The 144,179-nt window shown below is 35.6% G+C and overlaps 2 protein-coding genes across 2 annotated transcripts; one reads left to right on the top strand and one right to left on the bottom strand.

The window, feature by feature from the left end:
- The first annotated feature begins 8,347 nt into the window (after positions 1-8,347).
- LOC149808249 (prolyl-tRNA synthetase associated domain-containing protein 1-like) lies at positions 8,348-11,690 on the top strand. The gene is made up of 2 exons (XM_089975446.1): positions 8,348-8,527; positions 10,608-11,690. Exons 1-2 carry the CDS (start codon positions 8,432-8,434, stop codon positions 11,037-11,039), a joined length of 528 nt encoding a protein of 175 aa, XP_089831572.1. The 5' UTR covers positions 8,348-8,431; the 3' UTR covers positions 11,040-11,690.
- An 18,697-nt stretch (positions 11,691-30,387) lies between these two features.
- On the bottom strand, positions 30,388-139,410 carry LOC149808248 (ribosomal protein S6 kinase alpha-5-like). Its single transcript, XM_089975435.1, has 16 exons — positions 139,273-139,410; positions 90,880-90,948; positions 79,674-79,892; positions 76,982-77,097; positions 71,431-71,541; positions 66,683-66,766; positions 62,901-63,004; positions 61,727-61,871; positions 57,732-57,893; positions 53,722-53,844; positions 48,882-48,958; positions 43,624-43,768; positions 40,361-40,531; positions 37,451-37,660; positions 36,301-36,451; positions 30,388-32,057 (listed from the first exon to the last, which is right to left on the bottom strand). The coding sequence occupies exons 1-16, from the start codon at positions 139,340-139,342 to the stop codon at positions 31,207-31,209; spliced, it is 2,808 nt and encodes a 935-aa protein (XP_089831561.1). The 5' UTR covers positions 139,343-139,410; the 3' UTR covers positions 30,388-31,206.
- Positions 139,411-144,179: the final 4,769 nt, after the last annotated feature.

Here is a 144,179-nt window from a genome sequence, read left to right as displayed (position 1 = left end):
TGCATTCTTTATAATTCACATTTATGAAAATGTAGTTTCACCGTGAATTTTCCTTTCAAGAATAGAATATTTTGTCCAAGATCTCCTTTTATACTAATACTGACAGCATCAGAATATTATTTGATAACATTTTTGCCAAACAGCTATTGTGTGTCCAGGATATCATCGATGAAAGTGCTTGGACCTTCGCTGATATTGAGGGCTTTCATAAGATGAATGATTTCTACCAAAACTACTTTCCAGTGAGCTTCCTGAACCAATCGTATGGCTTGAGGTAACTGGGTTATGAAACATCCAAAGAACTGCCACTCGGTAAGGTCAAATACAATTGGTTATTTAGTTCGATGGTTGTGCTTTCTGAGGAGTCACTCGATGTTAGAGAATAATGGTTTTCCACGATAATCAAAAAAGAGGGTTAAAGCTTTTGCAACTGGAGGAATTTTTGTTGTGGTAACTGGCGTCACCACCAGAAGGTGACAGGAAAAAAAAATACTCAAAAACTTGACTGGGACTATATTCGTGGGTACTGGACCGGAACTAATAATTGTGATCTGATTCCACAAGCATTTGTTAACATTGACCTTTCCCAAAACAAAATGGCCACCGACACTGTATCTGTTGTAAAATAAATGATGTGCTGATGATTTATGAATTTCTGTGTACTGATATAAGAATCATCGATCTAATAAATTTCATTGGGATAATAATAAGTGAAATGTTTAATCTAATGTTGTATCGATTCTTGTTTTAACTGTTTTACTGAGGGAATGCATTTTTTTTAAATGAGAAAAAGATCAACAACAACAAAAAAAAGATCGGTGCGGGAAGAACGTATAGAAGTATTGGCGTTTGGGACGAAAAAATCGGCCATCTGTTCTCTCTGTACGAGGAACTTACAGTATTATAAATTGAATCCAAAATAATCCTGAAAAAGTTCCAGCGAAGTCCAAAAGAATGAAAAGATCCGTATAAATTTCAAAACCGGAACTGCACTGGTCTGCCAACAATCGTGACGTTGTCAAAAAGGCGTCATCCAGAACTCCTTTGAATAATTTACAATAGTTCCAAACTAACATCATGGACCAATGAGCACTTTCTTTTTCCAATGAATAATCCAAACAAACATTTTTCCTCTCAAATAATATCTAAACACAGCATGAAACGACGTCTGCAGACTTGATGTTTCAACAGGAACACAAGAAATAGGAATGACTCCAAAGATAGGAATAAAAATCTGATTACTTAGTTCTCTCCTTTTATACATCTTCAACAGCCTATTACAAATATATGTCACAATATACCCCATGTGACAGATCTTACTTCTCAATCTAATGTTTCAAAATACCTATTCATGTGACCTAACTCGTCCAATTGGAATTAACTAAATTCTTCTAAGATAGTAACTGACCGATCAAACCAATGGGAAAAAAGGCTGAATCTCATAAACATATTTACTAGTGATTTTATTATTAATAACTGTCAACATATTTGTAGGCATCTATTTATAGATCCTATGCAATTTTATGTTCTCTAATATCTTAATATAGATCGTATGTACATTCCAAATCCAGCTATAAATAATCACTACAATTTAGAGTCATGAATAAAAATTACAAACGTTAGACAAAACCATGTACCAGAAGTTACAACAAATATAGATATACATTGCACTAAAGTCACCATAAAGTCCAATGCAGAAGAAACTGAAAAGGAATTAGCATTTTTAATGCCTCTGGCAAATAGGCAAAAACAAAATCATTTCTGTTTTCATTTTTATACATTAAGTTTCAATATAATTGTGCTGGTTGACAGAGATGTGAAAAGTAACACTGATAAAATGCTAGCAAATGGGAAAAATAGGTCACATTATCTTATTCTATACATCATGATGTGTGCAACTCTAGATACATCCACTCATCAAGTTTCCTTAATATGTAAACTTCAATAATTTAAAACAACTGTTTGAGTAGTGCAAATTATTAAAATTAATTTCCATGAATTATTGTGTGATGTTCATTTCAATATGATGGCTCAAAAAATTATATTTTAAACCAACAAAAACAAAGAGACTTTGAAACTGAACTAGTGAAAAATAATGGAAGCTTTAAATAATCACAATTTAGGACAAGCAGGTCCAAGTGATTAACTTGTCTTTATAGATGTATCATATTATAAGCAGATATTGGACTTCCTTGGTTAGGTGCAGTAACACCAAAATATAGACAAGCACATGGTACATGAAATATAGACTATAGTGATGGCTCATCCATATTACCTGTGAATGGGGGGAAGCATATTACAATGTAACAGCACCCTGTTCAAACTTTATAGTCACACGGGCAAAAGATGTCACTGCAAGTTTCATAGGCTCTGGTGATGGTACAGTTGTATTACATGGAAAAGGGGACCATATCACGATGCAGCTGTTTAAATTTTGTAGTCAACAGGGGTATTAAAGTCATGGAAAGCATACGTTTCGAAAATATAGCCATATAAAAGTCTCTTCCACAAAAAAATGTTAACATTGTCAAAGGTATAAGAACGTTTGGGTTAAAAGTTAACATTGTCAAAGGCATTAGAACTTTTGGGCTATTGCCACCTACTTTAGGTAAAGGAGAAACGTATTTCTTTGGGTGGATACATATCCATATTTGCAAAAGTAGTTACATGTACAGGCCACCTGGATTCCCAAAAATGTATATACATAAAATGAAGATTTTTAATTAAACCACATAAATCGAGCAGAACATTCATTGCATAGTATTTACAATCTGGTAAAGCCAAAACATATTTTTGCCCTCCCTGCCATGACAATGTTATTCTGTTATACCATACTTGATAAACGGCAAGGAAAAATTTACGAAGGTCAAAAAAAAAAAAAGGGTATGTTGTTAGTGAGATCATTCAATTATTTTGAAGGTAAAAATGCAACATTTTATGCCTTGAAGTGAGGTATGTGACAAATATTTCTGGTATCATGGGGCCAAACATGACCTAATAATGGTTTTAGTGACCTGAAACAGATTTCCAAGGTCAATACTTTTTTTTCATGCAAAGGAATGGATAATCACTTGTGTATAAGATATCTTGGGAACTATTTCTAATGACAAGCAGTGGTAACTTGAACAGTTAGCAACAGTATCAAGAGATGCCATACCAGTTAGTGTGAAACTGGTCTTCAAAGGACCTGGGACCAATTCAACCTTTACGCATTTGTAGCTTATACAGAGGCATACAAATAGCTACAAAACATGGTACTCAGAAACGTACTTTAAGAGCAGTTGTTTTATGAAGGTGTCTGCAAGAAGAAGGTTGGCAGTAAGTAGTAGATAAATCAAGAAACCTTGTTTACATGTTACTAGTCCTCCCTCAACAATGCATATATCCCTGTTGTATACAGTATATTGGACCAATGCTACTAGTCCTCCCTCAATAATGCATATATCCCTGTTGTACACAGTATTGTGGACCAATGCTACTAGTCCTCCCTCGACTGTGCATATATCCCTGTTGTACACAGTATTGTGGACCAATGCTACTAGTCCTCCCTCGACTGTGCATATATCACTGTTGTATACAGTATTGTGGACCAATGCTACTAGTCCTCCCTCAACAATACATATATCCCTGTTGTATATACTGTAGTATCCTTGACCAATGCTACTAGTCCTCCATCAACAATGCATATACCCCTGTTGTATACAGTATTGTGGACCAATGCTACTAGTCCTCCCTTTTATGTTAAAAATTTATAAGTCCCAAATGTTTACAAATGTGTAAATGATGAAGATAAAAATATGTGTACCAGTACTCACCAATAATATGACCAAGATGGTCTAATACTCCTGGTATCTTTTTCTTCTAAATGGTAAGTATGACTGTGCAATTAATATCATACATGTTAATAGTTCTTTAGTCATGTATGAATTACTTTTTATTGTCTAATTAGATAATTAAAGAAGATTTAGTAAGATTAAAAGTCATTCATAGACCAAATGGTCTCCACAAGAGTTAACTGTTAACATGATTTTAATGAAAAGACTTTTGTGGTATTTAGCTGATTTTAATTGGAATTATGTGTAGTGTTCATGGAAAATATGCCATTATTTTCAAAAAGTACATTACAATACCACAATAACAGTGTATAAAATGATGAAAAAATAGTTACCTCCCTTCATTTAAACAGGATACCTATTTTTTGGAGTGGAAGGGTGGTTATTGTAATGAATATATGTTAAAAGAACTTATCTATTTAGATTGGTGGAAACAGGACAAAAATTATACCAACTAGATCAAAAGAAAAAATGTAGCACCATGTATTAAAGTAGATTGCTCCTGTGATTGATTTGATTGTAGCGGTCAATGATATAGAACATGTTATATGGAACTGTAATGTATTTTTAGAACAGTATGGACTGTTCGGGGTGGGGGTGGGGTGTCTTTTAGAAGGTGCTCTTCTTTCCTGAAATTTGAGTAAATTTAGCATCATACAGTACATAAAATAAAATGACAGACACAGCTCCTTATATTTCCCTCACTGAGACAGAATTGGATTGAATACTGGTCCACAAAAAAAGATAAGTTGAAATTAGGGTACAGAATGGCCAAGATATTCTAAACCCATCTGAAATGCAACTCACCTGCAAATGCTGAAGGTAATTTGTCATGCTGTACGTAAAAGAAATAATGAGAATTGTTCTTAACTTAAAAACAATCAGACAAAATGAGCTTCAATTAATTTGTATTTTCTGACTGCAACATATGCAAGGAACTCAAATTCTAGAATGCAAGAATGGAGGTATTAATGTCATTTAAAGTATTACTGACACATACTTTTCTATCATAAGGAACTCAAATTGTAGAATGCAAGACTGGATGAATTAATGTCATTTAAAGTATTACTGACATACTTTCCTATCATAGTTTACCAGTGTGTGAAAATCAACAATATACAAGGAATAAACATTTGTATCTAATAACCATACAGATGGGTTGAATCTATATTTGAAAACCAAATGGTATTAAAAGAAAAAATGGATTAGTGGGACTTGCAATACCTATTGAAGGTGATGCACATTTGCAGACGCTGAATAAAGATGATTATGGCATGTACATATAGAATGACAGATAAATGACCAAAGGGATTTTAGTGTGGGGGAAAAGTTACAATGTACACTGCAGAATGGTCAGTAAGTAAAACAGTCAACAGTTATAGTATTAGGTTTCTTTTTAACAAGAAGTTGGAGTGGGTGGGAGAGAATTTGGAAAACAACAATACTGGTGCAAGTTTGTGGGCTTCAGGCAGTCATGACAAACCTGGGTAACTGGGTCATATTTGTCTGTGCTAACATCATGACATATATCGGTAACTGGGTCATATGTAATGCTGGTTCAGCACATACAGTTATGGTATGGTCTGTGGGAGAAGGGGGTCATCCTTCATTTAGTGATGGTTATCCAATCATATTCTGTATGAAAGGAAAGTGGGTGTTGATGAGTGATATAGTATTATATACAAATGGACTAAGAGAATACACAGATAGAGAAAGAGAGATAGAGAACAGATATAGCGTTATGTAGAGACAGAGAGATAGAGAATAGGTATAGAGTTATGCAGAGACAGAGAGATAAAGAACAGATATAGAGTTATGTAGAGACAGAGAGATAGAGAACAGATATAGAGTTATGTAGAGACAGAGAGATAGAGACCAGATATAGTTATGTAGAGACAGAGATAGAGTTATGTAGAGACAGAGAGATAGAGAACAGATATAGAGTAATATAGAAACAGAGAGACAGAAAACTGACATAGAGTTATGTAGAGACAGAGATAGAGAACAGATATAGAGTTATGTAGAGACAGAGAGATAGAGAACAGATATAGAGTTATGTAGCGACAGAGAGACAGAAAACTGACACAGAGTTATGTGGAGACAGAGAGAAAGAACAGATATAGAGTTATGAGATACAAGATACGAGATGGGAATTTAATATAGAAAATTCATAAAGGAACTAATTAGATGATGATACAGATAGAGACAATGATGGAGACAGATATTATCAGAGTGAACAACTCTATCTAGAAACCATATAGTTAAACTGTAGTGTAAAACATAGAGAGGTGGACAGAACTTTAGACTGTGAATTTTTAGATATAAACAGTAGTTTTCCAAAATGACTTAGTGTTTTAAATATTACACCACTGAGGCTTCCCCTTCTCCCAAATCTAGATGAAGAGACCATGTGTCAGAACACAAGAAGACACAGCGGGTCAGAGATAACAGTACTTTTACCAAGTACAACTGGGCATGCCTGGACTGAATACATGCATCCTAGACTCATCATGGCCTCAAAGCAATGAATGATCATAGAGGGTTTTTTTCTGTATAGTGCTATGTCTACTCACAAACATTAAATAAAAACTAATAGATATTGAAATAAGAGGTCAAAAGTTTGATATATTTACATACAATATGGCCTGAATTGTTCAACAAAGGCAACTGGAAAACATGGATTGAAATCACAGGACAGTTCAAGAAGGTGGGTGGGGTAATTGGTTGTAAAGGGCTAGCCATTCATGGGCATTTATTAATGCTTATAAATCTGCACACAAAATTAAACAAAAGTGAATAAACTATACATTCTCAGAAACAAAACTATAGAGAATTCACCGTACAATATTGTTAGGGAAATAAAAAGGCACCATTTAGCCACGTCTTGAAAAGTGTATTTATTTGAACATAAAATGTGGTTTGAAGGTATACTCATAGTTGTTCTCAGCCTTGTCACTAAATTGCTAGACATTGAATACATGTAAAAATGTCCAAAAGTTTTTAAGAACTGAACTCTTTCCACATAGTAAGCAAATAATCGATAAATAAAGCAATGTTGTCACATATGATGCTGCTCACTTCACACCGTTGGTCCAACATAGACATTTTATGTATTAAATAAACACTTAGATTTTACAAGTTGTTAGTTGAAAAATGGCCACTCTAAGTTTAACTTTTCTTGACACTGTATGAAGCATTCAAAATGTCTTTCATAGAGCACTCACATCATGATTACTCTACATTTGTTTCCGAATAATGAACTTTCCACCGTGTCCAAATCCTAATTGGGCATATTTGAATTTCTGTCAGAGTAAAAATCTCTCAAAGTCAGAATGAGGCTTTTATACAAAGCACATGAAAACATGTTTCTAGTTGATATTGTGCCTTGAGGTTTTTTACACTATTTATTATGGGTCCAAGCAATATATTTATATTCATGATAAGGTGATTATATGAGTATCACATATCTCCTCATATGGCTTTCAGTAATTGTTTATAAACACAGTTATATGGTTCTAAGTGAGGATGGATATGAAACTCTATAATAGAATCTAGAGCCATCGCATGTTGTTGACTAAGCCATTTTAAACTGTCAGGGAATGAAAAATATCAAAGAAATATAGGTCAATGAGATAAAATGTTCTTTCTCCAAGTCTGTTTACCTTGGATGTAAGAAAACAGCAGGGAATAAGTCTAACACAAAATGCTTTCCATTTTATTGTTCATTTTGGTTAATACACTGATTGACAAAGTGTGGCATTGTGACACAAGTTGATATCCCATTATTAATTACTAATAATAATTGTTAACTGTCTCTATTTGAATTGACTTTGTACAACTGATTTAATTATGCTTAAATTCATATCGGATCTCATTCTACCAATTGATGACCTCTTCGCACCTAATGGCTGTGTGCACTTAAAATGTCACAAAATATTACATCCATCATGAATTCGCTTATGTATAACAATATATTTTAATTTAGTACTTTGACAGATTGTGGTATTGTACCAATAGCATTACAATTAACCATTCTACTTACAAATTGTTAATCAACTCTGATATTACAATAGAATTTGCCTACATCATCACACACGCATAGTTGATTTAAGCATCTTAAATTGCATTTCACGACCAAAAAGATCCGACATGCCAAACCTTGTTTCATCTAAATAAATTTGCAAACACGTTTGCTTTTTGTGCAAAATACAAAACTAGAGTGGAACTTGATTCAACCATCTGAATTTCATTTATGAACATGAATATATCACGTGACTGGACTGTGAGCGGAACTAGAACGTCACAATGTATATAAAAATTTAAAGGCTACTTGCATTAACAATATATTGCTTAACTTAAATAAGTTTAATTGACCTGCTAGTTAGCGTACATGTATGTTTAGCAAACGGGCCGTTGATTACGTACTATTTTGTTGTGAAATTTTTTTTGCGTTTCGGTTACCCCAATTATTGTAATCCACAATATACACCCAAGGCGATTAAAACGGTAAGGCTTTGTGTTATCTTGCTAAGGGGAGGTAAACTACTGTGAGACGCGTGGCTTACACTGCCATTTGTTTTCAACAAAGAATACGAGCAATGGACGATAATATTATTAACCATATTGGTAGAGAAGGGTTGGAGACAAAATTCAGAGAATTGGGAATAGCTGTTAAAACAACTGAGCATCCAGAGGTAAAGTAGATCTCGAACTATGTCTTGCCAGCGACATCTATATACCGTTAAAGCTTTCTCGGGGTCACAGGTTAGCTACGATGTTGTACCCTGAACGTGATCCAGGAAGCAGTACTAGGCCTAATATTGGCACATGTACTAGTCACAGTTGTATCAGTATATAGGCATACTGTAAGTGCATTCAAAATGTACACTGCTACGTAGAATACTAGAAGGAATATTTCAGTCCCTCGCTCCATTGTGAACGATCCAATACTTAATTTAACCCGTGGTTTCCGCGAGCAGTTTAACAAACTGACGTACACCAAAGATAGACTACGGTATAACAACCAGATTCAACGTGCTCCGATCAATCGACCCCCGAACGTACATTGGTTTTGGGGACCAGTTTAACCGGTGTATAGGTATATTTGCGGCCGTGTACTTCGTTTACATTCCAGGATCAAAAGATGTCATTTAAAATTTGGAACAATGACAACGGGTACCCAGTCTGATTAAAATCAGATTGATGGGTACCTGGAGCCACTGCTGGCAAAAGAAAAAAGATGCGTCTGTTACTTTCGCAGCAATATGCTGTAAAACTACATTTGCAACTTATTTCCTTTAAAAATGCACTTTACCAAGTATTTTATAATTGCCCCCAAAATTATTGCATGTTCAACACTATTTCATTGTCTTTAAATCTACAAAGTGCTTTGCTGGTTAGGATGATGACACAAAGACCATATTAGGCTTTATAATTTTATCTACTACTGTTTTCAGTGTGTGTCGTGCGAACAGCCTTGTTTGATGACCGATTGCATTGTGTATGAATACCTTTGCTTCAGACATCGTGACTAGGCTTACTCATTTTCAAGGCTCCTTCACGTGACTTGAGTTCGTTAATCTGAAATTGTATGTACTTGAATATTTTACTTATTAAGAATTCAAATCTAGAACGTGGACAACAACCGTATAATATGGATGAGCACTGTGACAGTACTGGCTTTATTAAAGCAACAAGAACACTATTAAAAAGAAAAAGAGACTAAACAAGCTCGAGTTCATTCAGCAACGGGTCAGTAATGGTTTTTATTTTATTATGAGTTATGTCAGGTAGAAACAATGTTGAGTGAAACCATATTTGGTTCACGCACCTTACATTGACTATTGCATCTACAATGAACACCGAGAAAATGGGAATATCCTTTATACACGACATCTTCGCTGACCAAGGTTCCGATATGATAACCCTATCTACACCTTGGCTCATCGAACAGATATTTTAGTGCTTTGTCCTAGCGACATTTATTCGAGTTCATGAGTTGGGGGCCCCGAGTGGCCGAGTGGTCTAAAGCGCTCACCGTTCCGGATCACTACCATCTCACCTCTGTCTGCGTGGGTTCGAGTCCAAAGCTCGGCTAGCGTGGGTACGTGGGAAAGCCTGCCAGTAGCTTCTCGTGGGTCGGTGGTTCTTACCTGGGTTTTCCAGGGTTCTTCCTCCACCATTAATACTGGCCGCCATGTATAGCCTATCTTGTGCTGAAAAATGGCGTTAAACCCTAGAACAACAACAACAACAACAAAGTTCATGAGTTGCCTCCCTTAGTATGTAATGCCAACTGATAGCCTGTAACAGTGTATTCTACATCGGCCGAAAATGTTGGAGGCTATTGACATGAAAATGATACTTTGTAAGTTTAACATCGAAAGTGTAACTACGTACCAGAGGGAAGCCATTACAGGTGTATTTGAGTGTAAGGTATTTGTACATACACGGACCGGCAGTGCAAAACCGCTACTTTATCAGTCCATTCAAATTGTGTGCACCCGTTGTCTCGATCATGTAGGACATTGGATGCGGCGGCTTGCGTATCCAATGAAATTCACAGACCCGAAGCACAGAAATATCTGCTCGATACGCCAAGGTGTAGAGAGGGTTATCATATAGGAACCTTGGCTAGCGAAGATGCTATATACACAACAGTTTACTGGTAAACCAATCATATCAAGTAAAATATAAAAGCAAGTAAATGCTTGCGTGGAATAGGATTATAAAGTTTCAAAGAGAGCTGTCTTTTTTCTTCTTCTCTCATTGCAGGTTTTTACAGTGGAACAAGCTTTACCATACATATCTCACTTAGAAGGAGTGTTCGCTAAGAATCTATTCCTCAAGGACAAGAAGAAGAAACTGTATCTTTTCTGTGCTCCGCATCACGTGGACATAAAGCTAAACGATCTAGCCAAACTCGTTGGAGCTTCAGGGGGTCTTCGATTCGCAGATGAAAACATTCTTCAAGAAAAGCTTGGGATAAAACAAGGTTCTGTCACCGTGTTTGGGCTGATAAATGACACCAATCGCGATGTCAAGTTGATTATGGACAGGAGACTGACAGATGACACATACTCCGAATTGTACTTTCATCCCATGGTGAATTCTGCATCCTGCGGGATAACTCCAGCGGATCTAAAAAAATTCGTGGAACATACAGGACACGAACCTCTCCTAGTGGACATATCTTCTTTGAGATAATCTAATCAGCATCGTTTAGGTTACTTTACTGCAAATTCAGTGTTTAAAAAGATACATTTTCTGTCCCAATCCGAATATGCCAGAGGCATGTAGCGATACCGTCTAGTAAGTTTGCGCTTAGGTCAGTTTTCGGACACGGTGCTGCTGCATTTTTGTTTTATGAATATATTGCTAGTTTGTTTTAAACCTTGAACAACATCATGCAGTAGTTTATGAAGTACACTTCGAGGCCTGGTGGAGATGATAAGTGGCTGTTGGCATGAACAAAATTGCCTCCCAACCCTCACCCAACCTCCAAACGATATGCCTACTTTGAATGGATGACTAGCTGCCCTTGCATATGCTGGAAATAAAGGTCGTATCCACATTCACAGAGGTGCAAAGAAAGTGTGTTACCACCACTGCACAAAAATGAGTTGTTTATCATGATAACCTAAAAACGTTTATTTAAGATGCCAGATAGAGTATTTTTTTATTTATGAATTTGATATTATCCACTTAGCTTAGACTGGCATGCAGAAGGTTTCAGTAATAAATCGTTTATCAGTTTTTTTTCTTCCTATTTTGGTACCATTTTAATACGTGTGTTATGATCTAGTGTATATCTATCTGTGTAGCAGTGGCAATAATAAAATGTACATTTCTAAGTAACTTTTTGCTGTTGTTGTGGTTGATGAGAAATTAGTAATGGTTGAAAAGTACGAAAGCTATGACGCTTTTTTTTGTGTTGCGTGTTTTTCCGTTGCAGACTGCATTTAACTGAGGTTATTTATAGCATATTATGATTGCTCTTGACATAGATACGGGTTTTCTCTTTTACTCGGTTTTCTTACACGCAACTAGCAAAGATAGATTCAGTTATTGTGATCATACCCAGTTTTATTTCAAACTAAATTTGTTATTGTAAACCAACTCCCAAAAAGCTGAGCAAGTCTGTCTAAACAAATTAAATGTTTACAATTTTTTTTAAAAACATAACTTTAATATTCTGAAAATCTAATAAGGTAGATTAATCTGACCTGCTTACAGTACTATATTCTAAAAACTGAATAAGATCATTTACGCCTAGCTGCCTACAGAATTTCAGTCTACATTAAGTGCTTTTGCTCGATGGTGATAAGGTTTTAAAAAAGCGAGTTCAGCTTTTTTAAAATATAAATAAAGGTTTTAACCAGGTCACTAACATTTGAATGCAACATGTGCATTTAATTTAATGTGCCTCCCTTAGGTGAATTTTTTAACACTCGTACATTCCACTTTGGGCAGCAGTTTTAAACTCTAAAAATTCTTCTAAATTGTGGATTTTTTGTTAAGGCAGTGGGTTAGATGCATGCTTGAATTTGCTTTCTTGACACTATTCACTGCCTCCTCAGAAATTTCATTCTGTTAATTAAAAGTTTATTTGAAAATGAATTGAATCCAAATTTGTTGTGTTCTAGAACTTGCGTCAACTATTCTTCAAGACAAGCAAAGAACAACACCCATCTACCACCTAAAAGCCCACTTCTTATATTTGTCAACCTTTGTTGTCTGTTGCTTGTTTCTCATTTAAGTTTTTTTTAATGGCTAAATTATTTTTGGCACGTGCTGCACCAGATACAAGCAAGCAGATGGTCAGCATTCAGACATTGATGTTAAGGTCAAAGGCCTCTCAGACATTGATGTTACGGTCAGAGGCATCTACTCTGGTTTTTAAATGTAATGGCTTTTGAGCATAGTAATATAAACGAATATAAATCAGTATTTACACTGTGAGGATTTATTTGAAGAATACCTTGCATGATGCTATTTAATAAATTGTTTTTACCGAAATAATTATATATGCAACCATACTAAGCATCTTGACAAGGAGACAATGCAGTTCAATCATCAATCCATGGCATCAGGTTGAAGACCAAAGGCCATACAATAGAATTTTATAATGGATTTAGCCAGTATGTTGTGAACATACTGACTCAGACAGGTTGGAAAATATTGTTCGCTTATTTGGTATTTGGAGTTTCACAAGAATAACGGGCATGGCTTCAGCTGCTAAAAACGATGAGAGTACAAAGGAAGCAGGCAGTGGGTGACTTGAAATTGTCATTGACCAGTGGAGCTTCATTCCTTCGAGTGACTCTTGTAAACATTTGTACTGATCTTAAAATTTTAGATGCTGCTGTCATCTATGTTGGAATTGTGCTTGTCCGTACTGTATACATGTATGTATCGTTTGAAGCAAGTGATACAATAAGCAAATTAGGAAGGTAGTCTCAATTTACTATGACAATAGTTTTCCAATGCAAAGAGCAGAATCTTTCCACGCTGCTCAGCTGTGCCACCGCTTCACTATCGGCAGTACGTTGACGGATTTAGAACAGATTTGAAAAATGTGATCTCTAATTGGAGTTGTAAAAGTCCATTGAAATTTGGAAGTGTTGATCAAGTTATATCTCTTTTCAAAGACGAGATGCCCATATCCCTGGCTTACATAAGAACTTAACATTTCACTAATCTGGCTTATGTAGTATCACAATGTCTTTGGCTCATAAAGTCTTTTAATATATTTAAAAGTGACCTTCACACATAAAGTTTTAATTTGTGGCCTACTGAGTCATATGACTTTGATTTAAAAAATATAATTACAGTGGGCGCGTTTAAATATCATCAGGCCAGCGCTTCAAGAAAAAACAAACTAAAATCCATATATTTACGTGCAGAGCCCAAGTGCCAGCAAAACCGCTGCACTATGAAGCCATAGAGAAACCAAATTTTTCCATAATCAATAAAAGATATGTACATCCACCGATTAAGAAACGTTAGAGAGCAGCTAGACCTTATTCGTGCCAACTAGGAATTTTCCAGTTTATACTTTAACTGGATAACTTTTTCTTCTGGCAAAATATTGATAACACCCAGTCCTTGTATAGTCAAAAAAGAGTGCAAAGTTGGAAGGCCGGGCATCCGTGTTGACAGAAGCCTTTGTGGCCGCATCTTTTAGGCCCAGGAACTCGGCGTTAAATGTACGATTCTGTTTGAGATCTTGTCCAGAGAACCGACCATCCCATGTTGTCGCCGGCCTTGGAGACCCTTCCTGCGCTTTGGGTGTCAGCTTAATACTTGACGCGCCCGACGAGCATGTTTTTAAGGAACATCCTTGTCGTCTGCTTACTATTTTGCGACCGCGTGCTGGTCGTCAGTATACGTTTTTACCTCCGCATCAGCGTACTTTTTGCTATCGCCGGTATTGGAGACCATTCTCTCGTCTTGGCAGTTTATATATTCTCTTACGGTTACAACTGCGACATCGACGTGTTGGTTACTATTTGCGTCAGCGCCAATACATGACCGGACCTAGCCGGTTAACATATTCTTAGGTTGCGACCGTAGCGTTGATGTACTCTTTTCTCGCCATGTCGCCATGTCATAGTCGCAAGTTTGGGCTGCCAGACCCATTATCATGTTGCCCCCCATGTTGAAATCGCCGGCCATGGCGTCGCCGGCTTTGGCCACTCGGAGAGCAATTTATGCGTTAACGTATAATATCATAGCCTTTCCACCCAACCACGCGAACATGGCATCGATATATTGTTTTCGAGGCACATCCTGTCGTCTGCGTAATCTCTTCAGCGGCCGCGTTATGTTCGTAGGCATACTTTTTCATCTTCGCGTCTACGTACCTTTGCTTCCGTGTATCAGCGGTCAACGTTTCGCTCTGTAGTAACATTTTCGGGCAAAAGGGAATAGCCATGTTTCGTAGGCCCACCTGGCAACATAACTGGCCTCCAGTCTATGGCGCGCATAATGCCATTGGCCTGGAAAACGGCGAGTTGGCCTGGAGCCTCTATTCTAACCGGGCGACGCAATAGCCAGGAGAAGTCCACACCGGAGGCCTTCAGTTTTCAGCGTGAACACAACCAGGTCGTTCGGGTAGAAATCGTGGACGCTGTTGTTATAGGCTACTGCCAGCTCGGTCTTGGCGATATACTGGGCGAGTTACACCTCGCCTTTCTGGAAAATCCTCAAGATTTCTGAACGAACCGGCGGGTTGGCGACAACACTGCATGCAGAAGCGGGTTGGGTGTCGTACCGCGATTTAGTGTCTCCATCACCATGATGGAAAGCTCCCCCTGTTTGGGCCTACTTAAATCGTTATAATTTACAGTTTACTAATGCTTACCGGCTCGTGGAAATATGGCGTACATAAGTTAATTCTCATGATTGGATCAAATTTTAAATAGACAAGTATGCAAACTAACTTCCACCATAAAGATAGGAACGTAGTATATTAGTGATTTATATACAAGTTTAAGTGTATGTATGTACAGTTAGGTTTGATGTGTTATAGGGTATACCATTCCGTCTTGATATTCGTGCTAGGGTCCAGACCCTGAGGTAGAGGTATGGCCTAAATTCTCACGTGAACACGGCCTCAAATGTCGCAGGAAGTTGAAAAACGTTACGGGAGAACACTCCTTCGAAGTTTTCACACTAGCGACAGGGTGCAATGGGTAGCGATCTAAAACTACAATATTTAGCAGGGTTAGCACCCAATCCGAGATTGTGCTTTAACCAAACATGTTAAATATTCTTTAAAACATGGTTGCATTCATATCCGGCCTGGTCCTAAACTAATCGGCAGGTCAACGACAGCGCAGTATTCAGCAGTTCGTCGGATCGCAATTCAGTACCTTCATAAGTTTGACTAATGCGTTGCTACATATTGGCCCGTCACCTTTTCTTTTTTAATAGGGAGGGTTGAATAGGTATATGAAAGGGGTCAGTGGGTCACCTCCGCGGGATTGGCAGAGGTGCACAACGAGTACTAGCGGTGGCGTGAGGCCATAAGATTGTAAGTAGAGCAGACGCTTAGGCTTTGCCCGAACCCCACCCAATGAGGTTTGCGATCTTTCGAGGTGCTGAGGTTAGCGATGAAGGCATCGTTCACAATGCGCTTCAGCATTAGTTCCAGCTTGTCTCGCACTTAGACATCCGTTAAGTGTTTCAGGGGCCTGGTGAGCTGCATTAGGCCCAAGTTGGAAAGTGTCATCACCACCGCCGCCGCACAAGTCGTTGGCCTCGACCATTTTATGACTGGCGGCAGACAGTGCCTTCCATTGTCTCTTGAGCTGCCAGGTGACCAGCCGTGCTGACCACAATGATGGCACCGGCATGTCAGCGGCCGCTTTAACTGGAATTAATGCTGCCTTGGCAGTAATCGCAAGGGAAGAAAGGAGGGCTAACAGTGGACAGATGACTTTCTTTTTGCATGGCATTTATGGCTGAGACGTTAAGATTAAACTTGATGCCGCTGCTTGGCCTTGTGAGCCGTTCGTGGGTGCTTGATACGAGCTGGGGTAGGCTTAATAGGTATCTGCGTCGTCGACGCGGGTTATGGACTCGTTATCAGCGTTTTCACGGGTCAGCGACATAGTTGGCTTGACGCTGAAGATGACCTTGCCCACGTCCTGGAAGAAACCAAAGATGCGAATCAGCGGGATGACGCAGGAAAAGTTGCAGCGGGCATTCTGCTGCCCTTCCACTGCGCAAAATCCAGCTTAAAACTGATGTTGACAGAATCCAACATTGCGGTTGCGGACATCGGCGGCGGAATGTTGTACGAGTATTATATTGTATAGGATACCATCGGCATTCTGTGGTGTCCTTTACAAACATCAGCTTGTAGATTCGGACTTTTTTCATCTCATCAAACAGTGAGGATATTCTTTTTATAACACTTATATGCAGAATATTACACATCAATAGAAAGACAATGGTTCACATAATAACCGTTTTTCCTTTTCCTATTTACTCATATTTTATGCCAATTGCACAAAAAGTTCTCACAAGTTGTCTCAAATATTCTAAACAGCGTAGGTATCGAAATCATACGACCTTTTGTTCTCAAAACTTTTTTTTTAGCAAAAAACTCTATTTGTAGGTTAAAATGTTGCGATTCTGCAGTTTTAAATCGGAATAACCATCATGTCCAACTTTCATTACATGAATACAATCCAAGTATAAAAACATGCAACTAATTTTAGGGTTTGGAGATTGGACTTTACTTTCATGTTGTAGACACAGGGAAGTCTAAAAGGTGGAGAAAACCACAGAACTGAAAAAAACGATCAATCTTTGATGAGTGACAAAACAAATCAATGAAGACATCAAGGTGACTGAACTTGGCACTACTTAAGTGACGATCAAGTGTGTTAGAACTGTGAAGCAAAACCAGTTGTGAAAAGAGGCATATTTAATGGGAATAATGCACACCAATGCTCTGAAAAACCATCACATTCCCAATGATTGAGATAACTCAAATTCTAACTATATCCTCTCACACGGCATTAAATAAGAGTCCCTAGAAGGGACTGGCACTCTGGAGAAGAATTTCCAGGCATCCACAATAAGACAATTTCATCTTTTTAACTGCAGTGTCCTAAATCCATCTCAGACCATCTAGCGAGATATAGAAATAACAAGATTTTCAAGATGGCATCACCTCTTACATTTAGGACCAACAAGACATGATAAGTGTGTGCGTGTGTGTGATTTGGATTTTTAACATAGCTTTATCAATTTTTCAGTCATATCGCTACGATGTCTGCAATGTGGCAGTTTATAGTGATGTCTAGCACTGGGGCATCATGCCGCAGACATGTAGCATGATGACCCACCCAGTCACATTATCCTGACACCAAGCCACCAGTCCTAACACTAACCTCTTAATGCTGAGCGCCAAGCGAGGCAGCTGTTAGTACCATTTTTGTAAGTCTTTGGTATGACTCAAACGGGGATCGAACCCACAACCTCCCGCATCCGAGGCGGACGCTTTAACCACTAGGCCACAGGAGCGGTCTAGACATGATAAGAAGTCTTTTAGATGAAAACCCCATATTGAGAGGACTTTCCATTTAGGAGTACTAGTGATAAGATTTCATAATGGTCATATATGAGGTCAGACTGGCACCATTTTGTTTAGTATCAACCTGCAAAATTGACATTTTAGAGACGGCTTCCATTTTCTTTAGTACCAACTAGACATAACAATAAGTCTTCTGGTGAAAACCACGTGTTGATATGACATATTGTATAAATTGGCACCATTTTCACTTAACACCATTTGAATATAAGCAGTGGTAAAATACTAATGTTTTAAAGATGGCTGCTATAGCAGCTATTTTGGTTTTGGAGTGTCAGCATTTTCCTTTATGATTATCTAGACATGATAAGAAGTCTTTTGGCAAAAAACCATGACAATATGACATAAGGGACATCAGGTTGGCACCAGTTTCATACAGGACTATTTAAATAGAAGAAAGAGTAACAAGATTTTAAAGATCCAACAGTAGTTTAGGAAGATTAGCAATTACAAACTTGTGGTAATGGATGAATGGATGACAGACAACGGACAATCCTATGCAGCAGGCATGTGCAGCTTTCTTCAGGGCACGACCAGATAAGCGGTGTAAAACCACACCATATGATGTAAATAAGCAGATAAAACCAGGTTGTGCAGTGGAGCTGGCCCATGGATTTTTGGTTGTACATGCCTGTTATAAACTCTTTTAATCTATGACCAGTAGAGCTAAAAACATCTATTTTTTCCAGTCTGACAGTATGAGCCTCAAGGGTTGATGGTGCCAAACTTTGTAATGGATGTCCCCATTTCAAGATCCTCAAATTCTTGATCTCTGAGTGTTTCAAGTTTGGTCCGCAGTTTTTACATGCATGTACTAGACTGCAAATTGTTACAGAAAAAATAAACTATTGTTTAAAAATTCTGCAGAAATCAAGATGGTGTTCAAAATGATGGTAAAAAAAGAAAGACATGATTAACCTTATTTAGTGATTTTAATGTCAGTTTCATGCCTAACAAAGAATAATAAAGAGTGGAATATAACAATATTTAATGGAATATAGATATAGAGATATAAAGTATATGAAATAATATATACAGTAAATCATTTCTTTTAAAACATTAAAATTTATTATAAAACATTCTTTTTTTACAATCACAGAGAAAAATTCTTAAGGTAATAAAAAAGAAGGAAGGTAGTTTCAACCCATTCATTAACCTGTTCTATAGATAATATAAATTCAACAATCCTCCAGGCACAGTGTACATCGTATTCAACACTTATGAATTCTCTTCAGGGAAAATAAGCTTGAGGCATTATATAAAATATTTCATTATCTAATTAAGATAAATTCATAGTTTATGAGATTATCTAATATGTCATGCACTGTTAAAAATGCATCAGTGCATGGCAACAGTGAGGGTGCTGATATAGCTATAAATGACAAACTGATCCAGTGAGGTTAGTCTTGGATATGGATCGATGGATGGACTTGCAAATGGATACTAAAGTGATTGCTAAGTGAAACTCCCACCAAGATGGATCCGACAAGCACATCATAAAATTACCAAAAAATAAAAGACCAGGATATATTCTCTACAATAAAATTATACGTGAAAAATGCCATGCCATAATATTGCATGCTGTACCACTGTGTTCCAGATACACAGAAAAGCAACTTATATACTCACCTTTAAGTAAATTCTAACTGCATACAACATAGACCCTGATCTGCTATCGCATAATGTGCTGACAGATCAGGCCCTATGTTCTACTTATTACTCCTAACAAAGTGAACAGACCCAGATCTGCTAGCACATTATGTGACAGCATATCTGGGCCTTTGTACTTTACCACCGAACATGACCTATAAGTATACATGGTATTACTGTGGATTCTCTCAAGTTTTTTTTTTTTTTATATAAAGACGAACCCCGTAGTACATCTATAAATAAATGACTACCTTGTTTAGCTAGAATATAAAAAACTTCACCACTGAGCCTAATCACAAAGACATAACACTGACCACTCAAATGTTTACATGGGCCAGAATTGAGTCTGACTGGGCTAAAGTGGTCTGCATTGCAAACATTTTGGGTCTAATATAAAAGCATAAGTACACATGCATAAAGTAGGGGTATGGGCTGCACTCCACACAAAATGTAGCCGTGGGCCATATGTTGTGTACCCTAGAGTGTGGAGAGATATACAGACATGAACATGGAACCAAACTGATTGCCTTGCTGAGCTTCAGCAAAGATAGGCTCAACAATAACACAGCAGTCATGCAATTAAATTTAGTATCTTATTCTGCTTACAATGAAAATGTAAAGAAAAAAAGTTCTAAACACTGATAAAAATTTCATAGAAAGTCTCGTAAAAAGATTCATCAGATTTTTACAATGCAGTGGAGAAATGTTTCAAAATCACATAGCGTAATTCTTCCATAAGACATGCTTAATGCCAAGGCCACTCTCTTCCAGTAACTGGGCCAAAGCAAGTTTGAGAAAGATATCAGCATGTTATAAAAATGGGTCTCCTGGTTTTACAATAGGAGATATGTCCTATACTTCCTGAACTAAGTTCAGAATTCAAGTGTTTGTAAATTTCTATATAACCATAAAAATTTCATCATCATGTTCAAGATTAGGCAACTAAGACAAGGAAAATCCATTTCATGTCAAGAAATTTTGTAAACAAGGAGACATTTTCCGTACAAAATCACAAAAGTGATCAAACAAGTAACATGAATTTGAACACTGTCCATACTCACTTGTAAGTTGAGTCCAACTGCAAACTGCACAGACCCAGTACTAATACAAACAACACAGACCCAGTACTAATACAAACACAGACCCAGTACTAATACAAACAACACAGACCCAGTGCTAATACAAACAACACAGACCCAGTCCAATTGCAAATTGTACACAATCAATCTACAAAAAACAGACCCAGTCCAACTATAAACAACACTGATGGTCTGTATGGTTTGTTGGTAGTAATCAGGACAATCAACAACACAGCAGGTCTGTATAGTTTGTTGGTAGTAACACAGATCCTACTCTTTTTGTTAATAACATAATGGCAGATCAGGGTCTATGTTTTTTGCAGTTGGACTCAACTTATAAGCAAGTATATATAGGTAAAGCAAGAAAAATCTAAAGCGAACATAAATAACTGTACTTGGAAAGTAAAGAAAACTTTAGAAGTCAGGAAACAAATACAGTACTCCCTCATGTTAACACTGTCCATGAGAACCAAAGAATTTACCACCTTACAAAGAGACCACCTGTAATTAAATAAATGATACATATAGGATCCATCCTGGAACATAAAAGTTAGGTGAAGTGACTCATCTCTCAAGCCACTATATGGCAAAGTTGGAAAAGCTGAGAAGTACATTGAGAAAGTTTAAAATGTATACTGTTTCAAATAGTCACTTGTAACTTCCATTTTTGCATATTCTCATATCAGATGACGAAAATAATATTAAGACTTTGTAAAAGTTTAAAATCTCCTCTTATGTTGCGTAAAATACACTTGTATCATGGAATAAAACACTTACCTCAAAATTAGGTTACAATAAAATTTGACAAGAGTTTCCTGAGCATATGTTTAAAGAATGAAATATTCGATAAAAAGACCTCTTATTAGCAATGGGCTTTGCAATATTTGTTTTTAAATGAGCAAAATAAATTTAAGTTTTTTTCTTTTTATTCATGGATCATGTTCTGATTTGCACCAAAATTGATGACAAATTACAAAACTATTCTTTTATAATTGTCCACTCATCTTCTTGAAAGAAGATTTTCCACAAAATTTTCATGCCTACTTTGATTATCATTGAACCAAAAGAGGGGTGAAGGGAATGGTGTGAAATCAATGCAAAGTAATGTGTTCTTCTTGTTTGCATGTGTATCAGTGAAATGATTGGCTCGAGTGACAATATTTCACCCGCTAATGCGGAATCTGGCATAATGTTACTATCACTTAATGAAACTTGATCCACGTTTTATACCAAACTGTCTTATCATGAAGGGTCTTACAGTTAGGGAGCACTGTACATCACAGACATACAATTGGATGGGGGGTGGAGGGGTAAACTACATTACCATATTTGTATAAAAAATGCTTTTCAATACAGAACAACATGTATATCGATCTGTCATTTCATAATGTGCTAGCAGATCAGACTGCATGTCATTCACTTCAACATATACTTGTATGATGTTTCAAGTGAAATGTAAAGCCAAGATCCAGATCTGCCAGCACATAATCACACAGCAGATCTAAGTCTACACTGTTCAGTCTAGGAGCTAAATAGTGTACTCAGTATGTTTGCAAAGAAAATATCAACACAATCTTGTCCCCTAAGCATGTATACAACACTTTGTATTACATGCCTGGAAATTATAAAACTCTGAACTTTAGTTTGAGATTGAGTTTTTTCTACCAGCAAATCAGAAGTAACCTTCAAAAGTAACACCATCTGTGATAGGCAGGTGACCAATATATTTGCAAGATTAATGTCTGATGTAATGCTGTGATAACTGATGAGGTATTATCATATTTATCTATGCATTATGTGTACCCAACAGAAAAGAACACTGTACCACCATCCACTGAAGTAATAGCAGATCAGAATCTGTGATGGTCAATCTATCTGTAGAGAGCAACGACTCAAATTTGCCATCTAATGAAATACTAGCAGATTGGCATTTGTGGTGGTCAAAATACCTATAAAGAGCATTAATCCAGATCTGCCAGCCACTTAAGTAATAGCAGATCAGGATCTATGCTTCTCAATCCATCTGCAAAGAGCATTGAACCAGATCTGCCATCCCATTTAGTACTAGCAGATCATGAAGCCAGCATGCAAAAAAATGAGGTACAATGGCTTCTGCCCCCATAAGTTGCCACTTACAACATGTAGGAGGGTGCATCAGACCTATTCTTCATCCCCAAACATCAATGTCAATGCAACGTGTAATGCGGAATAAAACTTACCAAACTGTCACTTAACATTCTATATGTGAAAGCCATAAATGTTCCCAATTATCAAACATGAAAGATACGTGATTTTATAACCATAACTCAATATAAAGACTTTTGCTGTGGCAAAATTTACACTCCATTTTGCTCTTTAGGTATTACAGCTATTTCACATAAATATATCCAGGTAGGATGATTTGTTTTAAAACCTGCACAAGAATGTCATGACTGAGTATGTGAGGACAGGTAAAAAAACCAAATGCAAAATGGCATACAAGCAACCACAACACCATTAAAATGAATGTCAAAAACATAATTTCTTTACAGCAAAGATACACAAACATGTTGATGGATGTCCAAAATTAACCAAGGGTTATGATGATGATGCTGTAGTCACAAAAGTTTAGAAGAAACTATATTCAGGAGAAAGAACTTCATGCCATGCCATACTCAAGGAGTGTCTATCATCAAACAAGAAGAGTACTGTGATAGCACACACACACACATGCGCACACTCTGGTGACTAGTGACCAACTGGTCTCAGCGACCTGTTCTTTTGGACAATGTTCTTTGAAATCATGTAAAACCATTTTTTATTATTAAAAAAATCAAGATTTACCATAACCCTGACCTCTCAACTCCAGAACCTATAGGTTGCCATGCTAACCAAAGTAGAAATCATCAATAAAGTTTGGTCAAGGAACCTGAACTAGAATATAAGTTATTCTGCTTAATGCAATTCTCTTTGAGCCACGGCAACTTTGACCTTTTACCTCTTGACCCAAAATGGACTTTTTCCATACATTATTTTCATGCCCTCCATAAATTTCAATAAATGTCTGTGGTCAAGAACTAACATTAACACACAGAAAAAGCCCACCCAATTTTTCATCATTCAGTAAGGGACCTTGACATCTGACATTTTTTTCCCCCAAAATCAATAAGCTATTTCCTTCTTTTAAGTAACAGCCATCCCAAAAGTTTAGTCCATATCTATAATGCAGAACTCATGTCACTGTGCAGAATCCATTATTGTTCTTTCAGTCAATGATCTTGACCTCTGATGATGACATTGATGGGGTTCTCCCTTATCCCAAGTGAAAACCATCCATAAAATCCATAAAGTTGTTACTACAGATGGTGTAGAAATCACCATTTTTCTTCCTTCAGTCAGTGACCTTGACCTTGAACCTTTTGTCTCTAAAACTGATCAAGTTCTACCTTACCTCAAGTGCAATCCACCCACACCATTTAGAAACTAGAGATAGTTATTGAGCAGATAGTGACCGTGATCTTTGAGAGGGTTCTTTCTTGCCACAAGGACAAGCTCTCCACAAAATTTTGTGGAGGTACATGCTGTAAAAAACTGAAAACATTGTGTGGAATTTGGGCAAATGAATGGGCAGGGTAATAGCAATATATACCATGCCACAATGGCAGACATACAAATAATGTCCACAAAAACAATATACTGATTCATTAAAAGCAACACAACTATGTATAAAGATAAGTCTGTCATATAATCTACATGTATGGCTCATTACAAGCAAGTTAAATATTAAATAATCCACTTTACTAATGAACACAAATACAATCAGAATGCATGCAACTTGTAAAAATTTTATGCATAGAATACGGTTTTGGCAGCACATAATATTCTATGCATAACTAACCGTAAGTTTTCTTTCATATCCAAATCTATTTTAAGTATCAAAAAAGAATAATGCAGCTATGAATCTTTCACAAAGTCTGCCGACTTTTAAAAAAATGCAATTGTCAACACATCTGGTGTTGGTTACAAACAAATACTTTACTCTGTACTAACTAATAAGTACAACTGCAAAAAAACAAAAATATTGATCTGCCATCCCATAATGTGCCAGCAGATCTGGGTCGGTGTAGTTTGCAGTTGGATTTCATATATAAGTGGGTACATATGGTATTTCTCTAGCAAAGACCCGAATAATCAACAAAAGGATGAGTATCGATTTAATAATCTTCTGCTCTTAGACATTAAACTTGCACCAGATGTCTAATGCATGGTTGCATTTTATAAAATAGATGGGAATGCAGATTCATTTCAGAAGATTCGGGTGCCAGGCATCATACAGGATAAAGTGGTTTTCACACACAAGTAGTTACTTAAGAATGCAATATGACCTCAAGGACATGTGAATACAATCTGAATGAATAAGCCATTCCATTAACAATGGCCATTTAATTAACTATACCTGTAAAAGTTATTCCAAAAAAGATATCTTATAAACATCAGAAAGCTTTAAAATTTATACTTGAAGTAAAATATGTATTTTATTAATTTTTCCAAATTCTGTCGACAAAAAAGCAGTAAAATTATTGAATGCATGTATTCGTATTTCAGATTAAATATCCATTCATAACTTGTTACAAATTTGCTACAATGTACACAAATTTTCCCATCATACATTAGCTACCATACCCAAGTCATGACCAGTGCCTCCAAGGAGAAAAAACACTACATAAAATTAATATGCAGAACTATACCTTGTTAAATATTTTTGAAAAAACAAATATAATAATTTCTGAGTCTATTTTAAAAATTGAACAAGACATATTTACTTGAAACCTGTCAATTATGGTCTTAATTCTTGTGGTTGACATTTGAACCCATTCACTGATTTTAACTTACTATTATTCTGTAAATTATGAGTAAATACTGTGTCCTCAACACAGAAGTAATTGGGTGTCTGCATAATTTATCCAACAAAAGGGAAGTAATCATTAAAATATTTACAGATTTAGATACACCCATATTTTAGGCTATTGCACTAAAAATAATAATGACAATGAAAGACTATTAGAAAATGTATGTCCCTCTTGCATCAAACTTGCCTGAAATTAGTACATATATGTAACTTGCATCCAACAGTACACATATCGTTTGCATCCAACATGCCATAAACCAATACATGTCTCTCTTTCATCAAACTTGCCTAAAACCAATACACAAGTACATCTCTTTTACATCAAACATGCCTGAAACAATACACATCTCTCTTGCATCAAACTTGCCTGACAACAATACACATCTCTCTTGCATCAAACCTGCCTGACAACAATACATAGATCAACATACTTTAGGTAACCTCAAACAATAACTGAACAAGATTGACTATTTAACATGCATTTCCTCAGAATTGCAAATTTTTGTACCTGAAGAAGTGAAACTAGTCATGCAAATATACGAGTTTTTGTTATAGTTTTAGTTTTATTTTCTCAGGAGATTTTAATAAAGCCTGACATTAGCACAGAATAAATTTTGTTATTCTAAAAAATATCATACACATGTTTTTAAAGTTTCCACCAAAAATGTTTATTATCATAAACGACACAAAAAAGAGACTGATTTCAACACTACTCCAGCTTTGATCCACAGAATACACTATGTGCATACATAACAGGCATGAATTGTGGGCAGAAGGTATGCTAACTGTAATATAATTTATCTGGCTATCCTTTGTTTTTTTTTCTGTAACATAATGATACAAAACTTTATTTCACAGCATGATTGTGGTATACCAATTGGTCTACAACTAATACATCTGAAGAAGGAAAATACTAATAGCACTACATTTTTATTCTGAAAGTCTCTTCATAAACATGGAGCTCCCTTGTAAAAAAACAAGCATATAATACATAAACCCTGTGAATAAAGTTTATAGCAGTATTTCTCTATATGTGAAGAAAGAGCAACCACAGCCAAGTAGTCTAAATGACCCCAAGTAATGCGATCAAATCCACAAGTTCACTTTTTTCTTCTTCCCCCTTTCATGTCATTCTTAAGAATCAATTTCAAAGACCAATAACAACGCTCTAACTGCCCTACATGTGATGCCTACAAACATTTCTATATGAGTCTAATTAGGCACCAACTATGTTTTTATCTCCAACCTGTTATTTGCATTGTTACAATCAATTCAAAGTTGATCTGCATTCTATTATCATGTTAATTAGTCTTTCCTATCAAATGGAAGAAATGGGGTAGAATAAAAAAGTTTAAAAGGCATGCAAATCGTACCCATTTTTGCTAGTACATGTAATGCATGTTGAAACCAGTTGGAGTAATGTTTTTATTGATCTTTCAGAGAATGGATACAGTGAAAAGTAAAATGTATACAAAAAAGCAAAGAACTTCATTAGAAAAATTATTAATGGACAATTATTCACAGCATGATTATTAAATATTTATTCAACCATTTACCCCTCCCACCCCTTCTCACTGAAGATGTTTATCCCTTTCTTTATTATTCAGAGGTGCCTCTGTAATTCTTGCCCTTGCTTATGCTGTGGTCAATGCTTCTGTAATTCTTGTTCTTGCTTATGCTGTGGTCAATGTTTCTGGCCCCCAATTGTGTAAGTGTTATTGATGGAGAGGTGTACTTTGATAACGTGGGCTTAGCATGAAGTTTCAATTTGTTTGCTTGTTCTTTTTAATTTACTGATCATCTACTGATTTTAAAAGACCAAGTTTAAACTCCAAAAACAAATTAAAGTCTATATATCATGCATGAGGTTTACAACTGACTGACCCACTTCTATATATGTTAAAACATGAGATACTTATTTAAATATCAGAGCATCAGTCCATAAATATGGTATGTAAAATTAAACTGAACAAACAACTTCATGTTACATAAACCTGTTTAATGTGACTGACCTACCTTTAGCATAAATAATTTACCTGTAATTAGAGGGAGTAAGGTGTGATTTAAATCACTCAGAATACTATGACTGTCAATTATTACTATTCCAAACCAAACATTCAAGTAAAGACATTAGAATTTGTGTATCATTGTAATATATTTAATTGTAAAGTTAAACAGATTGTTTGTATGTGATCAAGGCACATATAAAATTTAATAAATTAATTACCTGCTTTCTTCTATAATTTTCTGTTGCCCCCAATAAAAGTCCAAAAGCCACAAAATGGAGACAATTCAAATATCAATAACACAATCTGGAGGGAAAAAGGATATACATAAAATCTAATTGCTCTTCTTGGAAATACCATTATTTACATACTAAAATTGATTGTTCTTCTTGACTTGCCATCATTTACATGATAAAATTTTATGCCTTTTTGTCAATGTCATCATTTACATGATAACATGTTATGCCTTTTTGTCAATGTCATCATTTACATACTCGAATTGATTGTTCTTCTTGTCAATGCCATTATTTACATGATAAAATTGTATGCCTTTTTGTCAATGTCATCATTTCCATGATAAAATTTTATGCCTTTTTGTCAAAGTCATCATTTACATGATAAAATTTTATGCCTTTTTGTCAAAGTCATCATTTACATGATAAAATTTTATGCCTTCTTGTCAATGCCATCATTTATATGATAAAATTTTATGCCTTCTTGTCAACGCCATCATTTACATACTAAAATTTATGTTCTTTTTGTTGATGTCATCATTTACATGCAAAATTTGTATTTTTCATCTTGTCAGTGTCATCATTTACATGATAACATTTTATACTTTTTGTCAATGTCATCATTTACATGATAAAATTTTATGTTCTTGTCAATGCCGTCATTTACAAGCTAAAACTTTAAAGATGCAAAGACATGCACATCTGTCTAAAATGAGTCATCTTAAACTAACTTATCAAATGTTTCAGCGATTGACATACAATAGTAAAATATATAGGTTAAACTTTGCAACTTAATAAAAGTTTCAAATTCATTAACAAAAACAATATACCTCAACCTTGTATAAAATCTTTATAACACTTTCCAAATTATTTAACATGGTTAATTTTCTTTAAATGTACAAAAAATTTAATAAATATATCAAAGACTAAATTTTACCAACAATCACCTGCAAAACAGTCAGCAATAATTAGATAATGCAACAGTCAGTACAAAAAAATATTTCTGTACCCTGTCCAAATTCATTAACTAACAAATCAAAAACCATATTTGAAATATTTAGAGTCTCTGAGTCACTTGGTCTCTGAAACAGAAACAAGTGTTCAGTGAAATGATACATTATAACCCTATCAGTATAACCCAGAAGTGAATTAGGAAGGACATGGGTCCTGGGTAATTTGCAACCCTAGTTTTGTTTTCAAATGGCACATCAGAAATTATTATCAGTAAACAGAAATTACAAACTTTATACAGTAAAGCCCGATTTATGTGTAAAATGCATTCCTGGGAAACCTTGCACATGTCAAATTCATGAAACTTGGGTGAATTTCCCATTGGAAGTATAGAAAAGTGAGTGACTGCATTCCTTAGACCATGCATTTATGACACCGAAGGTACCAAAATAAAACCTTTTTCTGCCATTACCTTTTTTATGTTACAAAATAAATTTTTAAACATATTTATTGAGTTACGTTATAAGAAATGGACAAAAAACAATATTCAATTCATCCACCAATGGTGAGCATCATCATCATAATCACATAAAAGAAATGGTAGATCTGGCTTGGGAACCCATGCTGTGCATTCACATATACATGCGAATGATATACGTCTTGATGCGTATTTTTCTGCCTCTGTGTTAATCCGCAACACTTGGCTAAGTCAAATCTGCATAAAAAGAGCGTTTACTGTGTGAATATAAGACAGAGGCCTATTCAGATCAGTTAAATTCTTCCAAATCCAGTAACTAAAATTTCAGTATTCCAGATTCTTTCAATCCACTGTGCAAGGTGTCCCTAAGAAAAACTTCGTTAAAAACGTCAAGACAAAACACAAGGCCAAACAAAAAAAAAAAATGTGTGTTCTGGTCAACCAACCATCCCTGTTTCACGCTGCCAACTCTAGCACTTTTTTCCCCCATGGTTAAAAAATCCTACCAAAATTCATATTAATTACATATAATGTGAGAAAAAAAGAACTGCCTACCTTAATTTTAAAACCAGAACAATCAGAAACACATATTTTTTGTTCGGCCTAAACTGTGACACCATGCTGTTTACAATACACAAAATCAAAGTCAATTTGATGTACTGCTTAATACAGGTGGCCAGACTAAGAGAATAAATTAAACACTTCCTCAGGCTATCTAACAAAGTGCTTTCAGAGATTGGCTAATCTTTCAAGAGGAGTGCTTTTTATTTCTTATCACTTCTTAAAACAGAAATTTCACGAGTTATGTCATTAACAATGATCACATAGTCACCCTGCAGTGCCAACATGGCAATTCAATTTTGCCAATAAAAAAAAAACAAAATGCAAACCTGATCAAATTAATGTTAAGAAATGAACTCTGCTACCTCTTGGATCTAGCCCTCGCAAAAAAAGAAGGAAAAAAAAGAAATGTCTTTTCTGTCAAACTCTTCCTTATTACCTCCCCTTGCAACTGCAAGGTGATCACCTGCTTATATTATATACAGATGGGAAATGGGACAGTTGGATTTGAAGGTAACAGTTTATTTCTAACATTAATGTGATCAGGTAATGAATTTCATGCAGAAATGGTAATGTCCAAGAAAATATACAGAAATTAAGTCCCCAAAAATTCCTAATACTAACACATACATGCTTCAAAGGAACCCATTCCTGCACTTGCTCATTTCATTACTCTAATGAACATTCTCTATAATATCAATATAAATGACACCAGACCTCCTACATATATGGACCAGAGTTTTCTATAGACAATACTTCCAGTTTTCTGGGGGTCATTAAAGTTGTCATAGTTACACACTAGTTCTTTGCTATGGCATGTCATTTTGTTTTTATACTTGAGGTTCCATACATATCGTTCTTTATTTTTATACATCACAATGACCTCTGTTAAGTGAGAAATGGGCCTAGCCCAAAAAATGAGATCACTCATTAAAGGTTCTTCTCTTCAATTTTTTTGGTTTATCAGACTTTGTAAGACTGGCTCTTTATATAATGCAGTGTCCAATATGGCAGGCTTGACTGTAGTAAGGTGTTTGCTACAAAAAGGTACTCTCATCATCTCTGCGTACACCTTTCACTGTAAATGAAAGAGTTGTCTTGGGATCTGTCAAAGTAAGGTATATATATATATATATATATATATATATGAGATAACATTTTACTGCAACAATGACCCATCTGCCTGAAGCATCTCACAGGCTAATTTATCCAGTGATTATGTCTGAAAAGCACTATTCGTCACATCACATCAAATTTCATTATTGTAGTACACTCACAAACAGTGAATACAATAACCATGATGGGTAAGAAGCTCTGCACATAGAAAAAAATAAAAAATCCCAGTGAACAAACCCTGTCAACCACAATCTATAAAAAAGAAACAAATAAATTAGTCAAATATTATCCAAAGAATAATTATCTAGTCATCTATTACTATAGTCTCTGATGGTAATGAATGCTTCTTTGAAGGTTGCTGACTTCTATTGCTGTTTTCATCATCAACATCATCACCAACATCATCATCAATGACAACACATTCATCTTCAAATCCTGAATAATTACTCTCTCCATTGTCATCATCTTCATCATCACCATCTTCATCATCATAGTCATCTACCACTTCCACGCTGTGTTTTCTCTTTACTCCTCGTGAATTAGGAAACAACTCAGTATCCACTATATCATCCAATTCACTGGCAGAATCATTGTCTTCCACCATGACAGCCTGTTGAGCAACTACTTCTACACCCTTGCCAAATAAGTGAGATGACGAGTCCAGACTAGAATCGTTATCAGTTTTGACAGGTGTTGTCTTTTGAGGCACAAACCCAGTACTATGCATTGAGCTCTGTGAAGTGGATGAGGTACTGGAATTATGGGAATTATTAGAATTGGATCTTTTCTTTGGTGGATATTCCACAGGTATAGGCTGTGTCACAGTCATTGTCTGGGCACTTGTAGAGCCATGAGAACCACTAGAATTGTTACTATCTGAGGACCCACTTCGACCATCTGAGCTAGTTTTTCTTTGCTTTCGCCTCCGAGCCAGTGGAGCTTTATTTACATCCTGCAGAATAAAACCTTCCCTAGTGGCCCTATGGAATGCATTCATCGTAACACTGAGTTGCATATAAAGCATGTTGCTACTAGAAACCAAAACATCTGGTGTTCTTAACGGTGCATTACAATGTGCACAACCTCCTTGCAACCATTCATTCTGTTTTAATTGCATCATTGTCAGTCTTTTCTTGGGCTCAACAGTAAGGAAGCCTGGTGAAGAGAGACAAAGTCAGTAGGAATTATTCAAGATACGTAAAAATAACAAGAACCAATAATAAGAGTGTAAACAATAACTACTTTAATAAGTGTATCATGCTTAATAAATCTATAAATGTGTTTGTACAACACAGATGCCCTCCCAATATGATACAACTGAAATTTCAAGGACATAAGTAGTCATAAAACATAAAGCAATATAGTGGGAGAATGACAAAATGACAAGCACATGGTTTGTGAAAGTGACCATCAAGTTTTCCTACCAAAACATGTCCAAAGCAATCCAAGTGTTTGACTTTTCAACAATGTGTACTCTGATTCAGTCCACTTGAATAATAAGTGAATGGAGAGCATGCGGTTTTGCACACTAAGTACTGGCAAGACATCTTTTCCAGAACTGGCACGCAACATATGAATACCTCTAAATATACTAAAATTAAATAAACCTTGTTCAATATGTAATGGCAAAAAATTTAAGTCAAATGGAAGTTGTTGTTGTTGTTGTTGTTGTTGTGGGGTTTAACGCCATTTTTCAGCACACGATAGGCTATGTATGGCGGCCAGTATTAATGGTGAAGGAAGAACCAGGGAAAACCCCGGGACGAACCACCGACCCACTCAAATGGAAGTCATATATCTGTCAAATCTAAAAAGAAAAAAAATAATCATATGTCAGTAAGCAAATGACTGCAGAATACCCTATGCCAGTGCTGTCCAACCTTTTTGACACCAAGGGCCACTGAAAAATGTTTTTCTTGAAGCCAAGGGCCATAGCAGAAAACAAAAGCAACGACTATATAGCTGCTCGAGCTCTGGCGGGCCATTTACAATCAGCCCGCAGGTTGGACAGCACTGCCTATGCTCTAAAAGTGATATTCTGAAAAACTCCTTTCTTATGTGTAAAAAAGTCCATTCTTGTGTGTGAAGACATGCATTCTTGTATGTGAAGAAGTCCATTCTTGTATGTGAAGAAGTCCATTCTTGTATGTGGTATAAATTCATGTCATTAAACAAATACATGTCATCTTTCAGGAAGATATCAGGTTTGCAGGATATTTCCTGCCAAACAGATGATTCAGACATACATGGACAAAATTTTTATTAAGAGGTCCAAGCAGGACTGATTTTTCTCACCTGGAATATGCTGGAATAAAAGGTAAATGTTGTTGTTGTTGTTGTTGTAGTAGGGTTTAACGCCATTTTTCAGCACACAATAGGCTATACATGGCAGCCAGTATTAATGGTGGAGGAAGAACCCGGGAAAACCCCGGAAAGAACCACCGACCCACGAGAAGCTACTGGCAAGCTTTCTCACATGCCGACATTAGCCGAATCCAAGACTCGAACCCATGCAGACAGAGGTGAGATGGCAGTGATCCGTAACGGAGAGCACTTTAGACCACTCGGCCACTCGGGGCCCCAAAGGTAAATGTAGTAAGAAGGCAGGTGTGTTGGGTCAAAAGATACACCCATGTCAGAATAATTTCCAGCCATTTGTTAGAAACTGGTGGTATTTGACATGATAAATTATGTTGCTACTTGTAATTTCAGTTGGTCTAGTCAGTGTATTAACATATTTGTATCAGTGTGAAAGGTGCTTATTATAGGATTCTCTCTCATCTGGTTATTCTCTAACATTTTTTAATTATATTATTATTTTAATAATAATAATCATAATAATAATAATAATAATAATAATAATAATAATAATAAAGTATAACTACCCTATATACTCACGTATAAGCTGAAAAATTTAGGAAAAAAATAAGGCCTGGAAGAAGGGGGAGGGGGTCGGCTTATCTGCGGGCCAAGGTCCAAGTCTGAAATTTTTAACGCTTTTTCCCTCGATTTCCAGCATTTATTGTTTCTGTCGATCGCCGAAGATGAGATCACATGCCTAATGATGCCACATGGCTCATAAGACATGTGCTGTCGTGAAGTGAAACAAATATTTTTTTTTCTAACTTAAGTGGTAGGATAATGAATGAAAAACATGTTTTAACGTACTTGACATCTATCTGACAGATGTCCTTCCACCAGAAAATGCAGCCATACGTATTATTTGAGCCACGGTGGTACGTGTATTTTCCAAAAGAACCGTCATATTAGTAATCTCCAGTCAAGTATTTAACCCTCAGCTAATCAGTAATCGTTAAACTCTATGGTATCGTACAAATGCAAGCTAGCTTATTTCAGTGTAAATATGAAAAGAACCTACGTAAAAAAATAAAAGAATTATGATACTGAACGTATATACGACAAACATTTTGATCGAGAGTAGAAATACATGTACGATAGTCTTAAAGGAACAATAGCGAGAGGCTCCATAGGGGTTTGTTGCGTGCATGCTTAGGAAGGGTAAATAACAGGGCACTATATGAGTCAGCGTGAATAATTGTAAAACAATATAATTTGTGGGATTTCTTTGACAGGTGTTTTAGAAGTAATCGGCAGCCACAGTTTATATACTACTGTTGTTTAGTTGTTTGTAAAGCAAAGTGGTTTGTTAGCGGTAGAGTGTTGTACAATAGCTACCATATGCTAAATCTGTGGTAAATGCCTCCGGGATAATAGGTTTGTTTTGTTGCACAATGCCAATGACTTTACTAATACATGCTGACTCTCAGATGTATTGTTTAATGAGATATGGTAGTGGACATGGTTTCTGCTCAAAGTTATAAACTGTCACAATACTTGAATAATGTCCACACTGGAACAATCATATTTTGATCAATTGAATCACACTACCGGTAGTTTAAAAAAACCACACAAATAAACAACAATGATAAATAATTATCAAATACAAATTGATAACCAACCACACATGAAAATAATTACAAGATAAGGTATATAAATAGTATACTACCACTATAAGAGGCTGTGAAAATGACAAAAGGCAGGAATTTAATGAGGCCGGACATCGATTTGGTCGCCAAGTGGGTAAAAGAAGCGTGAGAGTCAATTCCATCAGAAATGATTGCAAAATCATGCAGGAAGTGCTGCATCAGCAATGCCATAGATGGAACAGAGGATGATACTATATTTCAATCTGACAATGACGAGGAGAGCGAGAAGGAGAATGACACACTATCGGATGACCTTGATGACAATGACGACGTATATGATGAAAGCATGCCCGTAACAGAAGCCGAGTTTCGTGAACTGTTTGGCGAGTCTGATACAGAGCCAGATTTTGAAGGATTCTAAGAGTGACAGAACTTGTATAATTCATGATTTTAGAATGAGGATTAATTAAATTTCCATTAAGACTTAACAATTTAGAACTGTTTTTATTTCAACATATAAATTAGCTTTCTTACTTTCATTTTATTTAATAATGTGATTTGCTTAAATAAACGTTGTTGTTGTTGTTGTTGTTGTGGGGTTTAACGCCATTTTTCAGCACGATAGGCTATACATGGCGGCCAGTATTAATGGTGGAGGAAGAACCCGGAAAACCCCGGAAAGAACCACCGACCCATGAGAAGCTACTGGCAAGCTTTCTCACATGCCCACATTGGCTGAATCTTAGACTCGAACCGCCGCAGACAGAGGTGAGATGGCAGTGATCCGTAATGAAGAGCGCTTTAGACCACTCGGCCACTCGGGGCCCCTTAAATAAACGTATTCAGAACTCACTTTGTGCATCTTGTGATGTACCGGTAGTCTAGAAATTATGGGTCAGCTTATACGCAGGTCATGCACTTTATAACAGTTTTACCAATTCAGTGGGGGGGGGGTCGGCTTATACGCAAACGGGCTTATACGCAAGTATATACGGCAGATATACTTTATGGCAGATGGGTATCATTTGTAGATTTTCCATCTGGGACCTTTGGATGCTACACCCCTGCTATGGGAGCCACCTCATAAACAATTTTGATAAACATGTCCCAAGAAATACTAATAATTGGATGGGCTGATAGCTGCCATGGAAGCCATGCTAGATGTCACATTGATTCCTCCATTTTCATCTAGGACCAATTAGACATCATAATTGGCCTTATGATAAAAATCCCATACTGATAAAACAATCAATTCATGAGGAGTCATTATAACAAGATTTTCAAGATGGCCACCATGAAAACCATATCTGAAGCTGGATTGGCACCACTTGGAAAAGACCATGTTCAATATAATATTATCTGCCGGCCGACAATACCACCTATAAGTAAACAGATAAAAGAGAAAGAACATTTATCAAGAATGTGGAAATGAAGGCAAAGTTAGAAATTACCTCTGATGAGCTTTTTGGCTGGTTCTGATACAGTTTCCCACTCAGGACCAGACAATTCAAAATGTCCACTTTTAATCTCCTGCATAATTATAGCAGCCGTGTCTCCCTGACTGTGAACTTGGAAAGGCACTTTGCCCGACAACATTGTATACTGGAAAAAAAGGCAAGATCAACTGAAAAGTAACCTTTTTTGTTAACTACTCATTGGCATAAAAAAGCAACATGAATTCACTTATTTGTAATATTAATTGTAACCATTTTGGAGCAATAAACAGATTTTCTAATGCTGGGCCAAGTCTATTCCAATGTCCAGATGTCAATGCCTGCACCCAAATCAATGAAACTTTGTATGATGTGAATAGTCATTAAAATGGAATATGTATATATAACAAGAGTCACCAAACTGACACTCTTCAAACTGAAACAAATTGGTAGTAATAAGTCACATTTGTTTCTTCACTCTTTTTATCCTTTTTAATAAGATGAATAAAAAACAAATCAGATATTATTGAAGGAACAAATATATTTTCTTTTATGCGAGAGTAAACAACTGTGATGGCCAGGGTGGGTGGGTTTATTGCACATTTTCCATTTCAATTAGGACCAATTACAAATTAATAGGTTTACAGGATCAGTACATTACAAGAATCTTTTCTAATAATGGCTATTACAGGTATATGGGGATTGGGGCATTTATGTGTCATTTTCATTCAGGACCAGTTACAAATTAACAGGTTCATACAATAAGTAAAGCTGAAAAATCTTATATGATAATACCTAGTGTGGTTGTTGATATGATTATCCATTCAGGTGTAGAAATATTTTCGAGACTGTCACCATGACTTTTCTTTAAGTAGTTTAGGAGGATAGTGAAAAAAAACCAACTACTTATGTACAACTGATGATGCTCACCAGACAAGCCTACCAAGGACTAGATAAATACACCATGAAACTTGTACATTAAGTATAGTAGAGGAACAAGATAAATGTATCATTGATGAAGAGTACAGGCTATGATGGTTTGACAATGCCATCTGAAGAGCAAGCTGGCTGGTCTATAATGTCACATGAACTTTAATACATGGACAAAAGAATTATTTCTTACTAATTTTTCTTTAAATATTACAGTTTACACCATTCAAAAACTCACCAGAATGACCCCTAAGCTCCAGAGGTCACATGATTCATCATATCCACCATTATCCTTATTGGGTACGGTCTGTTTCAAGACTTCTGGGGCAGCATATGGTAGTGAAAAACATGGCGTGCTCAATGTAGCATTGCCTGGTTTAATTCTAGCAAACCCAAAGTCTACAATTTTTATCACACTATCCTCTGACTCATTTGCAAATAGTATATTCTGAAATGAAAATATGTATATGTATATTAATGCAAGGGTCATTTAATCAATGACAATTGCAATACTAACATTCTAACAATTTAGTTTGCACTAATTAAGATGAGTCATACAGTGCATACATTTTTTTTCATGCATAAGTTTCAAGGTTTAGTAGAAATTAGATCAAGAAAACATCACATGATCTGAAAAGGACTTATGTTCTCATGACTTCCAATCATGAGTTTTTCTGCAAAGGATCCTGAATTTGTTCATGATTGGTCAGATTGGAACAGCTGATTTGTTTACTGAATTTGATATTTCTAAATACTAAATGATTCATTTTAAAGCTTGGTATTATACTGTATTGCTGCTGCACATTATCTTCTTATATTAAAGGATTTTACACTCTTGACATTACACTAAAATTGAAAGAGATACACAGCTTAGCTTGATTTATTGAATTTTATATTATACAAAGATATTCAGGTATTAACAGCTGAACAGATTTATTGTGAAACATTCAAGGTCATTTGGATTTAAAAACAGTGTGACTCTTCTGTGGTGTTGATACATAATAATAAATTCACAGTTTTATTCAGAATATTTGGAACATATATGGATTACTTGCTTGCTCTTTCTTGTTACGTAGTTGAAACCCCTAAGGTGTAACTATATATATATATATATATATATATATATATATATATATATATACACACACACACACACACACACACAAACAGAGCTGCTCTGTGAAAGTATTCAATTAATCAATACAGGTTTTCAATACAAATGATACAATTTGGCAAATAGTGATGCATGAAATTTCTATGGTACCTAAGTCTAGCTGGCTAAGTAGTTAGTGTCCCAGACATGTGACTAGCCAAAGTGGTTAAGCAGTTAGTGTGCCAGACATGACTAGCCAAAGTGGCTAAGAAGTTAGTGTGCCAGACATGTGACTAGCCAAAGTGGTTAAGTAGTTAGTGTGCCAGACATGTGACTAGCCAAAGTGGCTAAGTAGTTAGTGTGCCAGACATGTGACTAGCCAAAGTGGCTAAGTAGTTAGTGTGCCAGACATGTGAATAGCCAAAGTGGTTAAGTAGTTAGTGTGCCAGACATGTGAATAGCCAAAGTGGCTAAGTAGTTAGTGTGCCAGACATGTGACTAGCCAAAGTTGCTAAGTAGTTAGTGTGCCAGACATGTGACTAGCCAAAGTGGCTAAGTAGTTAGAGTGCCAGACATGTGACTAGCCAAAGTGGCTAAGTAGTTAGTGTGCCAGACATGTGACTAGCCAAAGTTGCTAAGTAGTTAGTGTGCCAGACATGTGACTAGCCAAAGTGGCTAAGTAGTTAGTGTGCCAGACATGTGACTAGCCAAAGTGGCTAAGTAGTTAGTGTGCCATATTTATAACCAGCTAAGATGACTATGAGCAGCCGAGATGGCTAAGTGGTTAGGGTCCCAGATTCATGACCAGTTGGGTACAGGCTTCATCCAGCAAGACCTGGTTCGATGTAGCTTTTCATGAGTTGATCAACCCTTAAAAATCGAAATCACAAACTGCGAGCTTGTAATTATCAAGCTCTGAAAATATCAAGTAGGCTATCATACATTGATATTTTTCACCCCAAAAAAATGATTTTCTATCTATTTTTAAAAAAGTTAATTTATTTACTGGCAATCAATTTGACTAGCATTTTTAGTTTAGACACAAGTCATGACTGCTGAGAACATATACATAGAATAACAATAATAATGTACTTATACATCTTGAATGCATGCCATGCGTGGGCAAGAGGCATGCACAGAGGCATATTCGGCACATACATACCCACCCATTTCGGCATATTGTCAACTGCACATCTGTACCAAAGTAACTCGGCAATGTTCGAATCAGTTCAGATTCAGATGAGTCAACTGCATTAGCAGTAAGCACCCTGTCCCACTCAGACATCACGTGCTGTGTGTTTGTTTCCACGTGCTTTGCTTTAAATTCATTCTTTTCTATTTTGTGTTCACAGTCTTTTATTCATCCCACACTTCACTGGGTATCCTGTGTTTGGATTGTTAATTATTACTTACAGTGATATTTAATATAGTTATTTTTAAAAAATTCTAAATAATTGGTACTTCACAGCTCCAGGCAAACGTCATGTGGGCAGACGTAAGCGCAAGCTTGCAGTGGCTGATTTATAGATTAGGTAAAATGTTTTTATAAAAACTGCAGTTATTATGTCAAAAAAAGAAGTAATAAAACTGAAATATTTATTATTATTAAAACAAACACAAATATGTAATGTCAGTTTTTTTGGTTTACCCGAACCTATTATATATTCGATGTTGACAGTTGTTGTCATCCTCCCCCTGTCCCCATTCCCCCCTCCCCCCACTGTTGGCATTCTTTGGCTAGCGAGTTGTCACAACATACTGCACGTTACTTATGGGGTTACAATTTACGAGGGTTGGTGCTGATGTGCCATTAAGCATAATCAAAAAATAATAAATCGGTCAATCCATGAATCTGATATTTCTGGGGCAAAATGTCATTCTACAATCGCATTTTGTCTCCGGTCTTTTAATTATATAACACCTAACCTATAACCACTTTCTCAATTTGTGTTTCTCTACAATGGGGGAAGGAATTGACTTTTTCCAGCTTTTTAAAGTCTTAATGGATTTTCCAGAAATGAAGTAGTATGAAGTGTGAAAGCAAATCAGTTCTACCTCTGGTTTGAGATCCCTATGTACCACACCCCTGTTGTGCATGAAATCGACAGCCTGGACCAGCTGCCACATAATTTTGCTGGCTTCTGGCTCATTAAAGCTCTTCTTCTTCTTGATTCGCTCCAGGAGCTCTCCACCCTGCAGGTACTCCAAAACCAGATATGTGTGAATCTAAAAAAAATATGGAAGAAGTGGCTCATACAGACCAGGATTGAAATTCAACATTAACACGAGCCATATTTACCTTACAAATGTTTGTTTAGCTGCCATTTAAGCATTGCAAAATGTTCGAAATTCTCAGAATTAAATATTTCTTAACTATTTTGCTGAAAAAAAAATCCTTTTAAAAAAAAGTATTTGAAAAAAGAAGGATGGAAAAATGTAGGCTGCCAGGTGATGAAATAATAAGGTAAATAAGAAATACTGAGATTTTATTATAATACACAAACTAAAACTAATACAAATAATCAACTTGTGAAAAGGATGTTATGTAGAATGGGCAATGCACTAGGCATAAGATAATGCAGGCCTACTTGTTAACACTGTGTACATGTTCAAAATGTTGCAAATTATAAACAAATTACTGATTAGTTTCTAAACGAACTGAAGGAAGTAAACTCAGTTTCAATAAATGTTTAATATATGTCTCAATATACATGCTGTATTCAGGTTCAGGTCCATCTGTTGTATCTAACTAAGTAAACTGTTCAACATGTCGATTGTCACTGAGATCATCTGAATATCAGCAAGTGTCAATTGGCCTATCTTGTTATGTTTCTATTTTACACAATCTCTTCCATACTGCATAAGTTTTAGAACTCTAATAATTTGTGCCAAACCCCTTTTTGATTTGGTATTTAGTTGGCAGTCAAGCATGTACCCTTCCTCAATTATTAGCACATGATCACCACTCATGATTGTAATGAATTAGCATAAATGAAAAGACTGAACATCAAAGGTTCTCTTTGACTTAGATTGAATCATGTGCCAGGTAAATGCTTTCAGTAATCCCATGTATTGTCTGGGCTTAGACTGAGCTGTATTACATGGAAGATAGGAGTCTTAATTGGTTTAATCATCTCCAATGGAATATGGCAGCATATTATAAAACATTTCAAATGATTTTTTCACAATTTGGGAATTCCTGTATAGGGATACATCACCAACAAGCAACTTCTATTGAGCCTGGCACCCACCTGAAGGTTGCCAGAGAAGTCAATCACTGATTAGGAGAGAGAGGTCTTTCTCCAGTTGTTGCTTGGCCTCTGTAGTTTGCAGTATATCAGTATTATTTCTATGACACTTGTCATCCCATATCCATGGCTGCTTCTGACACGGGTGAACCAAGAAAAGATTTTGTAACAACAACTTAAGAGGCAACTCCTACGCTGCTGTTTTGATTTCTTTGATATATCCCCCATACAAACAGGAGTGCAAAGTTGCTATGCAGCGCAGTTTGAGCAATGCTGAGCACAGTATAGTATCCCTTCTGATTAAATCCATCAAACAAATTTTGCAAGTCACTGACAATTAGGTCCGATGTTTCACACATTTTCATGCAGGCTGCAGTTATCCATTCAGCATGAATCAGCTTTATGGTTTTTGGTTTAAATGTCTATTAATATAATATACAAATCTTCATCTTTCTCCTGTTGTTCCTCATGCCCTGTTTAGCATATGATTTGTGGAAATATCATTTTAATTCTTCTTTGTAGTCTTTATTTATTATAAAGCTGTGTGAAATTGGTTCAGACATGAGGCAGTCTCAAACGAAGGAGTGATTCCATTGTCTTTAAATTTAGTTAGCATCTTTGTACTTTAATGCCCAAATGGTTAGAGCATCCACCTAAAAATCTGGAGGTCACAGGTTAGAACCCCTACTGAGTCATAATAAAGACTTCGAAAAATGCTGAAAAAACCTTGCTAGATGCTCAGCATTAACTCCTTCAGCCCCAATCCTGCCTGTAGGCGTGATGAGGCTGTACCCTACTTCCGAGCTCTGCAGCATCAAGGTCATTTACGATACACCAAAGTGGGTGATATTACAAAAAGCAGACAGATATAGCTCTACAACTATACCAAATAATCTGGACGTTCTAGTTGCACTACAAAATACAGAGAGAAAAATCTAACTTTTTGGACCCTATATTTTTTCACCCAAAATTTGCTCGTGGTTGGAATCCAATTTTGTGTGAAGATTTGAGACCTTTTGGCCTCAGACCTAAGGTAGACCGGCCTGAACTGCACACAGATGAACCTTTGCAAAAACTAGGATAAGGTGGGCATTTGGAATAAGAGTGGTCTCCACACTGTACTTAATGGACTCTGAACACATCAAATGTTAACACTGCTTGCTAACTGCATTGAGTGAGGGGCAGCTGGTCATTTGTCCAATGTTATCTAATCCAACTGGGATCTTTTCAGAATTGTACAAATCTCAAGCGACCGTTTCAACCCCACAGATGTCAGAATATACTGATAGTGCAACTTATGGACAGTGTTTTAAAGAAGATTTGTTGTTGTTGTTGTTGTGGGGTTTAACGCCATTTTTCAGCACGATAGGCTATACATGGCGGCCAGTATTAATGGTGGAGGAAGAACCCGGAAAACCCCGGAAAGAACCACCGACCCACAAGAAGCTACTGGCAAGCTTTCTCACATGCCCACATTGGCTGAATCTTAGACTCGAACCGCCGCAGACAGAGGTGAGATGGCAGTGATCCGTAACGAAGAGCGCTTTAAACCACTCGGCCACTCGGGGCCCCCGTTTTAAAGAAGAAACCATGCATGTGTACTTTAATGGCCAATCACCTTTGTGTATTTGACTGCACTGACACGCTAAGATGTGGTAGGACTGGTTTAATCAATAAAGTGACTGCCATTTACTGTCAGCATCATTCTGTACTTTTTATCGGGGTATTAGAAGAAGTTAACCCATGTATACCTAAAATGTATGCAAACCTAGCCACGCAAAAACCTGCACTTAAGAATGAACAAAAATGTCTTCTTTTTAAATAAAAATTTGAAACCCATGAAAATAATTTATACTATGGTATTATCTAACAGTCTTCTACCATAGTCATGCATGTATTACTAATTAATAAAGCCTAGATACACAGGATTGACAGACCCAACATGGACTCTATATCAGAATCAAATATAAAATTGGAGTCATCTAACTAGAAGTACGTAACAAAGAAATCTCAATTCAATCTAACAAAGGAAATATCATCATTCAAAGGGTAAAAAAAACTTGTACTTACTTCATCATGTATGACATCTATTAAGGTGACAATATTTGGATGATTTTGGCACAAGGCTAAGGATTTAATCTCTCTATTGGCATCCACCCTCCTGCTGATTATCTTCACTGCATAGATCTTGTTGGTGGACCTCCGACGGCATTTTCTGCAGCAGAAATATACATAGAAGCAGTGTGCAATAAACCCTTTCCACCCAGTCAACACGAGACCATACTCTTATAACTAAGACATTCTGCAATAACCATTGGTGCACATATGGAGGATTGATGCTAAGGTAATGAGTGATGAGGGCAAAGAAGACCATGTCAGTTTACTCAGGCAGACTTGGAGGGGCTTTAAACCAATTACTTGTATGCTTCGAAGCCAACAAATAGGCTGCAATGATGAGGAAGAAAATATACATGCATTATACTACACCTTGAGATGCATTAAAAGTTTCATCAGCATGGGGATGAAATCCAGTTTAACAAGTCAAGCTGTTGTGGGGTTAAAAAGAGAGGATGTAACAAATAAATGGCTAAAAATACTTATATCACTCAAGCAAGACATTTAGGTCACAGTGACAAAGTTTTGGTATGGATTAGCTATGCTCCCTGACATAGATCTACGTATAAAAATTTCACAATTATTGATTCAAGATAATGAGGAAAAAATGAACAGACAGCTGAACAAGAGTTCCAAGTGGGATAAAATCACTCAGTGGACTGACATCTGATTAAAAGCCAAATGCAAGAACAGCTGGCCAAAAAATCTGAATAAGTAGGATGCTTTGCTGAAATTTCTTTGTTACTAAATATGTCATGAAACAAATGTTTAAAGGTTTCTCTAGTCTCTTTACCATACCATCAAAATACCATCACCCAAACCTGATTGCACCTCAACATCATTTTGCCAAATATTGAAAAGCCTCCTTGACAGGATGATTTCTGTCGGAGCTGGTCAAATTCTGTTAAAAAGTTTTCTAGATAAAGTAGTGAAATGTTTTTTAATATTTAGTGGTTACATTTGATGCAAGACCAGCATCATTTGTATAAATCTGAAAGGTCTTTTATCCAAGAATGATGTCATCAGTAAAAATTGCTCAAATACTCAAGTGGGTTTTTAAAAAAAATATTAAAAAATTGTCAAATACTACTAAGTAGTTTCAGTCAAAATTGGTTTTCAATCAAATTTGGTCAAATACTTGTGTGGTTTTTCTGCCAAAATTTGTCAAATTCTGATTGGCTGTTTTTAAGAATTCATTTAAAGACTTTCACTTTTTAGTAATGCAGGCCATATTTGATCGTTTGTACAAATGTGAAACCCATCTATGCATGGATGACTGGTCATATTTAATCAAATGAAATGAAGCCACTAAAAGGTTTTTCAATTTTCAGTAACTCTGGCAATATATGATGGCAGATCATACTCTGAACAAATTTTAAAGACCTTCCTGTCAAATTTAGAAAATTTTAAAGACCTTCATGTCAGATTTATACAATTTTAAAGACCTTCCTGTCAAATTTGGTCAAATTTTATAGACCTTTCTGTCAAATCTGATAAGTTGTTCTTAGGTTCTACTATTTTTAGTAATGTTGGACACATTTGATGGCAAAATAGGTGAAACAGAGAACTCACTAAAGACCAAGATTTGACATAGGATAGTTACTCTACCTGAAATGCAACCATGTGCCAATTTTGAAAGTGTAGGTGGAGCAGGATCTAAGAAGTAACGCACAAATAAATTAATAGGAAAAATGCTATACTCCCCTCCCAACAGTGTTACAGCCATGTTAATGAGAGATGGCGGAGAAATCAAGTTATTATAACCAAAACAAAACAGGGAACGGACCTACAGACTTATGATCAACATTGTAACATAAAACACTGTGCTTTACTGTTGGTTACTGGTATATGAAAAAACAAGTGTTCCTCCAAGATACTGACACTCTATGTAATGAAAGGAATTTTCAGGAAATTGAAGCTAGATAAGTCCATTTCTTCTATTTAAGTACCAAATACTGAAACAATCTCTGGTTGATATTCTTGAGAAACTCCAACATACCAAACTGGTAACAGAAATATTTTCTTACATGCGGCTTTTGGTTTTGGTTTGGTGCGTTGTGGAAATGCAACACAAGTAGGGTATTTAATGCAAAGGCAATTGGAGTTAAGGGCCTTGCTCAAGGACACCCTATCCTATGATGGTTGAACCAGCTTGGTCTTGTTGTAGGATTCAAAATTACACCTTTCTGTATGTGAGTCTGGCATACTAACCATTCAGGCACCACAGCTCTCTTAAATGTTGAAGTCTGCATGTCCACAAGATATATGTAAGTGCACAGCAAAATTCTGTCATGGCCTTTGATTTAGAGCCAGATATCATAGATAAAAGATCAGCTGACTTGTCTCAATGTCAATATGTCAGATCAGCATCATTTACATTTAATACCAACTAGATATTAAAAAAGAAGTCTATTCTTTAAATTTACAATGGATATTACCATCCGTTCAAAAGGAGTTGCATTATAATTTTCAAGATGACTGTCACAGTGACCATATGAGATGTAAGATCAGCAACATTTCTATTAGGATGAATCAGTCTAGGAATAACTTTGAATTTCATGGTTACGCTATCCATGTTTACTGACAGTCATTGAAAAATTTAATTTTTCCCCTCCAGTGAAATATCAAGAATATTTCGCTCAGGAAATCCAGTAATTCTTGGCCCAAAGTAAAATAAAAATGCATAATTAATACTCCTAAGAGTTCTTTGTCCCTAATCAATACCAGATTAAGCTTTATTTTATGCTCTTCAGAGTGACGTGCTTTTCAATATTAATTTACAAGTTGTTTTTTTTTTTTGACGGTCAAGAGTTTCATTACTCTTGGTAATTAAATCTGAAAATGCTGAAAGAGAAAAACATACTGGCTATCTTTATTCATTAAAGCTAAATGAATAAAAAATAAACATTCCAAACAGTTTGCGAGTAATGCCAATGAATATATGAAATGTTATAAAATAATGCATAATATATTGATGGTACATGATGAAAAATATTTCTGACACTTTAACATGGCACTGCTAGTCATCTTCAAACACTTTTTCACCATATATGACAAAATTGATTCTGAATGTTAAGGAATTGAAAACAAAAAATTTTCTTGAAACAATTCTCTGCAAAAAAAATGTATCAAATTAAGCAGATCTTTTGTACAAGAAACATGTTCATATGGCAGCAAAACTGATATAAAAAAAAATGAACACAATTACCAATAAGCAAATATCTATAACTAAAGAAATCTGGTTCCTTAATTAGAACATGGCATGTATTTCATGCTGGTCTACAATTGTACATTTTCTCTAACAATCTTTCTATTCTCTTGCTTCAGTTAGAAATAAGTAAGGTGTATTATATTGCTAATTTATGGAGACTGTTTATTTGAAATTACACATATTCTATATAAAAAAAATTAATATCTGGTTTACATAATTTTGCAAGGGGAATTACTCAGTAATCCCAATCTAATGGTTCTCAATAGTCAACAGAATGGATTCCTTCCCTTACTTTCATTTATGGAGAACAAAACTTGGGTATTTTTAAAACAAAAAAGGTTTAAATTGCATACAATTAAAGAACTATTTCTAAATGCGCTGAATTTCAGAAATACGTGCAGATCTTGCTAGTAAAGATAATCCAGATGGTGTAGTTATTGCATTATTTTTATCTACTTAAATCTAGACTTTAAAAATAGTCTCCAGAGTACTAACAAGTTCAGCCAACCAGATGCAAGATCTCATTAAAATGTGGCTTTTTCACCTTACTGATCTCATGTGAGATCTTGATTTTATAAACCTGTACTCAATACTTGGATCTCAACCTTGTCTGAGATAAGTTTCATTAAAATCAACTCATCTGAGATAATAATGACATATACTTAAATTTCAAGTCCATTAAAAATCAGATTGAAAACATGGTCTCCAGACATATTTTATACCATAAGCAAAAAATTTGGACCTATACTACCATGCTACTTGAGTAACAAGATCAACCTTCACATTTTCAACCATCTATTTTATCAAACTGAGCCAGCTACTTTAACACCAACATAGTATTTTTTGTTACATTTTTCCACTAACACTGCCTTGTAGTCATAATCATAAACCAGCAACTTCAAACGATAAAGTACTGGGAAGGGCACATTATACACCTGTCCCATTAATAATAGTCTTCAGTGTAGGCACTAGTAGGGCAGGGTTGTCTAAAGAGATCATCGACCAATGTCTTTCAATGACCTCAACCTTTTATCAAGGTATGCAATCTTGAACTAAACTCCTGATCAGAAACCATTATTTCTTTCTTACAGGACTTACTTACCATGACTGTGACCTCTGATCTTTATATCCCTGGATTTATAGGTTTTTTTATTACCCAAGTGCAAGCCACCCACAAAGTTTGGTCAAGGAACTTACTATGAAAGATATCTTACTCTCCAAAACCATTTGTCTTTAAGCCATAATGACCATGACCTTTGATCATCTGATCCCAAACTCAATACATCTCTCACATAACAAATTGCAAGCCATATACAAATATTGGTCAAAGAATGTAGTCTAGAATTGGCTAGCCAAAGCCTTTTTTCTTCAGTCAGAGACCTTTGACCTTTTGACCCCAATATCAACAGGCTTCTTCCTTACCCCATGTGCAAGCCATCCACCAAGTCTGGTCAAAGTATATGATGTAAAACTAATGTTATTCTACGAAAACTATTTTTCTTCTCTGAAGCAGTGACATTTACCTTTGATCTTTTTTGACCCCAGAAATTGATAAAATTCTTCTTAGTACAAGTGCAAGCAATTCACAAAACTTGGTACAGGTTTGTGCTGTAAAAACTGTACTGTGCAAAACAAAACTTTCTTCCATCAGTCACAGCAAACTTCATCTTCAACTTTTTTATTACTTCAAATTCAATGATCTTCTCCTTGTACCCAATCCAAGCCATCCATAAAGTTTGGTAACTGTTGATTATGGATAATTTAAATTATTATGTGGAAGCAAAGTTACTAACAGGCAAACAGACAGACAGCCACATACAATGACATAACATAATATACTCAATCTTTTGGCAGGCATATTAAAAGAAAGCACATATACTGTACTCCGACCCCCATTAGCAACATTATTCATTTGGTGTTTAATGTCTTCCTGCTAAATGTTAATATAATTGCCCTGAATAATGAGACAATCCTGCAAAAAGATAAAAAGGTTAAGTATTACCTGCAGATCGAGAAGCTACCATCTCCAAGAGGTGGTCCTTTGAGATCAAGTTCGTATAACTGGAAAAACTGGGAACTCTGAAAACAGTGATACAATATTTGACTATCAGATTGGCACACATTTTATTCAAGTCCACACAGACACAATAAGAAGTCATTTAAAACATCATGCTGACATGATCATCCACTCACAAGTAGTGATAAGATTTTCAAGAGGAATTTGTAAAATCCCCATGTCAATAGGACTTTCCATATATTGGATAACAGATCTGCACTATTTTCATATAGGACTAACTAGACATCATAAGAAGTAGCAATAAAGAAGAGTTACAAGATGGCTAATCTGGTGGCCATATTTGATGTCTGAGCCATACCCTTTTCATTTAGGACTAACCATGGAACAAATGTGTGTGCATAGCATAGCATCATAACAATTTTCCATGTAGTTTAGGAGGAATAGCGATAACAAACATTTGCTAACTGATGGACAGACATTGGATGATAGTGTGACATGTCATTTAGATTTTTAACGTAGCTTTAACAATATTTGAGTCATATCGCTATGATGTCTGCAATGTGACAGTTCATAGTGATGCCTAGCGCTGAGGCATCATGCCATTGACATGTAGCATGATGTCCCACCAAGTCACATTATCCTGACACCAGGTCAACCAGTTCTAACAGTACCAGAACCTGCGACCTCCTGCATCCAAGGCAGATGTTCTAACATTCTGGCCACTGGAGCAGTCACATATGATGATAGATAGCATAAGTCATATAATACACAACAGGCCATCCCTCAGGCTAAAAATGACCTCAGTCTTGACTCCAAGGTCAATTTTTTCTGGATCTCAAAATAAAGTAGATTTACAGGATTTTTCAAATTTCTGGAGGTCATTTTCATTTGGGATCAAATACATACAGCAAGACATGTTTTAGCGAGAAACCTTTGTCAAGATGACCAATCTTCGAGAGAGGCAGAATAAAGAGTTTCAAGATGGCCACTACTGATCAGCAATTTTGTTTTCATTTATGATCTACTAGATATCATAAGAAATACTCAATGAAAAGCCAGTCTACAAGACCATATGATCTGAAAAAGTAGCCATGAAATGATTTCCAACATTATATGACTACCAAGGCAGACATGTTGTACGTCTGATTAGCACCAATTAGAACCAACTAACCATACAATCAATTATGGAGAAACAGTGTTAACGAGATTTAATAAATGGTTATCATGTACATGAAACTGGATGTCTGATTAGCACTAATTAGAACCAACTGAATAGTGTAAGAAGTCTAACTGGGTGAAAATTTTAATTATCATCAACTAGACATCAGGAGAAGTCTTTCATTAAAAACCTCATACTGATATAATCATAAATTCCAGAAAAATACAGTTAGCAAGATTTTCATGACAGCTGCCATAGTGGCCATACTGGATGTCAAACTGGCACCATTATTATTTAGGACTAATCAGATATCATAAAAAGTCATCTAGTGAAAACTCCATCACAAACCATTCATTCACAAGTAGCAGTGACAAGATTTACAATATGACCATCTTAATGGCCATATTTGACGTCCAAGGCAGACCATTTAAATTTAGAACCAAACAGACATCATATAGAGACTTTTTTGTGAAACCCTGTGTCAATACGATCATAAATTAAAAAGCAGTCACAACAAGGTTGTTACTTGGTGTCCATGTTGGTTTTATGATCAGCATCATTTTTACTGAGGACCAACAAGAAATGAAAAGAAGTCTTTTGGTGAAAACTCCAGGTCAATAATACCATCCATTCAGGACTAGCTAAAACAAGATTTTCAGAATGAGTCATACTAGATGTGAGATTGCTATCATTTACATTCAACACCAACTAAATGTCTCCAGTTGTTTTTGTAAATACGCCTTATTGGGACCATTTATTCAGAAAGATTAGCAGTAACTTTTGCCACCATGGAGGTCATACTGGATGTCAGATCAACATCATATTCATTTTCATGAAGGACCAACTAGATATCATATGAATTCTTTGAGTGAAACCACCATGTCATCAAAACCATCCATTCAGGAGGAGCAACTTTCACAAGACTTTCAAGATGGCCACCACAATGGCAACAGTGGATGTTGAGGCAGCACCATTTTCATTTAAGACCAACTAGATCATGGGATGAATGTATGTCTGTGAGCTAAGTTTCAATGTAATCCTGCAATTTTTAATCAGATATAGCAATATCAGACTTCTAAAGGATTATGGACAGATGACAGATGGATGATAGACAGCAGACAGTCATTTCTGGTCCATGGCTGCTACCATGAAAATATAAAAAAATACAAATAAACTTATCAAATTTCATTTGTCCACCTCAAGTGTTTTCTATTAAATTGTGATAACACGGTTTCTGTGAAAAAAGGTTACTAAATGTGCCAAAAATTTAAAAAGTAAAATAACGATTTTAAAATCAAATCACGACAAAAACAGATGAATACAAAATATGCTAAATTTCAGCTTCTTATGCCAAGTGTTTTTCTTTAAAACACAATCTTGCAATCAAGCTTCATGGGACAAGAGTGTGGACATGGCAAATTCAAGATAACCTCTTTGCAAGCAGTAATGGAATACAAAAAATGTATTCCCCTATAAGCTAGTGCATTAAACTTGAAGGTGTAAAATGAGATTAGACTAATTCTTTCTTTGCAATGCACATGAACTGTTCCATAAACTGAATGCCAGATCACCACATGAACTGTTCCATAAACTGAATGCCAGATCACCACATAACTGTTCCATAAACCGAATGCCAGATTACCACATGAACTGTTCCATAAACTGAATGCCAGATTACCACATGAACTGTTCCATAAACTGAATGCCAGATCACCACATGAACTGTTCCATAAACTGAATGCCAGATCCCCACATAACTGTTCCATAAACCGAATGCCAGATTACCACATGAACTGTTCCATAAACTGAATGCCAGATCACCACATGAACTGTTCCATAAACTGAATGCCAGATCACCACATAACTGTTCCATAAACCGAATGCCAGATTACCACATGAACTGTTCCATAAACTGAATGCCAGATTACCACATGAACTGTTCCATAAACTGAATGCCAGATCACCACATGAACTGTTCCATAAACTGAATGCCAGATCCCCACATAACTGTTCCATAAACCGAATGCCAGATTACCACATGAACTGTTCCATAAACTGAATGCCAGATTACCACATGAACTGTTCCATAAACTGAATGCCAGATCACCACATGAACTGTTCCATAAACTGAATGCCAGATCACCACATGAACTGTTCCATAAACTGAATGCCAGATTACCACATGAACTGTTCCATAAACTGAATGCCAGATTACCACATGAACTGTTCCATAAACTGAATGCCAGATCCCCACATGAACTGTTCCATAAAATGAATGCGAGATCACCACATGAACTGTTAAATAAACTGAATGCCAGATCACCACATCAACATGTGCAGATCTTACATAATATTAAATTCATTACAGATGCTAATTACAAACAATTAAACAACTGAATAAATATACATTTAGAAATACAGGCTATAAGACAGTAATAAGCCTAGTCAGTCTCACGTCAGTCTGTAAAGATGTTGCTCACAAAAAAACATAAATGAAACATCTTCAAGATGCAAGTTTAGACAATAATTTTGATTAGACTGATAAAAAAATATAGTGCTCAGGTTCATGGTTAGCTCTACCAGTCATATGACCATTTTACTCAAGTCAGTCATAACTTATCTAATATGCAATCTTGATTATGATAAAGCTTATACACAAAGTCATCAAAATCCATTGTCACTTTATCTTAGGCCAGATTGTCTCTTCTGCATGTACAGGTGTTGTTGATTGTCTCTTTTGCATGTATAGGTGTTGCTGATTGTCTCTTTTGCATGTACAGGTGTTGTCTCTTTTGCATGTACAGGTGTTGCTGATTGTCTCTTTTGTAATGTAGAAGTGTTGTCAATTGTCTCTTTTGCATGTACAAGTGTTGTTGATTTTCTTATCTCTATGTACAGGTGTTACTGATTGTCTCTTTTGTAAGTAAAAGTGTTACTGATTGTCTCTTTTGTAAGTACAGGTGTTACTGATTGTCTCTTTTGCAAGTAAAGGTGTTATTGTCTCTTTTGCAATTACAGGTGTTATTGATTGTCTCTTTTGTAAGTGCAGGTGTTATTAATTTTCTCTTTAGTATTTAAAGGTGTTGCTGATTGTCTTATGTGCATGTTAAGGTATTGCTCCTGTCACAATAATTCATGATCTGTATCATACAAGCTTATATATCACATCTGATCAAATTTAAGCAAGTCTATGAAGTGGTACAGCTGATCCTAAAAAGTAAACCATGCATGAAAACTGCATAGCTAAGCCATAAAGCTAAGTGCACCATGCATGAGAAATGCATGGCTAAGCCATAAAGCTAAGTAAACTATGCATGAAAAATGCATGGCTAAGCCATAAATCTAAGTAAACTATGCATGAGAAATGTATGGCTAAGCTATAAAGCTAAGTAAACTATGCATGAGAAATGCATGGCTAAGCCATAAAGCTAAGCAAACCATGCATGAAAAATGCATGGTTAAGCCATAAGCTCATTTCAACTTCAATCAAATTAGCAACAGAAACAAAACAAGGTGCAGAAGTGACAGTATGTTGGTGATGGAAGAAAGATTACACTGTGGCCAATATGTCCAATTTTTTTCTTGAGAAATAAGCCCTACACGTCAAACAATCAAGGAAGGACAGGTGTGCTAAATTAACAAAAGATACACATAATATGCACTCACCTTAAAGTGACTAGCATACAACAGTTGAGCATTGTCAGGCTGCATGTCTGTAGATTTCTTTAGCATGTCACTGCTGATTGTGTTCTCACTAAAAATAATGGAAGGAGCTATGTAGGAATAACCCTGAAATGAAAGAAATGTCTCAAATCAAGAACTTTGTTTAATTATATGGCTCCCCCAACAAATACTAGAAGGCACGGGAGCTGCATGTTGAGCCCGCTCACATGAAGGAATCAAACCAAAAGCTTTAAAACAAATTTTATGCTGATGACACCACAACAGAAAAATTACTGCTATAACTATCTTTTCTATGTATCTGGTCTCTACACAAATAGACCTAACATAAATCAACTTTAAATCATCCAACACTCAATCCAAAATGTTATGAATGGGATCTTTCGGAACTAAATTCATTCAATCAAATGATCTGAGTTTTCAAACAAGCAGAATTTGCATTACATTAATACAACTAGACTATATTAAAGCAACAAGGGTTTCACTAAACACATCTGGCAGATGAAGATACATATATTCATATACCCCAACTGTGAACTGTGCTCTAATATACTCCAACTGTAAACTGTGCTTTCATATACTCCAACTGTAAACTGTGCTCTAATATACTCCAACTGTAAACTGTGCTCTAATATACCCCAACTGTAAACTGTGCTTTCATATACTCCAACTGTAAACTGTGCTCTAATATACTCCAACTGTAAACTGTGCTTTCATATACCCCAACTGAAAACTGTGCTTTCATATACTCCAAGTGTAAACTGTGCTCTAATATACTCCAACTGTAAACTGTGCTTTCATATATTCCAACTGTAAACTGTGCTTTCATATACTCCAACTGTAAAATGTGCTCTAATATATCCCAACTGTAAAAGTGCTCTAATATACTCCAACTGTAAACTGTGCTAATATACTCCAACTGTCCTTTCATATACTCCAACTCTAAAATGTGTTTTCATATACTCCAACTGTAAACTGTGCTCTAATATACCCCAAATGTAAACTGTGCTTTCATATAATTCAAGTGTAAACTGTGCTTTCATATACTCCAACTGTAAACTGTGCTCTAATATACTCCAACTGTAAACTGTACTTTCATATACCCCAAATGTAAACTGTGCTCTAATATACTCCAACTGTAAAATGTGCTCTAATATACTCCACTGTAAACTGTGCTTTTATATACTCCAACTGTAAACTGTGCTTTTATATACTCCAACTGTAAACTGTGCTTTCATATACTCCAACTGTAAACTGTCCTTTCATATAACCCAAATGTAAACTGTGCTCTAATATACTTCAACTGTAAAGTGTGCTCTAATATACTCCAACTGTAAACTGTGCTTTCGCATACTCCAACCGTAAACTGCGCTTTCATATACTCCAACTGTAAACTGTGCTTTCATATACTCCAACTGTAAAATGTGCTTTCATATACTCCAACTGTAAACTGTGCTTTCATATACTCCAACTGTAAACTGTGCTCTAATATACTCCAACTGTAAACTGTGCTTTCATATACTCCAACTGTAAACTGTGCTCTAATATACTCCAACTGTAAACTGTGCTTTCATATACTCCAACTGTAATCTGTGCTCTAATATACTCCAACTGTAAACTGTGCTCTAATATACCCCAACTCTAAACTGTGCTTTCATATACTCCAACTGTAAACTGTGCTTTCATATACCCCAACTGTAAACTGTGCTCTAATATTCTCCAACTGTAAACTGTGCTATAATATACCCCAACTGTAAACTGTGCTTTTATATACTCCAACTGTAAACTGTGCTTTCATATACCCCAACTGTAAACTGTGCTCTAATATATCCCAACTGTAAAAGTGCTCTGATATACTCCAACTGTAAACTGTGCTCTAATATATTCCAACTGTAAACTGTGCTTTCATATACTCCAACTGTAAACTGTGCTTTCATATACTCCAACTGTAAACTGTCCTTTCATATACCCCAACTGTAAACTGTGCTCTAATATAATCCAACTGTAAACTATGCCCTAATATCCTCCAACTGTAAACTGTGCTTTCATATACCCCAACTGTAAACTGTGCTATTATATATTCCAACTGTAAACTGTGCTTTCATATACTCCAACTGTAAACTGTGCTCTAATATACCCCAACTGTAAACTGTGCTTTCATATACCCCAACTGTAAACTGTGCTCTAATATACTCCAATTGTAAACTGTGCTTTCATATACTACAACTGTAAACTGTGCTCTAATATACCCCCAACTGTAAACTGTGCTCTAATATACCCCAACTGTAAACTGTGCTCTAATATACCCCAACTGTAAACTGTGCTTTCATATAATCCAACTGTAAACTGTGCTCTAATATACCCCAACTGTAAACTGTGCTTTCATATAATCCAACTGTAGACTGTGCTCTAATATACCCCAATTGTAAACTGTGCTTTCATATACTCCAACTGTAAACTATGCTCTAATATACCCCAACTGTAAACTGTGCTCTAATATACCCCAACTGTAAACTGTACTCTAATATACTCCAACTGTAAACTGTGCTCTAATATACCCTAACTGTAAACTGTGCTTTTATATACTCCAACTGTAAACTGTGCTTTCATATACTCCAACTGTAAACTGTGCTCTAATATATCCCAACTGTAAAAGTGGTCTAATACACTCCAACTGTAAAACTGTGCTCTAATTATACTCCAACTGTAAACTGTGCTTTCATATACTCCAACTGTAAACTGTGCTTTCATATACTCCAACTGTAAACTGTGCTTTCATATACTCCAAGTGTAAACTGTACTCTAATATACTCCAACTGTAAACTGTACTCTAATATACCGCAACTGCATATGACTTGCAAAGAACTATAACATATTATCTTAAGGATATCACTTGTGAAATGATGAAGTATTTAAGTCTTGGAAAAAATTATATTTTTACATAGCAAAGGGTTGAAGCATTCCAAAATTATTTAAAGTATTGCGGACTGGGTTGTTATATAGAAGAGTATGGGAAACAGGATCCTGTCACTAACTGTCCATTAAATAATAGCTGAAAGAGTATTTTAAAATCCATCAAATTTTCACAGGTCATATACCATTTACGTGAATTTTTCATTATGACCCAATTATTGTGATCATCAGTTTTACACTGCAGAAAGCCTTACCAGCCGAATTACAACTGGTTGAAAATTACTCAAAATTTCCAAATACCATGTATACTTTTTGCTGACTAATCATTTTCCTTCATAGGATTGTTTTTCACCATTATTAAAATTGCATGATCCTTTTCCTTCTTTATCCTTATTTAACGTGAGAAAAGCTGTAACCACATCATTTTACCCCCAAACCCTTCCCGAGTTCCTAGCACTAGGATACATTTTTCTTTGCAATAAAATACCTTATATTAAAGATATCATAATGCAATGATCACTTCATTTTGAACTACTCAATAATCATTGATTGTACAAATGTGGACACAATGTTCACACTGTTGCCACTAATGCCATTGTAAGAGTGATACCCTTGTTTTGCCATCTTTTAAATCCAGGCTCAAGAACAAGCTTGCTCTAGGCTTCAAATTTCAAAAGTTTCAACTGTGTAAAGGTTTCAGTGGCTTGAAGTATCAAATTTTCAATGATCTATATGCAAAGATAAAGATAGTGAAAAACACTAGCACAGATCTGAAGTTTAGTGCAGAGACAGATTACATCATCAGATTTTACAATACAACAGTCACACTAAAGAATATTTGTTTGGAGAGGAATATCTGTGTTTAGGAAAATTAAATTGTTTCTAACAGAAACATATTTCTTCTTTTCATATGAAAAATATCACAAGGTACACAGAACGCCGTTGAAAATGTTATCATCCAATCAATTAAATGAATCACATTGTAAAGCAAATTAACATCCATAGTGACATAAAATTTCATTATATGTACAATGTAAGCCTTCACAAGATTCAAGGGTGGCTTTGCTAAATGTCATCTTTACCCTGAATAGCTTTTCGCCATTGTTAGGGACAACAGCAGGAGAGTCTGTCGCAGACATGGAGGTAAATTCTTCAGCAAAGTTACTGACATCCAACTCATGTTTTATTTTTGGCACAAATGGAGCAGGTATCTTTTTGTTGGCAAGATCATCCCAATTCAAGCCCTACAAAGATAAAATAAATCTAATTAGAATTTCAAGGTCATAATTCATCGATTAATGGTGGAGCTCAACTAGTCATATAAAGAAAAAAAAAACTACAGAAACATGTGTCTTAAATGATTCCACTATTTACCTATATGCCTCTGCCACATCTGTGAGCCACCCCCCACCCCCAAACCAATAAGAAAAACTGCCAAGCAGGTGAGAATTGTTGAAGAAAACTCCTTATTTAAATTACAGAAATCAACATGCCTCAATATCCATTTCACTTCCTGGAAACATTCTTTACTTATTTTATTCTATTAAACTGTGCATTGCAATTATTTTATTTTAAACTGTCAGGATGGAGGTTGGATGCAAGTACAAATTTTAAGGAAAAGTGAATACTTTGAGTTGAGTTATAAAATTATCTGCATGGTATACTAAACATAACTGCTCAGACATTAAAACAGAACAGCAAGGATTCAAATTTTAAAAAATCTACAACATATGGCCACCACTGCAGTCATATTGAATGTAAAATTGGTACTGTTTTCATTTTCACTGAAGAAGTAGCAAAAATAAAACTTGTGTTAATGGACAGAATGCAGCATCTGACCATTTCATTTTTGGAGTTGGGGTGGGGTGGGGAGAGAAATGAGATTCTCTTTCCAAAAAGGCCATATTTGTTGTATCTCATGATAAACTGATTGATATGATGGAAAGAATTAGTTCTGTTTTAATTACAAATCAGAGCAATGATATTTCTTTCAAGCTACTTGTGAACTGGAAATTTTTTTCCTGAAAATGAAATGATCATCATCTACAAAGTAGAACACAACTCTACTTTGATTATGAAACATTTAGATTTTGCAGCATTCAGAAACTACTCCAAGGTCCGTGAATACTTCACTAATGCTGATGATGAAATGAACCAATTGTATATTGACCGGATAGTGAAGGCATTCAGTCCAAGATAGCAAGAGCACAGATGTACAGTTATTCAGAACTCCACACCTGAACATGCAGAAATTGTGAAAATAGTTGTAAGCCTCTCTATGGCAAAGTGTGAACAGTGGTTTAATATCATCAACAATATCACAGGTACATGGGGCAGACCATTGGGGGGGGGGTAAATTTAACATGATGGAGAGAAGCAGAATTAGTGTTGTTTTGCCCTACAAATCATTATTTTTTGAACATAATTCAAGGGTGTATTTTTTTTCTCTTCAAATATTTCCAAGAATTTCTTCCTCAAAACTTAAATGATCACTCCCTAAAAATACAGGACACACATTTGAAGAAATGCCTGTGAGCATCAACTTTTTAAGAAAATTATTGATAGAGTAATCAGACACTGGTTGACAACAGGGACCGGAGGGAAACCCTGTCCCAAGTTAAATGGAATCAAAATCTGAGTCATCAAACTGTTTTATGAAAATAATATAAAATATAAATTATTTTCCTACAAAGCACCAGTTTACACCAGGACCTGGAGAAAACATTGCTTTTAGTGATTTGAAAACAAATCTTATCAGACAAAGTCACACAGTTTATTTTCTGCATTACACTATTTTGAGAGGCAAATACACAAAGGAAATTAATTAATTTAAAGTTTTTTAAATCTTTTATCTCATTTAAATCACAGCAGTTTCAACAGTATCAAACTAAGAGCAAAATCATATGGCCCTGTTGGGCAAGTGGACTTGGAGCAGGGTGATTTTTAAAAACTCCACTTGCTTTTGGCCCATGTCTGAAATATATTTCATTAAGCACAGCTGTAAAATTCTTCAATAATAACATTTTCAATTTGGCTGCCATGGTGGCAATAATGGATGTTAAGACAGGCACCATTTTCATGTATCACCGACTAGACATCATAAGTATCATGGAGAAAACTCAATATCAGTAAGACCATCCATTCAGGGGCAGTAGCGATAAAGATTTTCCATATGGTTATCAGGGCTGCTATAACAGATGTAAGACTGGCAATATTTTCATTTAGGACTACCATGAAATCATAAGTTTTCTGGTGAAAACCCATCATCAATACGCCTTTCCAGTTAAGAGGAGTAGCAGCCATATTGAACATCAGATTAGAACCATTTCCTTTTCGGACCAACAAAACAAAATCAAGATGTTTGTTTTGTGAAATTCCCACAATAATATATGACCATCTGTTCTTGTAGTATAACAAGATTTTTTAAATGGTTGCCATGGTGGGCATACTGGAGGTCAGATTGTCATTTAGGACCAACATCATAATATTTATCTGGTGAAATCCAACATTTGACCATTGTTATGTATATTTAATTTAATTGTTTGTCTGTTAGTTTTAAATTTCTTTTTTATTCCATTACATGCTATTGTAATGTAACATTGCTTACTGGACTTGTTCTTGTCCAGAATTGAGTTCAGTTCTGTTTGACCCAACTGACTCTTTTTTAATTTTTTTTAGTTCACTGATGTAAACAACTAATAATAGCTTCATTATCCTCTGTGGGAAATGAAACATGTTATCTAGTTGCTGACCTTGTTCCAAAATCAGTTTTGGTAAAGAAATATTTTTAATTTATTTTTTATCTTTCTCAGAGTAAGAAATCACTGAGTCAATGTCATACCTGGACTACGTGATATTTTATCATGTGCCAATTGGTTGTTGTTGTAGGGTTTAATGCCATTTTTCAGCACATGATAGACTATACATGGCGGCCAGTATTAATGGTGGAGAAAGAACCCGGGAAAACACCGGAAAGAACCACTGACCCACGAGAAGCTACTGGCAAGCTATCTCACATACCCACATTGGTCGAATCCGCGACTCGAACCTACACAGACAGAGGTGAGGTGGCAGTGATCCGTAATGGAGAGTGCTTTAGACCACTCGGCTACTCGGGGCCCCCTGTGCCAATTGGTAACAAACTTCTATTTTTTCCAGAAGAATGAAATTTTGACCCCTATCCAGGAATCTGTTTTGCATCTTAGTAAGTCATATAACTAATGTCTGAATAAAGGTTTGCCAGTTGGGCTTAAAACACTTGACACATTAAGTTGTATTATGTTGTGACCAGTTTGGGCTGAATTTTATTTTTCTTCAAATTATTGAATTCAAGTGATTGTCCCTGGAAATACAAATGTGATCTGATAATTCTTGGCAAAGACATTCATTGCAATTTATACTGAATTCTAACCTGGAATAATATTTCTGTGATTCAACAAGAGACTATTGACACATCTACACTTTGTAGGTTATTACAGACGTCACTGCCTTTCATTTTGAATTTCATCTGGATTTGAACTGAGATTCACTTAGAACTTTTCAATGATAGAACTTGTGTTCATAATTCTTGGATCATTTTTGGATTTAATTCGCAAGACCATAAGTTCTTTTTTTCTTCATTTTTCACTTTGTATTTTAGGGAAATAAATTATTTGTTAAATTTTACAAAGCTTGTTGTCTTCACTCTTTTCTGTTACTTATTTTAAGAGCATACACTTTTAACACCATCCATTCAGAGGTAGAAATATGATTTTCAAAAAGGCTGCGTTGTTGGCCATACTGGATGTCACACTGAAACCATTTTAATTTATTGCCAACTATGACAAGTCAGATATCAATAATCCCATATTAATATGGCCGTCTGTTCAGGACAAGCATCACTATCAGTGTACAGGATGGCTTCTGTGGCCATATTGGATGTCCAAGTGGAATCATTTTGGGAAGAAGGTACATGTAACATTTCATGGCAATCCTGCAGTACGTTTTGGAAGAGCAGCAAGAATTTGTTCTATTGGATGAAGGATAGATAGTAAGCAATCCCATAAGCTCTTCTGGTTTATGGATAGAATCTCATTACCTTGTAGAATGGGTGTTTCTTGACCTCATAAGCACCTCTTGCTCCAAGTCGTTTGTGAGGTTCCTTTGTTAACAAGGAAAGGATAAAATCCTTTACTTCTGAAGAAAATCTTTTTGGCATTGGTGGCTTTGCTTTTAATATCCTCCTGAAAATCAGAAAATTGTAACATCAATTTACAGCAAATCATTTTTGGGGGTAAAGATTTACAAGAATAATATTCTGTATGTGTCAATAAATGTACAAAAGTCTTCATTTACACAACTTTGAAAACGTTTCACAAATGTTTGCAACATAGATGCTGCCATTGCAATTAGAAACCCATTCATATATCTTGCAAGCAGATTAAGCAATTTACATGAAATTGTGTATTTACATTGAAAATTACATGAAATTGTGTATTTACATTGAAAATTACATGAAATTGTGTATTTACATTGAAAAATACAGGAAATTGTGTATTTACATTGAAAAAGACATGAAATTGTGTATTTACATTGAAAATTACATGAAATTGTGTATTTACATAGAAAATTACATGAAACTGTGTATTTACATTGAAAATTACATGAAATTGTGTATTTACATTGAAAATTACATGAAAATGTGTATTTACATTGAAAAATTACATGAAATTGTGTATTTACATTGAAAATTACATGAAATTGTGTATTTACATTGAAAATTTATTAAAAACTGAATTAAGATTAGGATTAAGTCAGTGAACTCACAACATTCTACATCTGTACATTTGGTAAAAACTGTATAGGTGTCTGACCAATGTTTGCCCACAATGGTTCAAAATAAGAAAAGTGTTCATGGTTTCATTTTGTAATCAATTCACATATCCCATAATAAGACTAATCACTGATTCACTGATATGCTTAATAAACAAAAGCTTGTAATAGAAATTTAAAATCTTAACAGTACACCGATTCATACACCATCCCAGTTATAAAAAGTGATATTGAGAAATTTTAGGTGTATGCTGTCCACATTTACTAGCATATTTTTATCCATTTCCTATTAAGGCATTTTTAGTTCAAGTACAGAAAGTGTTGGAAAAGTTTTGCAAAGACACACGTATGCTTGCTGATGCAAATAGCAGCTGTCACAATAAGCATTTATTTTCTTAAGTAATAAATGGCAAGTATCCTGTACAATGTTGAGGCCATACCTAGATATATCTGACTGTGAATTACTTTCCCCATCTACCGTGAAAGGTGATGCTCCAGTAAGTAACTCGTATGTCAGCACACCAAGTGACCACCAATCTACAGCCTGTAATGACAAAGGTACTATAGGAAAAATATGAAGCAACAGTAACAGCAGGAGATATGTAGCAAAAATGATTACTGTATAACTTTTAAAAGTAAAAGCTGACCAAATGAAATGACTTACTATCATAAATCCCCATGCTTTATATTCCAATCCCAATTCATCTACGGAACTCACACCCAACCCCTCGATAGTAACCGAGGAGTATTACTGCAAAATCCATCAACATACATAGTACATCTTCCTTATATGATTGCATTTACAAGCCTGGTAATAAAATGTTTAAAAAATGTCATTGTAATTGAAATATTTGTATATCTGATCTTCAGTTCCCACCCATGAGGCTCTGTGGTGAGAGCCAAGGATGACATTTCTCTTGCAGATGGTTACATGGGCAATATAATTAGACTATCCAGTGGTTTAGGACATAATGAAGACCTGCCAACTCTAACAAGACCTTTTCAGTAAGGCAATCGATTTTTTTTCCATAAGTTGGGCCCGTTTTCAGTAAGTTATAACAAAATATAATTTACTGCTATTGTCAAGCTGGAAAATATGCATTGAAAAGTCCATAAGTGTGATTTAAGACTGATGTACCTACGATAAGCAACCTATTCAACTCAAAAGTTTGTAAAGTTTATTTTAACTTTAATTACTTCAGTGCAGTTTCACAAACTGCAGTTACAAACCCTACGGAGCTTGGCTTCTTGATATCTCTCAAACTGATGTAATCCTTTTTTTATTAAAAAGCCATGGTGATAGAAGTCATCTTACCTGCCATGTGACATTTGCAAATGAACACATGATGTCCACTAAATGTAATTGTTGCCCTTCCTGCTTTTTCCTCAGGAATCTGAATATTCCATTTCATTCTTTTGAATTATAAATCCTGATTCCAATGTGAATGCATAACAAAATATCCTCAGTTTAATGCTTCTAAGGTACTCCAGTATAGTTAGTCTGGTTCCCTGACAAATTCCACTGAATCTAATATGAAACCCAGATCAAAAACAAACACAGACAAGCCTGTATCCGGATTTTACTGCAAAAATTTGTGTTTCCATAACCTGTGCTTTTCTTCCAAAAGGTCCATATTTTAAGGGTAACTTTCATCAGACTATAGGCAAAATTATAAGGGTTGTCAGGTCTGCATGCTGTAATGATACTTCAACAACCCCTGCTAAAACAATGTAGTTGCAAGAATTTCTTGATGGGACTGATACTTTAATGGCCTCCAAAAATGTCCAGGTATATAAGATAATGCCATTTTTTTTTTTTAAACTGCTAAGTGTTGAAAGCATCTCTAATATTCTAGAGCAATAAAAAGATGTTCAAGATAGCCAACATGGTGGCAATATTGGATGCAAGAATAGCACTATTTTCATTTAGGACCAACAAAACATCAATCATGATGGCAATATTGGATGCAAGATTAGCACTATTTTCATTTAGGACCAACAAAACATCAATCATGATGGCAATATTGGATGGAAGATTGGCACTATTTTCATTTAGGACCAACAAAACATCAATCATGATGGCAATATTGGATGCAAGATTAGCACTATTTTCATCTAGGACCAACAAAACATCAATCATGATGGCAATATTGGATGCAAGATTGGCACTATTTTCATTTAGGACCAACAAAAATCAAGCTTGATGGCAATATTGGATGCAAGATTGGCACTATTTTCATTTAGGACCAACAAAACATCAAGTATGATGGCAATATTGGATGCAAGATTGGCACTATTTTCATTTAGGACCAACAAAACATCAATCATGATGGCAATATTGGATGCAAGAATAGCACTATTTTCATCTAGGACCAGACAAAAAATCAAGCATGATGGCAATATTGGATGCAAGAATAGCACTATTTTCATCTAGGACCAACAAAATATCAAGCTTGATGGCAATATTGGATGCAAGAATAGCACTATTTTCATTTAGCACCAACAAAACATCAAGACCTGTCATATATTACTAGTACTAACTGAACAAAACATAGTTAATACTTGCAACATCTGAAAGGAGTCCTACAAGTACCTTGATACAAGTGGAAGTCAATCTTCTTATAGTGAAAGACTGGTGTTATAACATCAGAAAATATGCAGAACACCAGTCAAATGTTTGTATTTCCTCAAACTCAGCTAAAACCATGGATATTCTCAAGAGACTTACCAAATGTTCTAGATGAGTTTATTTAAGTGTTGATTTATCGGTAACCAAAACTTAATCATGGTGAATTTGCCAGCAACAAACAATGCACTACCTGTTGCATCGCAGAAGGCAAACAGTCAAGGTCTGATAAGGATGCCAACTACAATAAAAATAATGCCAGGAACATGTATCTGCATCTTCCTGTGAAGAATGGCTGCAATAAAGGTGTTGATCCCCCTTCCTACCTGTTTGCTGGACATTACAACTGTTTGGAATAATCCTAAGTAAGGCTACTGAAGGTAAAATATTTTGCTGCAATGATTCAGACTTTCATTGTTAGATAATAAAAATATTAAAGAAAAATCTGGCTGCTAAGCAGATTTCAGAAAATCATGAATCATGCCTTTTCTGACATTTATAGTAAAACAAAAAAATGAATAAAATAATAAATACTTTATGATTAAATGAACAAAAATATATGTAAGATGGTGAAAGTTTTAGTTTGTGTTTCGATAAATTTACTTGTGGGTACGTTTATGCATTGTAATAAATATTCACATCAGACCTGGTTACTGGACCAACGTTTGAGGACTATTGATAAGATTTTCAAGACTACCACCAATCTTGGAGGTCAGATTGACATCATTTTCATTCATTATGAACTAGACATAATTTATAAGTCTTCTGGTGAAAATCCCATGTCAATATGACTTTTCATTTAAAAGGCAAAATGATAAGATTTTCAAGACAGTTTCCAAAGGTAGCCATATTAACCAACATCATTTTTATTTATGATCAACATCACAAGAAGTCTTCTGGTGAAAACCCCATGCTGATATGACTTTCCATGCTGATATGACTTTCTGCTTAGAAGCAGAGGCAATAACATTTTCAAGATGACTATTATGGTAGCCATACTAGATATCAGACCAACACTAATTTCATTTAGGACCAACAAGGCATCATAGGAAGTTTTTTTGTGTGAAAATGCCACGTCAATATATGACCAGGATGGAGTACTGATGACAAGATTATCAAAATAACTGCTATGGTGACCATCTGAGTGGTACCGTTTTCATTCAGGACCAGCTTGATATTGGGATGCATGTGTGTGTGTCTAGTTTCAGGGCAATCTTCTAAGTAGTTTAGGAGTAGTAGTGACAGTAAAAGCTGGATGATGGTCTACAGCTAAAAATAAAGAAAAGCACATTATGAGAACACACTCTGCAGTTCATGTCGATGAATTAAGTCATTGTGCATAAGAGATAAGTTATACTGGATTACAGTACTAGCAATCCAAGAAATTTCTGAAAAACTATGCAATTCATCCACAACAGCTGGTCCATAAAAGAGTTAAAGCTGTGGTTTAATTGGTGACTTTATGCCTCATTAATTAGTGAAGGGTATAGCATTATGTCAACTATATTTGGAAATGATTAGTTATGTCTAATGCAGTGAGTGAACTTTAAAACAACACATAAACTGAAACACCAACTCCTGCATGTTTGTACTTACAAAGTCATGCCCTGAGTGACTGCCTTCCACTACTTCTGGAGCCATGTATTCTATTGTCCCACAAAATGAATAAGCCCTGTGATTCTGTCAAGAGAAATTAAGAATAAGGACTACACAGAATGATAGAGATAAATGTCAAAACAAATGTTCCATAATTGGCACATTATACAGCCACTCCATGTTTAATAATCCTCTAAATAGGTACTAGCTGGGCATGGTCACTCTAGATACCATTGGCCAACATGTCTCAAGGACCTGGATGTATGGTCAAGGTATGCATTCTTGAACTAAAATTAATGTGCAGAAATCATTCTTTTCTTGCATAAGGCATTATTTCTTGTCAGATTTACCATGATCCTGATCACTGACCATTAGATTCCAGAATCTATTAGATTTCTTTATTACCTTAAGTGCAAGTCATCCGCAAAGTTTGAGCAAGAGACTAATTGAAGAATAAAAGCTATTCTGCAAAACTAATTTTCTTTGTGCCACAATTACGCTAAACTTTTTTTAAATCCAAAATCAACAAGCCACTTCCAAAACTTTATGTGCAAGATCTCCAAAAAACTTTGGTCAATGTAAATGGTATAGAAATCTGGTTATTATACAAAAATAAAACAGGTTCTTCTTTAAGTCACAATAACCTTGACCTTTGTGGTTTTGACTCCCAAAAATCAATAGACTTCTTTCTCATTCACAGTACAAGTCTTCTGCAAACTCTGGTGAAAGCATATGGCTGAGAATTGAAATTTGCACGCATAAACCAGTTCTTTTACTGACCTTGACATTTGGTCTTCTAACCATAAAACTGATAAACTTCTCCATTACCCCAGGTGCAAGCCATCCACAAAGCTTAATCTAGATATGTAATGTTTTTGTGAAAACCTATTTTCCTAATATAAATCACAACGAGCTTGATTTTGACCTTTTGACCCCACGATTGATGGGATTTTTCCATATCCTAATTGCAAAATGAGGACAGATGGAAGGACAGACAGACAGCATCATAACACAATACAGCCATATGGATGGTAACTTAATAGTGAAAGAAAAATCCAAAATGTATTTCTCGTTAAAAGTAAAGCAAGAAATTGAAGATGATTCAAACAATTTTAAAAGTCCATATGAGATTTGAAGACATAACAATAATAATGCGTACATGGTTCAGTACTTAATCTTTTAATGTTCAGGTGCTGTACAGTATTAGTTAGCACATAAGGACATGAATACAGGTAAGATTACGAAAACAAAACAAGGTGAAATTAAAAACAAAAGCATTCTGAAAATAATTCAGGGCAAGGAAACTATAAAATCTTAAGTCTGTTCTTGCAGCCTAAATAGGTGAGTTATTAGAGCACTCTGAAATGAGATCACTGTATCTGTATTCAATAGGCAATTTGTTCAGATAGCAGGGTCCTGGTATTCAAAGAATATTGTCCCTGGGAGTTGGTTTTGATAGTTGGAATAATGTGAATACATGTGTCCAAAGAGTGCAAGTATACACGAGTCCACAGAGTACAAGTATCTAGTATGTGTGTACACATGAATGAGGTCAGATAGGTATTTTGGACTGGACACAGTCAACAAAATGTGACACTCAGAACAGATTTTGTGTTTTGATTCTAAAGTGAAAGGGTAACTAGTGGGGGGGGGTACAATGCTGGAGGGGAAAAGTGCTCATTTTCTGGTATTCTACAGATGATCCAAACAGCTGTTTTTTGAAGTTTTTTCAAGTTTCCATAGCAGATATTGAGACGAACCAGACAGAAGCAAATTACAACAGTAAAGTCTAGAAATTGGGGAGGGTGCATCAATAAAATTTTAAAAAACTGAATAAAGCTGATGCTTCTCTGCTCCAAGTATGCAGCCTTGCAATATATTCATGACATGATGGTAAATAGTCAAGAGTGACACCTAGGTTTCATACTGATTGTGTAATTTAATGTTGGTGTTGCTGATACTTATTGTTTGAGGTAAAGGATAGGAATGAGAACGTCTTTGTCTGGTGTTTAAAATGGAATCAGTTTTATCATCATTCACCTATGGCTTGTTACATGTCATCCATGACTTCACATTGGAAATGCATCTCTCTACATCTTGGAGGATAACATCAACTTCAGTTGGGTGAATGGGTTTGTATATCAAAATGTCATCAGTGTACAATTGGTGAGACAAAGGAAGACAGTCTGTGACACTTGAGAGGGGCTGAGTGTTTAGAAGGAAGAGAATGAATCCAAGAACAAAATCAAGTGGAACACCAAAACATAGATGAACTGGGTGGGAATGTTTGCCATTTATGAACACAATTTGTCCCCTTTTGATATAGTATGTAAATGTCAAATACATGCTGGCGAAGTAATATATCCTGGTTTATTGTATCAAATGCTGCAGATAAGTCAAGGTGGTTGAGGACTATAATCTTTCCATTATCCAAAGCAAAAAAGTCAATAACTACTTTCAGATGGTCTGTTTCAGTACTTTGACAACGACATTATGTGGATTGTAAATTGTGAAAAAGATTAGTTAAATTAAGAAACAGAACAACAACATTTTTGAGATAAATGTGAAGATAGAACTGGTTGTACTTTTTAAAATCATTTGAGTCAAGTGTTCATTTTTTCTACAGTGGTTTTACAATGATGGTTTAGTTAAAAAATGACAGAAATTCGCTGAGGTATTAATAACATCAGTTAGTGAAGGTAACATTGTATTTAACCACTCAAGCAGCACTGATGTCAGTTCACATGACTTTAGTATGCTCTTCGTGTAAATAATAAGTAGAAATATACTGTCAAAGTTTGCCTCTGAAATTTTTGTATCACAGCTGTGTGTTGACAATCAGTCAACTGAAACTGTGTTGTCAAATTTATCTCTAATTGTTTGCACTTTGTCATGGAAGAAATCTGACATCAGGTCCTGAAGGGTGACTGGAAAGAAGATTGTTGGAAGTGGTGTGTATTTCTCCCTTGCCATTAGCATCTTAGTAATACTGAAAAGCTCTTTGCATCTGGAACTTTCAGTGATCTTAGTAATGAGGTAGGCTGATTTTTTGGCATGAACTATATTTGTGACATTCTTCTTAGCAGTTTCATATATTTATGAATAGTAAAACCAGATAAAAGCCAAAACCTGTCAGCCTTATGACATTCTCTTTTCACAAAGCGAAACTGGTCCCTAACACTAATATACCATCCAGGACACTTCTGAATGGATACTCTGCACTTGGTTGCTGGGGTATGTTCATCAAGCAATGAACACAAGCACTTATCAAATTGTTAAGCGATAGAATGCAACAAAGTTGTTAGGTTTGCTTGTATGTCAAGTATTAGGTGGGTTCTATTTATCATATGGAGGTTTCTCTAAGTAGCAAACAAATGTGGAGGATTTGGGACTGATATATCAAGATGGATTATGATGTAGAGGTGATCTGATGCAAGTTCGTCGGACACCAGTGAAGACTGAAGAATATTATCAGGTATAGGAAGAATCCAGTCTAAAATGTTTATATGTGGGTTGGCTAACTTACTGATCGAGGTTGAAAATGTGAATGGAATCAAAGAGTTTTGATGTGTATTAGTTTGCAGGACTATCAAAGTGAAAGTTAAAATCTCTAAGAAGTTAGAAAAATGCTTCAAAAAGAGAGATTCAGTCAGCTTGTTTTTTTTCTACTAGGAGGAGGGGAGCAGAAGTAGAAGAAATGGTCAGACCTTTGTTCCACTGTGAGAGTGACTTGGACCAGTTCAAATGATGTATGGCTGAAACTGAATTTTGTAGTGCACTTAAGATGGTGGAGTATGAAGTTCTTTGCAAAGAGAGTTATTCCAACACCAAGGTGGTGACGATGTAACGACAGGATGGAGTTACCAGAGGGGCGTTAGATACGCACACTCCGGTTCATCACCGAATGATTTCAGCCATGTTTCTGTCAGGAAAAATATGCTGATATCCTGACCATTTCGGACTGTCAGGAAAAATATGTTGATATCCTGACCATTTCGGACTGTCAGGAAAAATATGTTGATATCCTGACCATTTCGGACTGCTTTTCCAGTGGTCCAAATGAACGGCCATTGAATAATGCAATGCACAGAGTTTTTCAGACTTAAAGGTTAATGGCTAAAGAGGAATCTGAAGTGTTGAAATTGATCAGAGTTTTCAAATTGTTGTGAAGAAAAAGGGCAAAAGATAACTGTAAATTTTCCTCCTATTCTACACTGGCCTTATTTGAAACATTTCTTTTTTGCTGCCATTTACATTGTAGTAAATATGAATGAAGTCCAAGTATGGATAACAAACTGAACCAAGACACTGAAGGATGTGTTACATTTTCATTCAATGAGTAAATTACACTGGTCATCAAATACAAAAGTCTTTTGCTGTTGTTAAATGCATGCATGGTCTGAAAATGTTTCAGAATATAAATATTGGGAAAGTGAATGCATTGGAATGTATAAATATACCAAAAAGGAAATAAAATGAATCATTACCATAATCATAAATATCACAGTTATAAATTCATATAAGTAAATGATTCTTACTTTGGACCAAACAACATATATCTAAGGGTGCAGAACCTAACTCTTGTTTTAACTGACACATTGTTTTAATTGACATATCAATAAAAAAATTCAACCCTTACAAGAGCAAAGTTGTGCAGTTCTTTGCAAGTTATTTTGAGATTTGTATTAGAAATATTACACATGAAAGTCATTTTGAAAAAAATCATTCTTTTAAAGGTTTTTTTTTACCTCATCTGTTGGGAGAAATTCTTTGCTGAGACCAAAGTCTGTCAGGACAATATGACCACTTGAATCAAGCAGAATGTTTTCTAGTTTTATATCTCTATAGATGATACCAAGCTGTAACAAAGATAAAATATATCAGTGAAATAAATTTATTCCATAATGAGATTTGGATCATCCTGTCAGATGTCTGCACATATATATGAATACAAGTTCTATGCAGGAAAAGCCCCCCCCCCCCCACCATTTCTATTCTCTAACTTACAAATGCTTTAACACAAAATCTTAATGTTGACCATAACATTACCATCACAGCCACTGAAAAAGTGATACATGTACAAACTCAAGTTCCAAACCCTTTGCAGCTCAATGGCTTTTTGCTATCTCTCAACTTGACGTAATTCTTATCTTTTTCTATTTTACATTACAATGGCAATCATATCTCCCGCCACGAGTCATACTCAAATTGGCATGTAATGTCCAATAAACGCAATCGTGTCCCTTCCAGCATTTATTCATAAGAATCTTAATATTCCTTTTTATTTTTGGGTGTTACACTTTCAAGAGGCTTATTTTCCATTTCATCTTAAACATGCACCTCTTGCTGGATGCCATTTTAAACAAATTCTAAACTCAACTTTGATTATGCAGACGCTTCACGTGAACAATTATTTGCAGTTTAAAGCTTATGATGTGCTGCTGTAAAGTTAGTCTGGTTCTCTGACTAATTTCACTAATTCTAATATGAAACCCAGATCCAAACCAAACATAGATGAACAAATTTTCCGGATTTTTTGGCAATAATCATTTTTTCATAGTTTTTGCTTTCATGCCATAATTACGGCAAAATCGTAAGGGTTGGCAGGGATGCTTATAAGCAAAGCAAGCATTGACAGCACATGTTTTGTCATCAGCTAAAGGCAGACTTGATTTTTAAAAAGTGTTGGCCTTCTCACCAGTCCATAAATCTATATAACTGTGGTAAAGGGTCTTCATAAAGAAAGAAATGATGGTCTTGCAATGGGTGCCAAGTCAAGTCAAACTGCAAACAACAAAGATCCAGATCTGCATTAGCATAATGCACCTGCAGTTCAAGGTATATATTGTTTGTTCTCCTGATTACTCCAAACAGACTGCATAGATCCAGATCTGCCAGCACACAATGTGCCTGCAGATCTGGGTCTGTGCAGTTTGCCTTTGGGCTCATCTTATAAGTGAATATAAATGACCGTATAAAAAAGAAAAGAGCTGAATCACTGCATTACTGAATCACAGATGACCAATATACCAATAAAAATGAATTCTATCCTTTTAACTTGCAAGAGTAATATGTAAACTATAAACGAGACAAGAAAATTCATGTACCATTAAAAATTTTCAATTCGTACCATGACAAATTTTAGCTCTAGACGATGACTGCAAGTTAAGACCAGAAGGGATCTGCCTTTCTTTAAAAAGCAAAATATATGTCTCTCCCTCCCCTCCCCTCCTTCCCACAAAACATGCACACCATGACATCTGATCACAGGACAATGCCATTCTATGTCACCAGTATTTGAAAGTATAAATCTAGCAAGGTCAATAAATTGAAATTTTGTTAGAAGTTTGATAAAGAAAGTGACCGATTTGTAAGACCTGAAATTATGTCTTCCTCTAGACAGATCAAAACAGTTGTCAATATAATTGGCATAGAGAAAGCATCAGATTTTGCAAAATTACAATATGTCTGTCATTATCCCAAAAGATGGGCTAGAAGGCTAAAATTTGCCAGCGCCACCTCTGCAACGCAGGCTTCCGCAGATACTGTGCAAACTATCAGTCAGACTTTAGACCATGCTGATTTTACTAATCGTACAATGGTCTGAAGAAAGCTCTTTCCAAAGAATAAAGGCATAATTAATGTTTATAGCACTTGCTCAGATCAAACTCATCCAAAATCTTGATGATTTAAACCTATTTATGAAGTTTTATGCAAATTGGACAAGAAATATAGTCCCAACAATATTAACATGGTCAGCCAATCAAATGCAAGATTACTTCATTATTATTGGCATTTCTCACTTGCTATAAAACTTGACAAAATGATGAAAAAATCCAGTCTAAATGTGGTCTCTAGAGTGCTAACAAGGTCATTTACTGAGATACAAGATTACCTCATGCATATGTCTAAATCATATTCAACAGTTTAATGACAGAAGACTATTTTAAAACTTTGATCAAAATCTGATCATATGTAGAGTTACTAGACAGTTACCAAGCTTGGCCAATCAGATGCAAACACACCTGTGCTCTTCATGATCCACTAGAGAGTTAACAAGCTTGGCCAATCAGATGCAAACACGCCTGTGATCTTCATGATACAAACTCATTTTCCAAATGTAATAGAAAACAGGCCAGAAATATGGCATCCCATGTGGTAAGAAGCTCAGCCAATTAGATATAAACTCATCTCATATCCATATTCCAAATTTGATCAAAACCAAATAGTTCCACCAATCAGATGCAAGATCATCTCATTCATATGGATAAATTCCACTCATTATCGAATTCATCTTAATGATATATACTTTCATTCCAAGTTTCATGAAAGTCATGTCAGAAATATATCGTTCAAAGTGGTAACAAGTATTTGTTGATAGAGAGACAGATGACGGAGATGATATGCTAACACTGCCTTATAGCCATGTGAACTAAAATAATGCTGACCAAATTAAGTGTAAGTAAACAATATACAAGATGTTTAAACACTGCCATTATGATACCAAAGTTTAAACAGATCATCTGCATATGCATATAAACACTTATGCCAAATTTTGTGGGTCTACCTTCAATAGTTTTTGCAAATCTGATGACACAGATGAGTAAAATGTGCAATATTTTGTTGTAATGGCCTGAAAATACAATGACAATATGTTCTAATGAATACTGATGTTTACCAAACTTAAGATGTCTACCTCAAGTGGGATCTGCTTAACCACACTAGCAAGGTTTCCATGAAAATAGTACAAGTCAAAAAAGTTTCAAAATGTGTACAACAATTACTTTAATGGCCTGACATTTTAACCAGAACCACAAGATAATACAAAGGAGCCCAACAAATTCTGTTTCTCTAACTCATATGAACTTTGCATAATCATGCTCACAAAACTTTGTCAAACAAGAGTCGCTATAACAATTCTTCCCTGTAACAGTCGAGTGATAAAACCATCTCTGACATTCTTGAGACAAAATTTGTGGCAACCATATTGGCTGCAATATCAGCACCAATTTCAAACAAGACACAATTAGATGACTTTTGGTGAAAACACCATTCAGAAAAATTAGTGACAAAATTTTCAATATCTTCACTGATGCAGAAATATTTGAGGTCAGACTGGCAACATTTTCATTCAGGACCACCTGGATATCATAACTAGTCTTCCAGTAAAAAACCTGATTTTGATAGCCGCTATGGTGATCATACTGGATATCAGTTGTTGTTGTTGTTGTTGTGGGGTTTAATGCCATTTTTCAGCACATGATGGGCTATACATGGCGGCCAGTATTGATGGTGGAGGAAGAACCAGAGAAAACCCCGGAAAGAACCACCGACCCACGAGAAGATACTGGCAAACTTTCTCACATACCCACATTGGCCGAATCCAAGACTCGAACCCACGCAGACAGAGGTGAGATGGCAGTGATCCGTAACAGAGAGCGCTTTAGACCACTTGGCACTCAGGGCCCCTCTGAATATCAGAATGGTGCCACTTCCATTTAGCACCAACTAGACATTAAAGAAGTCTCTCAGTGAAAGCATAATGCCAATATGACCATCCATTTAAGAGAAACAACTTTAACAAGATGGCCACAATAAACATTGTGGTTGCCATATTGGCAACAAGATTGGCACCATTTCTGACCAACTAGACATCATGAGAAATCTTTCAGTAAAAACTCCATGCTGATATGACCATTCATTCAAGAGTAGAAATAATATTTTCAAGATGGCCACTGTGATGGCCAAATGGTCTGTTTGGCACTATTTTCATATAGAACCAACCAGACATCTTAAGAAGTCTTTTAGTGAAAACCCCATGTTGATATGATCATGCATTCAGGAGTGGCAAAAGAAGATTATCAAGATGAACTCTAAGGTGACCAACTGGACATCATAAAAAAGTGCTGTTTTCATTTAGGACCAAGAAAAATTATAAGAAGCCTTCTTGCGAAAACCCCATGTCAATATGACTTTATTCAGCAGTAATAATAACAAGTTGTTTAAGTGTAGCTGATGGATAACTTAAGTTTTTATGTGAAAAACAAAATAGTAACAGATGCACGCTGTAACATATTGCACTCCACCTTATGGCAAGTCTATAAAAATCTGAAATATATTATCACAGTTACCTGAAGAGTGAAGCTATACAAATCTTGGGAACTAAACAACATCTCATAATATCACAATCAGATCTTGTTTGGCTAAATAGTTTTTGAGCTAACTTATAAAGTACAACAAATGTATGGCAGACAGCACAAGCATAACGTCTTCTTCACTCTGTGTGTCTGGGTGCATGTGCATGTTTTCATGTGTGCATGCCAGGGTATATAATATATGAACATCAGTACTTGTACATGACACACAAAGAAAGACTAGTGTATAGCCATCTCCTGGATATTAGCAGGACAGATTAACACTTGGTGAATCATTTAGGCAACTTGGAATTTTGACAATACATTCTACAATTGTACATATGGTCAAACTTTAATAAAATGGATACCGTCATGTCTTAAAACTGGCTCTTTTATACAGGTCAGTATACAAAATGTTTGATCAGGAATAGATTGGCTATACTTAGACCAAAACTATGCGGCTGGCATGCAAAGGAAGCCATTTCTGCCAAGCGACAGTCTAGGAAAGTTTCATTGTATGAGGAAATATTGCATCTACAATAAAACCTCTGAACATCACAGGGGATGGACTACTGGGAATTTTGATAACAGACTTTGTTTATTAGTACAGTCAACTCATTTCAATATTTTACTGAGGTTTCAACATTACACTGATGGAAACATATTTTCAATGATAAATGTGATCTTTGTGACAAAATATCCAGCTTCCAACTGTGAGAGCAATTTACTAATAACAAGCCTGTCTACTTCATTATATCATTTTTTACAACAATATTTATTCCTTGGGATTGTACTTGTATGGAAAGTATGTCAGAGAATAGCATGTTAGCATTTTATTGATAGTAAAATGATGTTTAGATCAATGAAAACATGTACAAGATCAATTCTGACAGTACTCAATATGTGGTATAGATATTTTTCACACATTTATCCCATCTGAGATTTTGAGTAATATGACAGATGTGTTAATTCCTATGACTTGCATGATCATTACAACGACAGATTCATTACTACTAAAAAAATGACTTGTAAATGAATTTAGTCGCTGAACACAGAGCTGAATGTATGCTTCAGCGACAGTGCTGGTCTCGATTACTTTAATATTGGGGACAATCAAACTTCAGACAACCAAGGCACATCAAAAGAACAACAGTAAGTTAAGTACCTTGTGAAGTATCTCTAATGCCAGCACTATTTCACCGATGTAAATCCTGACCTCGCTCTCTTGGAAGTACTCTCGCTGGTTCAAATGTGTGAACAATTCACCTCCATTAACATAATCTGAAATAAAAACATTATCATATATACCCACTTATAAGTGGAGTAAAACTACAAGCAAAAAAGATCCTGATCTGCCATTGTATATGTGCTTGCAGATCAGGGTAATTTTTTTTTCTTCCGCTGATTACTCCTAACTGCATGGACCCTGATCTGCCATTGCATGATGCAATGGCAGATCTGGGTCTGTGTACTTTACAGTTGGATTTATAAGTGAGTATATAAAGTACTATAAAGTATATATAAGTATATATAACATACTATTACTTTGGCTAAGAAAAATTGTACTTGATCCTTTCTATAGTAAAAAGTTTGCTTTCATATTTAAATTTACACACAAATTCATCCACAAAAATGATGAAATCTTATCTCCAACACATCCTTCTTATTATATATTTTGATGAATGGATTTTTTCCAAGAAATGCTCATATTTCATCACCAATGACAATAAAACTTTGGTAGAAAATTTTCCAAAGGCACAAAATTTTTTTAACACTGAACACAATAAATAGCATGTGCCAATTATATAATGACCACTTTAATTTATAGCTTTTAGTGATGCTGCCTGGATTTTATCTAATGAGGGAGCTTCCCCCTTGTCAACAAAATAAGGGGGAAGTAAAAAAAAATATTGGGGGAGGAGGAAATGCCCACAGTACAACATTTATCTAACACTTCAAGATCCATCTCTCTTTCTTCCTACCGGTACTCCACTCTGTTACAGCTCTATTGAAATAAAATCTTTAAAATATATCATCTCTAGTTGTATAAGCATTAATCTGCTGAATGTTCCTGAGGTTAATCTGTTCCTTACCTTTGTCTGAATATTGTTTTGTACTGAGAACCTGCTTTCACATTCTGGTGTCTGAAAGGTCATATACATAGCTACCTTAGCCAGCTGGAAAAGTGTTGTTTATTGTTGTTATGTACAAATATCCACAGCTCACAGGTATTGTCATTTGGATGCTTCGGCTTAGTTTTCGCTACCATAAACTCTGCCAAGTTTCCCTTTCTTGAATCAGTGCTTTACTGACTTCTATGACTGACTTACTATCTGTTCCATAAGGCTGCATTAGGGTGTTAAGTTCATCAATGATATAGTCTGCTTGTGCAGACAGAGGTGTTTTGATCAAATAAATATATATTACTTCCTAAAATTATTTTTAGATTCTAATTTATTCCATTTATTTTATAGGGCAAATTAGTGTTGTAGCACAAAATCCTGCTGGACTAAATTGTTTGTGAAAAGAAATGAAAATTGCAATCTACTTTTAAATTGTCTGTTTTAATTAGGCTCTTTATTCTTCCATTTCTACATTTTGAAATACTTCTGCACAGGAAAGACTGCATATTATCTGTGTCTGTTTAGCCAGCATGTACACATGACTTGTATTTACACCATTTTCAGGTTCAAAATCACACACTGTTATCTCAACTAAAACTTTCCCAGCTTAAATTATTCTCAAATACTTCATAACATTGATTCCCAGCCTGTTTTGACTGCAATCCTAAAAAAAAACCAGTTCTCCAAACATTATGACCCTTTTTCCACAATTCGATAAGTTTTGGCACACAATAAAAAAAATTATTGCGACCATCCACAACCCTCCAGAATGTCCTCACGACCCTGATTTGGACTGCAACATGGGGATTTGGAACTAATGCTTCATAACTTTAAAAAACCAACTTAAGTCATTACCACTATCATCAACCTGTATGTACTGAATGAAATCATCTAAAGCTGAATCACATGGTGAATCAGCCATCTGTGGTTTTCTACTTTAAGCCCATATCTTAAACACACATTTGCTTGTTCCAGGGCCCAAAATGACATTAAATTTAGTTTAACCACCATTCATTTCAAGCTGATGAATCCAGATATACAAACAGTTGCTTAACTGAAAAAGATATACATCACAGCAAACATTACAATATCTCTACTGGCCTGACGTGTTGTGACAAGCACTTTATGGGTGAATGGAAATTGTATACTGCACTGAGTGTATTTTCATGTGAACAAATGTAAACTACTTTGCAGGAGTTCCCCAACACATCACTGCTCTCCAAGTGGGTAAATTCAAAAAAATGTGTGATTCACAAAATGATGCATCCTGGCAGCATCTCTGAACATTATGTTATTATAAATCAATTATCAATATGCAGTAAATATCAAAATAACAACTTCTGTTGCATAAATCATTTATATTTAAGCACTGCTAATTATACCTGGAAGTAAGTCAAAGTAATGCAGTCCTTTTTCAGGTTTGGATTAGGTACAGGAATACAAAGTAGGTTATTTAGTACCAAAGACCTTCCCCCACGGTCATACTATGGTAGCCAACTGGAGCTGATTTGATAATAGGATACAAGCCCGCACCCTTCTGATTACAGTTCAAATTAACCCCATTTATTTTATACATTTTGGAAAATTCCTGGAAATTATGGAAAAATCTGTCTGCATGTTGTTCCAAAAATAGTGCACATGTATGAAAGTACTGAATTAAGATTTACAGGATAGATAAGGTGAAAGCTTTACACTGCCCACTTTTCCAAGTTAAGTAATGATAAATGCACAAACCTAGAATAAGGTGCAGCTTTGCATCTGTCTGAAATGCATAGTGTAATGTAACAAGGAATGGGGACTGTCGTATAGCCTCTAGGACCTGACGCTCTGTTTTTGTGTGCTCTGTGGTTTTTGTCTTCTGAACTATGGCTGCCTTCTTCAAGACCTTCATTGCATACAACTTCCCATCATCAGCTCCACCTATCTTTCTGACTAGAAAAACCTTCCCGTAAGCTGAAAAAGACCAAGATTTTTTTATGAAACATGGCCATAGGATGAGTTTTGGAAATGAAATCACTCAAACACGTCAAGTGTGTAAGTTACTAACACCTGACTCTTTGTTAGTACATAAAAGACCTACCATATAAACTTGCCTACATGTTCAACTGCAAACTACACAGACCCAAAATCAGCTGTTGCACAATGTTCCGGTAGGATTAATCAACAGAATTAACAACAAAGACCCTTATCTTCTGGCACATTATGTAATGGCTGATTAGGGTCTATGTTTTTTGCAGTTGGTCTTGACTTACAAACAAGGGGCCCCAGGATGCCAAGTGGTCTAAAGTGCTCACCCTTATTGAACACTGCCATTTCACCTCTCTCTGCATGGGTTTGAGACTTGAGCTCTGACAAAGCTAGTATGTGAGAAAATCTGCAAGTAGCTTCCCATGGGTCATTGGTTCTTAACGGGGTTTTCCCAGGTTCTTCCTCCACCAGTTTTATTATCATTTATGTATGACTATCATTAGCTGAAAAATGGTGTAAACCAAAAAATAAACAAAAAACAAATACAAAAAACACTTAAAAACAAATACATCACTTATTATCAATATTTTTTTAATGACTGCTAAAATATTTCTGTACAAAATGCTGGCAACAATAATTATATATGTATTTGTGTTTGGAAACAGGTATGCACCCACTGCAGACAAAAAGATCTACACAAATTCAAAGGTATACTACAAACTTGCATTGAATATCTAATCATATCATTGACATATATATATATATACATACAAATATCATTTGTCTACATCTAATCATATCACTGACATATATATACATACCAAATATCATTTGTCTATATTTAATCATATCATCGACATATATATACATACATACCAAATATCATTTGTCTATCTGAGTGTCTAGTGCTGAATCATGCTAACTTAATGTTTTTGTCAACATGGGCAAAATTTAAAAGTTTTAAAACATTTAAAGAAAACAAAAATGAAAAATAAAACCAATCTCTAAATGCCTGAAAATCATAACAGGTCATTTACATATGAAAAAAAATACCATATACATACACTCACTTAAAAGCAGAGTCCAACTGTAAACAACACTAACCTGGATCTGCCATCGCATAATGCACAAAAAAAGATGAGAGTCTATGTTGTTTGATCCACTGATTACTCCCTCTGAACTGCAGAGACACAGATCTGCCAGTACATTAATGGGTTTGAGATCTGGGTCTGTGCAGTTTGACTAGATTTGTGAATGAATATACAGACTCGTCCAAATTTTATTCAATAACTAGTGGTTTGTGCTGTATTGTGGTAACAAAGTATTCATCAGAAAGAAAGTCCAAAATTCCAAAACCTTTTAAAAGATATATATAGGTACATTTCAAAACTGCTGTAATGGCCTGAAAATCTAATCAGGTCATCTGCATATGATTCTGTCTATTAAATTTCATTTTCCACTGAAAGTGGTTTATGCTTACATGTGCAGTTTCTTTTTATAAAAAAAAGTGTGCTAAAAATGTAAAACCTGCTGTAAACTGAAACCAGATCATCTAATTATGGCCATGACAAAGTGTGTAAACTTTCATGTATCAAGGCCCAGATCATCTAATTATGGCCATGACAAAGCATGTAAACTTTCATGTATCAAAGTCCAGATCATCTAATTATGGCCATGACAAAGTGTGTAAACTTTCATGTATCAAAGTCCAGATCATCTAATTATGGCCATAACAAAGTGTGTAAACTGAAACCAGACCATCTAATTATGGCCATAACAAAGTGTGTAAACTTTCATGCATCAAAGTCAAATACTTTTCTAAGCTGCTTTGTTTAAAATAAGTGTCTGGACAGATGGAAGGACAAAACAGTGTGCCCCAATATGCAACCACAGTGGGGGCAGACAAATTACGACAAAATCAAGCCATTTCTGCCCTAGTTTTCATTTTTTTTTTAAAGGCTACTTAGTGACTGGAAAATATTAACTTTTCATATGCATTCTAAAATATAAGGTATGTGATAAAAGCAGGTTTAATACCGGGTAACTGAACTGCTATTTATTTTATAATGCAATGACAAAAATAAGCATTAACAACATTTTTCATCAATAGAAATTTTTGGTAAATAATGTTATTTACAGTGTACTGAGAATGTTGTTTGGAAAGTGTGTGTGTGTTTGTGTGACTTGGATTTTTAACGTAGCTTTAACAATTTTTAGTCATATCGCTATGATGTCTGCAGTGTGACAGTTTAGAGTGATGTCCAGCACTGGGTCATCATGCTGCACACATGTAGCATGATGTCCCACCCAGTCACAATATCCTGACACCAGGCTAACCAGTCCCAACACTAACCTCTTAATGCTGAGTGCCAAGCGAGGCAGCTGTTAGTACCATTTTTGTAAGTCTTTGGTATGACTCGGCCAGGAATCGAACCCACGAGCTCCTGCATCCGAGGTGGACGCTCTAACCACTAGGCCACCGGAAAGGTCTGTTTCGAAACAAAATTTAACAAAAAATATGACTTATTAAAAGTTTTTTAAAATTTCATGATGCTGATTCAATCATCCACATATAAACTACCATTTCTGATGATAAAATGATACATCTAAAAGGTATCTTTTACCAATTTTGATAGCAGTTTTCTTCATGTTCAACAAAAATGGGTCAACCAGAACGAGGAATATTTTCTAGTTTATTTAATAGGATCCACACCCTGACTCTGCATTACAAGCAGGTAAACAAGTTATCTGGATATGAGTCATCAATGTAGTGATGTAATACACTAATTAGCCATTTACCAACATATTTATTGATAATTATTTTGCTTTTTATTGTGTTACTGGTTTAAATCATAGGGAAGTCACAGTGGAAATTAAATAAAATCGAAAAAGATATGAAGAGTACTGAACATCAAGCATAAGTTTATTTTGAGCTCTCTCCTCATTGTGAATATATTGTTATAAGGTGGCTGATGTGAATAATGAATACATAATATTGCAAACATTGAAACTTACTAATAAAGAGAGTCAAAGAAAACTGCACATACAATATTGTAATAATGTCAGAAAGCAAACTCTAAGCAATTGGCGCAGAAACATGTTACTGTATACTTGAAAATCAACAAATGGGGGCGGGGAGAAAGAAAAAGCACGAAAAAGCATGAAGATATTGGCATTGATGGAGTGAAGGGGAGACAAAGGACATTTAAATTAGCTGAGGTGGTATATATTCATCTATTGATGAAGCAAATCTCTAAGTTGCAATTATGTCCTAATGCACTGCCTTGAAGATTTCCTTGTTGATCTGAAGCAACTGCATGGAGTTACCCAGTAACAATGAAGTCATATCTATAATATGACACAAGCAAAGGAATGAATCTTACAGATGAAAGCAGAGACCAGTGGCTGAGTGTAGAAGGGTGAACTGCTCTTTGCCCTGGAAAACTTCCGTGCAAGCTCCCAAACCATAGCCAAGTGTGTGAGCGACAGATGATCTAAATGAGACATGGACCCAAAAAGACTCTTTAGACTGGAATCTTGGTGTCCTCAGCCCAAGAAGATGCTGGACACAAGTCTGGGAGAAGAATGTGGTAAACAGAAACATCAACATTGTGGTCTTAAACCTGCTTCTAAGGCAAGACAGGACTGTCTTTCCAGGCATCACTCTCCAGAGACGAAGACATCCAATAAGGACTCAATCACAAAAATTGATTTGTGAGCTTTGCATTTTTTTGTAACCAGCCTAATCATACTGGTTCTCTTCCTAGGTGAATGGGATCACTTAATTGGAAGTCTTGGAGGCGTGTGGCAGCCTGCTCCTTTCTGTTGGACAAGGCTAGAGTTGACTGACCAGGTCACTGGCCTGTTATGTCCACCACACTTTGAACCAAGACTGGGACATCCATATGTTGTTTGGTGTTGGTGGGGAAGAAGACTCGCTACTGGGTTAATGAGGCATAGGGGAAAAGGAAATGTCATGATATGATCCCCTTCAAAAGACAGTTGCTCGAAAGGCATGACCTGGTGATTGGTGACTGTCACTTGGAGCCTGTTGACTGGTAGTTGACCAATGTTCAGAGACTGGCGCTAAATGATTGGTACCCAGTTCCTAGCACTCAGTCACTTGTCAAAGACAGGTCCAGTGATGAAGACTTCAAAGATGAGCATGTCTCAGATTAAAGTAAGATTGCTTCCTTTTCACAAGGAATGTGCAACTGACATATTAATCACTGGCACTTGGCTTCCCCTGAGATGATGTTGCTCATCCCTGCAGGGAGAACATGAATGAGACTCAGGTACTTTTTATCCCTTAAACAAACTAGTTACGAATCCAAATGCATATGTGGCATTATTTGAAAAATGCTGTCGAACCTCCAAAGGAATAATAACTATTGTCTTGTGATAGATTAAAATTCTTTGACTTTACAAAGAGTATCTTTCCTACTTGGTTTCATGCCTTTCATTCATATCAATACATTCACAATTCATAACTAATTTTTGTATCTGTCATATAAGGTTCAATATAAATGAAGGTGTCTATGGCTTAAACTATCAATTTTTTTCACTGATGCACAGGATCAACATATTAACATTTTCACTGATCTTGTATGAATTTCTTTGATCTTGGTACAAGTCACCCCTTTACTTTCGAATTTCTCAGAATAGTGAGTTCAGAAATTTTCTGAAAAAGCACAATAATGCATCCTATTTCAGCCATCCATTTCTATTTTCTCAGGATACCTGGTATGTTCGCATTCTTGTCTTCATCTGATTTCTGATGTTTTGGTGTGAGCTTCCACATATTTACAGTTGTCACAATGCAATGAATGTTTAGCAGTAATCTAAAAATAAAACCGTTGAGATAATTTTGTATTATTCACTAAGTCAAATGACATGACCTCTTCTCATTGACCAAGTTCATACCTGCCATAATCACAAAAAAGATATGGAGGTTTTGTTGACTCAAAAAGGCATGTTTTGAGGTCCCAACAAGGGTCAGTACACATGACCCAAAAAGTGACATCGTCCAACTGAGAAAAAGTTATATTTTCATACAAGCTTAAATAAAATGATTGTAAATTCAAATTTGATTTTTAAAAAGAAAATAACATTTTCTTTAAATTAAATTTAAAAGTGTGTGTGTGTGTGTGTGTGTGTGTGTGTGTGTAGTCCATGAACAGTGGAATATTTCCTTAATTAGTTGCAGTCTTCGTTGCTTTCAAGAGTTGTGGCGGAGAAGGTTGATGGAAATACCAATGTCAATTGTGTACATCTTGGTGCTCTTTGAGAATGGATGTTATTATTGTTCAAACTTCACCAATGATCTTATCAAATTTTTCTCAGCACAGAAAATAATCTTTCTGCATCTGCATTGCTGTGAGGCAGTGTCAAACATGCTGTGTGGTGTTATAATGTACACACCAAAATGACACCATAATGACTATGTACACACCAAAATGACTATCCTAATATGGTATCTACAGTGTGTGCAAAATATAAAATGCTCCCTCTTGCTGCTGCATTTCATAAGGTCAAGTTCCATCGATGAGTTCTAAAATTTACCTTTACTGGGCTTTCTTTGTTTTGCAGATGGCTGATAATTTCCCTAAATCACATTTGCATTTCACCATTTTACCATTTTAAAAAAATGAACCACACTTGTACACTATTCTGACTACTGAAATAACCACATTTTACATTTTATATATGGAGTAAAATCCAACTTCTAAGAAATAATCACATTTTACATTTTATATATGGAGTAAAATCCAACTTCAAAGAAATAATCACATTTTGCATTTTATATATGGAGCAAAGACCAACTTGAAAAAATGATCACATTTTGCATTTTATATATGAGGTAAAATCCAACTTAAATAAATGATCACATTTGGCATTTTAAATATAGAGTAAAATCCAACTTCAAGGAAGCATTGCTGCTCATGATGACAATCTTGGACAGTAATCTTTAATAATGACATTCTCAGTCAATGCAACGAATGTAATAACCATTGTTCTTCAACACACATCTCTGACTGATTTAATAAATTGGATAGTTGTACTTAGTGTACTTGACCAATGCAAATTAGGCAAATGGACCCTCCCACAGCAGTGTTCAAAAGTCTTAACCTGGCTATCATCCTAGTCATTGTCAGGCAATTAAGTAATCTCTGAAATGGTGGTTACTTACCTCTGACCCTCTCACCTTTTAACTGACTCCATGGTAATCAGTTGTATAAACTGCCCTGAGGATAGATTTACATGGGCTATACAATGGACTGTACAGTTTATACAGATTACATGCTTTGGATATGTATAGTAGTGGTCAAATAGGGGCCCCAAGTGGCAGAGTGGTCTAAAGAGCTCTCCATTACGGATCACTGCCATCTCACCTCTGTCTACATAGGTTCGAGTCTCGGATTCAGCCAATGTGGGTATGTGAGAAAGCTTGCCAGTAGCTTCTCATGGGTCGGTAGTTCTTTCCGGGGTTTTCCAGGGTTCTTCCTCCACCATTAATACTGGCCGCCATGTATAGCCTATCGTGTGCTGAAAAATGATGTTAAACCCTACAACAAGTGGTCAAATAAAAAGGAGGGGTTCAATACGACTACTGAAACCATGTTGTGGCATATTTGGGAGTGAAAATTCGTATTTTTTGTGTGACACATCATGTTATGGCTTGTATGCAAGTTATGGCACAAGCCTGATATCCAAGTTCATTTTTACTGTCTATATTGAAAAGTGTCCATTGAGCCAGAGTGCCAGGCTGGTCTGAAATTTATGCTGACTCTTTTGACAATCATACCCTTTATTTACTTAATGCATGGAAGAACATGTGGCCATTTCCTTCGTCATTAGACCTCATCAAGCACAAGGTCTTGGCAGGTACTCAATTGACACATTGGAACGGAATGCAAATTTATGTTTTATTTGATACATCTGATATAAACCACTTGATAACTTATGATTGCAACAGGTGAACTTCTTACTATCTGACTGCAGTTGGAAGACCTGGGGTGTCAGTGTTCCATTGGCAATTTTACTGATTTTGTATTGATGTATTAATCTCATTGACAATTTTACTGTTTTACTGATCTTATATTGGTGGATTAGTATTAATCTCACTGGCAATTTTACTGATCTTGTATTGGTGGATTAGTATTAATCTCAAGAAATAGCTTCAGGAACCAATAGATGAAACCACAAACTCAAGCAGGATAAATAGGTCACAGTGACCTACTTTTAGTACTGTTACACTGAGATGCATTCACAAATCTATGTGGGTGACCTTTCATGGGGTAAAAGATATTGAGGGCATAATGCATGAATAGTTAAAAAATACAATAGTCTCTAATCATGCAGTTATTAGTTACCTAGTTTCCTCATGCAACTATATGTCAATTATGATGTATAAATATATGTATAAAATAGGGTCCAAGATATTAAGGCAATAATCAATGAATAATTAAAAGTATTAAAAGTCACTTAAGTGTGGAAAGTTCTTATTTAAATGCATCCATAAACCAATTTTCATGAGCATAAGTGAATTAAGATATAATAAATTATGGATTTTGATGGCTTAAAGAACAAACTGCTGAAAATTATAAAAGTCATGCAACTGTGAATATCAGGTAATAGTAACGTAATTTTTAAATAGCCAAGTTAAGGTGCATCCATACACCAATTTTCATTTGTGTCGGTTGTTGTTGTAGGGTTTAACGCCATTTTTCAGCACAAAATAGGCTATAAATGGCGGCCAGTAGAAATGGTGGAGGAAGAACCCAGTAAAACCCCAGAATGAACCACTGACCCAGAAGCTACTGGTAAGAAGCTACTGGTAAGCTTTCTCACATACCCACATTGGCCAAATTAGGTAGGTGGATTAGTTTTTCTAAGTTGAATTACTCTTACTGAGATGCACCCACAAAAATTCTTCAAGTCTGTATACAAAGCAAATCACAAGTCAAATGCTGCAAATAGCCAATTTGCTCAAGCATGAAAATTGTCACAGTATTTATTTTGGGTATGGCTGAGTTGCTCTTCTTGAAATGAGTATACATACCAATTTTCACTGAATGTACAGATGAGCAAGTAAGGTCCAAGATTTTGAGTAAAAATCAAATGGATGAAAGCACAATTCATTCAAGCATGATAATTTCATCACAGTGACCTCATTTTTGTATGGCTGAGTTACTCTTATTGAGATGCATCCACATCCACTTCTTAGGAGTACAAGTGAACAGTGTCCAAGATATTAATAGTGTAATGAATGAAAAACTAAAAACAAAATATATATTCCTTGAGCATGAAAATCAGGTCACCATGAAGTAGTTTGGGTATGGTTAATTTTCTATTCATGAAATACATCTGCATATAAATTTCATTAGAGTAGGTTAACTAAAGTCTAAGATATATAGACTAAAATGAATGAAAGGCTGAAAATGTTAATATATTAATCAACCATAAAAATTTGGTTACATGCTGTGATTTTGGTACTGTTGAGTAACTTTGCTGAGATGTATCCACATACCAACTTTCATGAGGTAAGTGAAATAGGGTCCAAGATACCATGGGTATAATGAACAAAGGGCTGAAAATACAGATGTCACCCAAGTAAACCTCTCCATTGATAACTCACACACGATGGGGTCCCAACACATAGACTACCCAATAGCAGGGGTGTGAATTATCAAGGGGACTCCAAAAAATTAAAGGGATGCCTATTCCTGTTGAACATCGAGAAAACTTGGGGTAGGGTGGGGAAGCAACAGGTGTTTAATGGCTGAATGCACATTTTATAACTATCAATAACGAGCATTTTCCGATAACGCTGTTCACTTTTTACTTCTTAAAAATACCTCTGAAAGATCGTTAACAACATTACTCTATGATGCTGCTGTTGTTATTTCACAAAAGAAACCAAATTCACTTTATTTTAAAATGAGGGACATTTTTTCACGAAACAACTGTCAATGTTGAAACTGACATTTTTTAAATTTTTAAATTTTTAAAATTGTTGTATTAGTAAAATACTGACGCTGTGACTATACTGCAAGTAGTAGTGATTTATCCATGAGGAAATCTTCGAGTGCCAATTCAGGAATGTTAAGTTCACTACAAACTCTGGAATTCTCTTCTCCTCAATGAACTTTACATGGGAAATGAAACTTTTTATTCACCAAGTCCTCATTTCACATGGCTGCCTTTATATCTTTGATCACATTTGTGAATGAATGCTAATTTGAGGTAGATTTATTACATTACTTACATCGTAATATTTCTAATGTTGTTTGATTTATCAACTGAAATAGTTGACCTGACAAACAACCATGATTTCTAGTTCTTACACAGGTAGGATTTGTATGCCTTTTTCTTTTCTTTTATTATGCCACCTATATTTGAATTTATAGAAAAGACATAATTACAATACAGTGATAATACAAAGCATGTGTCCTTTAAAATGAGTGTTACAAAACAACAACTATTTGTGCAAGTCAGAGATGAAAACATGGTTTACACATAATTCGGTTGTCACAGAAACACTCAAAGACATAGCTGTGACCGCAGAATGAGATTCTTCGCATTTTGGATATAAGTGGGCATACTGCATTTATGATGATTACACTAAAACTGAATTAAATGATATAATTAAAACATGAATTTTATCTGACAAAATTAATTTATTTGGTATTTATTTAATAAAGTGTTGCCACCAGCAGGCATTAATGACATTTTCATTGATAGAAATCTCGTAGAAAGTTGTTATTTATGGTGTGCTGAGAAAGTTGTTGGGAAAATAAATTTAATAAAAATATAACTTCTTCCCAAAACTTGCACATTTTATGATGTTGATTCAAATGTTTGGGTACTAAACCACCATTTCAACAATAAAATGAGCTATCAATCAATATTTCATTTATCAATTTTGAGACTGATTTTCTTCACAACAACAAATATGGGCCAATTTTGGGTGTATTTTTCAGCAATCAAAAAATGGGATCCATGCCTGACCACTCTTTATAAGCAGTTGGTTTGTGGGTTATCCTGGCACAAGTTATTGCAGGTGTGGTGTGCAAAAATTAAGATAAACTGACACTTCTGAAATGGCTGAGTTACTGTTGCTGAGATGCACCAATGTAACAATGTTCAGAAGTGAAGATAAAATGTACTGAGGCTATGTAACTGATATGCTGAAAGTCATTCAAGCATGAAAACTTGTCAGTGTTCTAATTAAGGTATGGTCAAATTACTTTTGTTAAGACATATCTACATACCGATTTTCCTAAGTGCACAGGAAACAATATCCATGACAGAGTGCATAATTAATGAACTCTCATATAAACAAATGAAAACACAAATGGGCAAAACACTATTTCCCCTCACAACTTTTGGCAAGAGAAGTAAAAAAAAAAATTCATATACCTTAGGTAACAAAAAAATAAGTATGAACAAAATAGACCATATAATGCCATGTTATCATACCAGTAATATGTATCCAGGAGGAAGACAGGAGAAGAAACAACAAATCTGCTAAAAATTTCCTTGAAAAAAAGTTTCATGAAAAATAAAACATATTTAATATCTTTTATATCAGTCATTAAAAAGGTGATGATACATTATTGTAGCTTACAAAGCAGCAATCTCCAAAAACAGCTGTGTTGACCCCATTATTATCATGGTAAAATTTATAAATTCAGTCCATATATTTTTAACCCTGCAATGTTAAAATGTAAAAGCCAAAGGCAAAATGTCACTTACAGCACCCCTACCTCCAAGTCAATAAACACCACCTTAAGAACAACAACTACAACACTATAGTAACTTGGACCATGGAATGTAATGGCAAAGTAAATTATTGGCATAGTTATGTGAACACAATACAGATCTTAATCTACCAGCCTATTACATTAATATATACAAATTTGTCCAAGCCAAGTAAGCAAACATGTATATTAACAGATTCTGTACTTACCACCTGTTCCCAACACCTTCAGAAGAGCAAAGTCTTTGACTGTCACACAATCTCTACCTTGCATATTAACTGAAATAAAAGAAAAAAGAAATTAAACAAATGTAAATTCTACTTGTTAATTCTTTCTTTTTCAAGACCTCTCAATACTGCTTGGACACAGTTTAAATAAGATTACAGTCTCTACCCTCATCTGTAATGATGATGAAATGAAGAAATAAATTCTTAATCTTGGGCAGTTCTGTTTTCTGGTGTTTTAAACATAAAGGTTGTATTATGCTCAGGCAACCTGCCAAAGGACGCACCATAGCAGTGAATCCTGGTTGATCCAATAGCAGGATCTGAAAGATAACCACCAAGCCACCATGGCACCACAAAAAAAAGGTATGCAAGAGCAGATCTGGGTTTATTTAGTTTGGACTTTACTTACAAGTATTTATGGTACCTATGATTTATAGTAAACAGTGCATTACCCTGAGCTGCAAGCACATAGCAACTGGCAGATTGAGTGTGTACTGTTTACAATTATGTGTGCTTGATGCATGTACCTACATGCATAAATACAAGTGACAGATCACAGACTCAATCTTCATTATGTACATATAGTTATTGAATACAGAACTATGAAGAAGTGCAAACAGATTCTGAAAGGATGACTGTATAAATTCCACTATATCCTACACCAAAACAGTACCAAAAAATCTTGTTTACATTGTTAAATAGGATCATCTTTCATGAACTGGTACAAATGAAAAGACATCAGGAAATTATTAATGAACATGCTGAATGGAGCCTTATTGTAAACAGGGGAGAGGCACACAAGGTCAGTAAGAATATATAAGCAATAAAGTGTTTTTTATCAAAGGGGTCATCATGGATCAGTGCTTTGCATGCAACCAGAATATTGCAGGTTCAAATTCTGCCCAGATCAGACATGGCCCACAAAGTGATGGAAAAGACATTTCACTCCAACTATTCAGCACTGCATAACCTTTCATGCACTAATGTGCCATCACACAACAATTAATCAAATGATCTCTTGACTGCTGTAAATATCAAGCATAAACGGTACTATGACAACAGAGGGTTAAAATGATTCTATAATTATCTACTTTCCCAAAATAAGTTTGCACAAAAAAGCCTCTTAGTCTTTGTTGTATATTCTGTGCTGAAGTCTGGGCAAGTATCATAAAATATTAAATGTAATTTAACTTGTACAGCTAAGCCAATTTGATTATAATTAGATCTCACTATCCTATGTGAAGATCTGACAGCAGATGCTTAGATTTCTTGTTCTGGTGACCTCTGATTTAGCCAATACAATTGCAGCTCTCAGAAATCTGAAAATGGATCAAATAGTTTGGCACACATTGATATTATTCAATCATGCTACTCAGTCTCCCAAATGCCAAAATTTAATACTTCATCTGATTGGCTGATAAAATTAGCAATTATGGTAATAAAATGCATCACTAGAACATGACCCCTAAGCACTCGCTGTAAGTTCTTCATATTGGGCAGTTGAGATCTGATTTTAATCAGATTGCCAGCAAAGATTTCAACATGTCCTACAAAAAGCCAAGCATGGAATGTTTTCCCAACCCAATCGCATATTATCTAAATTATATCTTTCATTTCAAACCATGCCAACTCCATCCTGGGGGAACACATCCAATCTCACAAAACACTTACAGTGCCAATTTACCCAGAATTATAAACTCAGAACCAAGGACTATATCTAACATAAATACTGTGAAGGGAACAATGTACAACCACAACATGTCTGATATCCTCTATGTGGATAAAAAAATATTTTTGCACAGAAACAATTATTCTTCATTCAGTCAGAGTTACCTTAACCTTTTGACTTTAAAATTAATAGGGTTCTTCCTTACACCAAGTGCAAGCAATCCACATAGTTTGGGAACCTTAAATAATGGAGAAAAAAAGTTATTATACAGAAACTCTTCTTTCAAAGTGACCCTGATCTTTGACCTCTCAAGACCAAGTGGACAAGGTTTTTCCTCACAAGTGAATGACTCCCACAATATTTGGTAATTCCATATAGCAGAGAACTTGAGTTATTGTGTATAAAACCATTTTCTTCTTCTGTAATGTGAGCATTGCCTTTCTCCTTTTAAACCTGAAATCAAAACAGTTCTTCCTTATAAAAAGTGCAAACTATGTGCAGAATTTGGATACAGAAGATGGTGAAGAACTTGAGTTATTGTGCAGAAACCATTTTCTTTTCTTTTTCAATTACCTTGACTTTTGACCTTTTTTGCCTAAACTGATAGGGTTCCTCCTTATCCCAAGTGCAAGCCTTCCAAAAGGTTTGTTAACTGTAGATGGTGGACAACTGAATCTTTGGTGCTGAACAAAATCGGTAACAGACAGTCAGATGTTACAATACACTCCGCCCTATGCTTGGCATATAAAAAGGTGTTGGGATGACAACCAAACTCTCCCATAGCCTAGTGGTTAGAGTGTCTGCTTCGGATGCAGGAAGTTGTGGGCTTGAGCCACGACCGAATCATACCAAAGACTTATAAAATGGTACAAGCAACTGCATTGCTTAGTGCTCAGCAATAAGAGGTTAGTGTTAGGACTAGTCAGCCTGGTGTCAGGGTAATGTGACTGGGTGGGACATGATGCTAGTCATCTGTGGCATGAATTATCATTATTATTATTATTATTATTATTATTATTTCCACCAATGTGCAAGAAAGCAGCATCACTACAATCACCGTTTTACAACTATCACTTTTACATGCTGCCACAAATGGAAAACATACAATGCAAGTCATTCAATATCATATTCATTCATCCACAAATCACGATAAACAAATGTGTCTCCATGGAAACAGTTTGTGCCAGACTAATAAGATCTGACCATGCACTACCAGTACAAACATGCAACTAGGGCCAAAACCAACATCTCCACTTTGCTTTTTTCCCAAAAATATTATCAGGAACAAAATCTTGTGTTATATACAGCAACCCTGCCATCGGAAAGTGTTGTATACTCTTGCAAATAAGAAGGGTCCAACTACAAACTGCGCAGACCCAGATCTGCCTGTAGCATAATGCTATGATAGACCTGGGTCTGTACAGTTTGTTAGGAGTGAGTAGTAGAACAACCAAGATAGACCCTAACCTGCAGATCAGGATCTTTGTTCTTTGCAGTTTGGCTCAACTTTTGGAACATAAAAGTTTCTTCCTATTTTGCACTCAAGCAACATCTAGTGTATGCCAAATGTAACACATGATTCACTAATGCCTCTCGTGTTTTTGGCTTGATATTACAGGTAGGAACAGAACTAGTGTGCCTCTCTCTCCTCCTTTCAAGCATAAATATTGGCCATATCCCCCAATCTGGCTTAATCTCACATTCTTTAAACTTTTTTGAGCAACTTTATTTTGATCAAAATTACAGAGCATCAGAGTTTTGGATTCTTGATTTTTTATAAAAAAAATTATGATGGTCATTACCAAAAGATGTTGTGGGCTTATGCCATTTTTCAAATACACAATAGACTATACATGGCATCCAGTATTACTGGTGGAGGGTGAACCCAGGAAAATCCAGGGAACAACCATCTGACCTATGGAAAGTTTCTGGCAAGTTTTCTCACATACCAATATTGGATGAACCTCAGATGGACAGAGGTGAGATGGCAGTTATTGGTAAGGCATGCACATTAGACCACTCACCCATCCGGATTGCCCATTACCATCAAAATATAAAACAAAATCATTATGACAGATTTATCCATCTGAGCAAGATCTCAAGTTTTGCACTAAGAAGGTTTCAAGATATGGGAGCCATGAATCTTAAAACATCTTAGTCTGAGTATGAGATTCTGTTGCAACTAGTCACATATTGTTGTTGTTGGGTTTAATGCCATTTTTCAGCACAAGATAGACTATATATGGCGGCCAGTACAAATGGTGGAGGAAGAACCCAGAAAACCCTGGAAAGAACCACTGACCCACAAGAAGCTACTGGCAACCTTTCTCAAATACTCACACTGGGCAAGCCTGAGACTCAAACCCACACAGACAGAGGAGAGATGGCAGTGATCCGTACTGGTGAGTGCTTCAGACCACTCTACCACTTGGGACTCCCATCACATATTGTACTACTTTCGAAAGTTACTACTGATTTGCTGAAAATGGTAACCCAAGCTCAAAGTCTTAATGATCTCTAGGCATGGATTTTTAACGTAGCTTTAAACAAAATCAGTCATATCGCTATGATGTGGCAGTTTATAGTGCATGATGTCTAGCACTGGGGCACTATCCGTTATGGATCACTGCCATCTCACTACTGTCTGTGTGGGTTCGAGTCTAGGATTCGGCCAATGTGGGTATGTGAGAAAGCTTGCCAGTAGCTTCTCGTGGGTCGGTGGTTCTTCCCGGTGTTTTCCCCGGGTTCTTCCTCCACCATTAATACTGGCTGCCATGCATGGCCTATCGTGTGCTGAAAAATGGCGTTAAATCCTACAACAACAATCATGCCGCAGACATGTAGCACGATGTCCCACCCAGTCACATTATCATCACACCAAGCCAACCAGTCCTAACACTAACCTCTTAATGCTCAGCGCCAAGCGAGGCAGCTGTTAGTACCATTCTTTATAAGTCTTTGGTATGACTTGGCTGGGGAATGAACCCACAACCTCCTGCATCCAAGGCAGACGTTCTAACTACTAGGCCACCAAAGCAGTTGCAGGGATCCATCATTGCAAGCCACAGGTGACAATCTACTATCACCTACATTTCCTCATTTTCTACAAACACAAATAAACAGCAACACAATATAACAATCTGGTACACAACAATGAAAGTGCACATTTTATTGATCAACAAATGAATGTGCTTGGAAGAGAAAAGTTAATTGGCTTATTTTAACAGCACAAAAGGTCAAAAAGGCAAGAAAACTGTCCTCTCATGAATTCTTTAGTGATTGGGTTAAGCATGTTTTATGCATATTCATGAGAACCAGGGAAATCTCAGTACAACTCCAAGGATGAGAAAGGAATCACCTGTGGCTTGCAATAATGGCCTTGACCCTTAGACCTGGGGGTAGTCCCCAAATCACCCTTTCCACAAATTAACCACTTTTCTGCATCCAAACTCACCCACACCTCCAATCTGCCCTTGTCTGTGCAAAATGAATTAAAAGATGACTGAGAAAAACGAGGCATTACTACAATCAAGATCCTGATGGAGAGGGTTTGCTAACGGAATCATGCCATCATGCCTCTATCCATCATCTAAACAGGTACACTAATAATGTAAACAGATCTAATGATCCCTATCCAAGAGCAGCTATAAATCTCACTATGTTAATATTATCCATTAAAAACCTCCAAATCATGCAGCACACTAATCCAATAAAAATGTATTGTACAGTGTGTATGAATTAATCTACACTGCAATTTATATAAAGCAATCATAGCAATGTACCGTACAGGAAGTGTACAAAGTAATCCTATCAAAATGAATTGTGCAATTTATATAAAGTACTGTGCAAGACATGTATACAGTAATCCTACCAAATGTACTTTACAGAAAGTGTATGAAGTGATCAAATGGTAACTATACATGTAGTTTTATAGTACATTCCAAAAGAAAACCAGACTATACAGGGCAAATACTGACCATTTGTGATTTCAGTTGTCCACATTGAGTGACCACCATTGGTGCATTTTTTCATCCTAAGCTTCATCTGAAATAATCCAAGCCTGGTTTACTGTCCACTGACCTTTATCACACCTTTTTATTTTTGTTATTGGCTACATGTAACTCTATATCATTAACTGAATATTGATCCCTAGTCAGCTGTATTATTGGCTGCCAGCTCTATCTGGTATGTCCATGTTCACTGCTATCCAGTGCAAGTCTATGTATCTATGCAGTGGAAGTCTATGAATAGAAACAACCTACCATATATACTCACTTGCAAAGAGCAAAGATCATAATCTGCCATAACATAATATGTCTGCACATCAGGGTTTATGTTGTGTGTTCTACTGATTAATGTTAACTAACTGCACAGACACATGTATACTGGTGCATTATGCAATTGCAGATCTGGGTCTGTGCAGTTTGCAGTTGGACTTACGTATAAGTGAGTATAAACGGCACAATGTCAGCACTGTAGTGCTATATTTAGAAAAAGGTATTAATGTACTACCAGGGGACTTCCAGGAATAAGAGAATGAAAAGGAAATAAAGACTTTAAATAATAAAAAGGATAATTCCGAAAATTAGTCAGCACCCAGCTTAAGTCTAGTATGACATCATGAACAGTTAAAGTCAATGAAAATAAAATGCCAGAAATTGTGAGCAAATATTAATAAATATGCAGTGTTGTTGTCCTTAAGCCATCCAAGTTTGAGGTGAAATTGACAAGATAATGTAACTTCAGAACATGCACTCGTGCTATTTACTGAATTATTTTTAAATAGAAAAAGTAATATTTTGCCACATCGATCTGTAAAAGATTACACACAAAAAAAAATGAAAGAACAAAGTCCACAGAAAAGCTGAATTTTGCAAGAACTACCTTAGATACTTGCTTCTAAGTTGAGTCCAACTGCAAACAATATAGACCCTAATCTGCCATACCATAATGCACCAGCAAACCAGAGTCTATGTTGCTTGTTCTTCTGATTACTCCTAACAAGCTGCATAAACCCAGATCTGCTGGCACATTTTGCAATGGCAGATCTGGATCTGTGCAATTTGCAGTTGGACTCAACTCACAATGAATATAAACAGTATATTACACTGAATACAATTTACTGGTATGAAAACATTTAATTATGCATGAAAGATTACCTCATACTGCCCCTATTTAACTTTATTATTAGCAGATTCAGAAAACTAAAGTTTTCCAATTTAAATATCCTCACTGCAGGGGCCAACATTTTGTTCCTTTTACTGAATATATTTGTTGAATAAAATCTGACTTAGAATGCAATATATCACCTGTCACAGCTGCCTTACAGAATTTTGGAAGGCTGACTGCCTCAATAAAACAGTATAAAAATGACAGACTCAACCATACAGTAACCACTATTTTTAGGAAGGCATCAGACTGGGTCACATTTTTACCCAAACTATCAGCATAAGGAAAATAAAGCCTATTCTCTGGTGCACTAAAAGCAGTGCGGGACTAACTTCTTGACAAAGTACAATCCACCTAAAAATGGTGGATGCTGAAATATAAGCAGAGTCCTTGCTTGTTAGGAAGAGACACTTCAAACTTTTCTCCTGTCTAGAACAGGTAGACAGAACTGTAAGGCCCTTACTTGACAGGGAAGCGCATCTTGATCATCCCCAAACCCAGATATCAATATTGGGTAAACTATGGAGAAACTGAACATATCACTGAACCATAAACATCCTTTATGTATAGACGAGGCATGAAGCTTGCTCCTTCTCGCCGACATTGAAGACAGCATAAAAACAAATCTTAAAGCTAGAGACAGGGTGACATTCTTGAAAGAATCTTCAGCCAATGGTTTACAAAGTTTTTTTTGGGACAAAGCACATACTACACACAAGACATTCTATCATGGCACCGAGTGGCCGAGTGGTCTAAAGCGCTCTTCGTTACGGATCACTGCCATCTCACCTCTGTCTGCGGCGGTTCGAGTCTAAGATTCAGCCAATGTGGGTATGTGAGAAAGCTTGCCAGTAGCTTCTCGAGGGTCGGTGGTTCTTTCCGGGGTTTTCCCGGGTTCTTCCTCCACCATTAATACTGGCCGCCATGTATAGCCTATCGTGTGCTGAAAAATGGCGTTAAGCCCCACGACAACAACAACAACAACAACTATCATGGCACTGGTGAGCATGACACTGGTCTTGGCAGCTCAAAACATGTAATAAAATTGGAAAGATGAGGCTCAAAACCAATTGCCAGACCCTTGGAGAACTTGAGGATGTTTGGCAGGGCTCACCAACAGCCCTTAATAACAGCAGAAAACAACATTTTCTCTTCAGACAGAAAGAAGGGTCTGCCTCTGTACTTTGTGATGGACATCTACAAATAACATATTTTCTACTGCACCAATTGAAAACGTTCTCCATAGTAGAAATCTGCACAGTAGAAATTTGACATGGACCATCTCATTGACTAGATGATGCAGTTGACAACCATGCATGAAAATTTGTCCTGATACATATCACTGGAGATGTTGTTGTTGTTGTTGTTGTAGGGCTTAACGCCATTTTTCAGCACAAGATAGGCTATACATGGCGGCCAGTATTAATGGTGGAGGAAGAACCCGGAAAACCCCCGGAAAGAACCACCGACCCACGAGAAGCTACTGGCAAGCTTTCTCACATAACCACATTAGCCGAATCCGAGACTCGAACCTACGCAGACAGAGGTGAGATGGCAGTGATCCGTAACGGTGAGCGCTTTAGACCACTCGGCCACTCGGGGCCCCCACTGGAGATGAGTGAAGCATAGAAAATCTGTGGGATACATTGGAGGGAAGATCCCCTGAGCTGCAAGAGCAGCTCCCTCCTAAGAGGTAATATCATTTGAGCACTTTTTCAATGCATATCCCAAACCCCAACTTTTCCACCCCAAACCTGCAAGTGACCCTGGGGTCATAACACTAAATGTCACATTATGATGTATTTTCATGATGTGGCTAACTGCATGCATGAAGTTTGGTCAGAAACAACTCAATGTTATGGATTTTTCCCAACCCATAATTTCTAAAATTATCTAAAGGAATTTGACAAAACGAGCAACACTTATACCTGTTGATGGACTGTGCATTGCTTTTTTTCTTCATCAAATGTTACCCCATAATTTCTACATATTTTTATACAAATCCTTGCCCACTTGTGATGGTGCATATGGATTCTTGCATAAGAATAAAAGTAACTGTCTCAAACCAACATTATCCCTGGGTTATTCTCCTGTATCTGTCCTTATCCCCTGTGGCCCATCCCATGTATTTAACTTGGAAGCCATTTAAATCCCCACCCTACAACAACATATACACTTTCTCATCTAAAGGCCAAGTCATTTATGTAACCATCATTGACTCCTGGGTCTCTCCTGCCTTATATGGATTGTGCCTCTGGGTCATAACTTAAACACTATTCATAGGTCTGCCACTTAATCATATATACACTTCCTTGATATCAAAAAGGGGTGTTTACCCATGGAATTCGCATAGCAATGTTGGTGACGGTCGTAACCTGAAAATTATTGATATTCCCACCTTATATTATAACCAGGTCATTTATACAACTAGCATTGGCCCCAGGGTCTCTCTTTGCTCCCTGGTTACTTGCCCCGTATCATAACTTAAAAATTGTTAACAGCCCAACCCTAAAAGTTTAGAAGTACATTACTCTGCATGAAAAAGGTAAGCAATCTAAAGTAAACAATATTAAGACATTGGGCTAAGGACTAAAAAGCCAAAAATGAACCCTTGTTGGAAAGAAAGAAAAAAACATGGAGAAAAAAATATGCATTATACAGACTAAAATCATAATAAATATGTGCCTACTATAGTTACAGGTTTTAAACCCAATTTATTGCCCTAGAAGACAAGTACTGGAAGGAGACACTGTAGGAAATAAACATGGTCACTTTCATCTTGAATTAATTGCTTGTACCTACTATAAATTGCACCAAAATATGAACAGTGTAGACCCAGATTTACCACTGAATAATGCACAAGCTTGACATTGTCTGCATTATTCACATGGAATTACATTATGACCAGGGCCTGCATGTCAATTCCATACTAGAAGCACTGCTGTAAAACATATGACCTTGAGCACAAGGTCAAAGGTTAAGTGCCCATGTCACAAAATGAGAGCTTCAAAGTATGAAGAAAATCCATCATGGATTTTAAGAAATATAAGCAAATTTTCTGACTGGCCTCCATTTTAATGGGCAAATAATCATGATGCAGAATGAAATGCCTCAGTTTCATAACGACTCTTGCGAAGTAGACTGGGTTTAGGAAATACAAGCAAATGAAAAACTCTAAATTCCAAACTCTCCCCCCAACCAAGAAACTACCATCACTGCTCTTAGTATATGAATACTGAGGCTGAGCTTGTTCTTATATATATATATATATATATATATATATATATATATATATATATATATATATATATATATATACACACTTTATTCAAAGATATATTGAGTGGATTTTATTAACTGAAAGCTGCTACAGTTTCCACAGCTGGTACTGTCTGCAGAACTGCTAACCTTGACTCCAAATATACCACAATCATAATGTCAATCACTGCCTCAAGACCTCCCTTTTAATATTACCTCCAACAATCTGAATGCTGTCAATGTAATATCTTAATCACTGAGAGTGGCCATGTTGGGTTCATTCCACTATATACAGAGAGGAGTCTGACACAACTTTAAGAAAGATTCCCAGACTGCCTCCAACCATTGAGAGAGGATCATGGATATACAACACAACAACGCAAATAATACCACACCAGGACAACAATGAATTTGGCAAGTCACTCAAACCTTATAATGACAATCAATAGAGGATGGAACCGGAAAATAGATCTTTGGACATGTATCCAAGGAGAAGGTATAATGATCCTAAGTTTATGCATGTAAGGTTCAAGGTCAAGAAAACCTCACAAACTCAAATAAGATGCAAGTACTGACCTGAGTATAGAAACCGACCCACTTACCGGGCAGGGGGGAGTACTTCTCAGAACCAACATGCAGAGAAAACTCAATAATATGACTAAATGAACCAAAGATTAACTCGGACAAAATCTATATATATTTTTAATAAAAAATATACAAAAAAAATATTTAAAAAATACAAAAACAATAAACAATCTCCCCTATATACACAAAACACTATATCTGGGGGGACTGGGATACATAAACACAAACCATAACCTTTGGAACACGAAAAACAGGGTGACACCTCAAACTCTTTACCAGTGTGTGCTGGGACAGAGTCATAGTGTGCCAACATAATGGAGAGGATCATGGAGCAGTTGCAGGGCCACGTAGGTGATGAGGGGATGGGACTGCAAACCAGCTTAGTTGCTGTGCCATGCAGTCAACCAGAATGTAGGGAGTCTACCTACTATCTCATCAATGCAACCTGAATACCTGGAGCAGCAAATATCAAGCTAGCAGCAGATGCACAGTGGCAGGAGGAAGAAACAAAAACAAAGGCTGAAAAGTGCCACTGAAGAGGGCCATGCCTTAGTTCACACTAAACCCGTTCACCCTCAAGAGAAATCACCAGGTATAGGCTGCTCTGAATGCCTGACTGTCTGGAGTTTTCCATTTGGCTTTTGAAAACCCCTTTTGATCACAACGTCTAAGTACAAATGTGACCTTTTTCAGCCCACCATCTAAAACACAACTTTGAAATTCTGGAAATAATATACAATATCACTATATTATTCACTGTTAACATGTACCAATGGATAAGTTGACACTTTTTGGAAACATTAAGTATCCTTTGTACACTTAATTCCACATTCAAATGAAATAAGCAATATTTTCAACTATCATGTGGCTAACATACAATTCAGCCATCAGCGACAGCCCAACTTTGACCACTGGCCATAATTTGATTTAATTTGGTGTTTCAACTCATGATTTGGCTGCCACTTTGCACCTCTGGAAACATCCTTTGTTAACTTGGCCTCATACAGACATTATGTGCAAGAACTGCACAACTAATTAAGCAGTGCGACTGTGCACACCTTTTAACTCATCATGAATGGGATGCACATGAGTTAAATACAACAGTAACCCTCATTAACTCCAGCCAAACTCTACCTGCACACAATCTGGCTTTCAACAGTAGCTATCACGAGGTGTAGTCTGGCCTAAGCTAAATTATATCTCCTGGGACATTATATTGTCAAGTCTTTTATTTTATATTATTAAATTCTGTTGTTTTCTCTCTTTTCATCTTGATCATTATTGCTTCTTTCATCATATGTGTTTCTTTCCTATAAATATTGCTTCTGTCACTGTATTTTTATATATTACAGATAATCTAAACCAGATTGTGTCATTATATGGAAAGACGTCACATGGACCACTTTGCTGTATGGGCTACTGATGCTGAAATCATTCCACAGCCTCTGTTGGGTACTGATGTTTTTGTACATTCTAAAATGTAAAATCCTGTGGACTGGCATACACGCTAAGCTTCATCCACACTTTAGCAAACTACAGATACCTCTTTAGATCTCCTGACTGGGTCCAACTGCATTAACAGAATTATCAATGTTCAGCAGTTCTAGATATCCATGAATGCACTTTATGTAACTTTCTGTCTTAAACTACTTTCTATATTATATGATATAATTCCACAACACAGCAAACTGAAACATTACTTCAGTATAGCATAAACAATTTTGTATGTCTATATGACTTGCATTGCATGTGTTTAAAATAAACCTGTACAAGACCACTGTTCTATATGCATCAACATTATAATTACCTACCATGTACAAAGATCTACTATCACATAATGCACCAGAAATCAACAGAATAAACACAGGGTCTATGTTGTTTGCAGCTGGATGGGTCTTATAAGTGTGTCTATATGGTAACTATGAAGGAGGGTGAATATATGATGGTGAGTGTCGTTTCAAAGTAAATGCAAAGGTATGTAGACTTGCATACAAAATATAACATCTTAATTTACTAATTAATTCAAAAGTGAATTACTCTCTTCGACCACTAACCATGAAGCAGATTCCATGAGATGATGGTTAACTATGAAGTAGAGGTCATATGAAAGTGAGAGTGGTCTCATAACAACTGGGATGATCCATAGGCTTGCACACAAAATATTACATGTTAATTTATTAATTAATTAAAAATTAATCAGTTTTCTTCAATGCTATCTGTGAAGTGAATCATACAAAATGCAGAGTTTGTCAACTTTCCAGATGTTATGTTTTCAAGGTGTCAACAGGCAAAGTGTTGCCAAAATTTTGTTTACATCAAAGACAGTGACCTGATTAAAACACTGAACAATACTTTCTAGCCTATACAATTGAATCCTCCCTTGGGCATGGAAATGCACCCTACTGAACTTGTAAGCAGCAACTAAATGAGATGAAAGTCATGGAAGCTAAGTGGTTATCACACCAAACGCGTAATCATAAGAATGTGGGTTTCGATCCTACCATCGGATCAGTCCAGGACAGATACTGTGATGTGTCCTTGGACAAGGGACTTAACTCCAATTGCCTCATTAATAAATAACCCTCATCTAGTGTTGCTAATATTGTTGTAAAACACCAAACCAAACCTAAAAAACATACACATGAATTCTTACCATGGCTCAACCAGATCATTCTAATAGTTGTTTTCTGGCTGATGGAACAATTCAAATGCATGGTAGATATGGGCACACATGAAAACTGTATACAACTGACCCTAGTGATAACCTTTAACCTTTGACACCCCAATGGAAACTGGATGATACCTTAGTACAAGTTTGTACTTTCAAAAGAACAAAAGTGCTTGATAAATGTAAAAAATTTCTTATGCAATGCATAAATTGTTTATGTGCAGTAAAATATAAAAATACATTGTTACAATCAGTATAACACAAATTATTTTGTGCAATTAAAAAAATACAGGTTTTATTTTAATTAGCATGAGAAACAGAAACACATTTACCAATAATTTTAAACTGCATAAAAATCTGAAATAAATTTTATCACAAAATTGTAAAAAAGTATATTCACCTAGCTACTCACCTTACTTTTGTTGGCATGAATTTGTATCTACCACCACATTACACAGGTGTAAAATATATTTACTTATTACTTGTAATGTTTCATTGCCCTAGAGAAATTAAGAAACTGGTTTTTGTAACTTACCTCCCAAAAAAAATCAGTTCAATGTGGATTACCGTATAAGCTCAAGTTCATGCATTTGTAACAAAATCCTCATGGATTTTTACTTACTGTGTGGTTGTATTTATTGTTCATTCCTTTTTTGTCTTAAGTCCAGTTACCTACATACTTCACAAATGCAGAACTATTTCTACCCTGTCAATTTACTGATACACTAATGCTAGGGCACATACAGCCAATGCCCTAAATGTGTGTACTTGAAGCATAGAGAAGCCCCAGGACCTACAGTCTAATGTCATTATGCCACTGGAGGTAAATGACCAGTCAAAACCAGTGGAGCACAGGTGCTATAATACCAGTATGTACAACCCTATTACCCCTGTTGTCCAGCATTACTGTTTTCTATGCAAATCAAGGCTACATATATGAACGGGCAATGACCAAAAAACAGCAGAATCAGTACCGTATACTCACCTAAAAGTTGTTGTTGTTGTTGCTGTAGGGTTTAATGCCATTTTTCAGCACAAGATAGGCTATACATGGCAGCCGGTATAAATGGTGGAGGAAGAACCCGGGAAACCCCCGGAAAGAACCACCGACCCACGAGAAGCTACTGGCAAGCTTTCTCACATACTCACCTAAAAGACAAGTCTAACTGCAAAATGCACAGACCCAGATCTGCCATCACATAATGCACCGGCAGATCTGGGTCTGTGCAGTTTGTTAGGAGTAATCATTAGAACAAACAATATATACCCTGGTCTACAGGCACATTATGCTACAGCAATCAGGCTCTGTGTTGTTTGCAGTTTTAGATGACCTGTCTTATAAGTGAGTACATACAGTACATAAAAAAGGCCTTTTGTATCTTACTTGTTTTTCTGTCACAACATGATTTAATAAATCCAAAAGTGACAAGTATTTAAACAAAACTTTTATACTGGGTCAAATACAAATGCCTGATTCTCACATCTTTTTCTGTTTGACTTTGTTGTATCGTTACGTGTAGAAATATTCTGTACAGTTCCTTTGGTGATCTAAATACACTTCTAAAAATGATATTTGTGTATTGTTAAAGGAAACAGTAGAAAACATTACTGTGCCATTGAAATGGCAGGGTGGGTGGGGAGGTAGAAAGATAATTTTTCAATTTCAAAAGGTCTGCTCCCAATTCCTAATGACAGTCTCTGTTCTGAAAGAAATTATAAAGGGTATGTAACTCCAAAATTGTATTTAAATTTAAATTGTGCTGCAGAAAACATCAGGGGTGTAATAATATGTTGGTACATATCAGTACACTAACATATCACAATATGAAAAGGTTCCAATTCATTTGCATTGTTATTTTTAACCCTGTCTGTTAGATATACTGGTTCTGGAACTATTTTTGTTTACTTAAATTATTACCTGGTATATGTATTATGAAAGAACACCATAACCAGTCAAATACATGTTTCATAACTGCTTATGGTCAATCACTGTTGAATAAACCTGTCAGATCTGTTGCTCAGACAGCAGGCAAGAGCACTTTTTGGTCTTGCTCTGGCTTGAAACTCCCAAGGAAGATGGTAGAATTAATTGTTAGCACTATACTGTAGATGCCCGAGTTAGTATACTAGTATTCTGCAGACACTTGCTTTGCCATCATCCATCTGTGCAAGTTGGTCACTATTAAGTTTATTCTGCAAAACTTTTCTCCCCAAATAAAGAGAAACACAGCTGACAAAACATATTATAATGAAAACTGTAGAATTAGCTAATCACACCAACAATCAGTATTACATTGGTTTCTAAAATGGTTTGCTTGTAGCAGTATATGTCAATACAAATTGCAATACTCAATTTTACTGCAGTATATAGCTATACGAATTCAGCTGGCAATGCTCACCCTAGAGAAAATGCTTACTTCTTAGACTGAGGAAAAATCAAAACCAAGCTAAGCTTGTTATTATTCAAATGGGCAATAATGTGAGGATTTCATTATTTGGGAGCTCCTGCCAGAGGGCACAGGTGGCACTCACTGCATAGCTCCTTAGATAGAGTCCAATTTTAAGTCAGTTAAACTGTCAATCAAGGCCCACATGATCAAGTCCAGTCCCTACAGCTGTATCTAATGACTGTTCTGTATTTACAGTGTTGTTTTAATTCTCATAATGCCATCATGTGGTCACTGCTACATAACCCACCTGTGGACCCTGCCATCAAGTGGTCACTGCTAGATAACCCACCTGTTGCCTACTGGCTTTCTCTCAGCCTCAAAGTCACCTAATCACCAGGGGTCAGGGTGAGACTCAATCTGCCATTATTGTAACAATGGGGGCTCACATTTGAGCTTGATATTTCTAGCTCCATCTACTCATGTTGTAGCCATAGAAATCTACATCTTTTCATACTCCACCTGACTGTAACTAGACCAGACTAAGTCTGATTATACTGGTTCTTTTGATTTGAAATTAAACTTTATGAAGTCATTCAACTTGTTGTTTCAACAAATATAATGGAGTTCATTCTGTCTTTGCATATTTTGTGGCAACTGTGTTCATCTGTTTAGACACACTGTCATGCATGATGATGGCAGAACAGTTCAAATTTAAAATTATATTTGCAATATCTATAACATAATGAAAATACTGACAAACTGAACCTTTATAATCATGTTCTTCACATCTATATGAATTATTTTCTCTTTTCTTAAAAAGTAATATTCATTTTTTATTCATTTTTTTCTTCTCACTATTAGCATCCCACAAACCGAATGCTGTCAATATGATACATTAATCGCCAAGGGTAGTCATTAGGGTTCATCCCACTAATTAAAGGGGAATCCATCCTTTAACCAATACCATAGCAAACTGCTGCCACCAGTAATGTGGGCTCACAATAATACAAATGAAAAGCTCAGACCTGGATTATCCAACAGCAGTTCTTGATCAATCCTGCTGACAAATGAGTGCACATAATTTATACACTGGTAAATACAGTACCATATGTGCATGCTTATAAGACCAGTCTAACTAAGATCCTGCCACAGCATAATGCACAAGCAGATAGGGGTCTATACTCCAAACAAATTGCATAGACTCAGATCTGCAGGTTCATTATGCAACGGCAGATCTGGGTCTGTGCAATTTGCAGTTGGGCTCAAGTTGCAGGGAAGAATATATGCTACATTTTCTCAGTAGTCTGTATGGTCAGATTTGGTTGTGCTAGGCTTGGTGTTTTATGGCACAGTAAAGTATATTAAGGTTATTTAATACTAAGGTAAGTGCACTGCCAGTGCACAATGGTAATATCAAAACCTACACCTTTCTAGCCTTGAGTCAGGCATGCTAACAAGTAAGTTATTGCTGCTTCTGGCATCATCAGAACTACATGTGAAATGACTGATGGATAAATACTTCAATCTACAGCAGTTGTGAATAATTATTATTCATTTGCCTTTTCATTTTTTACAGTTGTAGCAGGCATATACACTTATTTGTCATTAAAAATGAACAACTACTGACAGCCCTCACTCACCTTCTATAAATTAACAAATACAAGGTAATTCATGTGGTTCAAAATCTGCCTCCCCTCCAAGCTGAATTATAGTATTCCCCCAATTATATTCAACCCCTGATAACATATACCAACATAAAAAAGATTGACCTCATCCACATGTCCATATACTTTAACATTGCTTTTTACCTTATGGGGAGGGTGTTGTCAATAATTTCCTTTTACACTAAGAGAAATGAGTGTCTGTGGCCACGATATGTGAAGGACGTGGTTCTTTGTAATCTCTGCTCCCACACTCCTGCTTGTTCTTGATAAGATTCTCCTTGCATAAGGAAGTTGCAATATTTTCTTCTGTTTTGAAGATAACACCATATTTCACATTTAAGTGAAGAAATGAAATTAGCAATAAAATATTTTAAGGCATACATGCAATGCAAAACAGCGTGGAGACCACGATGAATCCTCCATCTGATCAAATGAAGCAGGCTGATATGTGCCTACAGAATAAAATCTTGTCTCCCTCAAGAACAGTAAAAATTCTATTCTATAATGTATAGACCATGCCACACCTAGAATATTGTTGTTCTGTGTGGGGTAACAGTGATACAGAAAATCAAGAAAGATGACTGAAATTTCAAAAAAGAGCAGTCAGAGTTATTTTTAATGCTTATTTAGATACACCATCAAGAAATACCTGTACAACTCTCAAGTGGTTTCCATTTCAGCAGAGAATGCAGTTTCAAAAGGGTTTACAAGTCTATAAATCCTTAAATGGTTTTGGCTCATGATTATCTTAAATGTAACTTTAAATTTGTTGAAAATGTACGTATGTATAAACTAAGATCCATCTCTAAGATCCATACCTAAACCAAATTCTGAGTTTTAAAAGAAGAGTTTTGCTTTTTCTGGAGCCAAACGATGGAATTCCATACCATGTTATATAAAGTCAGCTGGCCTGTGCCAAGCTTTTAAAATGAAACTCAGTCAACATTTACAGAAACAATCATGTTTAATTCAGTGCTATTACTCTTTAAAACATTGCTATATCATGTACTCACCTTTTAATGTTTTACACATTTGTGACTACACTTTGTATGAATCCTATATGTACTATGATCTTCAAAGCCTTGTGGCAGTGGATCCATTGTCTAGTTCGTAATAGCATTTGTTGTCTAAAGACACCTCATCTTGTAAAAATTGTGCATTATATATAATTATGTACAGGGACCCCAAGTGGCCGAATGGTCTAAAACTCTCACCATTACGGATCACTGCTATTTCACCTCTGTCTGCATCAGTTTGAGTCTCGAATTCAGCCAATGTGGGTATGTGAGAAAGCTTGCCAGTAGCTTCTCGTGGGTCGGTGGTTCTTTCCGGAGTTTTCCCGGGTTCTTCCTCCACCATTAATACTGGCCGCCATGTATAGTCTATCATGTGCTGAAAAATGGTGTTAAACCCCACAACAACAACAACAACAACAATAATTATGTACAAATCTAATTGCAGAAACTGTCAGAGAAATTGGTCAGTTGACCAAATGATGAGCTTCTTTACATAGAGTTGTTATTATTACTATTATTATTATTATTATTAAGTCAATGTCTGTCAATATGTCAACACATAAAACGTCATGACGCTACCACTGCCAGATGACTAAACTTGACGTGCTCACTTAAGTTTATATGTGTATCATTACTGTATCATATAGCAGGATGTGTATCATGAATTGTCTTGATACATGGCAGAGGTGTACTGACAATTCCACCCCTAGTCAGAACAAATAGTTTGCTTTACCTGTATATTTTCATACATATTTTTCAGGGCATAAATGTTGCTGCAAATTTACTTATAACAATTTACTAAACAACACTTTATAATCTATACTAATGAGTAATCCTGCAGGCTCAGCAATGCAGAATAGGCCTTATGTACCCTCCTACCTATCATAAAAGGCAATGGATGGAGGCAGGAACTGTGGTCAATCAGTGGTTAGCATGCCAGTCTTGTGACCAAATAGGATGGGTTTGAATCCTACAACTGGAACCACCAAGATCATTTACAGTGATGCATCCTTTTGCAAGACACTTTATTCTAACTGCCTAATCACCAACATAAAAGTGTTGCCCTGTCATAAAACACCAAACAAATCTAATCCAGAGAGGGACTGATGCTCAAAGGTCTGTAAGGAATTTCTACTCTGTAGCAGCCATACTGGCTTTAAGATCAGCACCATTTTCATTTAGGATAAAATAGACACCATTAAAAGACTAGTGAAAACCCCAAGCAATACAACCACCACTGGATCAGACCAGGTCAGTAACTATGATATGTTTCTTGGCAAATCATCTGGTTAACACATTAACCCCTGGTGACGAGTTTATATGGCAGGAGGTAGTAGCCTACTGCCGAGCTCTGTAGCATCATGGTCATGTATGATACACTAAAGTGGGTGGTATTATAGAAAGGTAGACAGATGAAGCTCTACAAAGATACCAAATAATCTGGAATTTCTAGTTGCACTACGAAATACTGAGGGATAAACCTCATTTTTTGGACCCAATTGCTTTCTACCGAAACTTTGCTCATGGTCGGAATTCGATTTTGTGTATGGATTTTAGACTTTTTGGTCTCAGATCTAAGGCAGACTGGTATGAACTACAAACAGACAGATGAACCTTTGCAAAAAGTAGGAAAAGATGGGCAAATGGAATAAAGAATGGTCTCAATATGAAAATAATGGATCCATTAAGCAAAAAAAAAAGAACTCCAACTTTTAACCCTTCTGCTCATGCGCAAGACAAACAGCCAATGAAAAACTATGTTTCTAACACAACTAGACAGTATGTTATTGGAAGATCACCTGGAAGTTGGTGTTTTAGGATGTATTCAGAAATAGCTTTCAAAATGTGTTTCCTACTCGAATTTCAGGCGAAAATGACAAAAACCTCCAGGGGTTAATGTGTTAACTTGCCTCAGCCCTAAATAACATAGTAGTGTTGCTCTTATTATAGGGCTAAATACAGTTACTTCAGGTGGTATGGCATTGCAAAAGTTTGTGTGGAGTGCAGATAAATGGCTTTATTTGGATTATTTGGATTATATAATTCAGATTTTGTGCATTTTTGTATGGAGACTAGAGTTAGATAAAGGGTCTGCAACTAACACAATCAGACCCTAATAGCTCTAGAAAAGGTCTACTCTGAAGTTAGCCCGGATTGTTTATAAGTCAGAGGTCAAACATGGTGCAGGGAATTAGTATAAGATCTGAAGGCAGCAGCATTACATTAAATGTAGAATAGAAAAACCCTCTCCTTAATGACTGATTTGCCTTAGCTCAGTTACATCAGAATTGGTGCTACTACACTCTACTGAAAACAGTAAACCTAGCCAAAACAAGATTTTCTAAGACGACTTCCATGGCGGCCAGTATTAATGGTGGAGGAAGAACCCGGGAAAACTCCGGAAAGAACCACCGACCCACGAGAAGCTACTGGCAAGCTTTCTCACATACCCACATTGGCTGAATTCGAGACTCAAACTGATGCAGACAGAGGTGAAATAGCAGTGATCCGTAATGGTGAGAGTTTTAGACCATTCGGCCAATTTTTCAGTCATATCACTATGATGTCTGCAGTGTGGCAGTTTATAGTGATGTCCAGCACTGGGGTATTAAGCCACAGACATAGAGTGTCATGTCCCATCCAGTCACATTATCCCGACACCAGACCAACCAGTCCTAACACTAGCCTCTTAATGCTGAATGACAATCAAAGAAGTTGTAAGTACCATTTTTATACGCCTTTGGTATGACTTGGCTGGAGTTCAAACCTGTGACTTCCCACATCTGAGGTGGATGCTCTAACTACTAAGCTATCGGAGCAGTCCAAACAGATGTCTATCAAGTTTGTTAGTTACCATATATACTCACAAGTCAATTCCAAACTGCAAACAACATAGATCCTGATCTGCCATAGCATAAAACACGTGTAGATTTGGGTCTATTTGTTTATTCTACCTATTACTCTTTACAAACTTCAAAACCCTGATCTGCCAGCACATTATGTGACAACAGATCTGGGTCTGTGCAATTTGCAGTTGGTCTCACCTTACAAGTGAGTACATACAGTATGCTTGAGTTGAGTGTGTGTGATTTGGAATCTAAGTTGATAGCTTTAACAATTTTTCAGTCATATTGCTATGATGTCTGCAGTGTGCCAGTTATAGTAATGACTAGCACTGGGGCATCACACCACAGACACGTAGCATGATGTCCCACCCAGTCACATTATCCTGACACCAGTCTGACCAGTCCTAAAACTAACCTCTTAATGCTGAGTACCAAGTGAAGCCAAGCGAGGCAGCTGTTAGTACCATTCTAAGTCTTTTTGTAAGACCTCCACGTCCAACTCAAATGCTCTAACCACTAGGCCACTGGAGTGGTATATGTTTGACTGTAATATTCAAATGGGAGATATGTCCACATGAAGTAAAATTATCTAAATGACCCAAGCTTCAATGGAGCTTTTACCTTTGTGACCTCTGTGGAAATAGTCAGATATCTTATCACAAGTTCAAGTTCATGTTTATCAAAAGGTCACAAGAACTTGCATAACATGTTTACTTAATGACTGTTGCAATTAGTAGAACATAAATACATTCTTTTTGTGCAATGAAAGAAGTACATTTTTGGAATCTTACTAGCATAATAGAAATAGAATATTTCAGTCAAATTTGCAAGAAAAATGAAAGGTATATTAGCACATTCACCAGGCAATTCACACTGCTTTCACTGGATTTTCATCATCATACTGAAATATGTATTGACAGATAAACTTTAATGTTTCACTGCCTTACAAAAATTGCCAAAGTGAGTCGGGTGAAAAGAATGTCCAGGAATTCAAGATTAGACCATTTCTTCCTTTAAACTGCTGAGTGCTGAACACAACTTTGATATTCAGTAATAGCAATATTTTCAAATTATGGTGGACATATTGGATGCCACATTGGCACCATTTTCATTTAGAACTAAGACATCATTAGAAGTCTTTTGGTGAAAAACCTATCTCATAATTTTTTTTAATGAACATAAGTTGTCAGGATTTTACATGTTCCCCTACATCATCACCTGACCAGGTGTATGGGGCATTACCAAAAGATTATTTTCCATCCTGAGCTTTACTAATGTTCCTTTACTTAGACACAATACACATTTTTCAAAAGACCATATAAGGATCATATAATTACAGATATATAGATCCATTAGGGAAGAATAAAGCCAACAATTATTTAAGATAGCCACTATGGCAGGCATATTTGAGAAATAATTATTTTCATTTAGGACCAACTACACACAGTAAGAACTCTGATGAAAACCCCATGTCAAAATCACTCCATTTAAAGGGAGTTGACATTCATAAGAAATCTTCTGGCATTCAGGTGTAGCAGTAATAACAAGGTTTTGAAGATATCTGATGTGGTGGACATACTGGATGTCAAATTGGCAGAATGAGGACCAACATGACATTTATATGAAGGTGTCACATTAGCTAAGCCCAGGTATTAAAACATGTATAACTGCTGCGGCCATACGTCTGATGCCTAAACATTGCTGCAGCCTATAGTTAATCTCTTACGCAAGGTCACAGTAACCCACCAGAGAGCGGAATCTTGAATCAGACACAGGCGATAGATTGTGCCAACTGGACAAAGGCTTGTATTATGACACCTGCATGTCAAGGTTTGTTCAGAGATCATAGGTAACCCATGGGGTGAAGGGCGTGTGTTCTCATCCATCCCCACATGGACAGGCAGCGAGGGAATTGTCCGCTAAGTTCAATTGGATCAGTTCACAGTGATATCCAATTTGAAATGAGATAGAGGGTGTGAACAATTTAGATCCAAATTATAACTTTCAGAACTGTGAGAAAAAATTTAGCATTCATCTTGACAGATTGCTAATCAATAGGGTTACTCCGAGAACAAAACCATTCGTAATTCGGCAGTAAAACTTAGAGAGGAGATTCTAAGGAAAGACAAAGCTTCGAAAAGGTCAGTAAGTTATTTGCTTGATTTTTGCAGAATATTATGGCATCATAATTGTAATTATTTATAGTATGTATACTTAATTACTAGCATCGTTTAGGATGTAGAATTACCTTTGTAGTGTTTCATTTACATGCATATTTGAGAAAGGGGCTTGAATATTACATAGAGAATTACGTGGACTGTTAGCTTGTGGTCAGAATTAATTTATAATTTGCTATTAGGTTACTTTGTAGTAAACCAGTACAATTATTTTAATATTTGTGTATTTTGTATGAGTTGTAATGTAAAGAAACGCATCCGATTGTTGTGATATTGTTTAGTATAATGGGATTTGAAATATGTACTGATGTGATGCAATTTATTAATGTACGTATGTGAAGTAATTGATACTGTTTTTTTTTTATTACGATGTTTTACCATACAAAAACGTATGAGTATTTCGATGTGCATGTGTGACAGAAGAAATTTAATAGCCATTATCTGATGATGGGCTGGAGTAGTGAGAGATGAGAGGGCTAAGGAAAAATATTGTACCGTTCTTGTGTTTTCACAGGAAGCTTTTTAGGGGACACAGAACTTCCGGTTCAGTTGAGTCTTTAGTCTCCAAGAGGTGGAGATGGAAGTGAGACTAGCAGAGCAGTCGGAGTCGACCAAAGTCTAGCTGGTGGAGAGAAGGAGGAAAAGGAATCTAGGAGGAGAAAGTGGAGGAGGAAGAGTATAGAGAAATCAAGAAGGAATTTGGAGAAAGTTGGGAGGAAGAGGAGAAGGAATTGGGAGGAATAGGAGAGAAGAATACACAGATGAGTAGAATACAAGGACAAGTGGAAATCTATCTCACACTCCTAATCAAGGGATGCAATAGGCTATTACAGGGTCAGGCAGAAGGAGAGTACTTGGGAAATTTGAATCATTTGACTATTGAATTGTTATTACCTTTTTGTTATTTGCTGAATTTCATTTTTACTGTATATTCAATCATTTAACTGTCGGCACTGCTGACTGGGGACTAGACTGGGGGCTCGGAGATTTACATCTATCTTTCACTAATTTAACTTCCAACCAAAATCGAGCCTGGGTGGGACTTCAATAATAATTTAAATAGAATATTGGGAGCAGCCAACCCCAACAATAACAACCTTCACAGAAGTCTTTTTAGGGAAAACATCAAGTTGAGCTGACCATCCATTCAGGAGGAGTAGCAGTAATATATTCAAGATGGCTGCTGTGGCATCCATATTGGATGTCCTTGCAGAACCATCTTCATTTAGGACCAACTAAACCATAAGTTGAATGTGTATGTAAAGTTGTATGTCAATCCTCAAAGCAGTTTAGATATCACAAACTTGTGCTAACAGATGGACAGATGGAAGGATGAAAGACCATCCAACAAGTTCTGCTGGTCTATGATCAATGTATCACATAAATATTAAAATCATACTGTGTTTATATTTATCCAAGAGGCCCATGTTCAGATTGATGTGTGCCTTCATAATGAAAACTTCAAAATGCAAAAGAATGGGATTTTAGTGCCAGCTGTTGTCATGAAGCTGCCTTTATTTTCCATTAATGTTTTTACACATACCCTGAACTACCTGCATACTATTCAAAAACAGAACCAGGTTTACCAGATCCATTTAATAATAATCCATGTATCCATTTAATAATGGACAATGATATGGGCATATACAGCTTTATAAGGGCCACTGCCCTGAATATGTGTACTCTAAGCAAAAAGAAAAGCCCAAGGACTAATCAGTGATGTTGTGTCATTATGCTAGTGGAGGTGAATGACCATATCAGAAACAGTCTAACACCAGATGCAGGGTACTTTAGCACAGTATACAAGAATAAAATTGGTAGTTTAAGAAAAATAGCAAAGAGAATGTAAGTACTGCATGAAATATGAAATAAATCCAAATGAAATAAATTATTCATCTTTCAGGCTTATAACTGAATACAGCTCTGAAGGTCTGTGCTAAAAATGTGCCAACAGGAAAATCTATTGAATTATGTCCCTTCTGTATAGGTACTTAATCTAAAAACTTGGCATAGTTAGTTTAGCAACCAAAATATACTTTTACTGATGTTAAAAGAGCACTACTTTGTACATTTTCAAAAATTCTATTTTTTACATTCCTTTTGTTTGACTTAAAATGTTGAAACAATTTTAACTCATGTTCAATCTAATAAGGCTGATATCATGCTTAAAGACGGTCAAACTTCAACATATGATGGGCATTCCTCGTCTACAAATATAATATCACTGCGATAAATTGTTCACGAGACAAATAAATGTGGTAGTCTTAACATAAACGGCATGAGATTGGATGCTGATGCTTTCACATTAATTTATCTGATAATAAAAGATGTTGCAGATTGGATGAAATAAATTTTGTGCATAGAAATGAAGTAATGCAGTTTTAGAGCAGTGGATAATGTGTTATGTAATGGGACCATGGGGGTCATCTAAAAGTGTTACAAATTCATCACAAATTCAAGTTTAATATTAATCTGTGAAGCTGTATAGGAGTTTTATCTTAAACAAGTAAGGCAGATGGATCCACTGAATTGGACAAAGTAAATCCCATATACTGTAAACTTATGACAAAAGTATAAACGGAAATATCTGAACAAGCCACAACTCTCAACTCGTTTCCAAACGATGAATTGCATTATCAAGGGGTAAATAAAACATACTTTAAAAGAACTAAGTAAGGCTAACTAGGCTTAAATTGAAATGACAGTAAAAAGAAGAAAATAGTAATCTGCAGGTCAAACTTGGTTTTCCTAACAACACTGACCCCAAGGACTACCCCTTTAATTATAAGGGTGGTGGTTAACTATTTTACTCCAAAAACTACACATAAAATATCTTGCTCTAATTTGTGAAAAAAAGGACTTAATATATTGAATTATATTAGTTGAAACGGATTAACTATCTTGAGGTAAGAGAGAATAATTTTGTTTTAAAAGAAAATCCAAGGTGTCCCCCCCACCAACAAATTAAATGGTTGGTCCCTTGACAGTTTCTTGTTCTTCATACATACAACAACTGTAGAAAATTAAAAAGATTTTTCTTTTATTTGTAAAGTTTGACTTAAACTACCAAAATATTAAAATTGGTTTCCACATGGTTGATGTCAAAGGTGTTTGGCTGATTCGGAGGCTATCTGAAACATTAACTAAAATATAATACACAGAAAATTTCTTGACAGTCTGATAACATGAAATAAAGTGGTACTGAAGGTGTGAAAATTATATTTCATACTTTGCTGTTATGGGAACCAAGATACACACATCTGTAGATTATGATATCATTATATTTCTCCTCTAATTCTTTGATGAAAATTTTACCAGAGAATTTTTGGGGAGATGTGAAGAAATGTTTCCACCTGGTTACTTTAGAGTTCTAATGTTTGCTATGCACACAGTCAAAAACAGAACATGCCCAAAAGTACACTTGAACGTTTAACCAAAGATAATCATTTCTTTTGATCTAATTCTTACAGAAACTAAAATTCTGTATCTTCATAAATTCATGCAAGAAAGATTATAAATGAATAACGTACAATATGGAAATTCCAAGACAAAGGTGGTTAAGTTGCCATACTCCAGGCAACCACTTTTTCATATTACTGTCAAATGGGTTGATGGTAAAAAAAAAGAATGCAGAAAACCCTCTCGAAGTCTATAGCTTTTAACATGAAGATGGCACCAAACCAATAAAATGTGACAGAACCTCAAGACCATAAGCAACAAAAGTACCACAAGGTAAATTATATGCCCATCTTGTGCATTTTTCTATGACCTTGAACTTTTGCTATAAACCTGCCATCTGCATGATAACGTTAGGAGCTCAAATAATTTTCGTCAAAATATTTGAAATATTTAAAAACTGGCAGCCTAGATAAGGAAGCAGACACCAACTTTCATTGCTTTTTACCTTAACCTTCGGGGCAGAAGGTTACGACTATGACTACATGAGACACTATAAAATCCTGATATACAGCAGGTTCAAGTTGCATGATAATACCTTCATTAGTTTAAATGTTATACCTGTACGTGGACAGAGGTTGCTGATTTGTATTTTCCATGGCAGTGACCTTGAGCATGAGATTGATGAGATGCCAGTGTATCTCTAATTATAATATATAATAATATAAATAAAAATATAATAAATTATCTTCAGTGGTGTAAATGTTATCCTCCAAAACATGTATAGACTCACATTATTACATTTTTCCTTGCCTTGCTATGAACTGAATCTAGACCCACTCAGGCCTGTATATGGGAACAAACCATCTAGTTATAATATATACAAAGGCAGTTTCAATAAATCCAGCTGTCACAAAGTTATGGGCTTGACAAGAAAATGTTAACAGAAGGATTGAGAGATAGTGTGTTAATATAATATCCCTAATTTAAGATGGTTGTTAAAAAAATGCATTCATATTCATATCATAAAATAGCATGACACCAGCAGTGTCTTTGACTTGACCTTGACCTGGAAAAATGGCAAGTGAACATGGTATGCAACACCTATATCAGAATAATTCTTTCTAATATCTTAACAAAGTTTCAGAGCTACAGGCTGGATACAAGAACTGAATACCATAACATTCAAGATACAACCAAGAAAGTTTTATATGAAACAATGTCAGACTAGCATGGATATTAGCGTAAGTTTCGTCTCTCTAAATATGGAATTTTAGACTTGGCAAGAAAAATATGCATCCTGTCATGTGACCATAAATTTGTGACTAAGATTATGACAGTTACAAAAAATCAACATGTACAATTATTTAAATGGATTAAAGTAGCAACAAAAACATCTGAGAAATATAACTGTGAGGTGACCGACCTTAACTTTGCAGACAGGATCTCGATAGTGGTACAAGAAACACCATCCAAAATATTTTATTTTCATTACTCATACCGCTGCTGAACTACAGCCAAATGGTGAAAAATGACACTGATCATACAAATTGGATAATAAACAAGTGACATGACCGTGGGTCAAAATGCATGAATATAAATATTTTTATCTCGCTATCCCTGCGAATTTGTGAGCATGAGGCTTCACACAAAAATAGATCATGTTGAGCCATGATTTAAATCTTGATGAATGCACCCTTGTTGGCTTTAGAGTTACAGTCATAATGTAAAAAGGGAGTAAACTTCACACACAGGTTTCATCTTGATGATATGACCAAGCTATTGATTTACAAGACAGGAACATGATAATCCTCAAGCTACAACTTTACAAATGAAAACCATGAAAGTGGCAAATTTTAAACCAATGTCTTGCACATGTGGCAACTTGACCACTTTTCATAACAATGCTGCTATCATCCTGGCAATAGGTTCATTTCAGTAAACCATTAAAGTAAAATAAATTTGGAAGATTTTGTAGATAAATTTCACAAGTAACCAATGCATTCTGATTACACATTTTCTTCAAGAAGCATGTGGATGGTGCCACTTGTACAGCTTTCACACTGGATTATTGCTTGTATAAACATTTAATTTAGTGTAATCCAATGTGATATACAGAAAAACAAACATGAACTTGGTAAATGACATGACACTGCACATCACCACCCTTATATTCTATGCAGCTTTGGGTATGGCCTGACACAAGGGAAAATTTATAAAAACCATAAATGTGTTGGTTTTTTTTCCATATCTAGTTTATGTGTATGTGTATGTATGTGTATATATGTGTGTATATATATATATATATATATATATATATATATATATATATATATATATATATATATATATATATATATATATATATATATATATATGTGTGTGTCTGTGTGTGTGTATATATATATATAACACTTGATGTGGTTTCACTCTACACGAATATACCACACAATGATGGTGTCGAAGCGTGTAAATATTATCTTGAAGATAACGAATTTACGTATAAACTATCCAAACTACATATTTGTGATTTGATAAAACTTGTGCTCGAAAATAACTTTTTTCAATTTGGTAATACAAACTATCTCCAAAAAATGGGAACAGCAATGGGTAGTCCTATGGCACCTGCTTATGCATCTTTATTTATGGGAAAATTAGAAAATGATTTTCTAAATAAATGCCTCTTAAAACCGGATGTATGGTTAAGGTTTTTAGACGATATTTTTATGATTTGGAGTTATTCATTAGAAGACCTTTATTACTTTATAGACAGTTTAAACAAATTACATCCAACAATAAAATTTACATTCAATGTCTCTAAAACTAAAGTTTCATTCTTGGACGTTGATGTCATGAAAAATGAAAATAATGAAATTACTACCATGGTTCATGTTAAAAACACGAATATTCATCAGTATGTTGAATATTCTTCATGCCATCCTAAATCATGTAAAAATGGGATACCATATAGTCAAGCAAAAAGATACAGAAGAATTATTTCGGATGATGCTGTTTTTAAATCATCCTTGACAGAGCTAGGTCAGCATTTTTTAAATAGAAATTACCCTATTGACATCATTAATACTGCTTTCCAAAAGGTATCTTCTCTTACACAGCTTGAATCTTTACAATATAAAATCAAAAATAGAAATGAAGATATCATTCCTTTTGTTATTGAATATAATCCAAGTTTGCCTAATATAGGTAAGATTATCAATAAATATTGGGATTTATTAAACTTATCATGTAAAGCAAGTGTTAAATCGCTACACGAAAGCAAACCCACACTTGCTTATAAAAGGACTAAAAATCTGAAAGATTTCCTAACTAATTCCAAATTAGAAAAACCATCATATAAAATAGGATCATCAACTAAATGTAATAGACCTAGATGTTCACACTGTTCATTTATTAATGAAAATACTTCTTTCAATAGTAATAATACGAAAGAAACTTTTAATATGCGTTGTGACATTAATTGTGCAACATCAAATGTTATTTATTTGATAACGTGCAAAAAATGTGGCATCCAATATGTTGGACAAACCAGTCAACAAATATCTAAACGTATGAACCAACATAGATCAGATATAAAAAATTATATCGATCAACCATTTTCATCTCATGTTGCCGCACATTTTAACAAAAATTCCCATACATTGCAAGATTTCTCCTTCCAACCTATTGTTAAAGCCGATTCTGAAATGGAACGTCTACTAAAGGAAACCTATTGGATTCACCGTCTTAACACGGTATATCCAAAAGGTCTAAATTCAAAAACACTATATGACATTTAGTAATTTTTTATTAATTTTTATTTTTTTATTTTTTTATTTTTTTTTTATTTTTTCTGAATTATGTCCCCTGTTTACAATTAGATATGAATATTTCATATTATTTTACTTTGCAGAAAATCTTAATTGGTAAAAGTATAATCTAATAACATAAAAATAAGTTTACTAATTCTTTAAAAAATGAAATTGAATTTTTAATTAATTATCAATATAATATGATTAATTATTTATAAAATACTTGATTAATTATTTATAAAATACTTGATAGTAACCGTAATGCACACCATATTTTTATCATATTTTTATTAAATAAATTGAGTTCTGATAACCACTTTAACAGCTATAAAGATTATACTAGTATATATGTTGATTACATTTATCTTTGTAATTTTTTTTTTTTGTAATTTATTTTCTTTTCTTCTAATAAGCGTGTATTATACATAATACTAATATTACTAAAACTGTTTATCTCTATTTGTTAATAAATCGTATATATATATATATATATATATATATAAATATATATGTATATTTATACGTATTAGGTCTTAAATTAAGTAACAAGACAAGGTCAAATTCAACCAGCATTCAATTTTCCAAACTATAAATTGATTTCCCTAAAATATAATATCAAACAATGTGAAAGAATTAAAAATAACTGTGTATGAATTGCAAGATTATCCTAAACTGTACTACCAATTTTACATTAATGTGGAAGCTATCAAAAGGTATTCCGAATTAAGGCTTTAATGTGCTTATGTGCTAATGTGCTTGGACTACTGAAGAATCAGTTCTCAATCCAAAAGTATTTACTTCAAGGTAAACTCCACTAAAGATGAATATCACAAACATATTTGAATGTTTCACATAATCTGACAGAATTATTTAAACGCTCAAGTCCTTGAATAATTTACATAATCCGACAGGTACTATCTGTTTTAAAATAAATGTTTTCTGCTCTGCTAGTCCAATGAACAAATTTAAAATAAATAAAGCTGTCAAAATTTTTGAAAACTTCAATCTTAATGATCGATTACCCAAGTACTCAATAAAAGGGAAATTATATTAAATGTCAACATGAATTACTTTCTTGTAAGTTCATACATGCCAATCCCCAGAGGTATTAATGTAATTATTACTAATATAAAGAGCAAAAAAGCATGATCTGAGCCAAAAAAAGAGTATATATTGCATGCCATAATTACAGAAAACTGAATGAAAAATGTCTATTTGTTACTGCTACTTACCTGGATCTCAAGTTAAAATTCTTGTCACAAATTGGCTAAATCCATGTGGATTAGTACAAGAATAAAGACACAAAACAAAATGATACATTACTGATACACAACATTCACTTCAACTAGTCTACATATCTAATAATCATTGAACAGTCGTAAACTCAAGTGCACAAATTCTGAATGCTGTATCAAAGTCCTCTTTCAAAATCCGTAAAGTACTATTGGTTTGTCCTTTTCCTGATGCCACATGTTCTACAGTGTAACAAAATCCCTCTCCTCTAACATTTTTTAGTGATATAACATTCATGAGTCACATTGATAAAACCTGTTTCTCTTAAAATTTGGTGCTATGTTTTTTTCAATATAGACTGGTTTGCTACCTAAGTGTGTATCAAAATACAATGAATCTGTGACACATGGTTTCAAATTCAACAAACCCATCAGCATTTTTGAAACATGTCATGTACAGTTATTATAAACAGAAGATAAGGAAACAATTGACATACATGGCCAAATGGTCATACGTGTAGAAAATATAAGATCAGTAGATGGAGGTATAAATGCACAGAAGCCAATAGTCACATGGCACAAGCCTTAAACTGTACTCATTAATCTGTGTCTCGCTCACTCCCGACATCACCAGATATAATTCTAATCTGAACTTGGAAACTTGGAAAAAAATTCACATGAACTAAATGGGTACCCTATGAGTCATTTCATTACCCATGTAATATGAACGGGTGGGTACCCAAGTATCCAGGTGCCCATGGACAGCTTTAAAAATAAATCATTATTTCCTCTCTTTCTTATAAAGCTGGCTATAAAGTGAAGAATGAGATGGTGTATATATAATTCCCTTGTAAAGCCAGCATATACACATCAAATCAACAAAATCTGAACCACTAAAAAGATTCTCAACACTGAAATCATTATATTGCGAAGTATTTAACATTCATGTTCTAACTTTCTCTAACAGCTGAGCCAATTAACAACTAGCATGATATTGCTACAGCACAAATGTACTCCCATGATTGTAAGATGTTTTCATGACTTCCATTCAAACTAATGTGCAGCATACTTTGACCGAAATAGTTGCTGACATCAATAATTGGCCTTAATTTATGAATGGAAATTTCACTATGTATTATTCATGTAATTTTACTAAAATACAAGCCAGCCACTTAACTTAAAGAACTAAAATATGTCTTAACTCATTTGGCCCAGGAGATTTTTGTATTCTTCACCTGAAATGGAGGCAGGAAACACATTGTGGATTCTAATTCTGAACACATTCAAACACATCTGCTTCCAAGAGTTTTTTGCAAAGCCTGGAGCCTGGTTGTGCTAGAAACATCGTTTTTCATTGGCTATTTGGCATGCACATGTGCAGAAGGGCAAAAGTTGGAGTTCTTTTTTTTTGTTGCTTATTGGGCAATCATTTTCATTTCCTGGCTACTTCATACTTCCAATCCCCAACTTATCCTATTTTTTGCAAAGGTTCACCTGTCTGTGTGCGGTTCAGACTGGTCTGCTCTAGATCGCAGGCCAAAAAGTATGTATGGCTCATTTTGTTTCCTTGTGCCTTCCATATCTACATATAGTTACCAATATAGGCTGGGGACCTAAACAGTTTCCAATTTATGACCCAAGAGCAAGTCTCCTTCCTCAGAGTCTGTGCTGAAAATATATTTGATTTCTTCTCTCATCCTTCAACCAACAATAGTTAGAAAGTGCAGATCTCCATCGTTTTGAAGCTATGACTCATAATTTCACAACATGAGGGCCATGACCCTGTCTATACTGGATATTCCACTGTCTAGTTCTGTCTTGTATAACAAAACGTGGCTGTTGACTGGGCATCTCAACAGTTTTCAAGTTTCGACTAAGAGGAAGCATACCCACAATGACCATCTCTGGGCTGGACCAGAGCATGTAACCTAAAAGCACAGTGCATATTTAGCACTGACCCTGAAGATGACATAAACAAACTTTAAGATTTCCACCAATAAATCTTCAAATATTTTGATTATTTTAAATAAAAATATAACTATATGAGCCATGGGTCCCATCCCAAGAGTCTGAATAAAAATTCTGAAATAAAGACCCCCAATAATACTGCAAAGTTTTAACTTAATGGTCTTAATGGTGTAGGGGTACACTAATAGCTAATGGAAGGACTGGCAGACAGACAGGAAAGAAGACATAATCCCAACCTTTTTAAAAGATGCATGGGGATGAAAGTCATTCTTATTTTTTGTGAACATTAAGAGTGTCAAGAAAAATCTTTCTTTGGTTGATAAAGTACATCTTAGTGAAACAGCTTTTCTTGAAATGGAAGGAATTTTTTTTGTTAAATGGATGTATATTTTAACATAATGATAAATACATTACTAATCAGCAACTTTTATTTTAATTTTCAATAATAAGTATACTTTTTAACAAAATAACAACAGAAATTCTAGCTCTAACCTTATTCTCCATCTACCCTATTAATAATTAATGGTATTCCAATTGTCTACATAATATGTAAATTTTCCATTCAAGTACTGTGACTGCAGAAGCATGGCAGTGAGAACATACATGTAGTGAACGGGAAAACTACAACAACCTATGCATATTGCAGTTGATTATTATTAGTAGTAGTAGTATTATTAGTATTATTATTACGGGGAAAAAATCAGCTCTTGAAGTTTGTGGGTTTTGTGTGAAATTGTGATTTCATGGTATTTGTGATAGATGAGATCCTCAGATTAATTAAAATAAAAACAAACAGAATCCTTCACCGTATCAGTTACACTTCTGTCAGTGAAATCTAAGTTCACAGTGAGTCTAAGGAGTGTGTGTGTGTGTGATTTGGACTTTTAATGTAGCATAGCAATTTTCCAGTCATATCACTATGATGTCTTTAATGTAGCATAACAATTTTCCAGTCATATCACTATGATTTCGGCATTGTGGCAGTTTATATAGTGGTGTCAAACACTGGGGCATCATGCCATAGACATGTGGCATCATGTCCCACCAGTCACATCTTCCTGAAACCAGGCTGTTTATATTTATACCATTAGTCTCCACGTTAATTTATGGTAATGATAACTTTAGTCATTATACTGAATGTATTCCTTCATCATTAATGTAAAATACATATATCACTGAGATTTATGTTTAAACACAACACATTTAACCTTCTGGGATGAGAGACTTCACCAATCGTAAGTTGACTGAAATTGACAACTTTTACAGTAACAGCAGCAGATGCTTGAATATGCATACATTATTCCTGTAAACGATTTATAGAACTCAAAAACAATGTGGGGGCCCCGTGTGGCCAAGTTGTCTAAAGTGCTCAGTGTTATGGATCATTGCCATCTCACCTATGTCTGCATGGGTTCGAGTCTCAGGTTCGGCCAATGTGGGTATGTGAGAAAGCTTGCCAGTAGCTTCTCATGTGTTGGTGGTTCTTTCTGGGGTTTTCCTGGGTTCTTCCTCCACCATTTATACTGGCTGCCATGTATAGCCTATCTTTTGCTGAAAATGGCATTAAACCCAACAACAACAAAAACAATGTCATCACTTTTCAAATCTATAAGTTTGACTGGATTATCCATGCAAGTCTAAATGTTTCACATGTACTTTATGGGGCAAAAAGTTGTGTTTTTATAAGTGAATTTTCCTCGAATTTTATATTTTTTCACAATATTCAGTTGTCAGTGTTTCCTTTTACGCACATTTGTGCCTCAGGGATGCACGCAGGAGAAAACTGACGCACACATTTTGTTGCTGTGCATTTTTTTACATAAAGGATTCGCATAATGCGATCAGGATTTATTTAATATCCAACGCATGTCACAAGGGATTGCATTGTGTATACTTCGAGCATAGGCATTGATTGGTTCCCTGCTTAGTTTGCTCCCCGTGTTGTGCTCATCTATTCGTATTGCAGAGTGCAACGCAGGGAACATACACAACAAGGAACCTGACTAGCATAGGCAATGTTATGACAGAGTAGCTTCCCTAATCTTGTGAGCTCTCACGCGATTTCCATCGAGCTCAGCAAGATGTCATCTAGATGTTTAACCTCAATGCTTATTGCACTAGAAAGTGATCTCCAGATTAAAATGTCATGCACTAAGAATCATTAGCAAAGAAAGTGAAAGAAGCAGAACACAAAAGAGTGTGGATCCTACTTTGATGAAAAATGGAGAAAATAATTCCCTTGACTGGAATACGGAACATCCATTAGGATTACCGGTGTGACTTCTGATCGCGTGATTGTGAAGACTACAAAAGTGAATAATACTTTTGTGACAGGGTTTAATAAATTTTTTTTAAATCTGCCATTGTTCACCACAAGATATATGGAGAACACATTATAACCCAAGACATTCTTTCATAACAAAGAAATCAGTAAGCTTGCCAAGACAAATGCATTACTTGGATTACAAAGTCATCGGGTCATTGCAGATTTTGTTGGTTTTTAACTTTGCTGCAATAAAAGAAAGATCTTAAAGTTCAAGTGTAACTTATTAGAAAGAAGATGAATCATTAGACTCCTTGATTTTAGGATAAATGTGTTCTAGGATGAAGTACAATGAAACCGATGATAGTACACATTTTATGACAGGCAGTAAATTAACTGCCATTTGGTTAAAATGCTTTTTTTGGCTTGTATGTAATGTATTGGTCTATAATATTGCTTCAAAAGATTATAATGAGACTGTAAAAAATACAGCTTTAAAAGAAAAATGAACTAATAAAATTATTCTTTGAATGGACAATGCATTTGTTTGTTAATTGTGCATGTTGGTTTATTTGTGAGAGAGAGAGAGAGAGAGAGAGACTGTTGTGCAACTTGCAATATCCATTTTCAAGCTGAAAAAGTATAAGTCAGATGAAAATTTGTCAGTACATTTTTGATCCCCAAATTTTTTATTTCACCCCCAGTTCTGACACCAAGGGTATTTTTTTATCCTCAATTTTATACCCCTGGGGGATACACTGGTTGTGCTCCTTTAACACATGTGATAAATCTGAATGCACACATGAACTGCACGATCGTGTCTAGGAAACTGTACTACAAGCAATAAGGAACATTTGGAGTATTTGGACAAAGTAATTACAATTGCTGCATATATCAAATATGGTGAAACGATTCATCCATGTATTGAAATATCACTTCTTCTGACAAACCAATACACATAACAATACAACAGGTGGAGAATTGATATTTACTATATGCAAATTACTTTAATATTCAGCCATTTGCCTCATTATTCTTTAATTAATGTAGAATTCCCCTAAGCATCTAAGACTGCTGTCACAGACACTGGCACTCATTTTTGTTAGTAGAAAAAAGCTACTGACAGCACCCACTCCCTGACTACAAGGTGATGTGGTTCACAGTCTTTTCAACTCCCCTCACCAATCTGATACTAATTATCTTATCTGAATTGCATGTTCAGCATAAAAGAGGCATTCCAACAGTGTTTCCCATATATAATGAAGTACTGTATTTATAATTTAATAACCGCTTTTATGAGAAGTTTCAATGCTGATTCATACAGATACTTTAGTTGAATTTGAAAGCTACACTTCCAGTGTTTCACACACTGTGAAATACTTTAAGTTACATTGAATTCATATGGTCATTACTGTTTGCTGCAGTATAATAATAATAATAATAATAATAATAATAATAATAATAATAATAACAACAACAATAATAAAAATAATGGTTTTATTTCAAGAAGCTCATTTGGTCAACTGGACAATCTTCCACGAGGCCTTCGACAATGACATATGTACAAATATATATATATATATATATATATATATATATATATATATATATATATATATATATATATATATATATATGTTGCACAATTTTTACAAGATGAGGTGTCTTCCGACAACAAATGTTGTTAAAAACACAACAACTGATCTACTGCTACAATACAATCTGTACAAGGCTTCAAGGATGAGTGCATACAGGATTCATACAAATGGTAGTAACAAACATATGTAAAACATAGTTGATTAAATGATAACAATGTTGTAAAAAGTAACAGTACCGAATTAAACAAAATCATACAATTCTGAAGATGTAGACTAAGATCTTTTTAAAAGCCTGGCAAGAGTCAGCCGACTTATATTAAGGAAAGGAATTCCATAGTCTGGCTCCAGAAAAAGTAAAACTCTTCTAATAAAACTATGAATATGGTTTAGGTAAATATAACTTGTTTTTTTTTCTTCAGTTGAATCTTAGTTATTACACATGTACATTTTTAACAAATTTAAAATTACAGTTAAGATAATCAGGATTCAAACCTTGTAAGGATTTATTGACTAGTAAACCCTTCTGAAATTGAATTCCCTGCTGAAATGGAAGTCACTTTAGGGTTTTAAAAAGATTTATTGATGTCAAATCTAAATCAGCATCAAGACTAACTCTAACTGGTCTTTCTTGAAATTTCAGTAATGTTTTCTGATTTTCTGTACTACTATTACCCCAGATAAAACTACAATATTCTAGGTGTGGCATGATATATGCATTATAGAATATCTTTTCTCTGTTCATGAGGGAGATAAGATTTTATTCTGTTCAGGAGATAAAGTAGTGAATTAACTTTTTTAATGACCTCATCAACTTGTATTTTCCAGTACAAGATATTGTCTATCATGATGCCAAGCAGTCTTTCATTTTTTAGACTGTTGTATATCCATTCCTTTTATCATTACTTTGAAATAATTTTTCTCAGCTCTAACTCTTGCTCAACTACCTATGATTATGGCTTTTGATTTGCCTGCATTTATCTTCTTACCACTGTGTTCACACCAGTTATTTAATTTTACCAAATCTTTATTTAATTTAGTGCTAATCTCATGACCTGTTGATCCAATGGTACATATGCTGTATCATCTGTGAACATGTTGGTGGTGGGTAGCTTAATTTGATATGGTAAATCATTGATGTACAGCATCAGTGTAATGGTCCATGAACTGATCCTTGCAGAACACCTGACTTTATCTGTTTCATATCTGAAAGTTTATTTAAAATAGAAACTTGTTGCTGTCTGCCTTCAAGATAGGATCAAAACCAAATTAAGCTTTCAGCTTTTACAGCAGGATTTAGTGATTTACATGGTCAAAAGCCTTTGTACGGTCAAGAAGCATTGTGCCAACAAGGTTGCCTTGATCTATTGCTGTTAACCAATCATCCACCATTCTAATTAGTGTAGTCTGGCATGAATGTCCTTCACGGAACCTTGATTGTCATGCATGTAGGAAATTAAATGATTCCAGGTAGTTTCTAAATTCATCACAATCATGTCTAATATCTTTGCAAGTGATGACAAAACTGTTATAGGTTTATAGCTATTCATATCAGAAAGATGTATTGGAATCAAGGTAAACAATAACATCCAATCAGAACTTAATATAGCATAAAGTAAAGTACTACACAGAGAACAAATGGAGAATGTTTCTTTTTATGCTGTGATATTAAATCAGTGATATAATGTGCTGACAGTATCAATACAATTAGCACAGAATCAGCAAAGGGGTGATATGAAATCACAAGAATGTGTTACCTTGCCTAATTTTTTTTATAGAATACATAGGACACATATAGCAGAGTAACAGCAAGGGAGCTGATTTCAAATCGCACAAGTTTGTTACCTTTTTTTTTTTTACACAATGTGAGTGGGTGTTGTCAATAGTGTCCCTTCTTCACTGACAAAAAATGACTGTGGCCACAGAAACTGTTTTGCATATGCAGGAAGTACAATGTTTTTGATTATGCTATGAATACCAACTCCCATGCCCAAAGTCTTGTCCAAGGTGAGATTTTCCTTGAATGAAGATATTGTATTTTTTTTTCATCTGTTTGGAGGATAAGATTCTAATGTCTTCTAAGTTTATAGTAAACATGAAATTGGCAATAAGATATTTTTTAAAGCATTTGTGCAGTGCAAAACAAAAGGCAAAAGGGAGTACTGTATCTGATCAAATGGAAGAGCCTTACATGGCCTAAAAAGTTAAATGAAATATCACTGACAACTAACTGGTGGTCTGTTTAAAACTACTTTTGTTATGAGAATGGCAAATAAATACATGCTAATTCAATGTAATAATGTCTGTAATCTGCATACTGGAAACACATACATGCTAGGTCATTGTAATAATGTCTGTCAATAATCTGCATAATGGAAACACATACATGCTAGGTAATTGTAATAACGTTTGTCAATAATCTGCATAATGGAAACACACATGCTAAGTCAATGTAATAATGTCTGTCTTAATCTGCATAATGGAAACATACATGCTAGGTCAATGTAATAATGTCTGTCTTAATCTGCATACTGGAAACACATACATGCTAGTTCCATATAATAATATCTCCCTCTAATCTGCATATTGGAAACACAAACAGTACATCAACATACATAAAAGGGCACCACCTACCACTGGCAAACCTAATCTAAAAAAAGATGGAAAGACCATCAAGTTCTTATGTGTATCAATAATGTATCATATCAAAAGATGTGTATCATATCGATGTGTGGCGGAAGTGTATCATTCACCCCTAATTATCAAACTTCATATGAGACAAGGATGTTATTGGGCAAACTTTCACTAGACAACACACTTAATGAACCATACGATTCCATTACATACCAATGACTTGCATTACTTATTGAGTCTAAAATTAGCAGATTACAACGGCTTTACTCATTTAGAATACATGTACACAACTGTGCATTAATACAATTACATCCCAATGGCAACAACAGTAAGTAATATTTCATTATAACAGAAATTTACATGAAATCACCTTAAAGTCTACATGATGACTGCATGTCAGACTACATACTTAGGCATCATGTCAACATATTACTCTAGTAATGCTCTATTTTCAGCCAGGGAAACAACTGCATCTAAGATGTGCAGCTCTGGGCCTTTACCAATTTAATACAATCTTAATTTTGAGTTTTCAACATTATGAATCAGACCCAAAAAATTTTTTTTATTAAATTCTAATTCATCGAAATGTATCTAACAGTGCTCCTCAAATGTGGCCCTAGTTTTAACTTCTAACATTAATAATGAAATATTACACCAAACCATTCTTTGAAACAAATGATGTATTTGCACAGAGACAAGAATATCCACATCTAACTGAATAAGCATGTCCATGGACACAATATGATCTGTTTGAAGCAACATATTGTTCATTTCCTTTTAAAATAAACTACTGCTTCTATATTTCTGCTGATTCACCTCACCACCTCCCCTTTTCCACCGTGCATACAGACACAGGAAAGGTAACATGACAACATATCTAAGAACAAAATAAATTCTTGTCATGTACACTGATGTCTTACTTTGTACACGATATTCATGCTAAAACATAATTTTGTTTTGCAATAGACAGTCCAATATAGTCAGACATGCCATTCTTATGTGACTGGTACACATTTCTGTAACGTAAAAAAACATTCTGTAAGAAATTGATGAAAACAGTCCAACATGAAACTATTATTATACTTCAGGGAGAAAAAATTCTCTTGAACAGACTTGTGTGCCATTGGCTCAAAAGAATTTTCAGAAATTCAAAAATAAGACCATTTGTTCCTTTTAAGTGCTGAAACCATATTTTTATTCTTCAACAATAACAAGATTTTCAAATTAGATGGTGTGGTGGACATATTGGATGTCAACTTGGCACCTTTTAATTTACAACTAACAAGGTATCATAAGAAGTGTTCTGGTGGAAACCCTATGCTTATATGAGTTTAAATTTGGAGAACTGCTGATGTTGTTTTGGGTTTAAAGCAAATTCTCAGTGGCTATACACAGTAACCAGTATAACTGGTTGAAAAAGAACATGTGAAAGCTACTGGTAAACTTTCTAAGATACCCACACTGACAGAGTTCAAGACTCAAACCTGCACAAACAGATGAGTCGGCAGTGATCAGTAAAGGTGAATGCTTTAGACCACTTGACCACATGAGGTCCCATACTTTCAGAGTAAATACATATTAAAAAAGCATCATATGAATTGCACAGAACACTCTTGTCAAGTCTAGTCCATATTTAGTATGTATGTATGTATGTATGTATGTATGTATGTATGTATGTGAAGATACATGTATGTGTATTTAAACTGTACATGCATTTTCCTGTTCATTCTCAGTACTTAAACCTTACGAATCCTTACTGCAGGCTTGATAGTCATCTCCAAAGTCAATAACTATGAGATTTTCCTCCAGTACCTTGCACCACGATTTTGTTTTTCTTCATATATTCATCATCAATGCCATTTTTTTTTTGCAAACAATTTGACATCAGAATCTCAGACAATCTGTATGTGGTTCGATAGTTTTTCTGGACACATTCTGGGACACAAATTCTTTATGCAAATTGGTAATTTCCAATAAAAGTTTCCTCCAAAATTTTTTTTACAATCCTTCAAAGGTTTGTTTGTATCCCACAGTGGGATGTCAGTAGTTATAGGGAGCATGATCAACATGCAAGGAAATTAACATGAAAGAAAAACAGAGGATGAAAACAATTAATAACAGACAGGGACTGACCTGACTAACTGATCTCTATTTTGACTTAGCAACACCTATTCCAACTTGTAAGTGATCACCACCTGTTCTTACTGACCAACACCTATTCTAACCAACCAGAACCTATTCTAACTGATCAACACTTTTTTTGAATGATGAGAACTGTTTACAACTGACCAGCACCTATTATGAATAAATTGTATCTATTGTGAGTAACCAAACAACACCTATTTTGACTGACCAACATATATTCTGACCAACCAGTACCTGTGCTAACTTTACAAACCCTATTCTGACTGACCAATACCAATACTTATTATGAGCGATGAACATATTCTGACTGATCAGCTCCTATTCTAACTGACCACCACCTACTCTTACTCACTAACAAACATTTTGAGAATATCCAGTTAACTATTTATGCAAACAATGTCACCCTCTTACATAATCTAAAGAAGGAAATTCACATTTATATAGTCAGAAGTGACATTATGTTACTATGTTTATGTTTAGAACTTGAAAAGTACAACAGAAATTCCAGTTATATATATATAGAAGCATTGTCACACTATGATCTTTAGTATTTGGTCACCAGTTCCTACTGACAAACACTCACTGATAACAAAACAGGTGTGTAAGAAGGATATACAGTTTTAGGATAGGATGATGAAAACCTAGACCTAATCTTATACAAACCTACACACAATTTACAAACACACACGTAGATGGACCAACACTGATTCTTACCAACCAACATACACACAGACCTATGGGAGGAAAGGGTTAGGATGGAATAGGATCACTTATACTTACCATACAAAATTCAGTTACACAAAGCATGGCCATATTTTATATCAGACTGGCACCATTTTGATATAGTACGAAAAAGACATCATACAAAGTCTTTTGGTGAAAGCACAATGTCAGTCATCTAGAAGTAGTCATAGCAAGATTTACAAGATGGTCATTGTGGCTGTCATATTAGAAGTTGGATCTGCACCATTTTCATTTATGAACAACTAGACATCATAAGAAGTCTTTCAGTGAAACCACTAAGCTGATACAACCATTATTTCAGGAGAAATAGTGATAAACAAATTTTCAAGTTGGCCAATGCATCAGGTATATCAAATGTCTCAAAGGCACCATTAAGATCAACTGGACATAATAAGAATGTGTTAAGTATAATCCCCATGTTAATATGACCATTAGTAATAACATAATTTTCAAGATGACCACTGTGGTGACAATAATGGACATCGGATTGACACCATTTTCCTTTTTAGTCAACTATTTGCATCATAAGAATCTTCTGGTAAAAGCCTCATGGTAATATCACTTTTCACTCTAAAGTATAGTCTAACTGAAAACATGGTTTTCAATATGACACTGTTGTAGCAATAATGGCGATCAGGCTGGCAACATTTACATTAGGACCAACAAGACATCATAAGTCTTTCAATGCTTAAATGACCATCCATTCTGGAGTAGGTATAACAAGATTTTCAAGCTAGCTGATGTGCTGGCCATATTCACCATCAGATCAGTACCGTTTTCATTTAATACCAACTTGATATCATAAGAAGTATTTTGAGTGAAAACCCCCCCATCTTTGCTAGCCAAGGTTCCGATAGCCCTATCTACACCTTGGCAGATCAAACAGATATACTGGTGCTCTGTCCTAGCGACATCTATCGGATTTAATGAGTTACCAATAGTGTGATGCATTGTACATCAGCCAAAAACGGTGGGGGCAACTGACCTGAAAAGGATACTTTGTAAGTTTAACATTGAAAGTATGAATATGTACCAGAGGGAAGCCATTACAGGTGTATTTGAGTGAAAGGTACTTGTGCAAACAAGGACCGGCAGTGGAAAATTACTTATTTATCAGTCCATTCAAGTTGTGTGCTCCCCTTATTCGATCATGTGGGAACAGTGTTCAAATCTGAACAACTTAACTTTGATGGATGCAGTGGCTTGCCATCACATCCAATGAAATTAACAGACCTAAAGCAAAGAAATATCAGCTCAATAACTCCAAGGTGTAGATAGGGTTATCAGAACCTTGGTTAGCAAAAATGGAAAACCCCATGACAATATGACTTTCTTTTCTTCTGGAGTAGCGACAAGGTTTCCAAGATTGCCACTGTGGTAGCCATATTGTACATCAGATAAGCACAACTTTCATTTGGGACTAACAAGACATCATTAAAGGTGTCAAAATTTTAGAAAACTTCTACTGGTTACCCGTCCATCCTAACGATCAGTTACACTGGTAAAAAGAATAATCTGAGCATAAGAAGAGCAATCCATATATTATATGCCATAATTACAGAAAACTGTGTGAAAACGTACATTAATTTTTCCTACTTACCTGGACCTGCAGTTAAAATTCTTGTCAGTTAAATCTATGAGGATTAATAGCTAGTACGAGAGTAAAGACACAACACAAACATAATTTTTTTATGCATAACACTTTTACATGTCTACCTTTCACTGAATAGTCCACAAATGATGAATTCTCTATTACATCAATTCTGAATTCTCATTTCAAAATTTGTAAAGTGCTATTGATTTGTCATTTTCCTAATGCAACATGATTTTAAGTTTAACAAAATCCCTCTCCTCTAACATTTTTCAGTCATATAACATTGACAAATCACATTGATAAAGCACACTTCTCTTAATATTTTCTGGTGCCAATATTTTTTTTCTTCCAATTTTTACTGGTTTGCTACACTGTACAAATGTTTGTTTCAAAATACAATGAATTTGTGAAATGTGGTTCACAGTCAAGAAACCTGTCTGTTTTCTTGGAACTGTTTCATGTAAAGTTACTATAAATAGAAAATAAGGCAATTAGATGAGGTCTAATGATGGACAAATGCACATCAACCAATAGTCACATGGCACGAGCCTCGAACTGTAATTATTATTCTGTGTTTCGCTCGCTCATGGTGTCTTTTACCTGAATTTGGAAGTGGTTTGTTTGGGAACATTTTAACAGGTATCCAGTTGCTCATTTTATTACCCAAGTTATTATCAACAGGTGGCTACCTGAGTACCCAGATACCCACTGACAGCTTTATACACCATAAGCTATCTTTCAATGAAAACCTCATATTGTTATGACCATGAAGTCAGAACTTACTACAACAAGATTTACAAAATGGCTACTGTGATAGCTATATTGGATACCACAGTGATACCATTTTCATTTCAACTAGACATCATAACAAGTCTTCTGATGGAAACCACATGTCACTATGAGTTTCTGTTCCGGACAAGTAACAATTAAAAGATTTCCAAACACTTTCTGCCATAACTGACATCAGATCTGCCACATTTTCATCAAGGACCAACTAAACATCATAAGAAGTCATTTAATGATATATGACTATCCATTCAGGAGTAGCAATGACAAGATTTTTAAGATGGCCACTATGACAGACATACTGGATGTCCATGCAGCACAATTTTCATTTAGGACTATCTATAACCTTGGGATGAATGTGTGTGTCAAGTTTTAAGGCAACCCTCAAAGTAGTTTAGCAGGGGCAGAAATAATAAACTTGTGCTAATGGCTGGACTGATGATGAAACATACCATCCTATGAGCTGTAATGGTCCTTGACCTGTAGAGCTAATAACAGGATTCACTCCTACCTCTGCATTACAAACAAGTCTGCCAGATGTATGGGCATGCTAAAATATGGGAACAGTGTACTACTAAATTATTTTGCCTGTGCTCTGTCAAGTGTAAACTGGCCATATTAACGGACAGGTATTCTGTAAAATAACAAATTGGGTACATGACCTTTTTTTCCTATTTTTCCTAAATAGTTTAATTTTGTTCTTCCCGCCATAATCAGAACATCTGCAGTGTTTACTCCATGACGTAATTTTTTTTTTAAAAACTGCTAAAAATAATGATTCTGAAAACAAAATATGAGAGAGCAAAAAAATTGTTGCAATCAATTTGCTGTAAGAATACTGAAATATGTAACATTCATTCAGATGAACAGAGCCCTGCTTATAGAAATGACTGACCTGAAATGTATTATAAGGGAGTCTATTCATGGACAGGTGAACACCATTCTCATGATAGGTTCTCCTCCCCTCCTCCCCCCCCCCCCTTGTAAAACAACAAAGTCCTCCCTTCGTGAAAATGCCAGAGAGGAAATCTCCATGCAAACTACAAGGAAAAATCACTGTCCAATCATTGCACATGTGATTTTGAGGCAGTGCATGGCAATATAATGGTCAACGAGAAAGAAAGACAGATTGAAAACAGTTAGAAGATCTTTTTGTAATTATGAAGCACAACAAGATCTTAAAACACCCAGATACATGGAGGCATTGAGCAAGTCCCAAAGATCAATGATTTTCAAGTCCATGCTGCAGTACATCTCCCATCTGAAAATTCTATTTAATATAAATTCATCCAAAATTTACACAACTATTGCAAACACTTTGGTATGACATGACAATTTTTGGCTCTTTTCATACAAATTTACAGTATGTGGTACTTTTGATTTCTTTTTATTGAAATTAGTATGCATTCATTAACTATATAAAAGAAACTTTCATTATAACTGTTTGACACCTTTTTTCGGCAACTTAAACAGTAGTGTATCTTTCTTAAATTGCAGACATTAATGAATAACCATATGATCAATAAAAATGACCATTAGCAATGTGCTAATTGATGCTTTAAAAATGCATCAATTGGTGTAGAATTTGTCACATGACTGGGGTTCAAATGACTTTGGGTCAAAATGTCTTAAGAACTTTCTTAGGGTTGAAATGTCTTGGGGTCGTAAATGTCTCATTCCCGACTAATTAGATTCTAATATGTGCACAAGTGCTATCAGCTATTACAGATATTCTTGAAAATTTGAAGAAAAAAAAAACTAACCTCGTAACGAAGATGTCACCGCTTGTTCTGGCTACATAGTAAGCACGAGTCTGATATTTTATCAATAAGGTATGATGAAATCTCTGACAACATGAAATCACCTTATCTGTACTTTTAATGAAAACAAGGAGTGCAAGCATGACCACAGCCCTCTGCTTGATTCTTATAAAGACAATAACATACCAATGAGCTCAATTCTGTCTGATGGATTCTGCTAGAATGGGTTTGTGGCCGTAATGGTCAAAATAATGGTTAATTCGCCAGATTGGATTCATGCAATGGTCGTCCAAGAGTTGTGCATTGGTATGTTACCATCTTTTGAATCGATATGTGTAGTTTTTTAGTTTTCGTGCGATTCTGAAGTGATAAAAGACTCATGAGAAAAGTCTAATCAAGTGGATTAGGATCACACTTGCACTCTTTGTGTTCATTTATAGCACTGATATGGTGATTTCATGCTGTCAAAGATTTCGTCGCACTTTCTTGATAAAACGTCAGACTCCTGTGATGGTAAGGCGTAAACACTCCGTCATATATACCACGATAGATGTCTCACAATGAAGCTGTTTATATGACCAGTGAGCGGGGGAAATTTAATGAAGTGTCAAATCCTATTTATGTCTCGGTAAAATAGTGACTAAAACCGAAAATTAATTCCATCTGATGGATACTTACACAAGAACCTGAAATTCGCCGTATGTCATGACATGAGATGTATTTTTAGGCTTTTAAAAATTGAAAAGAATTCGAAAGTTATATTTCACTTAAAAATTGTACAAATATAAATGTAATGCTGAAATATGTTCTTTTTCTTTAAAAATGGATCGAGTACACCAACAGTGCGCACCTGTGGCCCACTAATAAGTGCGCGTACAACGAAAGTGTGACCAGTAAATGACACACAACTACGAACTGTTGACTTGCTCAGCTGTCGTCTTTCTCGGACAGTTCTGAACATACACACAGATGCATACCCTAAATCGGAGCCGCTATCAGTTACTTACCGTCATGCAGCTCGTGGGTGACCGTCTCAGGGTCAGCCAAGGAGGCATCTGGGGGTGCGGTTGATGCCATGACCCCGTTTTCTGCAAATTTGTTTATTAAAGTCGTAACAAATAGTTGCTGTCAAGCTTGCAAGTGAACCTTCCCGAAATGCACTACGCTCTGCGGAACTTGTACAGAGCTGAGCTAATGTTAGTAACAGAACACGTGCATTTGTTTACATTTTGGCTGAACATGTTGCACAATATTTGATAAGATAAGATTAATTTAGTCAGCAATATTTAAAGCAACAGTTCAGCACAAACTTTAATCAACTCTTACTTTCATTACATAAAAACAATTCAGACAGTTAAAGCAAACATGGTTTGCAAGACATACACATACAGCACAACAATTAGATACAATTGGCCACAATACGTAGCACTTAACTTGCAATAAAAGCAAGCATTTACAAAATGCAGTAATTAAAAGTGAATTTAGTATTTTTGGAAGCAATAAAAACAGTTTAGGACGATCCGACGGATCAAAAGGGTTGTGTTATCTAACGTTAGAGACTCAAATCAAAATTTAAATTAAATACAAAGTATGATCACGTATTTAGGACTAGAAGCATGCTGGTACGGAGAGTATGCCTTACATAAAAGAAAGGAGCTAACAGTAGGGCGCTCGATGATAAATAAGACGTGGACAGTAAAACAAAACGACAACACAATCATTACGTGTCGTCGTGGCAGGAGAGTTTGGGACAGGCGCGGGTATTATTTGTTAATTTTACATCTGTGGGCGAGGGTGGTATTATATATTTGCATGAACAATCTCTACAATTCCAGGATAAAACTAATGATCTAAATCAGGCACGTGCAACTTCATACAGAGCGCGGGCCAGATAATCGATTTTTGAAGACACGCCATGTGACGTAAATAAGCAGATAAAACCAGGCCAGGTTGTAGTTTGCCCATGCCAGATCTAAACGATTTTAACTTTTATTACGTAGCTCACTCCAAAGAATTACAGCTACAGATATAAAATATTTTTTTTTCATATGCTAAGGTTTTAATTCTTGTGGCGTCTAAAATATGTGAATATCTAAAATTGTATTTATTATCCTTAAAATATTAAAAAAAAACATTCAAACATTCGGGAGAACACTTATTCCGAAGTTTAAGCCTTAGGTCTGAATAGCGATATGGTTAGCATTTTTGCCTTACGTGGAAGTTTATGATCACTACTTGTGTAATCATCATATATACAAATATCAGATCACGCTCTTGTATTTTGTCAAATTGGTAGTGTTGATGGCACTGTGTGAATTGCAGGCGAAGGAACTGAAGTTAATACTGAAAAGAATAAATGTATGCAAGAATGTTGGTTTGTTGAATCTTACTATCTTCTGCCCAATACGTTTCCAAACAGATGGTTGCCTTGGAGCTTTCCTTCAAAGATCATTGTTTTACTTGTGAATCGAATTGCAGTTAATAGTCAAGTCATTTCCTAGTAGCTTAAAAGTTTCTTCAGTTTATGACAGCACTCATCATGTTAAGTACAGGCTTCATACTGAATGTCGTTTTACCCACAGCTAGTGCTTAAAACTTTTCAGGGTTGATGTGCATGTTGTTAGCAGTGATCCAGTCAGTCGGAATGTTTGATTGTTTCAAGGGTGTCAATCAGAGTGTCAAAGTCCGGTGGGGAAAAGGATAAAGTGTTATCATTAGCATAGTTATTATAAAGAGCTTTATTTAATAACATAAAAGTAACAGAGTAAAGATCCGAGGATTGCCCCCTAATGAACCCCTTCTTGAATTTGGTCCAGCTATTCAAGCTAACGCTGCATCTTAATTTGCTGCTTCCGTTTGATAGATACCTCAACGAGAGTTCTACTGGACCATCTGACGCACTATTCGCCCTTAGCTTGCAAATGATAAGATCATGATGGCGACAGTCAAATACATCGGAATTGTAGCTACACGTTTGTTTCCATCAAGAGCCTTCTTCCAGTCTTCAAGCAAACGTAACAGAGTGGTCTTTAATCGATAACCATTATGAAAAGTACTCAAATATTTTTTAAAACTGTTGTTTTTTATTTTTTCCTAATGTTCGCTAATTGGGTCTCAGCTGATAACAGTTTGGATATGACGGGTAGAATGCTGACACATCTATTGTTACTTTTATTAAGAAGATTGTTACTTTTTGAAAATCGGAACTACTTGAGATTCCTTTAGGCAGTCGGGGGGGGGAGGGGGGGCAGTTCACTGTTATGTTTGTTAATTAGATCTGTAAAATATCCAACAAGGATTGATGACCCATAGTAGTTATCAATTTGACAGGAATCTAACTCTCCCCGATATGCTATCTTAGAATATAAACTTCATATCATTTTATACACTTCTTCATGGTTAACTTGCTTATATTACAAAGTTATCTCCATGTTACTATTGTCCTTAATAGTGTTCTTGCTATGATGAGTTAAGGGGTCAATAGGGGTCCAGTGTCCTATGCTACATTTGCATCAAAATTATTGAGTATTTCACATATTTCCCTGCTATTGTTCAAATATTTTTACGCTCAGTAAGAATGATCTTATCTTGACTATCTCAACATTTATTAGATAAATTTAGCTTAATAGTTGACAAGAGGTTTCTAGATTTAATGCCCCCTCCAGCAAATCTTTCTGAAAAGTATGTCCTGAGAGACTTGAATAGCATATACTTAGCACATTTTACAGAACTTTTTCCAATTTAGCGTAGTCAGAGTTGACAGATTTTGGGTCAATGCTAGAAGACACGAGAGTAACTAGAGCGGTTTGTAAATAATTTACAATATCATTCACATACAAAACTTTTAAAAAATGAGATTCAGGTTGAAAAATGTAGTATCTCTTTGCAATGTAAAAACTATGTTATGAAAATCACTAATTCCCGTAGACATATTAAGGGCAAACATACATTAATTCACATCTGTCCTGGATGATGTTATATATCATAACGTTGTCTTTAATTAATAATATATAACGTTTTATGCGTTACTGCAGAATGATTTATGCCGTAGCTATTTCGAGCATTAATAGCATATCAAGCACTACTTAGTAGAATATTGGTCACTGTGTAACAGCATATTAATCACTATGTAACAGTATATCAATCACTATGCAACAGTATATCAATCACTATGTAACAGTATATCAATCACTATGTAACAGCATATTAATCACTATGTAACAGTATATCAATCACTATGCAACAGTATATCAATCACTATGTAACAGTATATCAATCACTATGTAACAGCATATTAATCACTATGTAACAGTACATCAATCACTGTGTAACAGTATATCAATCACTATGTAATAGCATATTGTGCACGATTGAGCGTATTGTCTATTCTAGCATCATGAAGCATGTAAATAACTTTTCTATCATCTCTGATAAACAACTTCCGGAAATTACATAACAACGAAACGCAGCTGTGTTGCTTTACTGATTACTGGCTAACACATTTAGATAATGGTTACTAACCAGACCACGAAAAAGCTTTTGACACTGACTCCTCGCTAGTTGTTAAAGAGTAAAATATTTTATTGTGGAATTGCAGGAAAATCTCTACTCTGGATCGACTATTTTTCATGTTTTCAAGCACAAAGTGTGCTGGTAAACGGTTCCAGATTTTTTTGGTTCATGATAGCTTCCGGAGTATTATGGCACAGTACTTGGACAAGAGCTTTTCTCCTTGCACATCAAGGACATCATGGCTGAAATTGATTTGGAAATTCGCCTTTTGCAGATGACTGTATATGAAAAGACGAATCAAAAGCCAGCATTTCTATTGATGGCTATATTTATAATATTTTTATAGTTCACCATCGTCGAAGATGTTTTACTCCCCACCACACCCCCAAGCATCCCCACAAAAAAACAAACAACCAGTTAACCGTGAGTTTAAAAGTTTAAACATATCGTAATTGCTAAATTATGCAAAAGGGGTTGGGCAACAAGTTTTCACGACACTATATAAGCCCTTCATTATACAAATATAGTGGTAGGGAACCATTTTGGCTTGGTTTCCCAATTCGATAAAACCACAATACTGACTTGATCCTTTCAATCGCCTGCTCCAAAATTAAAACTACTACACCTAATAATGACTAAACCTTTTTTTTAAGTTGCTTAGACACTTAGTAAATTGGAACTGTTAGGGCCTTTATTATGTACACTATGTACTAGTATTATTGGAATTGTTAGGAGATAACACCTATTTGGATTTGACAATTGCACAGGTGGCTCACACAATATTGGCTTTGTTAGTGTCCATTAAATAACTGGACTTAAATTAACAGCGGTGTGAAGCAGGGCTGCGTGCTGGCGCCAACCATTTTCGGGATCTTCTTCTTCCTGCTCATGTCCTACGCCTTCGACTCGTCGACTGATGTCATATATCTACACATCAGGTCCGACGGGAGGATGTTCAACCTGGCACGAATGCGCTCAAAGACCAAAGTGAGATGACGTAGCTCTTGTGACCCACACCGAGGAAGCACTCCAGAGACTGGGAGACCGTTTTGCTGATGCCTGCATGCAGTTTGGACTCACCATCAGCCTGGAAAAAATAAATGTCAGCGTGCAAGATACCACCATTGCCCCTTCCATCAAAATCGACGGTGTCACCCTGGAAGCAGTCAACAGCTTTACCTACATGGGGCCAACCATCAGCAACACTCTCTAGTTTATATGGAGCTGGACAGAAGGCTTGGAAAGGCAAACACCATCATGGCACGACTAAAGAAGAGTGTGTGGGAAAACGACGCGCTGACAGAGCACACCAAGGTCCCAGTCTACCAGGCCTGCGTTCTCAGCACCCTTCTTATATGGAAGTGAGACCTGGAGTACCTACATTAGGCAAGAGCGCCGGCTC

The sequence above is a fragment of the Sinohyriopsis cumingii genome, chromosome 1, assembly GCF_028554795.1.
Source record: "Sinohyriopsis cumingii isolate HCF-2022 chromosome 1, ASM2855479v2, whole genome shotgun sequence".
NCBI classification, from domain to species: Eukaryota; Metazoa; Mollusca; class Bivalvia; order Unionida; family Unionidae; genus Sinohyriopsis; species Sinohyriopsis cumingii.
Note: the sequence above shows the minus strand (reverse complement) of the source record. Positions and strands in the feature narration are given on the sequence as shown.

What these genes read in the sequence shown, in the direction of transcription:
- LOC149808249 (XM_089975446.1), top strand. Translation starts at nt 8,432, where the DNA reads ATGGACGATAATATTATTAACCATATTGGTAGAGAAGGGTTGGAGACA. An exon ending in AAACAACTGAGCATCCAGAG is followed by an intron (nt 8,528 to 10,607) that starts GTAAAGTAGATC and finishes CTCTCATTGCAG; the next exon opens with GTTTTTACAGTGGAACAAGC.
- LOC149808248 (XM_089975435.1), bottom strand. Translation starts at nt 139,342, where the DNA reads ATGGCATCAACCGCACCCCCAGATGCCTCCTTGGCTGACCCTGAGACG. An exon ending in CACCCACGAGCTGCATGACG is followed by an intron (nt 90,949 to 139,272) that starts GTAAGTAACTGA and finishes CTTTTATTTCAG; the next exon opens with TTAATATGCAAGGTAGAGAT. An exon ending in GTCACTCAGGGCATGACTTT is followed by an intron (nt 63,005 to 66,682) that starts GTAAGTACAAAC and finishes TTGTCATTACAG; the next exon opens with GCTGTAGATTGGTGGTCACT.